General features: G+C 55.0%; 5 protein-coding genes and 2 non-coding genes across 8 annotated transcripts; 5 read left to right on the top strand and 2 right to left on the bottom strand.

Moving 5' to 3' along the window:
- The first annotated feature begins 338 nt into the window (after positions 1 to 338).
- Positions 339 to 20,315, top strand: efs (embryonal Fyn-associated substrate). Its single transcript, XM_088634274.1, has 6 exons — positions 339 to 2,972; positions 10,129 to 11,451; positions 13,098 to 13,238; positions 13,639 to 14,661; positions 14,751 to 14,834; positions 16,410 to 20,315. Exons 1-6 carry the CDS (start codon positions 2,961 to 2,963, stop codon positions 16,848 to 16,850), a joined length of 3,024 nt encoding a protein of 1,007 aa, XP_088490400.1. The 5' UTR covers positions 339 to 2,960; the 3' UTR covers positions 16,851 to 20,315.
- A 2-nt stretch (positions 20,316 to 20,317) lies between these two features.
- Positions 20,318 to 24,063, bottom strand: c6h14orf119 (chromosome 6 C14orf119 homolog). Its single transcript, XM_088634279.1, has 3 exons — positions 23,766 to 24,063; positions 22,625 to 22,966; positions 20,318 to 21,099 (listed from the first exon to the last, which is right to left on the bottom strand). The coding sequence occupies exons 2-3, from the start codon at positions 22,964 to 22,966 to the stop codon at positions 20,926 to 20,928; spliced, it is 516 nt and encodes a 171-aa protein (XP_088490405.1). The 5' UTR covers positions 23,766 to 24,063; the 3' UTR covers positions 20,318 to 20,925.
- Positions 24,064 to 29,841: 5,778 nt separating this feature from the next.
- On the top strand, positions 29,842 to 75,334 carry acin1b (apoptotic chromatin condensation inducer 1b). Of its 2 annotated transcripts, none has more exons than XM_088634273.1 (18): positions 29,842 to 30,046; positions 33,104 to 33,169; positions 34,196 to 34,307; positions 35,674 to 35,750; positions 44,809 to 47,067; positions 48,137 to 48,286; positions 48,582 to 48,661; positions 58,063 to 58,216; positions 63,345 to 63,390; positions 63,816 to 63,997; positions 64,807 to 64,977; positions 65,074 to 65,233; positions 66,171 to 66,316; positions 66,435 to 66,542; positions 68,875 to 68,982; positions 69,456 to 69,852; positions 69,978 to 70,078; positions 73,618 to 75,334. In XM_088634273.1, the coding sequence occupies exons 1-18, from the start codon at positions 29,909 to 29,911 to the stop codon at positions 74,020 to 74,022; spliced, it is 4,860 nt and encodes a 1,619-aa protein (XP_088490399.1). In that variant the 5' UTR covers positions 29,842 to 29,908; the 3' UTR covers positions 74,023 to 75,334. The 2 variants fall into 2 exon arrangements, with proteins under 2 accessions (XP_088490399.1, XP_088490398.1); XM_088634272.1 differs by having other exon boundaries at positions 63,813 to 63,997.
- On the top strand, positions 32,341 to 32,452 carry LOC148660370 (small nucleolar RNA U6-53/MBII-28). The gene has a single exon (XR_015939932.1). It is a non-coding gene; the product is annotated as a small nucleolar RNA U6-53/MBII-28 (small nucleolar RNA).
- LOC148660369 (small nucleolar RNA U6-53/MBII-28) lies at positions 58,795 to 58,906 on the top strand. Its single transcript, XR_015939931.1, has one exon. It is a non-coding gene; the product is annotated as a small nucleolar RNA U6-53/MBII-28 (small nucleolar RNA).
- Positions 75,335 to 77,067: 1,733 nt separating the features above from the next.
- On the bottom strand, positions 77,068 to 91,323 carry ajuba (ajuba LIM protein). The gene is made up of 8 exons (XM_088634271.1): positions 90,465 to 91,323; positions 86,788 to 86,889; positions 84,719 to 84,786; positions 84,459 to 84,521; positions 82,303 to 82,433; positions 79,648 to 79,699; positions 78,599 to 78,667; positions 77,068 to 77,450 (listed from the first exon to the last, which is right to left on the bottom strand). Exons 1-8 carry the CDS (start codon positions 91,321 to 91,323, stop codon positions 77,319 to 77,321), a joined length of 1,476 nt encoding a protein of 491 aa, XP_088490397.1. The 3' UTR covers positions 77,068 to 77,318.
- A 3,485-nt stretch (positions 91,324 to 94,808) lies between these two features.
- On the top strand, positions 94,809 to 97,207 carry mrpl52 (mitochondrial ribosomal protein L52). The gene is made up of 5 exons (XM_088634270.1): positions 94,809 to 95,124; positions 95,421 to 95,499; positions 96,346 to 96,413; positions 96,595 to 96,659; positions 97,044 to 97,207. Exons 1-5 carry the CDS (start codon positions 95,091 to 95,093, stop codon positions 97,185 to 97,187), a joined length of 390 nt encoding a protein of 129 aa, XP_088490396.1. The 5' UTR covers positions 94,809 to 95,090; the 3' UTR covers positions 97,188 to 97,207.
- The last annotated feature ends 4,133 nt before the right edge of the window (positions 97,208 to 101,340 follow it).

Raw genomic sequence — 101,340 nt, 5'->3', positions numbered from 1 at the left:
AGAGAGAGGAGATCACAGAGAATCCCTCAGTAATAAACACACACAACAGGATAGGAGACACAGTGAGAGAGAGGAGATCACAGAGAATCCCTCAGTAACACACACACACAACAGGATAGGAGACACAGTGAGAGAGAGGAGATCACAGAATCCCTCAGTAATAAACACACAACAGGATAGGAGACATAGTGAGAGAGAGAGGAGATCACAGATAATCCCTCAGTAATAAACACACAACAGGACAGGAGACACAGTGAGAGAGAGGAGATCACAGTAATACACACACACAACAGGACAGGAGACAGAGAGAGAGAGGAGATCACAGTAATACACACACACAACAGGACAGGAGACACAGTGAGAGAGAGGAGATCACAGTAATACACACACACAACAGGACAGGAGACACAGTGAGAGAGAGGAGATCACAGTAATACACACACACACAACAGGACAGGAGACACAGTGAGAGAGAGGAGATCACAGTAATACACACACACCAGCCTCACCTTGTCTGTGGGCTCGATATCGATCTCGATCTCCTTCCCCGTGAGCGTCTGCGCGGTTGGGGGTGAGAGGAGGAGGAAGAGAGAGAGGGGAGAGATGATCATCACCTTCATCACTCACCGCCCCCCGAGAGGAGCTGGGCTCGCCTCCCGCCCCAGCCGCCCCCTCGGCCTGGACTCGGACCCGAGCTCGGTCCCAGCACCGCGAGCGGAGCCCGGCCAGCGCGGTTCCCCGCCCGCACAGCGACGCATCTCGGGGCGCCTGTTGTCGGTGTAATACGGCGCCGCTCCGTGTGTCCTGACCGTCCTGTAACACAACACCGCCGCTCCCCCCGGCCCGCAGGCAGGGAGCCGAGAGCGGCGGCGGCGGAGACGGACAAAAAGAGCGAGACGGGAGCGAGAGGAAACACGCCGTGGAGCGTGGAGCGTGGAGTGGGCCCGCGGGACGGCTCGCGTGCGCCGGACGGAGCCTTCTCTCGCCGGGACCTATTGATCAGCGTCCTGAATCGTCTTCTCCTCCTTATTATTATTATTATTATTATTGTTGTTGTTTGTGGTGGTGGTGCTCTTTCAACACGAGCGGGGAAGAAAAGGACACTCGGGATTTTTTGTTCTGCGTGTGAGAGAAAGAGAGACGGAGGGTAATTGCGGACATAAGGAGAGACTTTGGTCTTTTGTGCGGGGTTTTTTGTTTTTCACCACCCCAAAAAAAGCCACCGAGCGTCGACAGTTTGGGGAAGAACTGTGTGAGATTGATTTTTTTCATAAAAACAAAACCCGCTGGAGGAAGAAGAAGAAAAAGAAATAGTTTTTGTTCTGGAAACGCCGACTTCTGCGGGGTGAATTTTTTTCGTGTTTAACAAAAAAAAAACCCCAAAAGATCCCGTTGAAGGACTCGGGACTCGACTCGGGGGGGTGAAACAAGAGAAAATACCACAGGAACCCCCCCAAACCCCACCACACACACCCCAGAAAGTACTCCTCGGTCCCGGACCGTGTGTGTGTGAGCGCGCCCGTCTCGTCGCCTGCGGTTCGGGTCGCGCCGGCCAGCCGGGCTGCGGGATCTGGACCGAAACTGGGAGACGTGGCTCGGTTCCTCTGAGGGAGTGTGTGTGTGTGTGTTGGGGAGAGAGAGGAGGAGGGGGGGGTGGACGGTCCCGGCGCGCCTGGGACAAACACGGAAACCCGAGGACACGGACGAGCCCGCCGTGGGGACCGCCCGGGGCACGTCTTCCACGGGTGTGCGCGACTGTGACACTCGGGTTCCACGGGCGAGAAATAACCCCGGCTGGCTTTCCACGCTTGTGCCGGCCGGAGGAGCGAGGGGACGTGCGTGGGCTAACTGAAGCGGCCCCCTGGTGCTTCTTTTGCCTGGGAAAAAAAGTTGTTCCGGGGTTTCCGGGGTGCTCCCCCCCTCGAGAGCTGAGGAGAGCGAGCCGCTGGCCCGGTTTGGCGACTCCGTGGCGTGTCGTGTCGTGTCCTGTCTGTGATTCCTGCGGTCGGTGCAGGAAAACAACCCCACCCCCCCCAAAAAAAGGGACAGAAACGCGTGAGAGCGAGTGGAGTGGAGTCCGGGGAGGGGGGTCTGGGGTCAGAGGTCGGAGGTCGGGGCTCGGACCCGGCGCCTCAACAGCGGGCAGAAACGAGGCTCGAGTCCACCGGACCGGGCTCCCCCGCCCGCGGGGCCAGCAGGATGCGGGCGCGGACCGGCAGGACCGGCTCTGACCGCCCTGCGCCGCGGTCTGCCCCGGTGTGGAGACCCCACGCTGCGTGGGGCGAGCTCGTAGGCACCGCGCGCTCCGTCTCGTCCACATAACAACAGTCCCCCCCTTGTGGTTTTAGGGGACGGTGGTTTTCTTAACTACGATCACCGTTGCTGTTTGGTGGTTATTCCTTCATATTATTATTATTATTATTATTATTATTATTATTTTATTTTGTTGTTCGTTGGCGGTTCTTTCTGTTATTCGTCTGATTTCCGCTCTCGCGCCTTCTTGAATTCCTGAAAATCCCACAGGAACAGAAGTTGTTTCCCGGGATTAAACCCAAGTACTTCACACCAGCTCCTATTCTTCTCGAAAAGGAGAGGGGAGAGAACCAGAAGCCGGGGTGCCCCCTTTCCCGACTCTCTTCTCCGCCCCGCCGGTGTTGAGGGGTGTCCGCGCAGGCCGGGGTTCGGGGGTCCCGCCGCGCGCCGCTTGACCTCTGACCCGCGAAAGGTGCGCTGAGGGCCCAGCGCGAGCGCGGCGCTCCACGCTTGTCGCCGAACCCACAAGGGTGTGTGTGTGGGGTGGGGTGACGTGGGGCGCGCCTCCAGACTCTCTCTCCTCCCGAACGACCCGCCCCGTGTCGGGGTGAAGCGGAGCCGTCTCCTGTCCCCCGCTCCCGGCACCCCTGTAACTGAGGACGACCCGAGCCTGACCTGCCGACCCGGGTCCGGAGCAGCGCGTCGCCATGGCTCTGTCGGTGGGTGTCTGTGTCCCTCACCCGTCCTGTCTGCCCAGAACCTGTCTTCTGGGTGTGTGTACCCCACTTCTGTGTGTCCCTCACCCGTCCTGTCTGCCCAGAACCTGTCTTCTGGGTGTGTGTACCCCACTTCTGTGTGTCCCTCACTCATCCTGTCTGTCTCTGCCCAGAACCTGTCTTCTGGGTGTGTGTACCCCACTTCTGTGTGTCCCTCACCTGTCCTGTCTGTCTCTGCCCAGAACCTGTCTTCTGGGTGTGTGTACCCCACTTCTGTGTGTCCCTCACCTGTCCTGTCTGTCTCTGCCCAGAACCTGTCTTCTGGGTGTGTGTACCCCACTTCTGTGTGTCCCTCACCCATCCTGTCTGCCCAGAACCTGTCTTCTGGGTGTGTGTACCCCACTTCTGTGTGTCCCTCACTCATCCTGTCTGTCTCTGCCCAGAACCTGTCTTCTGGGTGTGTGTACCCCACTTCTGTGTGTCCCTCACCCATCCTGTCTGCCCAGAACCTGTCTTCTGGGTGTGTGTACCCCACTTCTGTGTGTCCCTCACTCATCCTGTCTGTCTCTGCCCAGAACCTGTCTTCTGGGTGTGTGTACCCCACTTCTGTGTGTCTGGCCATGCAGCCCGTCTGTCTGTCCGTCCTGTTGTCTGGGTGTGTGTCTGTCACATGGCCTGTCTGTCTGTTCATCCTGTCTGTCTCTGTCTGCCTGGACAATCTGTCAGACTGTGGTCACTCGTCTCTGGTTTCTCATCCGGTGAGTCTGGGCTCTGTCTGTGGTAATCGTAGTGCTGGCTGTCTGTGCTGATCTGGGCTCTGTCCATCTGTGCTGATCTGAGCTCTGCCCTGTCTGTGGTAATCTGGGCCCTGTGCTGATCATAGCTCTGCCCTGTCTGTGGTAATCTGGGCTCTGTGCTGATCTGGGCTCTGCCCTGTCTGTGGTAATCTGGGCTCTGTGCTGATCTGGGCTCTGCCCTGTCTGTGGTAATCTGGGCCCTGTGCTGATCTGAGCTCTGCCCTGTCTGTGGTAATCTGGGCCCTGTGCTGATCATAGCTCTGCCCTGTCTCTGGTAATCTGGGCCCTGTGCTGATCTGGGCTCTGCCCTGTCTGTGGTAATCTGGGCCCTGTGCTGATCTGGGCTCTGCCCTGTTTGTGGTAATCTGGGCCCTGTGCTGATCTGGGCTCTGTCCATCTGTGCTGATCTGGGCTCTGCCCTGTCTGTGGTAATCTGGGCCCTGTGCTGATCATAGCTCTGCCCTGTCTGTGGTAATCTGGGCCCTGTGCTGATCTGGGCTCGGCCCTGTCTGTGGTAATCTGGGCCCTGTGCTGATCTGGGCTCTGCCCTGTCTGTGGTAATCTGGGCCCTGTGCTGATCTGGGCTCTGCCCTGTCTGTGGTAATCTGGGCTCTGTGCTGATCTGGGCTCGGCCCTGTCTGTGGTAATCTGGTCTCTGTGCTGATCTGGGCTCTGCCCTGTCTGTGGTAATCTGGGCCCTGTGCTGATCTGGGCTCTGCCCTGTCTGTGGTAATCTGGGCTCTGTGCTGATCTGGGCTCTGCCCTGTCTGTGGTAATCTGGGCCCTGTGCTGATCTGAGCTCTGCCCTGTCTGTGGTAATCTGGGCCCTGTGCTGATCTGAGCTCTGCCCTGTCTGTGGTAATCTGGGCTCTGTGCTGATCTGGGCTCTGCCCTGTCTGTGGTAATCTGGGCCCCGTGCTGATCTGGGCTCTGCCCTGTCTGTGGTAATCTGGGCCCCGTGCTGATCTGGGCTCTGCCCTGTCTGTGGTAATCTGGGCTCTGTGCTGATCTGGGCTCTGCCCTGTCTGTGGTAATCTGGGCTCTGTCTTGTCTTTAAGACTGACAGGACAGAGCCTGTCCTCCTGCTGTTTATGAGTGGAGTTTAATTTTGCATAACCAGGCTGGTTAAGAATGTGAGATTCTCTCTCTCTCTACCCAGGGTGTGTGTTTGTGTGAGGAGCTGCAGGTTGTGTGTCTGTGTGAGGAGCTGCAGGTTGTGTGTCTGTGTGAGGAGCTGCAGGCTGTGTGTCTGTGTGAGGAGCTGCAGGTTGTGTGTCTGTGTGAGGAGCTGCAGGTTGTGTGTCTGTGAGGAGCTGCAGGCTGTGTGTCTGTGTGAGGAGCTGCAGGCTGTGTGTCTGTGTGAGGAGCTGCAGGCTGTGTGTCTGTGTGAGGAGCTGCAGGTTGTGTGTCTGTGTGAGGAGCTGCAGGTTGTGTGTCTGTGAGGAGCTGCAGGTTGTGTGTCTGTGTGAGGAGCTGCAGGCTGTGTGTCTGTGTGAGGAGCTGCAGGCTGTGTGTCTGTGTGAGGAGCTGCAGGCTGTGTGTCTGTGTGAGGAGGTGCAGGTTGTGTGTCTGTGTGAGGAGCTGCAGGCTGTGTGTCTGTGTGAGGAGGTCCAGGTTGTGTGTCTGTGTGAGGAGGTCCAGGCTGTGTGTCTGTGTGAGGAGCTGCAGGCTGTGTGTCTGTGTGAGGAGGTGCAGGTTGTGTGTCTGTGTGAGGAGCTGCAGGCTGTGTGTCTGTGTGAGGAGCTGCAGGCTGTGTGTCTGTGAGGAGGTGCAGGCTGTGTGTCTGTGTGAGGAGCTGCAGGCTGTGTGTCTGTGAGGAGCTGCAGGTTGTGTGTCTGTGTGAGGAGGTGCAGGCTGTGTGTCTGTGTGAGGAGCTGCAGGCTGTGTGTCTGTGTGAGGAGCTGCAGGCTGTGTGTCTGTGTGAGGAGCTGCAGGCTGTGTGTCTGTGTGAGGAGCTGCAGGTTGTGTGTCTGTGTGAGGAGGTGCAGGCTGTGTGTCTGTGTGAGGAGCTGCAGGTTGTGTGTCTGTGTGAGGAGCTGCAGGCTGTGTGTCTGTGAGGAGGTGCAGGTTGTGTGTCTGTGTGAGGAGGTGCAGGCTGTGTGTCTGTGTGAGGAGGTGCAGGCTGTGTGTCTGTGAGGAGGTGCAGGCTGTGTGTCTGTGTGAGGAGGTGCAGGCTGTGTGTCTGTGTGAGGAGCTGCAGGCTGTGTGTCTGTGTGAGGAGCTGCAGGTTGTGTGTCTGTGTGAGGAGCTGCAGGTTGTGTGTCTGTGTGAGGAGCTGCAGGCTGTGTGTCTGTGTGAGGAGCTGCAGGCTGTGTGTCTGTGTGAGGAGCTGCAGGTTGTGTGTCTGTGTGAGGAGCTGCAGGCTGTGTGTCTGTGTGAGGAGCTGCAGGCTGTGTGTCTGTGTGAGGAGCTGCAGGTTGTGTGTCTGTGTGAGGAGCTGCAGGCTGTGTGTCTGTGAGGAGCTGCAGGTTGTGTGTCTGTGAGGAGCTGCAGGTTGTGTGTCTGTGTGAGGAGGTGCAGGCTGTGTGTCTGTGTGAGGAGGTGCAGGCTGTGTGTCTGTGAGGAGGTGCAGGTTGTGTGTCTGTGTGAGGAGGTGCAGGCTGTGTGTCTGTGAGGAGGTGCAGGTTGTGTGTCTGTGTGAGGAGGTGCAGGCTGTGTGTCTGTGTGAGGAGGTGCAGGCTGTGTGTCTGTGAGGAGCTGCAGGCTGTGTGTCTGTGAGGAGCTGCAGGCTGTGTGTCTGTGTGAGGAGGTGCAGGCTGTGTGTCTGTGAGGAGGTGCAGGTTGTGTGTCTGTGTGAGGAGCTGCAGGCTGTGTGTCTGTGTGAGGAGGTGCAGGCTGTGTGTCTGTGAGGAGCTGCAGGCTGTGTGTCTGTGTGAGGAGCTGCAGGCTGTGTGTCTGTGTGAGGAGCTGCAGGTTGTGTGTCTGTGAGGAGCTGCAGGCTGTGTGTCTGTGTGAGGAGGTGCAGGCTGTGTGTCTGTGAGGAGCTGCAGGTTGTGTGTCTGTGTGAGGAGGTGCAGGTTGTGTGTCTGTGTGAGGAGGTGCAGGCTGTGTGTCTGTGTGAGGAGCTGCAGGCTGTGTGTCTGTGTGAGGAGCTGCAGGTTGTGTGTCTGTGTGAGGAGCTGCAGGCTGTGTGTCTGTGTGAGGAGGTGCAGGTTGTGTGTCTGTGAGGAGGTGCAGGCTGTGTGTCTGTGTGAGGAGCTGCAGGTTGTGTGTCTGTGTGAGGAGGTGCAGGCTGTGTGTCTGTGTGAGGAGCTGCAGGCTGTGTGTCTGTGTGAGGAGCTGCAGGTTGTGTGTCTGTGTGAGGAGGTGCAGGCTGTGTGTCTGTGAGGAGCTGCAGGTTGTGTGTCTGTGTGAGGAGCTGCAGGTTGTGTGTCTGTGAGGAGCTGCAGGCTGTGTGTCTGTGTGAGGAGGTGCAGGTTGTGTGTCTGTGAGGAGGTGCAGGCTGTGTGTCTGTGTGAGGAGCTGCAGGTTGTGTGTCTGTGTGAGGAGGTGCAGGTTGTGTGTCTGTGTGAGGAGCTGCAGGCTGTGTGTCTGTGTGAGGAGCTGCAGGCTGTGTGTCTGTGAGGAGCTGCAGGCTGTGTGTCTGTGTGAGGAGCTGCAGGTTGTGTGTCTGTGAGGAGCTGCAGGTTGTGTGTCTGTGTGAGGAGCTGCAGGCTGTGTGTCTGTGTGAGGAGGTGCAGGCTGTGTGTCTGTGTGAGGAGCTGCAGGCTGTGTGTCTGTGTGAGGAGCTGCAGGCTGTGTGTCTGTGTGAGGAGCTGCAGGCTGTGTGTCTGTGTGAGGAGCTGCAGGTTGTGTGTCTGTGTGAGGAGCTGCAGGTTGTGTGTCTGTGTGAGGAGGTGCAGGCTGTGTGTCTGTGAGGAGCTGCAGGTTGTGTGTCTGTGTGAGGAGCTGCAGGTTGTGTGTCTGTGTGAGGAGCTGCAGGCTGTGTGTCTGTGTGAGGAGGTGCAGGCTGTGTGTCTGTGAGGAGCTGCAGGCTGTGTGTCTGTGAGGAGCTGCAGGTTGTGTGTCTGTGTGAGGAGCTGCAGGCTGTGTGTCTGTGAGGAGCTGCAGGTTGTGTGTCTGTGTGAGGAGCTGCAGGTTGTGTGTCTGTGAGGAGCTGCAGGCTGTGTGTCTGTGTGAGGAGCTGCAGGCTGTGTGTCTGTGTGAGGAGCTGCAGGTTGTGTGTCTGTGAGGAGGTGCAGGCTGTGTGTCTGTGTGAGGAGCTGCAGGCTGTGTGTCTGTGTGAGGAGGTGCAGGCTGTGTGTCTGTGAGGAGCTGCAGGTTGTGTGTCTGTGTGAGGAGCTGCAGGCTGTGTGTCTGTGTGAGGAGCTGCAGGTTGTGTGTCTGTGTGAGGAGCTGCAGGTTGTGTGTCTGTGTGAGGAGCTGCAGGTCTCCCTGGAGGACAGGGGCTCAGCTTGGCTGTATTGTTCAGCCCCCAGGGGAGGGAGAGGGAGGATGGGAAGACAATGGGACCAGAAGCTGCTGTACAGAGGGGGACAGATGTGCCATTGAGTGTACCCCTCCCCCCCCCACCACCCCCGTCTCTCTTTGTGTTAAAACCCAGAGATCACTCTGTCTCTCCAGTGTTACTGTACTGGAGTGTCCAGTCAGTGTGTCTGTATGAACCCCTCTCTCTCAGTGCTGTGTTAATGTACTGGAGTGTCCAGTCAGTGTGTCTGTATGAACCCCTCTCTCTCAGTGCAGTGTTAATGTACTGGAGTGTCCAGTCAGTCAGTGTGTCTGTATGAACCCCTCTCTCTCAGTGCAGTGTTAATGTACTGGAGTGTCCAGTCAGTCAGTGTGTCTGTATGAACCCCTCTCTCTCAGTGCAGTGTTAATGTACTGGAGTGTCCAGTCAGTGTGTCTGTATGAACCCCTCTCTCTCAGTGCAGTGTTAATGTACTGGAGTGTCCAGTCAGTCAGTGTGTCTGTATGAACCCCTCTCTCTCAGTGCAGTGTTAATGTACTGGAGTGTCCAGTCAGTCACTGTGTCTGTATGAACCCCTCTCTCTCAGTGCAGTGTTAATGTACTGGAGTGTCCAGTCAGTCAGTGTGTCTGTATTAACCCCTCTCTCTCAGTGCAGTGTTAATGTACTGGAGTGTCCAGTCAGTCAGTGTGTCTGTATGAACCCCTCTCTCTCAGTGCAGTGTTAATGTACTGGAGTGTCCAGTCAGTGTGTCTGTATGAACCCCTCTCTCTCAGTGCAGTGTTAATGTACTGGAGTGTCCAGTCAGTGTGTCTGTATGAACCCCTCTCTCTCAGTGCAGTGTTAATGTACTGGAGTGTCCAGTCAGTCAGTGTGTCTGTATGAACCCCTCTCTCTCAGTGCAGTGTTAATGTACTGGAGTGTCCAGTCAGTCAGTGTGTCTGTATGAACCCCTCTCTCTCAGTGCAGTGTTAATGTACTGGAGTGTCCAGTCAGTCAGTGTGTCTGTATGAACCCCTCTCTCTCAGTGCAGTGTTAATGTACTGGAGTGTCCAGTCAGTCAGTGTGTCTGTATGAACCCCTCTCTCTCAGTGCAGTGTTAATGTACTGGAGTGTCCAGTCAGTGTGTCTGTATGAACCCCTCTCTCTCAGTGCAGTGTTAATGTACTGGAGTGTCCAGTCAGTGTGTCTGTATGAACCCCTCTCTCTCAGTGCAGTGTTAATGTACTGGAGTGTCCAGTCAGTGTGTCTGTATGAACCCCTCTCTCTCAGTGCAGTGTTAATGTACTGGAGTGTCCAGTCAGTCAGTGTGTCTGTATGAACCCCTCTCTCTCAGTGCAGTGTTAATGTACTGGAGTGTCCAGTCAGTCAGTGTGTCTGTATGAACCCCTCTCTCTCAGTGCAGTGTTAATGTACTGGAGTGTCCAGTCAGTCAGTGTGTCTGTATGAACCCCTCTCTCTCAGTGCAGTGTTAATGTACTGGAGTGTCCAGTCAGTCAGTGTGTCTGTATGAACCCCTCTCTCTCAGTGCAGTGTTAATGTACTGGAGTGTCCAGTCAGTCAGTGTGTCTGTATGAACCCCTCTCTCTCAGTGCAGTGTTAATGTACTGGAGTGTCCAGTCAGTCAGTGTGTCTGTATGAACCCCTCTCTCTCAGTGCAGTGTTAATGTACTGGAGTGTCCAGTCAGTGTGTCTGTATGAACCCCTCTCTCTCAGTGCAGTGTTAATGTACTGGAGTGTCCAGTCAGTCAGTGTGTCTGTATGAACCCCTCTCTCTCAGTGCAGTGTTAATGTACTGGAGTGTCCAGTCAGTCAGTGTGTCTGTATGAACCCCTCTCTCTCAGTGCAGTGTTAATGTACTGGAGTGTCCAGTCAGTGTGTCTGTATGAACCCCTCTCTCTCAGTGCAGTGTTAATGTACTGGAGTGTCCAGTCAGTGTGTCCTCTCTGTCCTCAGACAGTGCTGGCGAAAGCTCTCTTTGACAACGCTGCGGAGAGTCCGGACGAGCTGGCGTTCCGGAAGGGAGACATCCTGATGGTCCTGGAGCGGGACAGAGGGGACGTCCCGGGCTGGTGGCTGTGCTCCCTGCACGGGCGGCAGGGCATCGCCCCCGGCAACCGGCTGCGGCTGCTGCACACGCCTGCCTCCTGCGCGCACCCCGCCGGCGAGCTGGAGCCCGTCTACCTGCGCCCCGGCGCCCCCTCTCGCGCCGCCGGGCCGGAGCCGGACCCCCGGGGCGGCGGCGGGGAGGCCGTCTCGCCGGTGTATCTGTCCCCGCCGGGCCCGGGCAAGCTGACCCACGGCCTGCCCCAGAACCAGGGCCAGAACCCGATCCAGAACCAGGGCCAGAGCCACAGCCTCAACCTCAACCCGAACCACAGCCTGCTCCAGAACCAGGGCCACAGCTTGGGCCACGGCCTGCCCCAGAACCAGGGCCAGAACCCGATCCAGAACCAGGGCCTCAACCCGAACCAGAGCCTGACCCATGGCCCGCTCCAGAACCAGGGCCACAGCCTGGGCCACGGCCTGCTGCAGAACCAGGGCCAGAACCAGGGCTCGACCCACAGCCAGGAGCAGAACCAGGGCCCGGCCCCGCAGGGCTCCGGGAGGGGAGGAGTGGGGGTGCACCAGGGGCCCCCTGGGGGGCGGCCCCGCTCCCGCTCCGGCTCCTGCCCGCGGCCCGGCCCGGACTGGGGCGCCCCCGCGGGGGCCAGCCGGGCCCGCTCCCCGTCGCTGGGCCTGCGGGGGCCGGCCGCCGGCGAGTACCTGGTCCCCGCGGGCGCCCTGCGGCCCCGGGGCCCCGCGCCGGAGCCCCTGTACCTCGCGCCCGGCGGCCGGCCGGCGGGGGACCCCGAGGAGCTGTACCTGGTGCCCCGCGCGGCCCCCGCCGGCGACGTGGCGGCGTACCAGACCCCGCCGCCCCGCCCGGGACAGGAGCCCCCCGGCCTGTACCAGACCCCCGCGGTGCCGGGCGCCGCGCGGACCCCCAGGAGCGAGCGCCGGGGCTCCCCGAGACCCCAGCCCCCGGCCGGCCCGGGCACCCCGCCCAGCGCCAGGTCAAAGGTCGGCACGGCCTCGGGCTCCCCGAGGTTCGCCCGCAAGCCCCCTCCCCCCGCGCCCCCCGTCCGCGGGGTCCCCAGGAAGGACGGGGCGGCCGGGGGGCGCGGGGAGGCCCCGCCGAGCAGGAGAGAGGCGCGGGACAAGGCGAGGAAGACGAGGAAGAAGGACGAGGAGGAGGGGGAGTACGAGGAGCCGGACGACGAGAACCTCGCTAGTCAGGTGAGAGAAGGAGAGGAGCAGAGACAGGAGGACAGAGACAGGGAGACGAGGAAGGGAGCAGGGGAGAGAGAGAGAGAGAGAGACAGCACTGCTAGAATCACGCACATAACTGCACAGATCACACAGCCATATCTCACACACTGGGACACACACACACACAAACACAACATCAACATCAACACAAACACAATAATAATAATACAGTGTGTGATCTCCTGTCACAGCCTGAAGAACAGACAGTGAGCCTGTCTCTCAATAATAATAATAATAATAATAATAATAATAATAAATATAATAATACAGTGTGTGATCTCCTGTCCCAGCCTGAGCAACAGACAGTGAGCCTGTCTCTCAATAATAATACAGTGTGTGATCTCCTGTCACAGCCTGAGGAACAGACAGTGAGCCTGTCTCTCAATAATAATAAAACAGTGTGTGATCTCCTGTCACAGCCTGAGGAACAGACAGTGAGCCTGTCTCTCAATAATAATAATACAGTGTGTGATCTCCTGTCACAGCCTGAGGAACAGACAGTGAGCCTGTCTCTCAATAAAAATAATACAGTGTGTGATCTCCTGTCACAGCCTGAGGAACAGACAGTGAGCCTGTCTCTCAATAATAATAATACAGTGTGTGATCTCCTGTCCCAGCCTGAGGAACAGACAGTGAGCCTGTCTCTCAATAATAATAATACAGTGTGTGATCTCCTGTCACAGCCTGAGGAACAGTGAGCCTGTCTCTCAATAATAATAATACAGTGTGTGATCTCCTGTCCCAGCCTGAGGAACAGACAGTGAGCCTTTCTCTCAATAATAATAATACAGTGTTTGATCTCCTGTCCCAGCCTGAGGAACAGACAGTGAGCCTGTCTCTCAATAATAATAATAATAATAATACAGTGTGTGATCTCCTGTCACAGCCTGAGGAACAGACAGTGAGCCTGTCTCTCAATAATAATAATACAGTGTGTGATCTCCTGTCACAGCCTGAGGAACAGACAGTGGCCTGTCTCTCAATAATAATAATACAGTGTGTGATCTCCTGTCACAGCCTGAGGAATAGACAGTGAGCCTGTCTCTCAATAATAATAATAATACAGTGTGTGATCTCCTGTCACAGCCTGAGGAACAGACAGTTAACCTGTCTCTCAATAATAATAATGCAGTGTGTGATCTCCTGTCACAGCCTGAGGAACAGACAGTGAGCCTGTCTCTCAATAATAATAATAATAATAATACAGTGTGTGATCTCCTGTCACAGCCTGAGGAACAGACAGTGAGCCTGTCTCTCAATAATAATAATAATAATACAGTGTGTGATCTCCTGTCTCAGCCTGAGGAACAGACAGTGAGCCTGTCTCTCAATAATGCTCTTATGTCTATATGTAAATATATTATGATTGTGGTTTTATTGTAATTGTCCGTTAAGTTAGATTTTTGTTTTATTTTGATTGTATTTCTTTTGTTTTGGCAACACTGATTTTACTCATGGGTCATGCCAGTAAAGCACCTTGAATTGAACTGAATCAAAAGAGAGGAGCAGAGAGCAGGGGAAAGAGAGAGATATTTAGGAGGACCTAGTGGTTTTCTTCATGATACTTCTTATGGTTCAATGTTTGTAATGTGTGTGGATTTTATTATTTGTAGGTGTATGACACCCCCCCCTCCAGCAGGTGGCAGTGTGCTGTCTCTACAGCTACGAGCCAGGACAACAGCGACAGCATCTACAACATCCCGCGACCAATCCCCACTGGCAACAGGGACAAAATGCTCAATCTGGGATCCGAGGTAGGCATGAACTGAGCCTGTATTAACTAACCCCTCTCTCTCAGGGCAGTGTTAATGAACTGGAGTGTCCAGTCAGTGTGTCTGTATGAACCCCTCTCTCTCAGTGCAGTGTTAATGTACTGGAGTGTCCAGTCAGTCAGTGTGTCTGTATGAACCCCTCTCTCTCAGTGCAGTGTTAATGTACTGGAGTGTCCAGTCAGTCAGTGTGTCTGTATGAACCCCTCTCTCTCAGTGCAGTGTTAATGTACTGGAGTGTCCAGTCAGTCAGTGTGTCTGTATGAACCCCTCTCTCTCAGTGCAGTGTTAATGTACTGGAGTGTCCAGTCAGTCAGTGTGTCTGTATGAGCCCCTCTCTCTCTCTCTCTCTCTCTCTCTCTCTCTCTCTCTCTCTCTCTCTCAGGTCTATGATGTTCCTGCTCTAGCTGTGACCTCAGACCTGAAGGAGGACAACTACAATATCCCAGCATCCCTGGCGGGGGCAGCCAGTGTTGCCCAGAGCGAGGTCGAGGAGGACGTCTACAGCGTCCCCAGCCTGCCGGGCATCTCGGTGAGCCCCTGCAGCCCCACGGAGGGCGGCGCGTCCGAGCTGTACTCCGTCCCGGGCGGGGGGCCCGGCCCCGACCCCGAGCCCCCCCCCGCGGACCCGGACCTGGAGCCGGAGGAGGAGGAGGAGGAGGAGGAGGGCGGCATCTACGACATGCCCGCGCTGGCCTTCCCCGACGCGCCCGGCCCGCGCCGCCCCTCCGTGTCCAGCACCGGCTCGGGCGAGGGCCCGTGGAGGCCCCCGCTGGCCCCGCTGCTGCAGTCCGCCCTGAGCTCCGCCTCCCTCAGCCCCACCCCGCTGGACCTGGCCCGGCTGCTGACCGAGATCCTGTCCGTGTGGAACCCGGCCCCGCCGGCCCCGGAGGGCCCGAGCCCCTCCCCCTCCCCCCCGCCGCCGCTCGTCCAGGCCAGGTCCCGCCTCTCCGACCTGGTGCCCGCCCTCTCCGCCTGCGGCCCCGCCCCTCCCCCCGAGGCCCTGCTCTCATTGGTCCGTGAGGCCCTGGAGGACACCATTGCCCTCCTGCAGGGCCCCGCCCCCCCGGCCCGGGGCCCGGCCCGGCCCCGCCTCCCTTCCCAGGAGTCCCTGTCGCGCCGGCCGCTCCCCGCGCTGCCCGTGGCCGAGGTGCGGCCGCTGGGCGCCGGCGCGGGCGCGGGGGGGACCCTGGGGGGGCGCAAGGGCAGCTGGATCCAGGAGAGACCCCTGCCGCCGCCGCCCCCCCCGCTCTTCCCCCTGCCCCCCGCCCCGCCCCCCGCCGGCCCCGCGGACGGGCAGGCCGAGGATGAGGCCGGGAACGAGTACGCCGGGATCGGGACAGTGGGCGTGCCCGCCGCTCGCCCTCCCCCCGCGGCGGGAGACAGCGGGGGATACGTCAGGCTGCAGGTGAGCCGGGCGCCGGGGCTCGCTCGGTGCTGCAGTGTCCAGGCAGGCAGTGTGTCGCTCTGAGCCGCTGGTGTCGTCTGGTCTTTCAGGGGAAGCCAGAACCAGAACCTGTGCCAGCTGTACAGACGGAGAGTGTCCCTCTGATGCCTGATCCCCCCACTGCAGATCACAGGGTAAGAGTCAGGCCTGTGTGTGTGTGTGTGTGTGTGTGTGTGTGTTCCACTGCTGGCTCACAGCAGAGCTCAGGGCTGTGTGTGTGTGTTTCACTGCTGGGTCACAGCAGAGCTCAGGGCTGTGTGTGTGTGTGTGTGTGTGTGTGTGTGTGTGTGTGTGTGTGTTCCACTGCTGGGTCACAGCAGAGCTCAGGCCTGTGTGTGTGTGTGTTTCACTGGCTCACAGCAGAGCTCAGGGCTGTGTGTGTGTGTGTGTTCCACTGCTGGCTCACAGCAGAGCTCAGGGCTGTGTGTGTGTGTTTCACTGCTGGGTCACAGCAGAGCTCAGGGCTGTGTGTGTGTGTGTTTCACTGGCTCACAGCAGAGCTCAGGGCTGTGTGTGTGTGTGTTTCACTGGCTCACAGCAGAGCTCAGGGCTGTGTGTGTGTGTTTCACTGGCTCACAGCAGAGCTCAGGGCTGTGTGTGTGTGTTTCACTGCTGGGTCACAGCAGAGTTCAGGGCTGTGTCTGTGTGTGTTTCACTGGCTCACAGCAGAGCTCAGGGCTGTGTGTGTGTGTGTGTTTCACTGCTGGGTCACAGCAGAGCTCAGGGCTGTGTGTGTGTGTGTTTCACTGGCTCACAGCAGAGCTCAGGGCTGTGTGTGTGTGTTTCACTGGCTCACAGCAGAGCTCAGGGCTGTGTGTGTGTGTGTTTCACTGGTTCACAGCAGAGCTCAGGGCTGTGTGTGTGTGTGTGTTTCACTGGCTCACAGCAGAGCTCAGGGCTGTGTGTGTGTGTGTTTCACTGGCTCACAGCAGAGCTCAGGGCTGTGTGTGTGTGTGTTTCACTGGCTCACAGCAGAGCTCAGGGCTGTGTGTGTGTGTGTTTCACTGGTTCACAGCAGAGCTCAGGGCTGTGTGTGTGTGTGTGTGTTTCACTGGCTCACAGCAGAGCTCAGGGCTGTGTGTGTGTGTGTTTCACTGGCTCACAACAGAGCTCAGGGCTGTGTGTGTGTTTCACTGCTGGGTCAAGGAGATGAAACTCTTTTGTCTGAGAGATTATTGCAGGAGCTCCTGTATGACTGAGCACTGACACAGTGACAGACAGACACAGTTAGACACAGACACAGTGACACAGTGAGACACTGACACAGTGACACAGTGAGACACTGACATAGTGACACAGTGAGACACTGACACAGTGACACAGTGAGACACTGACACAGTGACACAGTGACACACTGACACATTGACAGACTAACACTGACACAGTGACGCAGTGACACAGTGACACAGACACAGTGACACAGTGACAGACAGACACAGTTAGACACAGACACAGTGACACAGACACAGTGACACAGTGACAGACTGACACAGTTAGACACAGACACAGTGAGACAGACACAGTGACACAGTGAGACAGTGACAGACAGACACAGTGAGACAGTGACAGACAGACACAGTGAGACACAGACACAGTGACAGAGTGACAGACACTGACAGACAGACACTGACACAGTGACACAGTGGCGGGAGAGCAACAAGCAGAAAGAAGAGTCCCACTGCTGACCCTGTCCTCGTGTCCCCCCCCAGCCCAGCCCGTCCCCGCCGCTGCCCGTGTCCCTGTCCCTGGAGGACTCCGAGCTCCTGGCCTTCTACTCCTCGCAGAGCCTGGCCCACCTGTCCAGCCTGGCCGACGCCATCGACGCCCTCTTCTCCAGCGTGCGGGGCAGCCAGCCGCCACGCGTCTTCGTGTCGCGGGGCAAGGGCCTGATCGTGACGGCCCACAAGCTGGTCTTCATCGGCGACACGCTGTCCCGCCTGCTGGCCTCGCCCGACCTGCGCGCCAAGGTCACGGCCGCGGGCGGCCGGCTGTGCCAGGCCCTGAAGGCCGTCGTCGTGGCCACCAAGGGCGCGGCCCAGAGCTACCCCTCCGTGCCCGCCGCGCAGGAGATGGTGGACCGCGTGGCCGAGCTGTCCCAGCATGCCGCGGGCTTCTCGGGCCTGCTGCAGAGACTGGCGGAGATCGCCTGAGGCGTCCTAGTTGGTTTTTGGGTGTTCTTTTTTATTATTCTTCTAATTATTATTATTATTCGGGGGTTCAAGCAATTCTGCTGGGGAAGTATTTAAGGTTTTCTGAAGACTTCTACAAAAAAAAATAAAGCGGCTCGCCCTTGCGCCACACAGCCTGAACCCGTCTCTCGAACCCTCAGCAGTGCTGAGGCCTCTTTTCACTCCTCCAATCAGGGCTCACTCTGTCAGTGAGAGACACTGCTCATCCAATCAGGGCTCACTCTTGTCAGTGAGAGACACACTGCTCCTCCAATCAGAGCTCACTCTGTCAGTGAGACACACTGCTCCTCCAATCAGGGCTCACTCTGTCAGTGAGAGACACCCTGCTCCTCCAATCAGGGCTCACTCTGTCAGTGACAGAGACACACTGCTCCTCCAATCAGAGCTCACTCTGTCAGTGAGAGACACCCTGCTCCTCCAATCAGGGCTCACTCTGTCAATGAGACACACCCTGCTCCTCCAATCAGGGATCACTCTGTCAGTAAGACACACTGCTCCTCCAATCAGGGCTCACTCTGTCAGTGAGACACACTGCTCCTCCAATCAGGGCTCACTCTGTCAGTGAGACACCCTGCTCCTCCAATCAGGGCTCACTCTGTCAGTGAGAGACACTGCTCCTCCAATCAGGGCTCACTCTGTCAGTGAGACACACTGCTCCTCCAATCAGGGCTCACTCTGCTGTGTGTGTGCTGGAGGAGAGGTACCATTGTTGGCAGAGAGGCACTCACGGAGGAATTCAAGCAAGAAATAATCAAACCAGATCAAATCAAGTCCAACATGACCCAAAGAACAATCCTGTGAAACGGATTATTTGGTCAGCAACTGTGGCAGCGCCAGTACCAGGCCGTCTCCAGGCCGGGCGGACGTCTGGATTCTGTGTGAAAACAGCCGAGTCGGTCTTGCAGCGTCTCCGCCCGCCGGCGCCGCGCTGTCGTAACCCGCCGGGAGGAGCGAGGTCACGCCTTCCCACGAGCGCCGGGCGCTGGTCAGGGAGACAGGCAGCCGGCAGCGCCCCGACCCGACCGGTCGGCCCAGTTCCCCAGCCCCGCCGCCCGCGCAGGTCCCGGCAGGAGCGAGGCGCGGCCGCTCACGGGAAAGAGACTTTCCCAGGACTGGAGCGGCGTCTGGCGCCAAGCCCTGTGGTTAACTGAGATTATAATCAGACTCCACTGACACTGACAGAGCAGTGTGAGACTCTCCAGGCTGGACTGGACTGACTGGACTGTGATCTTGATTAGTGATTAACTGAGATTATAATCAGACTCCACTGACACTGACAGAGCAGTGTGAGACTCTCCAGGCTGGACTGGACTGACTGGACTGTGATCTTGATTAGTGATTCACTGAGATTATAATCAGACTCCACTGACAGAGCAGTGTGAGACTCTCCAGGCTGGACTGGACTGACTGGACTGTGATCTTGATTAGTGATTCACTGAGATTATAATCAGACTCCACTGACACTGACAGAGCAGTGTGAGACTCTCCAGGCTGGACTGGACTGACTGGACTGTGATCTTGATTAGTGATTCACTGAGATTATAATCAGACTCATTGACACTGACAGAGCAGTGTGAGACTCTCCAGGCTGGACTGGACTGACTGGACTGTGATCTTGATTAGTGATTCACTGAGATTATAATCAGACTCCACTGACACTGACAGAGCAGTGTGAGACTCTCAAGGCTGGACTGGACTGACTGGACTGTGATCTTGATTTGTGATTAACTGAGATTATAATCGGACTCCACTGACACTGACAGAGCAGTGAGACTCTCCAGGCTGGACTGGACTGACTGGACTGTGATCCTGATTAGTGATTAACTGAGATTATAATCAGACTCATTGACACTGACAGAGCAGTGTGAGACTCTCCTGACTGGACTGTGATCTTGATTAGTGATTGACTGAGATTATAATCAGACTTCACTGACACTGACAGAGCAGTGTGAGACTCTCCAGGATGGACTGGACTGACTGGACTGAGATCTTGATTAGTGATTCACTGAGATTATAATCAGACTCCACTGACACTGACAGAGCAGTGTGAGACTCTCCAGGCTGGACTGGACTGACTGGACTGTGATCTTGATTAGTGATTCACTGAGATTATAATCAGACTCCACTGACACTGACAGAGCAGTGTGAGACTCTCCAGGCTGGACTGGACTGACTGGACTGTGATCTTGATTAGTGATTCACTGAGATTATAATCAGACTCCACTGACACTGACAGAGCAGTGTGAGACTCTCCAGACTGGACTGGACTGACTGGACTGTGATCTTGATTAGTGATTAACTGAGATTATAATCAGACTCCACTGACACTGACAGAGCAGTGTGAGACTCTCCAGGCTGGACTGACTGGACTGTGATCTTGATTAGTGATTAACTGAGATTATAATCAGACTCCACTGACACTGACAGAGAAGTGAGACTCTCCAGGCTGGACTGGACTGACGACTGTGATCCTGATTAGTGATTAACTGAGATTATAATCAGACTCATTGACACTGACAGAGCAGTGTGAGACTCTCCAGGCTGGACTGGACTGACTGGACTGTGATCTTGATTAGTTATTAACTGAGATTATAATCAGACTCCACTGACACTGACAGAGAAGTGAGACTCTCCAGGCTGGACTGGACTGACGACTGTGATCCTGATTAGTGATTAACTGAGATTATAATCAGACTCATTGACACTGACAGAGCAGTGTGAGACACTCCAGGCTGGACTGGACTGACTGGACTGTGATCTTGATTAGTGATTCACTGAGATTATAATCAGACTCCACTGACACTGACAGAGCAGTGTGAGAGTCTCCAGGCTGGACTGGACTGACTGGACTGTGATCTTGATTAGTGATTCACTGAGATTATAATCAGACTCCACTGACACTGACAGAGCAGTGTGAGACTCTCCAGGCTGGACTGGACTGACTGGACTGTGATCTTGATTAGTGATTCACTGAGATTATAATCAGACTCCACTGACACTGACAGAGCAGTGTGAGACTCTCCAGGCTGGACTGGACTGACTGGACTGTGATCTTGATTAGTGATTCACTGAGATTATAATCAGACTCCACTGACACTGACAGAGCAGTGTGAGACTCTCCAGGCTGGACTGGACTGCCTTCTCTGTAGTAGGATTATTAAACACAAATGAACACCTCCAGGTATTCACACAACATTCACTTTTTAAGCAATGGGTTTATACTCTAAACGACTCAAACAAGCAGCATTTTGAAACTGCTTCACCTTTTGTACCAGAGTGTATTTTGTATTATTGTGTGTGCGAGAAATTCCAAGCACTGCTCAGACAGACGTGCTATTCACTGGAGTACAGGACTCCTCTGTTGCTGATAGTGTCGGGTCTTTTGTTCTTGGTCGCGGACAATACAAGCATCTTTTTTTGAACGGCTCAACTGTTCATGTGTGGTTTATTTATGTGACAACTGTACATTATTTTTTAACCCAGAGAGGCGAGCTTCTCCCTGTCCCAGTCAGTATGTGTCACTGTGCACGCACTGCCTCTCCCAGGCACAACGCACCCAGGAGCTGGGACACTTTCGTTCCAGAATCATACAAAAATAATAATAAAAAAAAGATTTTCCACAAAGAAAGAAATGCAGGATCGAGGTTCGGTCCATCCGCAGATTTCAAGACCGGTTTGACACATCGTCTTCACACCCTCTCGGCCAGTTCCACGACTCTCCCACTCTCCGTGGGGGGGAAACGAGCCCAAAACGTTTCTCTAGGCGCCCCCCGTGTCAATAAACGATTTCCACGTCCTCCACCGATCCAAAAACACAGACACGATGCACAAGCCTGCTGGCGACCACACCCGAGAGGAGAGGAAGATTTACAACGTTGCAAAGTAGCGTGCAGCACCAGTTGTGTGCAGCACCAAAACCATTCCCCAGAGAGCTTCCTGTCGGGGCTGCTAGGGTGAGCCCCTCTGCACTTCCTGTCCTCCTGTCAGTTCGTCCCTCCTCCTCCTCCTCCTGCCCCCAGCTCTCCTGCCTCCCAGCTCAGGCGACGCCAGAGGTCCCGGCGACCTCTCTGTAGAAGGCCGAGACGAAGGCTGGGTCCCTCTCCTCCAGGCAGCGCAGGAACTCGTTCCTCTCGTCCTCGTTCCACGAGTCGAACCACTGACTCCACAGGCGCAGCTGACATTCAAATATACTGGGGGGGCGATCACACACCTGAGAGAGAGAGAGAGACTGACTGACTGGACACTCCAGTACATGAACACTGCACTGAGAGAGAGAGGGGTTCATACAGACACACTGACTGGACACTCCAGTACATTAACACTGCACTGAGAGAGAGGGGTTCATACAGACACACTGACTGACTGGACACTCCAGTACATTAACACTGCACTGAGAGAGAGGGGTTCATACAGACACACTGACTGACTGGACACTCCAGTACATTAACACTGCACTGAGAGAGAGGGGTTCATACAGACACACTGACTGACTGGACACTCCAGTACATTAACACTGCCCTGAGAGAGAGGGGTTCATACAGACACACTGACTGGACACTCCAGTACATTAACACTGCACTGAGAGAGAGGGGTTCATACAGACACACTGACTGGACACTCCAGTACATTAACACTGCACTGAGAGAGAGGGGTTCATACAGACACACTGACTGACTGGACACTCCAGTACATTAACACTGCACTGAGAGAGAGGGGTTCATACAGACACACTGACTGGACACTCCAGTACATTAACACTGCACTGAGAGAGAGGGGTTCATACAGACACACTGACTGACTGGACACTCCAGTACATTAACACTGCACTGAGAGAGAGGGGTTCATACAGACACACTGACTGACTGGACACTCCAGTACATTAACACTGCACTGAGAGAGAGGGGTTCATACAGACACACTGACTGGACACTCCAGTACATTAACACTACACTGAGAGAGAGGGGTTCATACAGACACACTGACTGACTGGACACTCCAGTACATTAACACTGCACTGAGAGAGAGGGGTTCATACAGACACACTGACTGGACACTCCAGTACATTAACACTGCACTGAGAGAGAGGGGTTCATACAGACACACTGACTGACTGGACACTCCAGTACATTAACACTGCACTGAGAGAGAGGGGTTCATACAGACACACTGACTGACTGGACACTCCAGTACATTAACACTGCCCTGAGAGAGAGGGGTTCATACAGACACACTGACTGACTGGACACTCCAGTACATTAACACTGCACTGAGAGAGAGGGGTTCATACAGACACACTGACTGACTGGACACTCCAGTACATTAACACTGCACTGAGAGAGAGGGGTTCATACAGACACACTGACTGGACACTCCAGTACATTAACACTGCACTGAGAGAGAGGGGTTCATACAGACACACTGACTGGACACTCCAGTACATTAACACTGCACTGAGAGAGAGGGGTTCATACAGACACACTGACTGACTGGACACTCCAGTACATTAACACTGCACTGAGAGAGAGGGGTTCATACAGACACACTGACTGGACACTCCAGTACATTAACACTACACTGAGAGAGAGGGGTTCATACAGACACACTGACTGACTGGACACTCCAGTACATTAACACTGCACTGAGAGAGAGGGGTTCATACAGACACACTGACTGGACACTCCAGTACATTAACACTGCACTGAGAGAGAGGGGTTCATACAGACACACTGACTGACCTGCAGGGAGGTCAGCTGGTCCAGCAGGGTGCAGATCTTCCCAGGCACGGCCTTGGCCAGCAGGTCCTGCAGGAAGCGGCTCTTCTGCGGCGGAGGCCAGCTCTGCAGCCAGCTGAGCACACAGCGCTGCTCCTGCAGCGTCACGTAGGACAGGCAGGGCGGCGCTGGCGGGGCCCTCGGGGCCTCGGGCTGGCCGGGGGGCACGGCCGGCAGGGGGCAGGTGAAGGGCTCGGGCCCGGGGGGCGCCGGGCTGCTGAGGGAGAGGAGGTCCTCCCAGCTAGGGGGCGCTGTCGCTGCAGGGGGGCAATGTGGACCCTGGACTGCCTGATGGAACCAGGACATCTAGAGAGAGAGGAGATCACAGAGAAGCCCTCAGTAATACACACACAACAGGACAGGAGACACAGTGAGAGAGAGGAGATCACAGAGAAGCCCTCAGTAATAAACACACACAACAGGACAGGAGACACAGTGAGAGAGAGAGGAGATCGTAGAGAAGCCCTCAGTAATACACACACACACAACAGGACAGGAGACACAGTGAGAGAGAGAGGAGATCGTAGAGAAGCCCTCAGTAATAAACACGCACAACAGGACAGGAGACACAGTGAGAGAGAGGAGATCACAGAGAAGCCCTCAGTAATACACACACACGACAAGACAGGAGACACAGTGAGAGAGAGAGGAGATCACAGAGAAGCCCTCAGTAATACACACACAACAGGACAGGAGACACAGTGAGAGAGAGGAGATCACAGAGAAGCCCTCAGTAATACACACACACACACAACAGGACAGGAGACACAGTGAGAGAGAGAGGAGATCACAGAGAAGCCCTTAGTAATAAACATACAACAGGACAGGAGACACAGTGAGAGATAGGAGATCATAGAGAAGCCCTCAGTAATAAACACACAACAGGACAGGAGACACAGTGAGAGAGAGGAGATCACAGAGAAGCCCTCAGTAATAAACACACAACAGGACAGGAGACACAGTGAGAGAGAGGAGATCACAGAGAATCCCTCAGTAATAAACACACAACAGGACAGGAGACACAGTGAGAGAGAGGAGATCACAGAGAAGCCCTCAATAATAACATTACTAATAATAATTGACAGGGCGTGAGAAGTGCTCTTACCGTAGCACCGTAAAGGAATAAAGAAATGTCTATTTGCCTCCTGTTCCCGAAATGTGAACCGCGATCACGCGTGTTTATTTACGTCTCAGTCCATGGCCTCCCGATATTCTTCAGGCACCACGGTAACACAGACACCCCCGGTTCGGTCCCTGGGCCTTTCCTTGCCGCCGCTGTCGGTACACAACTCTCGGAGTCTGCCTGGGTCTGTGGTGTGTGTTGTTGTTGTTGTTACTCACCCGTCTGTGAAGGAAGGAAAACACCACAGCTTCCGGTTTAAAACGGAAACCGGAAAGGGCTGGTCTCGACGAGAGCGACCGGAAAGAGCCGAGGGGCGATCCCTTCCGCTCGGGTCTTTCCGTCAACTCGCGCTGTGGACGCGCAGGAGCTTCTCTGTTTCCGGATCACGACCGGATTTGTGTTCTGTTGTGTCGACAGGCCAGAGCAGTGTTTTAGTAGCCGAAATAATAATAATAATAATAATAATAATCATCGCTGCCGCTGTTGTCATCATCACCAGCTACAGAGTCGATCCCCCTGCTGATGTCGCAGGAGAGACGTGCCGACAGCGCCACCTAGCGTTGGTAAAAGTTTGCGCCAGTAGCGGTTTAATTCCGACGCGGATCTGCAGACGCAGCACAAACCGCTTGAAAAGAGAGCTCTGCTCTTTTTTTATTATTAAACGTATAAAGAATTTTACAGACACAACCAGAGGATCGGAAACAGACAGGCACAAGAGAAAAAAACACAAACAGAAAAAAAAACCGTTAACCGCCAGAGGTAATGAAGTCAATGATGTGATCGGATGATTTTTGGACAGATATCAAACGTTTTCCTTGCTGTAGCATTTCTCAGTTTTTTTAATAGAATTTCGTTTCAACTCCACCTCAAAAGTACTGAAAGGGGGAGTGTTATTGGACCATTTTGCTTGATGAATGTGACATTTACCCAGAATGACTATGATAAATGTACTATAAATAAATGCTTATTAAACAGCACAATCAAATATCAAAATCCCTCAATCTAAAAACACCTTTAACGGCCTGCACACAAAACTCTGCAAGTCCGTCCAGAACAGCTTCCCAAACCCACCCCAGCCCTTGGGTCCCGGAGCGCAGCCCGAGCCCGGCTGTGCCAGCGGGGGAGATCTATCCGCTCGACGGAGGGCGGCCCGGGCCCGGTGATTTTCTGCGCGGACCTCAGAACCCCCTGTACGGCCTTTCTGTCCTGTCCTGGGGCTCCACTGCGCTGGCTCTGGGGCTCAGGGTCTGCGCCGTGATAATATGACTCTGATTCTACTCTGTAGTCGTATGTAGCTCTCTGAATGATCTTGAATTCATTCAGATCTCTGAATTAATGAGCGGCTGATCGCTGATTGGGGTGTTTGGCCTCCTCATTTGTAACTGAGGGCGGAGCGGTGGCTCTGTGTCTCAGGAGCTGTGCCTGTGGCTGGGAGGTTGCCGGTTCAAATCCCACGGCTGGCAGAGAAATCCTATTCCTCACTCCGCTGGGCTCCTGAGTGAGGCCCTTCACCCCAGCTGCTCCAGGGGTGCTGTATAAATGGCTGACCCTGCGCTCTGACCCCCAGCTTCTCTCCCTGTCTGTGTGTCTCATGGAGGGCAAGCTGGGGTCTGAGAAAAGACACATTCCTGATGAAAGAGACTGTATAGGGACAGTAAAGAGACCTGATCTTGATTGTACAGGGACAGGAAAGAGATCTGATCTTGATTGTACAGGGACAGTAAAGAGATCTGATCTTGATTGTACAGAGACAGTAAAGAGATCTGATCTTGATTGTACAGGGACAGTAAAGAGATCTGATCTTGATTGTACAGAGACACTAAAGAGATCTGATTTTGATCGTACAGAGACAGGAAAGAGATCTGATCTTGATTGTAAAGGGACAGTAAAGAGATCTGATCTTGATTGTACAGAGACACTAAAGAGATCTGATCTTGATTGTACAGGGACAGTAAAGAGATCTGATCTTGATTGTACAGGGACAGTAAAGAGATCTGATCTTGATTGTACAGGGACAGTAAAGAGATCTGATCTTGATTGTACAGGGACAGGAAAGAGACCTGATCTTGATTGTAAAGGGACAGGAAAGAGATCTGATCTTGATTGTACAGGGACAGGAAAGAGATCTGATCTTGATTGTACAGAGACACTAAAGAGATCTGATCTTGATTGTACAGGGCCAGGAAAGAGACCTGATCTTGATTGTACAGGGACAGTAAAGAGATCTGTGAGTTGAGAGCACAGCCGTGTGCTCAGCCCTGTGTTGAGGATCGGGGGGGGGGTGTTCACCCCTCTTTTTGCACGTCTCAGAGTGAAAGTGCCCGGGAGCCTACGAGCACCTGTACCCAGCCCCGCTGGCCGAGAGCACCCTCCTCCTCCTCCTCCTCCTCGTGAGAGCGGTGATCGGACCCTGTCGGCCCGAGACCTGTGAAGGTTACTCTTCCGGCCCGGAGGAAAGCCTTTCCCACTCTTCCTGCCATGTCCCCCCCAGGGCATTCCTGCGAGCCGCTGGGACTGGAGCCCCTGAGGGTCTGATATTGAAGACGCTCAGAAGGAATTCCTGACACCTCTATAGCGCCTTTCTGGACTCTCACCCCTCCCCCAGCGCTGTCCAGTACTGGGGACCCCCTCCACCCCCCCAGTGTGATGATGCTCCAGCTCTCAGTGGGGAGGAGAGCAGAGTGATGAGGCCAGTTCAGAGAGGGGGGTGATCAGGAGGCCATGACTGGTAAAGACCAGGGGGAGTCTGTCCAGGACACTGGGGTCACACCCCTACTCTTTCTGAGAGACACCCTGGGGTGACTGACCGCAGAGAAGCAGGACCTCCGTTTCACGTCTCATCTGAAGGACGGCGCCTTGTTTTCAGTCTAGTGTCCCTGTCACTGTCCTGGGGCTTTAGGACCCCCACAGCCTGCAGGGTGAGCGCCCCCTACTGGCCCCACTCACACCTCTCCCAGGTACAGGCCCGGCTCACCCTGAGCTCCAGTGGGCTGCCAGTGAGCAGCAGGGGGATACGTCTGTAAATAATAATAATAATAATAATAATAATAATAATAATTGCTTACACTTATATAGCTCTTTTCTGGACACTCCAGTCAAAGAGCTTTACAGGTACTGGGGATCCCCTCATTTTCCCGGGATTCTTTTCCCGTTCACAACCGTTTTTTTGTGCAATATATGCCATGGACCCGTGCAATACATTTATATTTATATGTACATCTATATTTAGATTCATATGTGCAATATGATCTTTCTGTTCTAGTTTGTTCTTTGTGTGTCCTGGACTGTGAGGTACTCTTTTAGTGCACTTCTCACTGTACTGATTGTATTGTATGTATTGTACTATTATTATTATTATTATTATTATTATTATTATTGTATCATTCGTTACACTGTGGCTGTGTTGTCTGTGTTAAGCTGCTGTTGGAGTACAGTTTCCCTCACGGGATCAATAAAGTATCTATCTAGTGTCCCCCCTCACTGTCCTGGGGCGTTAGGACCCACACAGACCGCAGGGTGAGCGCCCCCTGCTGGCCCACTCACACCTCTCCCAGGTACTGGCCGGGCTCACCCTGCGCTCCAGTGGGCTGTGTGTGAGCTGCAGGGGGGTACAGCTGCTGTTGTTAATCATGTCACCAGACAATGGCCACCTGGCGTACAGATTCGTCTGTGTTTAATGTAATCTGTAATACAAGAATCCATCCATTCATTCAGACTGTACTCAGATTCTTCAAAAACATCCTGAAACAGTCCTACACACATCTTGTGTCATATAAACTAGTTCAGCGATGTGACCCCTCTTGTAATGTTAATCAGGTTGGTAGTGTTGTGGCTGATGTCCTGTTCTGCTGACTTGTATGATGTTTTTGTATTGTTATATCACAATGTCTGTATATTTATGCCCTTAATTGTCGTAATTTCTTCTTTGAAGAATAATAACATAGAACCTCATTTTATTTTTTTATTATCATGGTAAATATTTAGCTGTCTCCCTGGCTTCAGGTCACCCTCAAGCTTCAGGTCAAGCCCAGCAGAGACAGTGTCTCTGCCCCTCCGCTGGGAGAGATGCCTCTGTGTCTCCGGGAGGGACAGTAACACCCCTCTGCAGTCTCACCCTCTCTCTGACCTCAGGGCCCAGCGCTGGCCTGGGCTCTGTGTGGGTGATGCTGTAAAGACTGGCTTTGTCCTGAGACTCCCAGAGAGTCCTGCTGGGAGCACCTGGTGGACACTGTCCCCTGACCCTGCTGTCCACTCCAGCACAGGACAGGAGGACACTTTTCCCTGACCCTGCTGTCCACCCAAGCACAAGACAGGAGAACTCTGTCCCCTGACCCTGCTGTCCACTCAAGCACACAACAGGAGGACACTATCCCCTGACCCTGCTGTCCACACCAGCACAGGACAGGACACTGTCCCCTGACCCTGCTGTCCACTCCAGCACAGGACAGGAGGACACTGTCCCCTGATCCTACTGTCCACTCCAGCACAGGACAGGAGGACACTTTTCCCTGACCCTGCTGTCCACCCAAGCACAAGACAGGAGAACTCTGTCCCCTGACCCTGCTGTCCACACCAGCACACAACAGGAGGACACTATCCCCTGACCCTGCTGTCCACTCCAGCACAGGACAGGACACTGTCCCCTGACCCTGCTGTCCACACCAGCACAGGACAGGACACTGTCCCCTGACCCTGCTGTCCACTCCAGCACAGGACAGGAGGACACTGTCCCCTGATCCTACTGTCCACTCCAGCACAGGACAGGAGGACACTTTTCCCTGACCCCGCTGTCCACCCAAGCACAAGACAGGAGAACTCTGTCCCCTGACCCTGCTGTCCACTCAAGCACACAACAGGAGGACACTATCCCCTGACCCTGCTGTCCACCCCAGCACAGGACAGGACACTGTCCCCTGACCCTGCTGTCCACACCAGCACAGGACAGGAGAACTCTGTCCCCTGATCCTACTGTCCACTCCAGCACAGGACAGGAGAACACTGTCCCCTGACCCTGCTGTCCACTCCAGCACAGGACAGGAGGACACTGTCCCCTGACCCTGCTGTCCACTCCAGCACAGGACAGGAGAACACTGTCCCCTGACCCTGCTGTCCACTCCAGCACAGGACAGGAGAACACTGTCCCCTGACCCTGCTGTCCACTCCAGCACAGGACAGGAGGACACTGTCCCCTGACCCTGCTGTCCACACCAGCACAAGACAGGAGGACACTGTCCTCTCCCCTCTCTCCCCCCTCCTCTCTTTTTCTCCTCTCTCTCCTCCTCTCTCCTCTCTCCCGGGAGCTCTGTTTCCACTGAACAAGTACAGGTTTACTCCCTGCTGGAAAGAGGAGACAAGAAACACAACGTTTCGGCTGCGGAGCTTTTTCGGGTGTCGGGCGGGTTCCTCTGGAGCCTTTTTTAGCGAGTTACCACCCTGCACCTGTGTCCGTGTCCCCTAATGCGCGTGTAAGCGCTGTGGGTGGTGTTGTTGTACAGGGGGATATAGGCTGGTGCTTGTTCCCCTGTCTCGTCTCTGCTCGTCCTCTGTCCTGCACGAACCTGTAGGCCCTACAACACCATCGCCAGGGGCACCTACTGCAACAGACCTGAACTTGACCGAAAATCGATTACACAAGGGAAATAAATCAAGATAAAGGCCAGCGCGGCTTTCATGTTCTCACTTTTAAAAATACTCTGCAGATTCGCCCTGACGTCTATTTCAAACTGCTCAGACATGGGTGTCTTCCCCGACTTTCTGTATATAACAACGTGCAAGTTGTTTTTGAGTCAGTAATGACGAATCATTTGTCCGCAGATGACCGACGACGCCTCGACCTTCGAACTCCTGTGAGCTGCAGGGGTAGCTGACGAGTGCTGTCCGGAGATTGCCGAAGTAGCCTCGGCCGGCCCCCTCCGGAGATTGCCGAAGTTGCCTCGGCCTGCTCTCTCCGGAGATTACCGACGACTGTTACGTCGCGTTCAATCCCCCTCCCGCTCCTGCTCTTCGGGCCTCTCCGGCTCCGGAGAAAGCCGAGCTCTGACGTCAGCGGGGGGGAAGGCGTTGCAGCGGCCGAGCCGGGGAGAGAGAGAGCGAGCGAGCGCAAGAGCGAGGGGGGAAAAGCAAAGATGGCGGAGCTCGAAGACGTTACGTTGGATGGGAAGCCGCTTCACTCGCTCCGGGTGGCGGACCTGAAGGCCGCCCTGGAGCAGCGAGGCCTCCCCAAGAGCGGGCAGAAGAACGCGCTCATCAAGCGGCTCAAAGGGGTGAGTTTGGCCGCGGTTCCGCGGGGGGCTCGGACGGGACTGGGGCGGCGGGGGGGGCGGCAGCAGGCTCCCGGAGCACGAAGAAGCGAGCCCTCGGGTTGGAGTCCGCGGCGGCGGCCGCCCCCCGGCCCGGGCGGACGGGAGGGGGCGAGGGAGCGAGGGCGCGGGCGGGCGGGAGGCCCAGGCCCGGCACCCGGGGGCCGGGGGCGCGGCGAGGGCGCCGGGCCTGCAGGCTGCGAGCGGAGCGGCGGCTGGAAAGTTGAGCCGCGCCGAGGAGGCCGAGAGGGAGCGAGGGGCGAGTGTGTGTGTGTGTGTGTTTACGGGAGTCGGCGCGGCTCGGTGTGTCGGTTAGTTTTTTTTCTGAGTAGAAGTCGACGAGCCCGCGCTTTGTGTGTCTGTGCGCGTTCACGGAGAGCGAGCGAGGGGGGCCGTTTCTCCCGGGTGCGTGCGCGCTCTCTTGCTCGCGCTCGCAGGGGGGGGGTGGAGGTTGAGGCCGGAGGACTGAAGGAGCGGGGATGTCGCGCGCTTTTACAGTTTGTGTTTTTCTGGCGGTGTGACGTGGACGAGGCTCGTTCCCGGGGATTAGCTGTCAGCGAGTGCCAGCGGCCGGGTCGCGCTGGTTGGAAACCGGGCGCTCTTGACGGGGGGCGTCGGGGGGCTCCCTCTCTGCGAAATTACGAGCCTGTTGGGATCCCCCCGCTACCCACGTGAGCGCGCGCGTCGGCCACTCGCGATGATTGGTTTCAATTAAAGACGCGACGCTCTGTGCAAAAACACGAAGGTTGTGATTTTCAGAGGTGTCGACAAATCAGGCTGGGGGGTCTGTGTGTCGGAGTTGTTGAAGTTTGACGCCCCTGGCCAGGACCCCGATCAGGTGTGCCGAGAAGCCCGGTTGTGCTTTTCTGTGCCATCAGACTGCTGCTGCACTGTGGAGTTTCTCTCTCGCTGGCCGGGAGCTGTGACTGCACTGCACTGTCTGTGTGCGATGCTGTGTGTGTTTGTGCATGTGCTGTCATTGGTTCACCTCCCTGTGTGTGTAGGACGTGCTCAGTAAGTGTCAGTCCAGATCCCAGGACACTGTCAGTAAGAGTAGGGGTGTCCTGACTGGTCAGTCCAGATCCCAGGACACTGTCAGTAAGAGTAGGGGTGTCCTGACTGGTCAGTCCAGATCCCAGGACACTGCCAGTAAGAGTAGGGGTGTCCTGACTGCTGGTCAGTCCAGATCCCAGGACACTGTCAGTAAGAGTAGGGGTGTCCTGACTGGTCAGTACAGATCCCAGGACACTGTCAGTAAGAGTAGGGGTGTCCTGACTGGTCAGTACAGATACAGACACTGCCAGTAAGAGTAGGGGTGTCCTGACTGCTGGTCAGTACAGATCCCAGGACACTGTCAGTAAGAGTAGGGGTGTCCTGACTGGTCAGTCCAGATCCCAGGACACTGTCAGTAAGAGTAGGGGTGTCCTGACTGGTCAGTCCAGATCCCAGGACACTGTCAGTAAGAGTAGGGGTGTCCTGACTGCTGGTCAGTACAGATCCCAGGACACTGTCAGTAAGAGTAGGGGTGTCCTGACTGGTCAGTCCAGATCCCAGGACACTGTCAGTAAGAGTAGGGGTGTCCTGACTGCTGGTCAGTACAGATCCCAGGACACTGTCAGTAAGAGTAGGGGTGTCCTGACTGGTCAGTCCAGATCCCAGGACACTGTCAGTAAGAGTAGGGGTGTCCTGACTGCTGGTCAGTACAGATCCCAGGACACTGTCAGTAAGAGTAGGGGTGTCCTGACTGGTCAGTCCAGATCCCAGGACACTGTCGGTAAGTCTAGGGGTGTCCTGACTGCTGGTCAGTACAGATCCCAGGACACTGTCAGTAAGAGTAGGGGTGTCCTGACTGCTGGTCAGTACAGATCCCAGGACACTGTCAGTAAGAGTAGGGGTGTTGCTTATCCATCCTTTATTGACCTTTGATCAGGGGACACCTCTGATGTATTCCTTGTTAATGCATGGTATTTGCTTACTGTAGTGTGCTGTGTTTGATTCTGCTCTAATTAGTTGCATTGTTTTGAATAGTGATTAACTGAGATTATAATCAGACTCCACTGACAGAGCAGTGTGAGACTCTCCAGACTGGACTGGACTGACTGGACTGTGATCTTGATTAGTGATTCACTGAGATTATAATCAGACTCATTGACACTGACAGCTGTCTGAGCCAGTGTCTGACTGACATTAGTGGTATCGATGTGAGCTGTGAGAGGATGAGAGGGGGGCTCTGGTAGAACTGGTGTCCTGGCCTGCTGCTCCAGTGATGAGTTACCATGCTAATACTGATACACCAGGCTGGCTGTGTGTCTGTCTGGGTGTAGGTGAGTTAAACTCTCCTTCTCACATTGTCTGTGTGCTCTGAGGAGATCACTGAGCCAGCCTGCCAGCCTCTGTTAATTTCTCTCTCCTGGGCTTCCTGACTGAGATCAGCCTGTTACCTTGACTTTCAGATTATCCCTGAGTCTGAGGATGGACTGACTGGACTGTGATCTTGATTAGTGATTAACTGAGATTATAATCAGACTCCACTGACACCGACAGGGCAGTGTGAGACTCTCCAGGCTGGACTGACTGGACTGTGATCTTGATTAGTGATTCACTGAGATAATAATCAGACTCCACTGACACTGACAGAGCAGTGTGAGACTCTCCAGGCTGGACTGGACTGACTGGACTGTGATCTTGATTAGAGATTAACTGAGATTATAATCAGACTCCACTGACACTGACAGAGCAGTGTGAGACTCTCCAGGCTGGACTGGACTGACTGGACTGTGATCTTGATTAGTGATTCACTGAGATTATAATCAGACTCCACTGACACTGACAGAGCAGTGTGAGACACTCCAGGCTGGACTGGACTGTATGATTAGCAGTGTGTATCCTGAACACCAAGGGGCTGTAGTGTCTAGGCTGCAGTCTTCAGTATAGTGCGTGGGGCTGGTTGAGAGAGACAGCAGTGTGTCCAGTGCTGGTGATTGTGGTTCATGTCTAATCTATGTGTTTATGTTGTTTCAGGCTCTGATGTTAGAAAATTTGCAGAAGCACTCAACCCCTCACAGTGGGCTACAGCCCAACTCCCAGGTAAGACATCTATCTAGAAAGATGCGTGTTCCTCACCTTGCTGGAACGTGCTATACAGACATGCTGAGACAGACGGATTTGGTGGACACTTTTCCACACTTGGTGTAGATGTGCTGTGCAGACACTGTTTCTGGTTACCCGTGTCCGCCTGTTGCTCTGGGAGCAGACCAGGTGTGTTTCTGGTTACCCGTGTCCGCCTGTTGCTCTGGGAGCAGACCAGGTGTGTTTCTGGTTACCCGTGTCCGCCTGTTGCTCTAGGAGCAGATGCCTGTGTTTCTGGTTACCCGTGTCCGCCTGTTGCTCTGGGAGCAGACTAGGTGTGTTTCTGGTTACCCGTGTCCGCCTGTTGCTCTGGGAGCAGACCAGGTGTGTTTCTGGTTACCCGTGTCCGCCTGTTGCTCTGGGAGCAGACCAGGTGTGTTTCTGGTTACCCGTGTCCGCCTGTTGCTCTGGGAGCAGACCAGGTGTGTTTCTGGTTACCCGTGTCCGCCTGTTGCTCTGGGAGCAGACCAGGTGTGTTTCTGGTTACCCGTGTCCGCCTGTTGCTCTGGGAGCAGACGGCTGTGTTTCTGGTTACCCGTGTCCGCCTGTTGCTCTGGGAGCAGACGGCTGTGTTTCTGGTTACCCGTGTCCGCCTGTTGCTCTGGGAGCAGACGGCTGTGTTTCTGGTTACCCGTGTCCGCCTGTTGCTCTGGGAGCAGACGGCTGTGTTTCTGGTTACCCGTGTCCGCCTGTTGCTCTGGGAGCAGACGGCTGTGTTTCTGGTTACCCGTGTCCGCCTGTTGCTCTGGGAGCAGACGGCTGTGTTTCTGGTTACCCGTGTCCGCCTGTTGCTCTGGGAGCAGACGGCTGTGTTTCTGGTTACCCGTGTCCGCCTGTTGCTCTGGGAGCAGACGGCTGTGTTTCTGGTTACCCGTGTCCGCCTGTTGCTCTGGGAGCAGACGGCTGTGTTTCTGGTTACCCGTGTCTGTAATGATGCTCTGTGTTCAGTCTGCATCTCGGTGGTAATCGCTGTGTGTCTCTCAGATAGGGGAGGAGATGAGTCAGAACAGTTTTATCAAGCAGTACCTGGCGAAGCAGCAGGAGCTCCTGAGACAGCGCCTGGAGAGAGAGGCCCGAGAAGCTGCTGAGGCCGAGGGTAAGGATTTCTGCCGTCCCTGTCGTCCTCCCCTGTCCTCCACATTACCCCTCTTTCCTGTGTAATGCACTGCTTTTCTTTCCTTGTTCTGCGTACTCCACTTTGCTAGTTTCGCTCCTGCATGACTCACTGCCCCCGCCCCGAGCGCGACTGTGCGACGGGCTGCCCCCGCCCCGAGCGCGACTGTGCGACGGGCTGCCCCCGCCCCGAGCGCGACTGTGCGACGGGCTGCCCTCTCCCCGAGCGCGACTGTGCGACGGGCTGCCCTCGCCCCGAGCGCGACTGTGCGACGGGCTGCCCTCGCCCCGAGCGCGACTGTGCGACGGGCTGCCCTCGCCCCGAGCGCGACTGTGCGACGGGCTGCCCTCGCCCCGAGCGCGACTGTGCGACTGGCTGCCCTCTCCCCGAGCGCGACTGTGCGGCTGGCTGCCCTCGCCCCGAGCGCGACTGTGCGACTGGCTGCCCTCTCCCCGAGCGCGACTGTGCGACGGGCTGCCCTCTCCCCGAGCGCGACTGTGCGGCTGGCTGCCCTCGCCCCGAGCGCGACTGTGCGGCTGGCTGCCCTCGCCCCGAGCGCGACTGTGCGACGGGCTGCCCTCTCCCCGAGCGCGGCTGTGCGACGGGCTGCCCTCTCCCCGAGCGCGGCTGTGCGACGGGCTGCCCTCTCCCCGAGCGCGACTGTGCGACGGGCTGCCCTCTCCCCGAGCGCGACTGTGCGACGGGCTGCCCTCTCCCCGAGCGCGACTGTGCGACGGGCTGCCCTCTCCCCGAGCGCGACTGTGCGGCTGGCTCTATAATCAGACTCCACTGACACTGACAGAGCAGTGTGAGACTCTCCAGGCTGGACTGGACTGACTGGACTGTGATCTTGATTAGTGATTCACTGAGATTATAATCAGACTCCACCGACACTGACAGAGCAGTGTGAGACTCTCCAGGCTGGACTGGACTGACTGGACTGTGATCTTGATTAGTGATTAACTGAGATTATAATCAGACTCCACTGACACTGACAGAGCAGTGTGAGACTCTCCAGACTGGACTGGACTGACTGGACTGTGATCTTGATTAGTGATTCACTGAGATTATAATCAGACTCCACTGACACTGACAGAGCAGTGTGAGACTCTCCAGGCTGGACTGGACTGACTGGACTGAGATCTTGATTAGTGATTAACTGAGATTATAATCAGAATCCACTGACACTGACAGAGCAGTGTGAGACTCTCCAGGCTGGACTGGACTGACTTTAGTGTGAATGTATTTAACAGCCTGACACCCTTGTGTGGAGTGAGCATGTGTCAGTGTGTTGAGTGTGTGGACCGATGGTCCATGTTAATGTGTGTCTATTCATGTCATTTTCTAGAGACAGACAGCCCAGCAGGGCCGGACGAAGATGACCATTCAGAAGGTTACGACAGCACTTCCTGTCCACAGGACCAGGTTAGAGTGGAACTGTATAAACTCCTGTACCTCTCTCAGTGCAGTGTTAATGTACTGGAGTGTCCAGTCAGTCAGTGTGTCTGTATGAACCCCTCTCTCTCAGTGCAGTGTTAATGTACTGGAGTGTCCAGTCAGTGTGTCTGTATGAACCCCTCTCTCTCAGTGCAGTGTTAATGTACTGGAGTGTCCAGTCAGTGAGTCTGTATGAACCCCTCTCTCTCAGTGCAGTGTTAATGTACTGGAGTGTCCAGTCAGTCAGTGTGTCTGTATGAACCCCTCTCTCTCAGTGCAGTGTTAATGTACTGGAGTGTCCAGTCAGTCAGTGTGTCTGTATGAACCCCTCTCTCTCAGTGCAGTGTTAATGTACTGGAGTGTCCAGTCAGTCAGTGTGTCTGTATGAACCCCTCTCTCTCAGTGCAGTGTTAATGTACTGGAGTGTCCAGTCAGTCAGTGTGTCTGTATGAACCCCTCTCTCTCAGTGCAGTGTTAATGTACTGGAGTGTCCAGTCAGTGTGTCTGTATGAACCCCTCTCTCAGTGCAGTGTTAATGTACTGGAGTGTCCAGTCAGTCAGTGTGTCTGTATGAACCCCTCTCTCTCAGTGCAGTGTTAATGTACTGGAGTGTCCAGTCAGTCAGTGTGTCTGTATGAACCCCTCTCTCTCAGTGCAGTGTTAATGTACTGGAGTGTCCAGTCAGTCAGTGTGTCTGTATGAACCCCTCTCTCTCAGTGCAGTGTTAATGTACTGGAGTGTCCAGTCAGTCAGTGTGTCTGTATGAACCCCTCTCTCTCAGTGCAGTGTTAATGTACTGGAGTGTCCAGTCAGTGTGTCTGTATGAACCCCTCTCTCAGTGCAGTGTTAATGTACTGGAGTGTCCAGTCAGTCAGTGTGTCTGTATGAACCCCTCTCTCTCAGTGCAGTGTTAATGTACTGGAGTGTCCAGTCAGTCAGTGTGTCTGTATGAACCCCTCTCTCTCAGTGCAGTGTTAATGTACTGGAGTGTCCAGTCAGTGTGTCTGTATGAACCCCTCTCTCAGTGCAGTGTTAATGTACTGGAGTGTACAGTAGAGGTTCAGTTTTTGATATTTCACGTCAGTTCAGTTTCCAGTTAGTTTTCTTTAAAAAATGTTTTTTTTTTGTTTGGTTTTCATTAAATGACCGATATACCAGTGCTTTTAATGTTATTTTTTTCCAAAGACCATGACATGCTGCAGAGAAAGCATTTATTTGTAAATAAAACTTGTTCAGCCCTGGTTATAGTAATACTGACTCACAAAATTACAAACTGACTTTATAATTGAATAAAAAATTTCTGAATAACCTAAATAGCAAGAGGTGCATACAGCGGCTCTTAAAGTCATCAGTTTGGTAGGTGTAAGTCACGATTTCTTTGAGAAAAAAACTTGTATGCAGAGGCAGCTTCATTATAACTAAAATAAAGTTTGCTGACACATTTAAATGAGCTGGAGTGTTGGAGATTGTAGCCAGGACAGATGTGGCTTTTTGTCCATTTCTTCTGCCTTGTGTCATTTTTATTACACGGGTTTTCCCCTTGAAAGCGTAAATTTAGTCACCGATTTTTGCTTTAGTCATAGTCTGTCAAGTCCACGAAAACGTCACTTTGTAATCACCCGTTTACATCGGACTGATAATAGAAAAAACGGTCATTTTGCTTTTCGTGAATTAGAATAGAATTCGTTTGTGACATTGTCATGTTTTCAATTATTTGTTTGAGATGTGTAACGGTTTTTATCTTTATTTTATTTAAAAAAAAAACTTATTTGTTTTTTCCTGTAGTCTTGAAATACCAAGTTGAGTCATTTTTAATTCAGTTAAGAAAAGTTCAGGCTTTTCTAATTGGATTGGCTCATGTTTGTGTGGTCTCATTTAACTTACCACATTTAAGAAGAAACTGCTTAAAACAGGCTAGGAACTTTACTTCTCACTCTAAGAATATATTTGGTAAGATTCTATCAAAAAGTAGTAGATTCACCCCCAGAGAGGTCAAGTATCACATACAAGAAGTCATTGTGCAATAAAGGTTAATTAATAAATAACCTTGTACAGAGATACAGAGGGAATCTTTTCTAGTAAGAAAATCTCTCTTAGCACTGTTAATAATAATGCTGTATGTTTATGTAAGTTTTTCTAAGTTATTTTTTACAAAGTCAACTTTTATTCCCCCTTTACTGTGACATTATTCGAGATGTATTCAGTAGAGACCCCAGCCAGAACTGAATTTGCAATAACTGAAGGGGAATGACTTCAAAAATATTGAAACCAGCTAGGACAAGCTGTATATATATATATTCTTTAATTAGTTCAGGTGGGGAGCTGGGTCAACAGGCGCAGGCTGCAAAGGAGCAAGTAGGAGGTTTATTCCTGCTGCAAACAGAAGAGCGAGAGAAAACAACGTTTTGGCTGTGGAGCCTTCTTCAGGTGTGAGAGAGACAGGGCAGGCAGCAGAGATTCTCCAGCACGGGAGAGAGGAGGACTCGGGGAGGGGGAGTGGAGAGAGGGGTGAGGACAGAGGATGAGGAGGAGAGGAGTCTGTCGTGAGAGAGGAGGACTCGGGGGGGAGTGGAGAGAGGGGTGAGGACAGAGGATGAGGAGGAGAGGAGTCTGTCGTGAGAGAGGAGGACTCGGGGGGGAGTGGAGAGAGGGGTGAGGACAGAGGATGAGGAGGAGAGGAGTCTGTCGTGAGAGAGGAGGACTCGGGGGGGAGTGGAGAGAGGGGTGAGGACAGAGGATGAGGAGGAAACGAGTCTGTCGTGAGAGAGGAGGACTCGGGGGGAGTGGAGAGAGGGGTGAGGACAGAGGATGAGGAGGAGAGGAGTCTGTCGTGAGAGAGGAGGACTCGGGGGGGAGTGGAGAGAGGGGTGAGGACAGAGGATGAGGAGGAGAGGAGTCTGTCGTGAGAGAGGAGGACGGGGGGGAGTGGAGAGAGGGGTGAGGACAGAGGATGAGGAGGAGAGGAGTCTGTCGTGAGAGAGGAGGACTCGGGGGGGAGTGGAGAGAGGGGTGAGGACAGAGGATGAGGAGGAAACGAGTCTGTCGTGAGAGGAGGACTCGGGGGGGAGTGGAGAGAGGGGTGAGGACAGAGGATGAGGAGGAAACGAGTCTGTCGTGAGAGAGGAGGACTCGGGGGGAGTGGAGAGAGGGGTGAGGACAGAGGATGAGGAGGAGAGGAGTCTGTCGTGAGAGAGGAGGACTCGGGGGGGGGAGTGGAGAGAGGGGTGAGGACAGAGGATGAGGAGGAAACGAGTCTGTCGTGAGAGAGGAGGACTCGGGGGGGAGTGGAGAGAGGGGTGAGGACAGAGGATGAGGAGGACACGAGTCTGTCGTGAGAGAGGAGGACTCAGGGGGGAGTGGAGAGAGGGGTGAGGACAGAGGATGAGGAGGAAACGAGTCTGTCGTGAGAGAGGAGGACTCGGGGAGGGGGAGTGGAGAGAGGGGTGAGGACAGAGGATGAGGAGGAAACGAGTCTGTCGTGAGAGAGGAGGACTCGGGGGGAGTGGAGAGAGGGGTGAGGACAGAGGATGAGGAGGAGAGGAGTGTGTCGTGAGAGAGGAGGACTCGGGGGGGAGTGGAGAGAGGGGTGAGGACAGAGGATGAGGAGGAGAGGAGTCTGTCGTGAGAGAGGAGGACTCGGGGGGAGTGGAGAGAGGGGTGAGGACAGAGGATGAGGAGGAGAGGAGTCTGTCGTGAGAGAGGAGGACTCGGGGGGGGGGAGTGGAGAGAGGGGTGAGGACAGAGGATGAGGAGGAGAGGAGTCTGTCGTGAGAGAGGAGGACTCGGGGGGGAGTGGAGAGAGGGGTGAGGACAGAGGATGAGGAGGAAACGAGTCTGTCGTGAGAGAGGAGGACTCGGGGGGGTGGAGAGAGGGGTGAGGACAGAGGATGAGGAGGAAACGAGTCTGTCGTGAGAGAGGAGGACTCGGGGGGGAGTGGAGAGAGGGGTGAGGACAGAGGATGAGGAGGAGAGGAGTGTGTCGTGAGAGAGGAGGACTCGGGGGGAGTGGAGAGAGGGGTGAGGACAGAGGATGAGGAGGAGAGGAGTCTGTCGTGAGAGAGGAGGACTCGGGGGGAGTGGAGAGAGGGGTGAGGACAGAGGATGAGGAGGAGAGGAGTCTGTCGTGAGAGAGGAGGACTCGGGGGGGAGTGGAGAGAGGGGTGAGGACAGAGGATGAGGAGGAGAGGAGTCTGTCGTGAGAGAGGAGGACTCGGGGGGAGTGGAGAGAGGGGTGAGGACAGAGGATGAGGAGGAAACGAGTCTGTCGTGAGAGAGGAGGACTCGGGGGGGGTGGAGAGAGGGGTGAGGACAGAGGATGAGGAGGAAACGAGTCTGTCGTGAGAGAGGAGGACTCGGGGGGGAGTGGAGAGAGGGGTGAGGACAGAGGATGAGGAGGAAACGAGTCTGTCGTGAGAGAGGAGGACTCGGGGGGGAGTGGAGAGAGGGGTGAGGACAGAGGATGAGGAGGAGAGGAGTGTGTCGTGAGAGAGGAGGACTCGGGGGGGAGTGGAGAGAGGGGTGAGGACAGAGGATGAGGAGGAAACGAGTCTGTCGTGAGAGAGGAGGACTCGGGGGGGAGTGGAGAGAGGGGTGAGGACAGAGGATGAGGAGGAGAGGAGTGTGTCGTGAGAGAGGAGGACTCGGGGGGGGAGTGGAGAGAGGGGTGAGGACAGAGGATGAGGAGGAGAGGAGTCTGTCGTGAGAGAGGAGGACTCGGGGGGGAGTGGAGAGAGGGGTGAGGACAGAGGATGAGGAGGAGAGGAGTCTGTCGTGAGAGAGGAGGACTCGGGGGGGAGTGGAGAGAGGGGTGAGGACAGAGGATGAGGAGGAGAGGAGTCTGTCGTGAGAGAGGAGGACTCGGGGGGGAGTGGAGAGAGGGGTGAGGACAGAGGATGAGGAGGAGAGGAGTCTGTCGTGAGAGAGGAGGACTCGGGGGGAGTGGAGAGAGGGGTGAGGACAGAGGATGAGGAGGAGAGGAGTCTGTCGTGAGAGAGGAGGACTCGGGGGGAGTGGAGAGAGGGGTGAGGACAGAGGATGAGGAGGAGAGGAGTCTGTCGTGAGAGAGGAGGACTCGGGGGGAGTGGAGAGAGGGGTGAGGACAGAGGATGAGGAGGAGAGGAGTCTGTCGTGAGAGAGGAGGACTCGGGGGGGAGTGGAGAGAGGGGTGAGGACAGAGGATGAGGAGGAGAGGAGTCTGTCGTGAGAGAGGAGGACTCGGGGGGAGTGGAGAGAGGGGTGAGGACAGAGGATGAGGAGGAGAGGAGTCTGTCGTGAGAGAGGAGGACTCGGGGGGGAGTGGAGAGAGGGGTGAGGACAGAGAATGAGGAGGAGAGGAGTCTGTCGCGAGAGAGGAGGACTCGGGGGGGAGTGGAGAGAGGGGTGAGGACAGAGGATGAGGAGGAAACGAGTCTGTCGTGAGAGAGGAGGACTCGGGGGGAGTGGAGAGAGGGGTGAGGACAGAGGATGAGGAGGAGAGGAGTCTGTCGTGAGAGAGGAGGACTCGGGGGGGAGTGGAGAGAGGGGTGAGGACAGAGGATGAGGAGGAGAGGAGTCTGTCGTGAGAGAGGAGGACTCGGGGGGGAGTGGAGAGAGGGGTGAGGACAGAGGATGAGGAGGAGAGGAGTCTGTCGTGAGAGAGGAGGACTCGGGGGGAGTGGAGAGAGGGGTGAGGACAGAGGATGAGGAGGAGAGGAGTCTGTCGTGAGAGAGGAGGACTCGGGGGGTGGAGAGAGGGGTGAGGACAGAGGATGAGGAGGAAACGAGTCTGTCGTGAGAGAGGAGGGGAAAGGTGTGGACCCAGTTTCAGGATCGTTCTAGTTTCTGGTGTCTCTGTGCTCTGGGAGTTCAGAAACCCTTGTGTGAGAACAGAGACGGAGAGATCAGTGTGATCGTGGCCGTCTGAGGTGAAATGAGAGACTGTGGGCTGGGAGAGATCTTTAATCTTCCCAGCCCCGCCGTGTCCTCTGAAGCGGTCTCCTTCCCGTTTCTCCAGTGTAGATGGCTGGGCATTTACCGCAAGAGACACAGTAAATAAGGTTGCTGGAGGTACAGGATGCCATCTGGGTGATCCGGAGTTGTCGCGAGGGGCCTTGAATGAGTGTGGTGGGAGATGTACTTGCAGGTGATGCAGCGAGCTCTGCTGCAGGGGAAGGTGCCTGGTGTGGGCCGTGGAGGGAGCTGTGGACAAGAAGGCGATGTGCAGTAGATGAGCTGGTCGGCGATGTGAGAGGATGGGGCGTTCGGATAAGAGGGCCCCAGTGGAGGGATCGTCCTGTAGGATGGGAAAGTGGTGGTTAACGGCCCTGGGGACCGAGAGGGTGTCGGGGTGGTGGGGAAGCGCCGAAGGAAGGGGGTCGTTACGGCGGGAGCTCCTGATCGAGGGGATGGCCCGGGGGGTGTTCGTGGCTCGGATGAGGGCCCTGTCGGCCACACTGCTGGGGTGCCCCCTGTTGGTGGAACAGGGGCACATTCCGAGGGCCTGGTTCTGGAAATGGATGTAGGTGCGGCAGAGCTGTCGTAGCCTGTGAACTGTGAAGAGGGGGAGAGTTTTTAGTGTGTTTGGGGTGACGGGAGCTGTGTGAACCCCTGGGTTTGTAATAGACCGAAGTCCAGAGTCGGGGCTGGCTGATGGATAGGTTGATGTCTGGAAATGGAAGAGTAGTGGAAGATATGTTAACTGCATATTTGAGGGACTATAATTAATTGAATTCTATTAAATTAAAGAAGAATTAAATTATTATTTAATTACATTCACTGGTGTTTATCAATAACTGTACTGTAGTGTCACATGAAGCTAACTGGTGGCCACGTGGGGCTGCACACTGGTGGTGGTGGAGGGGATCCCCATTACCTGTAAAGCTCTTTGACTGGAGTGTCCAGAAAAGCGCTATATAAGTGTAAGCAATTATTATTATTATTATTATTATTATTATTATTATTTACAGACGTATCCCCCTGCTGCTTACTGATAGCCCACTGGAGCTCAGCAGTGTGAGCCTGGCCAGTACCTGGGTGGGAGACTCCTGGGAGAGGTGTTAGTGGGGCCAGTAGGGGGCGCTCACCCTGCGGGCTGTGTGGGTCCTAACGCCCCAACACAGTGACGGGGACACTAGACTGTAAACAGGCGCCGTCCTTCAGATGAGACGTAAAACTGAGGTCCTGCCTCTCTGTGGTCAGTCAAGACCCCAGGGTGTCTCTCAGAAAGAGTAGGGGTGTGACCCCAGTGTCCTGGACAGACTCCCCCTGGTCTTTACCAGTCATGGCCTCCTGATCACCCCCCTCTCTGAACTGGCCTCATCACTCTGCTCTCCTCCCCACTGAGAGCTGGGGTGGAGGGGGTCCCCAGTACTGGACAGCGCCGGGAGAGGGGTGGAGGGTCCAGAAAGGCGCTATAGAGGTGTCAGGATATTATTAGTATTGGTAGAAGCCCCAGGGCACCACACACAGCACCTGCGGCCTCAGGCCTGGAATTGTACCCGTGACGGACAGAAAGACAACGTGCAGACGGTGAACCTCGTGTGACCACGCTCATCTCGGTGTGAGCTCGAGCCCGACAGGTCATCCCCTCTCGTCTTCACTGCCTCGGGCAGAGCAGCGTCGTCTTCACCGGGGATCATTTCCCCGAACGCTGAATCATCGCGGACTACTGTGAAAAACGGACTTTACCGCACAGGTTTCCGTAGACGAAGTTTAGCGCTGCTAAAAACTGGATCTGTCCCGGTTTGTTTTGTGGATATATCTTAAAAAAGGGAACACCTAGGCACATCTGTCTTGTTTGCGATCAACCAGCCAATTTCTCCCAAGTGGCGTTTTAAATTTGTAGTATTTTTTATAATTTGCACTCACTTTTCCCGCAGTTTGCAGACGCAGTGCCACAGTCCTCTTCGGCATTTTGGTCAATGTAAAGTTGCGTGAGGAAATGGACCTTTTTCGTGGTACTCGGACGCTGAAAAAAACTCGTAACTGGCACAATTAATTACAGTGGGAAACAGTAGGAGTTCTCTTTAAAACACGTCAAGATATCGTAATCATTTTTTGAATTTCGTTTTGATTCATTTGATTCATTCAAAACACTGACTGACTGATGCACGACAACGTAACTAGGAAACAAGCCAGCACAGCTGAAATGAAAGGTCAGCTTACTGGGTGATGGGACTTGACGTCAGCTGCCAGGGCCCGGCGCAACGTCCTGCAGGCCCTTCCCATCGGAGCGGCCCGTGCGCCTGCGAGCTCTCCGCGGCCTCCTTCCCCGCACAGGTCTGCGGATCATAGAGCCCGCTCTGTGGCTGCCGTCAGGGCTCCTGTGCAATCCCGGCGGCCGCTCTGTGAAAATACTGGCCCGCGAAACGCAGAAACACCGGGTCCGCTTGAGTCCGGTGTCGGTTTTTAATCCAAACACGAGCGGCAGTTAAAGCGCTCGTCTCTTCCGGTCGCTGCGTGCGCCTCGCAGGGAAACGGCCCGTTACTAAATCTCCGTGGCAACGTTGGTCGGCGGTGTCGCGAACTCGCTCTTCCCGCTCGCTGGTCTCCGCGAGGACTGGTGGACTGTGATGAGCGAGCTCGTGAGCGGCAGGTATTTCACGACGGAAGTGCTCCAGCGTGGTGAGCAGTCGTCGGTTTGTCGTCGGAGAGGGTCCGGAGGTGGAGAGGCAGTACTTCCGCCGGGGCCCCAGCCTGCTTGTTTGCAGTGTCACGGGGCCGCTTCTCCTCGCAGGCCGCCCTGTCGCCTCGCGCTGAACCGCACGCCTGGCGTTTTCCTCCGTGTTGTGGTGCAAACAGGAGGTTTCACCAGTGTGCAGCTGACTGTTACTGCGGTGTGAGAGGCCTCATTGGTGCTGATTCTCTCTCCCCTCTCTCTCCCCTCTCCCTCCCTCCCTCTCTCTCCCCTCTCTCTCTCCCCTCTCTCTCTCCCCTCCCTCCCTCTCCTCTCTCTCCCCTCTCTCTCCTCTCCCCCCCTCTCTCCCCCTCTCTCTCTCCCCCTCTCTCTCTCTCCCTCTCCCTCCCTCCCTCTCCTCTCCTCTCTCCCTCCCTCTCTCCCCTCTCACAGGAGGTGTCTGTGGCGGCGGAGCCCCCTCGCAGGAGGCGCGCGCGCCCCTCTCCGTCCTCGCAGCGGGACACCCGCAGACGCCCCGGCCCGGCGCGCTCCACCCCGACCGCCCGGCCCGGGGCCGTGACCGAGGAGGAGGAGGAGGCCAAGGCGGCGGGCGGGGAGGAGGAGGAGCAGCAGGAGGAGGAAGAAGAGGAGCCGGACGCAGGAGCCGGGGAGCGGGAGGCCCTGGCGCCGCCCTGCGCGCCCCCGCCGCAGACCCCCTCGCGCTCCAGCGCCCGCAAGGCGGCCCGCCCGCCGGCGAGGGACAGCCCCGCCCCCAGCGCCGCGCCCCCCGACCCGGGCCGCTCCCAGCCCTCCCCCCGCGCGGACGCGGCCCCCGCCCCCGCCGAGAGCGCCAGGGGGGAGCCCGGCGGCCGGCGGCGGCGCTCGTCCACCCGGCAGAGCCGCGAGGAGCCGCCCGCGGCCACCCCCCCGGAGCCCCCCCGCGCCGTGGCCTCGCTGTCGGTCCGCGTGATCGGGGAGCCCCCCGCAGAGGCGCCCCGCGAGGAAGGAGGGGAGGCCGAGCGCCAGGCCCAGCCGCCGCCGGCGCCGTCTCCCGCCTCCCGCGCCGAGGACGGCGACAGGGAGGAGAGCGCGGAGGATGAAGAAGAAGAAGAAGAAGAAGCAGAAGACGACGACAAGGAGGAGGAAGAGGAGGGAGACGAGGGCGCGGGCGGCAGGAGGAAGGCGCGGGCCAGCCGCCGCCGCGCGAGGGGCCGGAGGGAGCCGCCCGCCCCTCCCCCCAGAGAGCGGGCGCAGCGCTCCCGCCCGCCGCCGCAGCACCGCCAGCCCACGCCGCCCCCCTCGCCCCCCCCCGAGCTGTCCTTCCCGCTGCCCGACACCCCCAAGCAGAGCCCCCCCAGCCTGGAGGAGCCGGGGGGCGCGGGGGCCGGGGCGGGCGGGGGCGGCGGCTCCCCCCCGGCCCTGCGGCGGCAGGACAGCGGCTCCAGCAGCGGCTCCAGCAGCCCCGAGCCGCGCCGGGACCGCCAGCCCGGCCCGCTCGCCCTGCTGGCCCGCAAGATGGAGTCCGAGGGCGCCTTCGGGGGCGGGGGCAAGGGCGCCCCCGCCAGCGCCAGCGCCGGCGAGGAGGAGGACGAGGACCCGGGCGCGTCGGGGCCCCGCGCGCGGGCGGGGAGCGGGAGCCGCAGCCCCGCGCCGGGAGACGCCCGGCGGGCGAGCGAGGAGCCCGCGGGCCCCCCGGCCGGAGCCGTGGCCCAGCCCGACACGCCGCCCGACGACGTCAGCGCGCCCGACACCCCCGCGGAGGCCAGCCGGGAGGCGTGCGGGGCGCCCCAGGACCAGCAGGAGCAGGAGCAGGACGGGGGCGCTGCAGGAGGCTCGCCCCCCTGCGCCCCGGCGGAGCCGGGAATCCCGGGAGACACGCCAGCGCCCGCGCCCCCCGCCGCTGCCGACGAGGCGCGGGCCGGCGAGGGGGAGGAGCCGCGGCCCCAGCCCCAGCCTGAGCCCCAGCCCGAGCCCGTGGCGGCCGCGGCGCCCCAGCCCAGCGAGGGCCCCGGGACAGAGCCCGGGGGGGCGGCCCCTCCCGCCGACACCAGCCCCGAGACGGAGGGGGTGAAGGAGGCGGAGCCGCCGGGACCCCCACCCCCCAGACCGGACCCCCCGCTGGAGTCGGACGCGGCCCCGAGCGCCAGCCAGGCCCAGGCCCGGCCCCCGCCCGCGGCCCCGCAGCCCCCCCCCAAGAAGTTCCGCCTCTTCCGGGAGACGCCGCCCGCCTCCGGCCCCTCGGCCTGCGCTCCCGGCCTCAAGCGGCCGCGCACCTTCTCCGACGGCCCCCCGAAGCCCGAGCCCCCCGGCGCAGACTCCCCCGGGGCCCCGCACACCCAGGGGCCCCAGGGGGCAGACGGGCGCGAGGAAGACCCGCCGGCCCCCGCAGGCCCCGCGCCGGAGCAGGCGCAGGCGAGGACGGCCCCGCTGGCAGGGCCCGAGCCGCCCCAGCAGGCCCCGCGGGAGAGCGCCGAGGACGGCGAGCGGGCGGCGGAGCGGGCCGGCACCCCGCCTCCCGCCCCCGCGCCCGCGCCCGAGCTGCCCCCCTCGCCGCCCCCCGAGGAGCCGGGGCAGGGGGAGAAGGAGAGAGCGTCCTCCCCCTCCAGCGACTCCTCTTCCTCGGACTCGGACTCGGCCTCCTCCTCCTCCCGCTCCTCCGGCTCCTCCTCGTCCTCCCGGGGCAAGTCCGGCTCCGCGTCCAGCGGCAGGAGGGTAAGACAGCCACTCCCCCCCCCCGCTGTCTGTGTCTGCGTCTCTGTGTCTGCGTCTCTGTGTCTCTGTCTCTGTCTCTGACTCTGTGTCTGACTCTGTGTCTGACTCTGACTCTGACTCTGTGTCTGACTCTGTGTCTGACTCTGTGTCTGACTCTGTGTCTGACTCTGTGTCTCTGTGTCTCTCTGTCTCTCTGTGTCTGTGTCTCCGTCTGCGTCTGCGTCTGCGTCTCTGTGTCTGCGTCTCCGTCTCTGTGTCTGTGTCTCCGTCTCCGTCTGCGTCTGTCACAGGGGACTTCCCACAATCAGCCGTCAGGCGCTGGCGTCTCAGAAACACGTCAGGACTTGAGCACAGTGCTGTGATCGTGGGGAAAGTCCTTCACGTAGGAGCAGGTTACAGGTTTGCTCCCTGCTGCAGAGAGAAGAGAGGAAGGAAACGCAGCTCTGCTGAGTCTCTTGCAGAACGTGTCCAGAGTCCGCTTCAGAGGACACGGCGGGGCTGGGAAGATCACACATCTCTCCCAGCCCACAGTCTCTCATTTCACCTCAGACGGCCACGATCACACTGATCTCTCCGTCTCTGTTCTCACACAAGGGTTTCTGAACACCCAGAGCACAAAGACACCAGACACTAAAATGCAGTGTTAATGTACTGGAGTGTCCAGTCAGTCAGTGTGTCTGTATGAACCCCTCTCTCTCAGTGCAGTGTTAATGTACTGGAGTGTCCAGTCAGTCAGTGTGTCTGTATGAACCCCTCTCTCTCAGAGCAGTGTTAATGTACTGGAGTGTCCAGTCAGTGTGTCTGTATGAACCCCTCTCTCTCAGTGCAGTGTTAATGTACTGGAGTGTCCAGTCAGTGTGTCTGTATGAACCCCTCTCTCTCAGTGCAGTGTTAATGTACTGGAGTGTCCAGTCAGTGTGTCTGTATGAACCCCTCTCTCTCAGTGCAGTGTTAATGTACTGGAGTGTCCAGTCAGTCAGTGTGTCTGTATGAACCCCTCTCTCTCAGTGCAGTGTTAATGTACTGGAGTGTCCAGTCAGTGTGTATTAACCCCTCTTCTCTTCCCCAGTCTGTCAGTGCTCAGGGGGACTCCCTGTCCCGGGACAGCGGAGCTTTCTGTCAGCCTGAGGGCTCCCCAGAAGCCCCCACCCCCTCTTGCCGAAAGAGGAGAGGAGAGAGGGATGAGGACGAGGAAGATGAAGATGAGACCCACAGCAAGGTTAGCAGCACGGCCTCCTCGGACAGGTGGTCCAGACTCCTTCCCGAGTCAGCGGTGGGGGGCTGGGCGTCTTTTCCAGCAGAGACCCTTGTTTGCGGGGCAGTGTGCGCCCCAGGGCTGCAGTCCCTCCCGGAGACGCGGCGGGGAGGAGGGGCTGTGGCCCTGGGCCGTGACCGTCTGGCTGGGGACGCAGGCGGGGTGCTCGGCGCCCTTCGTCATGGCTCCCGGGACAGGGTGTGTGTCATATGCGCGTGCGGGGCGTCTGACGTGTTCGTCTCGCTGCTCCTCTGCACAGAAGCCGTGCCCTGGCGAGGACGGGCCGCCCAGCCACGAGGGGCAGGGGGAGACGGGAGACAGCAGGAGCCACCCTGGCGGGTGAGTGTGGGGCCACACGTGTGCATCAACACACGCACACACGCAGTGAACTGGACTGTCCTCCTCACACTCACTCACTCACTCACACTCTCACTCACTCACTCTCACACACACACACACACTCACTCTCTCACACACACTCACTCACTCTCTCACACACACTCACTCACTCACTCTCTCACACACACACTCACTCACTCTCACTCACACACACACACTCACTCACTCACACACACACACACTCTCTCACTCTCTCACACACTCACTCACTCACTCTCTCACACACTCACTCTCTCACTCACTCTCTCACACACTCACTCACTCTCTCACACACACACACACACACACACACACACACACACACACACACACTGACCTGGACTGTCCTCCTCTCACTCACTCACTCACTCATACACTGACCTAGACTGTCCTCCTCACACACTCTCACTCACTCACATACACTGACCTGGACTGTCCTCCTCACACACTCTCACTCACTCACACACACTGACCTGGACTGTCCTCCTCACACTCACTCACTCACTCACACAAACTGACCTGGACTGTCCTCCTCACACTCACTCACTCACTCACTCACTCACTCACTCACTCACTCACTCACACTGACCTGGACTGTCCTCCTCACACTCACTCACACACGCGGTGACCTGGACTGTCCTCCTCACACTCACTCACTCACACAAGCAGTGACCTAGACTGTCCTCCTCACACTCACTCACTCACTCACACACACATACACACACATACACTGACCTGGACTGTCCTCCTCACACTCACTCACACACGCGGTGACCTGGACTGTCCTCCTCACACTCACTCACTCACACAAGCAGTGACCTAGACTGTCCTCCTCACACTCACTCACTCACTCACACACACATACACACACATACACTGACCTGGACTGTCCTCCTCACACTCACTCACACACGCGGTGACCTGGACTGTCCTCCTCACACTCACTCACTCACACAAGCAGTGACCTAGACTGTCCTCCTCACACTCACTCACTCACTCACACACACATACACTGACCTGGACTGTCCTCCTCACACTCACTCACACACGCGGTGACCTGGACTGTCCTCCTCACACTCACTCACTCACACAAGCAGTGACCTAGACTGTCCTCCTCACACTCACTCACTCACTCACACACACATACACACACATACACTGACCTGGACTGTCCTCCTCACACTCACTCACACACGCGGTGACCTGGACTGTCCTCCTCACACTCACTCACTCACACAAGCAGTGACCTAGACTGTCCTCCTCACACTCACTCACTCACACACACATACACTGACCTGGACTGTCCTCCTCACACTCACTCACACACGCGGTGACCTGGACTGTCCTCCTCACACTCACTCACTCACACAAGCAGTGACCTAGACTGTCCTCCTTACACTCACTCACTCACTCACACACACACACACTGACCTGGACTGTCCTCCTCACACTCACTCACACACACAAACACACGCTGACCTGGACTGTCCTCCTCAGACACTCACACTTGCACCTGGAGTGCAGGGGGCTTGTTGTCACTCCTGCTGCGAAAACATCATTTCATTCCTGATGTGGATCATCTCAACGACTGGCCTACAGAGTCGCTGTGAAAGAAAAAAAAAAGTCGCTGTCGAACTCATGGAGAGAGGAGAGAGAGGGGTGTCCAGAGAGGGGAGAGAGAGAAAGCTGGAGGAGGGAGAGAGAGGGGTGTCCAGAGAGGGGAGAGAGAGAAAGCTGGAGGAGGGAGAGAGAGGGGTGTCCAGAGAGGGGAGAGAGAGAAAGCTGGAGGAGGGAGAGAGAGGGGTGTCCAGAGAGGGGAGAGAGAGAAAGCTGGAGGAGGGAGAGAGAGGGGTGTCCAGAGAGGGGAGAGAGAGAAAGCTGGAGGAGGGAGAGAGAGGGGTGTCCAGAGAGGGGAGAGAGAGAAAGCTGGAGGAGGGAGAGAGAGGGGTGTCCAGAGAGGGGAGAGAGAGAAAGCTGGAGGAGGGAGAGAGAGGGGTGTCCAGAGAGGGGAGAGAGAGAAAGCTGGAGGAGGGAGAGAGGGGTGTCCAGAGAGGGGAGAGAGAGAAAGCTGGAGGAGGGAGAGAGAGGGGTGTCCAGAGAGGGGAGAGAGAGAAAGCTGGAGGAGGGAGAGAGAGGGGTGTCCAGAGAGGGGAGAGAGAGAAAGCTGGAGGAGGGAGAGAGAGGGGTGTCCAGAGAGGGGAGAGAGAGAAAGCTGGAGGAGGGAGAGAGGGGTGTCCAGAGAGGGGAGAGAGAGAAAGCTGGAGGAGGGAGAGAGAGGGGTGTCCAGAGAGGGGAGAGAGAGAAAGCTGGAGGAGGGAGAGAGGGGTGTCCAGAGAGGGGAGAGAGAGAGAAAACAGGAGGAGAAAGAGAGAGGGGTGTCCAGAGAGGGGAGAGAGAGAAAGCTGGAGGAGGGAGAGAGAGGGGTGTCCAGAGAGGGGAGAGAGAGAGAAAACAGGAGGAGAAAGAGAGAGGGGTGTCCAGAGAGGGGGGAGAGAGAAAGCAGGAGGAGAAAGAGAGAGGGGTGTCCAGAGAGGAGAGAGAGAGAGAAAGCAGGAGGAGAAAGAGAGAGGGGTGTCCAGAGAGGAAAGAAGGAGGACAGGGAGAGAGACCCGACAACCTCTTGATTTCTGTTTCCTCATGGTGGGGGGGGATCACTTGCTTCCCGGTGTCTCGTTACTCCGATTCTTTCCGTCGTCCACGGTGATGCTCGGCCGTTTGTACTGGCGCGTCGTCCCAGGTGACCTCTGACCCGCAGCCAGTGAGAGTGGCTGTGTCCCTTTTCCCCCGGTGCTGCTTGCTCCGCCTGTCCGTGGCGTGTCCTGAGAACTCCCCGTTTCTGATCAGCCTGCCTGCAGGATCGCTGTGCGCTCTGTCCCGGCCAGTCTGGACGCAGGGGTCCTCCCGTCCCATCATCCCAGTCAGGACTCTTCCAACCCTCTCCCTTCTCTCCCCTCTCCCTCGCACTCTCTTCTCTCTCTCCCCCATACTACCTACATCTATAGAGCATTATTGAGAGACAGGCTCACTGTCTGTTCCTCAGGCTGTGACAGGAGATCACACACTGTATTATTATTATTGAGAGACAGGCTCACTGTCTGTTCCTCAGGCTGTGACAGGAGATCACACACTGTATTATTATTATTGAGAGACAGGCTCACTGTCTGTTCCTCAGGCTGTGACAGGAGATCACACACTGTATTATTATTATTGAGAGACAGGCTCACTGTCTGTTCCTCAGGCTGTGACAGGAGATCACACACTGTATTATTATTATTGAGAGACAGGCTCACTGTCTGTTCCTCAGGCTGTGACAGGAGATCACACACTGTATTATTATTATTGAGAGACAGGCTCACTGTCTGTTCCTCAGGCTGTGACAGGAGATCACACACTGTATTATTATTATTGAGAGACAGGCTCACTGTCTGTTCCTCAGGCTGTGACAGGAGATCACACACTGTATTATTATTATTGAGAGACAGGCTCACTGTCTGTTCCTCAGGGTGTGACAGGAGATCACACACTGTATTATTATTATTATTATTGAGAGACAGGCTCACTGTCTGTTCCTCAGGCTGTGACAGGAGATCACACACTGTATTATTATTGAGAGACAGGCTCACTGTCTGTTCCTCAGGCTGTGACAGGAGATCACACACTGTATTATTATTATTGAGAGACAGGCTCACTGCCTGTTCCTCAGGCTGTGACAGGAGATCACACACTGTATTATTATTATTGAGAGAAAGGCTCACTGTCTGTTCCTTAGGCTGTGACAGGAGATCACACACTGTATTATTATTATTGAGAGACAGGCTCACTGTCTGTTCCTCAGGCTGTGACAGGAGATCACACACTGTATTATTATTATTGAGAGACAGGCTCACTGTCTGTTCCTTAAGCTGTGACAGGAGATCACACACTGTATTATTATTATTAAGACAGGCTCTCTGCCTGTTCCTTAGGCTGTGACAGTAGATTACACACTGTATTATTATTATTAAGACAGGCTCTCTGCCTGTTCCTTAGGCTGTGACAGGAGATCACACACTGTATTATTATTATTATTATTATTATTATTATTATTATTATTGAGAGACAGGCTCACTGCCTGTTCCTCAGGTTGTGACAGGATATCACACACTGTATTATTTTTATTGAGAGACAGGCTCACTGTCTGTTCCTCAGGCTGTGACAGGAGATCACACACTGTATTATTATTATTGAGAGACAGGCTCACTGTCTGTTCCTCAGGCTGTGACAGGAGATCACACACTGTATTATTATTATTGAGAGACAGGCTCACTGTCTGTTCCTCAGGCTGTGACAGGAGATCACACACTGTAGTGTTATTATTGAGAGGCAGGCTCAATAATAGTGTGGGGTTGTAGATCACTCTCTGGGCACTTACCTAGTTCAGAATGTGCATGCAGACCTGTGTGGGACAGTTGTGTGTGTCTGTAGGTCTGTGTCAGACTGTTCTGTATGTGTGGCAGTGTGGGTCTCTGTCAGACATTTGTGTTTGCGTGTTGCAGTTTCTCTCTCTGCAGGTCTCTTGTCAGACAGTTTTGTGTGTGTCTTGTCAGACAGTTGTGTGTGTCTCTGCAGGTCTCTGTCAGACAATTGTGTGTGTGTCTGCGGTCTTTGTCAGACGTGTGTGTCTGGAGGTCTGTATCAGATAGTTGTCTGTGTGTAGCGGTTTGTCTCTCTGTAGCTCTGTCAGACAGTTGTGTGTGCGTGTAGCAGCGTGTGTTTCTGCAGGTCTGTGTCAGACTGTTCTGTATGTGTGGCTGTGTGGGTCTCTGTCAGACATTTGTGTGTGTAGCTGTGTGTCTCTGCAGGTCTCTGTCAGACAGTTGTGTGTGTGTCTCCGTCAGACAGCAGTGTGTGTCTGCAGGACTCTGTCAGACTGTGTGTGTGTGGCTGTGTGTCTCTGCAGATCTCTGTCAGACAGTTGTGTGTGTCTGTAGGTCTTTGTCAGACAGTTGTGTGTGTAGCAGTTTGTCTCTCTGTAGCTCTGTCAGACAGTTGTATGTGCGTGTAGCAGGTGTGTCTCTGCAGGTCTCTGTTAGACAGTTGTGTGTGTGTGTAGCTGTGTGTCTCTGGAGGTCTCTGTCAGACAGTTGTGTGTCTCTCTGCAGGTCTCTGTCAGACAGTTGTGTGTGTGTAGCTGTGTGTCTCTCTGCAGGTCTCTGTCAGACAGTTGTGTGTGTGTCTGCAGGTCTCTGTCAGACAGTTGTGAGTGTGTGTGTGTCAGACAGTTGTGTGTGAGAGTAGTGGTGTGTGAAGGTGATCTATATCAGGGTTATTAATAGGACTTGGTAACTTTAGCACTCGGAGAAGGAGACACACATTTGAAACCAGAGGTGAATGAAGCTCAGTTTCTGGGATTTTCTGTCTCTGCTTTTCCAAGTGCTTCACCTCTCGGGAGTGACCAGAACCAATAATTACAGCATTAAAAAGGTTAATAATAATGATCACATATATATAATAATGATCACAGACGTGAAGCTACCAACGATCTCCACTTTAATAATCAGCCCACATTAGTATACCTTAGGCTTTTCGATAAATCAATTACCAGGGCGACTAGTTACAAAAGCCGTTGAATAATAGTTATAGTAATAAAAAGGCCTGCAGGAAAATTACAAGCGTGGTAGTGGTTGATTTCGAGTGCAGTAGAATTGTGTGAAACGTAACATAGTATTTTTAGTACAGCCGAATTAAAAGCTAAAGTAAAACCCGTATTTATGAAGCAGGAAATTGTCAATTTTGTGGGGGGGAGCGTGATCCTGGTCTTAACAAGCTCGTTTGACCCTCTCAATTGCCGTCAGGCGTTCTGCGCGGCCAGCCCCGACCGGTGTGGCTGTGGAGGAGACGGGGTCCTCGCCCTCCCTCTCGCTCTCGCTCAGTCCTCGGGTTTAATCCAACATGGCCGCCGTGCGTGTTCGGGCGCTCTGAGAGCAACGCAGCGCAGCGCAGAAAAGCCGCAGTCGAAACGCGTCCTCCTCCCGCCAGAGCCGCACAGCCACACCGCGGGCCGCCGCCGCAGGGACTCCCGAACCGGGCCGGGGAAGTAGGCTCGGGGTGCGGGCCGGGAAATATGCTGTCCGAAACCAACAAAAGCGGGTAAGCGAGGCGAGGTAGGGGGGCGAGGGAGGGAGAGGGGCGAGGGAGCAGCGCATCGCATCGGCTCGGCTCGCCTCTCCTCTCCTCGGTCCGCGGCCGCGTCTGCCTTTCTTCCGGCGCTCCTGCGATCATGCCGGGCCGCGGAGGCCTTGCCGGGCCGGGCCGGCCGGGGTCTGCCTGGACGCGCAGTGTGTGAATGGGGAGAGGGGGGAGGAGGAGGTGGCGGCGGGGGGAGACGTGATCACCGATCGCCGGTGCTCGTGTGGAACTGCGGCTCGCCGTGTCGGTGTTTGCGGTGGCGTGGAACCGGTCCTCACGCGTCTGAAAAACGCCGACTTAGGACCTTGGAGGAGGAGTGGGGTGTGAGAGGGGGGGGGAATCGTCTTTTTTCTTGGGAGAGATCCCCGCTTTCGCTGCTGCTGTGGCCGTGAGGGAAGCGCTGGGGCTGTCGGTGTGGTACAGCCCTGCCACACTCAGTCTCTCAGATCTCGCCTTCACCCTCTGCTCTTCCCTACTGCCTCTGCCTCTGCCTCTCTCCTCATTCTTCTCTCCCCTTCTCTGCTCCTTTCTCCTCTCCCTTTCTCGGCCTCTTTCTCCTTTCTCCTCTCCCCCACTCTGCCTCTTTCTCCTCTGCCTTTCCCCTTTCTCCTCTCTGCCTCTCCTCTCCCTCTCTCGGCCTCTTTCTCCTTTCTCCTCTCTCGGCCTCTTTCTCCTTTCTCCTCTCTCGGCCTCTTTCTCCTTTCTCCTCTCTCGGCCTCTTTCTCCTTTCTCCTCTCTCGGCCTCTGCCTCTTTCTCCTCTCTCGGCCTTTCCCCTTTCTCCTTTCTCCTCTCTCGGCCTTTCCCCTTTCTCCTTTCTCCTCTCTCGGCCTCTGCCTCTTTCTCCTTTCTCCTCTCTCGGCCTCTGCCTCTTTCTCCTTTCTCCTCTCTCGGCCTCTGCCTCTTTCTCCTTTCTCCTCTGCCTCTTTCTCCTTTCTCCTCTCCCTCTCTCGGCCTTTCCCCTTTCTCCTCTGCCTCTTTCTCCTTTCTGCCTCTCCTCTCCCTCTCTTGGCCTCTTTCCCCTTTCTCCTCTCCCTTCTGCCTCTTTCCCCTTTCTCCTTGGCCTCTTTCTCCTTTCTCCTCTCCCTCTCTCGACCTTTCCCCTTTCTCCTTTCTCCTCTCTTGGCCTCTCCTCTCCCCTCTGCCTCTTTCTCCTTCCTCCTCTCCCTCTCTCAGCCTCTTTCTCCTTCCTCCTCTCCCTCTCTCAGCCTCTTTCTCCTTCCTCCTCTCCCTCTCTCAGCCTCTTTCTCCTCTCCCTCTCCCTGCCCCTCTCTCCTTTCTCCCTATTTCTCCTCTCCCTCTCTTTCCCCTCAGCCCTTCTCCTTTCTCCTCTCTCCCTCTTTCTCCTTTCTCCTCTCCCTCTCTGCCTCTCCCTCTCTCTGCCCCTTTCTCCTCTCTGCCTCTCCCTGCCCCTCTCTTCTTTCTCCCTCTTTCCCCTCTGCCTCTTTCTCCTCTCCCTCTCTCTCTCCCCTCAGCCCTTCTCCTTTCTCCTCTGCCTCTTTCTCCTTTCTCCTCTGCCTCTCCCCTCAGCCCTTCTTCTTTCTCCTCTCCCCTCTGCTGCTTTCTCTGCCCCCCCTCCCCCTCCTCTCTGCCTCTCTTCCCCTCCCCCTCTTCTCTACCTTTCTCTCTCTCCGTTTACTCTGCCTTTCTCCTGTCTCTTCTCAGTCTCTTTCCTCTGCCTCTCTCCCCTCTTGCCCCTCTTCTCCTCCACTCCTCTCTTCTCTCCTCTTGCCCCCTCTTTGCCTCCTCTGCCCTCTCTCTGCTCCCCCCCCCGCTCCTCTCTCCCCTTTCTTTTCCCCCGCTCCTCCTCTCTCTCCTCTCTTGCCCCCGCTTCTCCTCTGCTCCTCTCCCCTCTTCTCCTCTGCTCCTCTCTTGCCCCCGCTTCTCCTCTCTTCTCCTGTGCTCCCCTCTCCTCACTCTTCTCCTTTGTGGCCCTCCTCCGCCTCAGTCTCTCCGTCTCAAGGAGCTGGCAGAGCTGTAGTGAAGCCGGTAACGAGCTCGTTAAGAGTCCTGCCCCAGGCTCGGCCCAAGGCTGGAGTGCGATCGGGAGGTGGGGGGCTGGAGACTCTGGCGTTCAGAGAGATCCTCTGACGAGGCGGACACCGGACTCTGGCTCCGGCCCTGGCCCCACCAGAGTGGGGGGGGGGGATAGGGGTTCTCTGAGGATAGAGGGGTGCCTCCTCGCACCCCTCCTGCGCTCGGCTCTCCCCCTGCTGTGTCCAGAGCCAGCTGCTCGCTGCCCGTCAGCTACAGGCTCTGCGCTGTGTCTGCGTTGCGCTGTCCAGACTAGCAGTGCTCTTAACTCTCTCCTTCCTCTTCAGTCTTAGAACACTTCTCCTGCAGGAGCCAGGCAGCATTATCACCCCTCTCTCTCAGTGCAGTGTTAATGTACTGGAGTGTCCAGTCAGTGTGTCTGTATGAACCCCTCTCTCTCAGTGCAGTGTTAATGTACTGGAGTGTCCAGTCAGTGTGTCTGTATGAACCCCTCTCTCTCAGTGCAGTGTTAATGTACTGGAGTGTCCAGTCAGTCAGTGTGTCTGTATGAACCCCTCTCTCTCAGTGCAGTGTTAATGTACTGGAGTGTCCAGTCAGTCAGTGTGTCTGTATGAACCCCTCTCTCTCAGTGCAGTGTTAATGGATTGGAGTGTCCAGTCAGTCAGTGTGTCTGTATGAACCCCTCTCTTTCAGTGCAGTGTTAATGGACTGGAGTGTCCAGTCAGTCAGTGTGTCTGTATGAACCCCTCTCTCTCAGTGCAGTGTTAATGGACTGGAGTGTCCAGTCAGTCAGTGTGTCTGTATGAACCCCTCTCTCTCAGTGCAGTGTTAATGTACTGGAGTGTCCAGTCAGTCAGTGTGTCTGTATGAACCCCTCTCTCTCAGTGCAGTGTTAATGTACTGGAGTGTCCAGTCAGTCAGTGTGTCTGTATGAACCCCTCTCTCTTAGTGCAGTGTTAATGTACTGGAGTGTCCAGTCAGTCAGTGTGTCTGTATGAACCCCTCTCTCTCAGTGCAGTGTTAATGTACTGGAGTGTCCAGTCAGTCAGTGTGTCTGTATGAACCCCTCTCTCTCAGGGCAGTGTTAATGTACTGGAGTGTCCAGTCAGTGTGTCTGTATGAACCCCTCTCTCTCAGTGCAGTGTTAATGGACTGGAGTGTCCAGTCAGTGTGTCTGTATTAACCCTTCTCTCTCTCTCAGGGAGATAAAGCAGGGTGCGATGTCTGAGTCCACTGGCTCAGTGATGGAGTCTGAGGGACGTCCAGACTCCGAGGTTACCGAAGTTGCTGGGGGCCAGCCCCAGGGACGCCCTGAAGGTCAGGGGTCGGAGAGCAGTGAAGGGCGCTTGGAGGAGGTAAGAAAGACGAAGGGGAGGCATGAACGAATTTTGGGGGTGATGGGGGGGGGGGGACACTTATTTATACTGATATGTACTGTGTTTTTAATTTATTTTTAGTAAGTGGGGAGAAGTTTTAGTTTCAACAGCTCTTCGGGCTTCTGTTCAAAATTCCACTGACGTTAATGGTTTTGATATGAGATTATAATCAGACTCATTGACACTGACAGAGCCGTATGAGACACTCCAGGCTGGACTGACTGGACTGTGATCTTGATTAGTGATTAACTGAGATTATAATCAGACTCCACTGACACTGACAGAGCAGTGTGAGACTCTCCAGGCTGGACTGGACTGTGATCTTGAATAGTGATTCACTGAGATTATAATCAGACTCCACTGACACTGACAGAGCAGTGTGAGACTCTCCAGGCTGGACTGGACTGTGATCTTGAATAGTGATTCACTGAGATTATAATCAGACTCATTGACACTGACAGCTGTCTGAGCCAGTGTCTGACTGACATTAGTGGTATCGCTGTGAGCTGTGAGAGGATGAGAGGGGGGCTCTGGTAGACTGGTGTCCTGGCCTGCTGCTCCAGTGATGAGTTACCATGCTAATACTGATACACCAGGCTGGCTGTGTGTCTGTCTGGGTGTAGGTGAGTTAAACTCTCCTTCTCACATTGTCTGTGTGCTCTGAGGAGATCACTGGGCCAGCCTGCCAGCCTCTGTTAATTTCTCTCTCCTGGGCTTCCTGACTGAGACCAGCCTGTTACCTTGACTTTCAGGTTATCCCTGAGTCTGAGGATGGACTGACTGGACTGTGATCTTGATTAGTGATTCACTGAGATTATAATCAGACTCCACTGACACTGACAGAGCAGTGTGAGACTCTCCAGGCTGGACTGGACTGACTGGACTGTGATCTTGATTAGTTACTAACTGAGATTATAATCAGACTCCACTGACACTGACAGAGCAGTGTGAGACTCTCCAGGCTGGACTGGAGTGACTGGACTGTGATCTTGATTAGTGATTCACTGAGATTATAATCAGACTCCACTGACACTGACAGAGCAGTGTGAGACTCTCCAGGCTGGACTGGACTGTGATCTTGATTAGTGATTCACTGAGATTATAATCAGACTCCACTGACACTGACAGAGCAGTGTGAGACTCTCCAGGCTGGACTGGACTGACTGGACTGTGATCTTGATTAGTGATTCACTGAGATTATAATCAGACTCCACTGACACTGACAGAGCAGTGTGAGACTCTCCAGGCTGGACTGGACTGACTGGACTGTGATCTTGATTAGTGATTCACTGAGATTATAATCAGACTCCACTGACACTGACAGAGCAGTGTGAGACACTCCAGGCTGGACTGGACTGACTGGACTGTGATGAGGATTAGTGATTCACTGAGATTATAATCAGACTCCACTGACACTGACAGAGCAGTGTGAGACTCTCCAGGCTGGACTGGACTGACTGGACTGTGATCTTGATTAGTGATTCACTGAGATTATAATCACACTCCACTGACACTGACAGAGCAGTGTGAGACACTCCAGGCTGGACTGGACTGACTGGACTGTGATCTTGATTAGTGATTCACTGAGATTATAATCAGACTCCACTGACACTGACAGAGCAGTGTGAGACTCTCCAGGCTGGACTGGACTGACTGGACTGTGATCTTGATTAGTGATTCACTGAGATTATAATCAGACTCCACTGACACTGACAGAGCAGTGTGAGACTCTCCAGGCTGGACTGGACTGACTGGACTGTGATCTTGATTAGTGATTCACTGAGATTATAATCAGACTCCACTGACACTGACAGAGCAGTGTGAGACTCTCCAGGCTGGACTGGACTGACTGGACTGTGATCTTGATTAGTGATTAACTGAGATTATAATCAGACTCCACTGACACTGACAGAGCAGTGTGAGACTCTCCAGGCTGGACTGGACTGACTGGACTGTGATCTTGATTAGTGATTCACTGAGATTATAATCAGACTCCACTGACACTGACAGAGCAGTGTGAGACTCTCCAGGCTGGACTGGACTGACTGGACTGTGATCTTGATAAGTGATTCACTGAGATTATAATCAGACTCCACTGACACTGACAGAGCAGTGTGAGACTCTCCAGGCTGGACTGGACTGTGATCTTGATTAGTGATTCACTGAGATTATAATCAGACTCCACTGACACTGACAGAGCAGTGTGAGACACTCCAGGCTGGACTGGACTGACTGGACTGTGATCTTGATTAGTGATTCACTGAGATTATAATCAGACTCCACTGACAGAGCAGTGTGAGACTCTCCAGGCTGGACTGGACTGACTGGACTGTGATCTTGATTAGTGATTCACTGAGATTATAATCAGACTCCACTGACACTGACAGAGCAGTGTGAGACTCTCCAGGCTGGACTGGACTGACTGGACTGTGATCTTGATTAGTGATTAACTGAGATTATAATCAGACTCCACTGACACTGACAGAGCAGGGTGAGACTCTCCAGGCTGGACTGGACTGACTGGACTGTGATGAGGATTAGTGATGAAGTGGGAGTGTATTTGGACTTGGGATCCCCAGGGCTCTGACAGTGGGAGGAGTGGGGTGCTCCTGTGATTTGGCCTGTCCCGCACTGGCATGCAGCACAGTCGAGGTGTCTGGCCTGGGGTTTTGGGGTTCTCTGGGGTGGGGGGTGAAAGGGGGTGTTGGGGAGTAGCCGTGCCTTCCCCTCCTCCCTCCGGGTGGCGTGCGGACTGGGTGTCAGGGCGGGGCCTGCTGGCTGTCCGCGTCAGGCCCTGCCCTGCCCTGCCCTGCGGTGCGGCCGCCCGGGGGGACCCGGGGCGGCAGGGCGCCCCCCCCCGCAGGCCGGGCCCCTCCCCCCGCCGCCGCGTCTGCTGTGTAACCACTGTGAGTTGTCTTTGCAAGGGGAGCTGGGAGGGCCTCCATGTTTAAACCGGCGTTGATTGCTCTGTTGTAAAGGTGCTCATGCCTCTTCCATTGCCCCTAACGGCACCTGCGTGCTGCTCCTGCCGCCACTCCTGGCGCGCTTTGCCCCCGGCCCCGAGCTAAGCCCCGCCGCCCGGCCTCGGAGACGTCCACCGGAAGGGCCCGCCGGCCCGCGGCCCCTCCCCCTGCCCCGCGGCCTCCCGGGGGCTCTGCGCTCGGACTCCAGGGGCGCGGGGGACCGCGCCGACGCGTCGCCGCCCGGGACTGAGTGTCTGTCCTCAAGCCGGCGGATCGCTTCCCTCTGGATTGTGCACCAAGGGCCGCTGGGAAGGACTGACTCTTGACTCTTGACCCTTGACCCCAGCCGTTCGCGGGCCGGACCCCACGGGGCCCTGGGGCCGCCCCTGTCGCCCCCGCCCGGATTACAAAGCCCAGGACTGCCGCGCCCGCAGTGCCGCCCCTGCTCCCCCCCCGTTTCCCGGGGGCAGGGGAAGGATGGACTTTCTCCGGCGCTCGAACCCAGCGGACTGTCGGCGTGTCGCCTCGGGAGGATTACAAAGTCCCGCTCCCCCCCCCCCTGGGCCCGGCCCCGCGCGCACACAGCCCCTGCTCGCCGGGTCCGCGGGCCTCCTGGAGGAAAGGGTTTCCCAGCGTCGCCCGCCGGCTCGCTGCTGGAGAGAGGAGGGGTACAGGGGGCAGGGGGCGGACACAGCGGCCGAGACCCCCCGCTCACCTGAGTCCCCGGGGGAGGCTGTGTGACAGAGAGAGAGAGCAGGGCTGCCTCAGAAGAACTGCCCCCCCCCACCAGGGCCCGAAGACGCGCTCAGAGCCCAGGGGACTTGTGTGATCTCCCCTGCCCCCCCGCGCGCAGCACCGGCGCCCCTCCAGCTGCTGCTGGCCTGGAGGCCAGGCTGAAAGACACTCGACGAGGACTCCTGGCGGAGGGGGAGGGCGAGAGGGGGGCTCAGGACTTGGGACACTCACAAGAACAGCCCTGCCCCTACCAGCCTTCGGGGACTGGGGTTTGGGGTCTGGGGACCGGAGGGAGACCCCCCCAGTGAACACTGCAGCGCCCCACCCCCCCTCCACAGTCAAACAGGGGCACTTCCTGTCAGCCGGCCAGTCCGCTTCACACTGTCAAACTGAGTCCCGCCCACACTTCCTCCTCCGCCACCTCTGATTGGACCCTTGTTGCCTAGATACAGTACACAGTGCCGTGCGATTGGGCCATAGCCAAGCCAATGAAGATCAGGTGTCAATGGTACCAGGAAACACTTGTCATTTCTTTGTTTTATATGTTTTTTTTTAAATATACTTAAATATTGTCTGCAGAGACATTTGTTTTTTAAAACTCAAAAAAGGAGGCATTGACTACAGTTTAAGATGTGTAATGGACTTACTTTTATTTAAATGTATTTTGGATACTGCAGTTTGAATTTAATTGGTAGATTAGCTCTGAAACCTCCAAATGCAGATGCCTGTGTAGATTTCCATGTTGTCTCGCAGCGCTCCGCGGCCGCCTGTGGCGTATAATTACCCGCAGGCCCTGTTTTTAACACCGCGAGATCCCGCTCCTCCTCCTCCTCCTCCCCCCATCCTGCTTCCGAAACTGCAGCTCCGTCAGAGACTGCACGGGGCTGATAGTTTCCTCCTGTGTTTGTCCTGCGCGGTCAGACACGCGGCAGACCGGGCCAGGCCTCTCCCCCGCCTTCGCCGGCGCGCTCGCTCGCTCTGCCCCCTTCCTGCAGGGAGACGAGCAGGGCCTGTGGCCTGGGCTGTCCCCTGTCCCTGTCCCTGTCCCCGTCCCCGTCCCCCACCCACGCACGGACATCCCAAGTCCTGCAGTGGCCTTCTGTCTGAGCTGGGAGGCCGGGGGGCTGTGGGGTCTCCTCCCCCTGCTCCCCTGCCCTCCTGCGCCCTCCGCAGGGCATTGTGGGTCGGAATTGCCTGGGGAACGGTCGGCCAGGTCTGCTAGGTCTCTCCCGCCCCCCCCCCTCCATCCCCTCACCTCTCCATCTCCTTCTTCTGTTGATTGATGGCTGTAACCCTCTCCCCCCCTCCCTCTCCCCCTCTGTCTGTCCCCCCTCTCCGTTCGCCTGCTCTCTGTCTCTCTCACCTCTCCCCTGCCCTGGGGACTTGTATTCTCTCTCTTTCTCTTCCAGAACTCCTCGGCCAAAGCTTTCGCCACGCGCAAGATCTCCCTGTCCTGTGAGTATGACAGTCCAGCCTGTGCCTCTCTCCTTTCCACTGCAGTGTTCATGTACTGGAGTGTCCAGTCAGTCAGTGTGTCTGTATGAACCCCTCTCTCTCAGTGCAGTGTTAATGTACTGGAGTGTCCAGTCAGTCAGTGTGTCTGTATGAACCCCTCTCTCTCAGTGCAGTGTTAATGTACTGGAGTGTCCAGTCAGTCAGTGTGTCTGTATGAACCCCTCTCTCTCAGTGCAGTGTTAATGTACTGGAGTGTCCAGTCAGTGTGTCTGTATGAACCCCTCTCTCTCAGTGCAGTGTTAATGTACTGGAGTGTCCAGTCAGTCAGTGTGTCTGTATGAACCCCTCTCTCTCAGTGCAGTGTTAATGTACTGGAGTGTCCAGTCAGTCAGTGTGTCTGTATTGACCCCTCTGTGTTTCAGCAGCCAGTAAGCCCAGTCCAGGGGGAGCCCCAGCCAATGCAGGGGTGTCTGGAGGAGGAGGGGGTGCAGGAGTGGGTGTCGAGGTTGAAGCTGGGGGACAGCCAGGAAGGAAGAGACGCTGGGGCTCCAGCACCGCCGTCACGGCCAAGAAGCCGTCCATTAGCATCACCACCGAGTCGCTGAAGGTGAGAGAGTTGACCTGACTGCCTGTCTGCCTGTCCAGCACAGCTGACCCAGGAGCCCAGGGCCCTGACTGCCTGTCGGCCTGTCCAGCACAGCTGACCCAGGAGCCCAGGGCCCTGACTGCCTGTCGGCCTGTCCAGCACAGCTGACCCAGGAGCCCAGGGCCCTGACTGCCTGTCGGCCTGTCCAGCACAGCTGACCCAGGAGCCCAGGGCCCTGACTGCCTGTCGGCCTGTCCAGCACAGCTGACCCAGGAGCCCAGGGCCCTGACTGCCTGTCGGCCTGTCCAGCACAGCTGACCCAGGAGCCCAGGGCCCTGACTGCCTGTCGGCCTGTCCAGCACAGCTGACCCAGGAGCCCAGGGCCCTGACTGCCTGTCGGCCTGTCCAGCACAGCTGACCCAGGAGCCCAGGGCCCTGACTGCCTGTCGGCCTGTCCAGCACAGCTGACCCAGGAGCCCAGGGCCCTGCCTGTCTGCCTGTCCAGCACAGCTGACCCAGGAGCCCAGGGCCCTGTCTGTCGGCCTGTCCAGCACAGCTGACCCAGGAGCCCAGGGCCCTGTCTGTCTGCCTGTCTGCCTGTCCAGCACAGCTGACCCAGGAGCCCAGGGCCCTGTCTGTCTGTCCAGCACAGCTGACCCAGGAGCCCAGGGCCCTGTCTGTCTGTCCAGCACAGCTGACCCAGGAGCCCAGGGCCCTGTCTGTCTGCCTGTTTGCCTGTCCAGCACAGCTGACCCAGGAGCCCAGGGCCCTGCCTGTCTGTCTGCCTGTCTTGTCTGCCTGCTGTGTCCTGACTGACCGGTGTCTTCCAGTCGCTGATCCCGGACATCAAGCCGGCGGCGGGCCCAGGTGGGCAGGAGGCGGTGGTGGAGCTGCACCCGGACGAGGGCCGGCTGTCGGGCGACGAGGCGGGCGAGCGAGGGGCGGAGCGCGGCGAGGCCGGCCTGGACCGGGGCCTGAAGATCCGGCGCACAGTCACCCAGGTGCGCCCCGCCGCCCGCGCGCTCACCCCGGTGTCACGCCCCGCCGGCGCCTCGGTGTGTGACCAGGCGCCCCGGCCCGCTCTCTCTCCGCCTCAGGTGGTCCCCGCGGAGAGCCGCGAGAACGGCCAGAAGGACCCGGCGCCCGAGGAGGAAGAGGAGCCAGAGAAGGGGGCCGAGGATGAGAGGAAGGACACCCCCCCTGAGGTCGCCATGGAAACGCAGCCTCCCGTTGTCATGGAGGTGGAAGTTAACAAAGGTGATTGCTTCAGGTCAAATGTGCTACTTGTCTGTATGAACCCCTCTCTCTCAGTGCAGTGTTCATGTACTGGAGTGTCCAGTCAGTGTGTCTGTATGAACCCCTCTCTCTCAGTGCAGTGTTAATGTACTGGAGTGTCCAGTCAGTCAGTGTGTCTGTATGAACCCCTCTCTCTCAGTGCAGTGTTAATGTACTGGAGTGTCCAGTCAGTCAGTGTGTCTGTATGAACCCCTCTCTCTCAGTGCAGTGTTAATGTACTGGAGTGTCCAGTCAGTCAGTGTGTCTGTATGAACCCCTCTCTCTCAGTGCAGTGTTAATGTACTGGAGTGTCCAGTCAGTGTGTCTGTATGAACCCTCTCTCTCAGTGCAGTGTTAATGTACTGGAGTGTCCAGTCAGTCAGTGTGTCTGTATGAACCCCTCTCTCTCAGTGCAGTGTTAATGTACTGGAGTGTCCAGTCAGTGTGTCTGTATGAACCCCTCTCTCTCAGTGCAGTGTTAATGTACTGGAGTGTCCAGTCAGTCAGTGTGTCTGTATGAACCCCTCTCTCTCAGTGCAGTGTTAATGGACTGGAGTGTCCAGTCAGTCAGTGTGTCTGTATGAACCCCTCTCTCTCAGTGCAGTGTTAATGTACTGGAGTGTCCAGTCAGTCAGTGTGTCTGTATGAACCCCTCTCTCTCAGTGCAGTGTTAATGTACTGGAGTGTCCAGTCAGTCAGTGTGTCTGTATGAACCCCTCTCTCTCAGTGCAGTGTTAATGTACTGGAGTGTCCAGTCAGTCAGTGTGTCTGTATGAACCCCTCTCTCTCAGTGCAGTGTTAATGTACTGGAGTGTCCAGTCAGTGTGTCTGTATGAACCCCTCTCTCTCAGTGCAGTGTTAATGTACTGGAGTGTCCAGTCAGTGTGTCTATATGAACCCCTCTCTCTCTGACTCTCAGTCACACCCAGCGACACTCTGGTGCGTCGCTCCATCAGTCAGCAGAAGAGTGGAGTGTCCATCACTATTGATGACCCAGTCCGCACATCCAAGCAGCCCTCTCCACCTCGGGGGAAGGTCTCTTGCATCGTCCACATCTGCAACCTGGTGAGCCTCCGGGTCGGGGTGCGGCGCTGCTGCTGCAGGGGGGTGCAGTCTGACGGTAGGGTGTTTGTGGGGTGCTGCCCCTCACCCCTCACCCCTGTGTGTGTGTTTGTGCTCCCAGGTTCGGCCGTTCACGCTGGGCCAGCTGAAGGAGCTGCTGAACCGGACCGGCACCGTGATCGAGGAGGGCTTCTGGATCGACAAGATCAAGTCCCACTGTTACGTCACGGTAGGGTCTCTCCCACTCCCTCTGCTGTCCTGTCTCTCTCTGTGGGTGGTAACCTGTCTCTCTCTCTCTGTGTGTCGGTGTTACCCTGTCTCTGACTGCTCTCTGGTCTCTCTCTCTGTGTGTCGGTGTTAACCTGTCTCTCTGACTGCTCTCTGTGTGTCGGTGTTAACCTGTCTCTCTGACTGCTCTCTGTGTGTCGGTGTTAACCTGTCTCTCTGACTGCTCTCTGTGTGTCGGTGTTTACCTGTCTCTCTGACTGCTCTCTGTGTGTCGGTGTTTACCTGTCTCTCTGACTGCTCTCTGTGTGTCGGTGTTACCCTGTCTCTCTGACTGCTCTCTGGTCTCTCTGTGTGTCGGTGTTACCCTGTCTCTGACTGCTCTCTGGTCTCTCTGTGTGTCGGTGTTACCCTGTCTCTGACTGCTCTCTGGTCTCTCTGTGTGTCGGTGTTACCCTGTCTCTGACTGCTCTCTGGTCTCTCTGTGTGTCGGTGTTACCCTGTCTCTGACTGCTCTCTGGTCTCTCTGTGTGTCAGTGTTACCCTGTCTCTGACTGCTCTCTGGTCTCTCTGTGTGTCGGTGTTACCCTGTCTCTGACTGCTCTCTGGTCTCTCTGTGTGTCAGTGTTACCCTGTCTCTGACTGCTCTCTGGTCTCTCTGTGTGTCGGTGTTACCCTGTCTCTGACTGCTCTCTGGTCTCTCTGTGTGTCGGTGTTAACCTGTCTCTCTGACTGCTCTCTGTGTGTCGGTGTTATCCTGTCTCTCTGACTGCTCTCTGTGTGTCGGTGTTATCCTGTCTCTCTGACTGCTCTCTGTGTGTCGGTGTTACCCTGTCTCTCTGACTGCTCTCTGGTCTCTCTGTGTGTCGGTGTTAACCTGTCTCTCTGACTGCTCTCTGTGTGTCGGTGTTACCCTGTCTCTGACTGCTCTCTGGTCTCTCTGTGTGTCGGTGTTACCCTGTCTCTGACTGCTCTCTGTGTGTCGGTGTTACCCTGTCTCTCTGACTGCTCTCTGGTCTCTCTGTGTGTCGGTGTTACCCTGTCTCTGACTGCTCTCTGGTCTCTCTGTGTGTCGGTGTTAACCTGTCTCTCTGACTGCTCTCTGTGTGTCGGTGTTAACCTGTCTCTCTGACTGCTCTCTGTGTGTCGGTGTTAACCTGTCTCTCTGACTGCTCTCTGTGTGTCGGTGTTAACCTGTCTCTCTGACTGCTCTCTGGTCTCTCTGTGTGTCGGTGTTACCCTGTCTCTGACTGCTCTCTGGTCTCTCTGTGTGTCGGTGTTATCCTGTCTCTCTGACTGCTCTCTGTGTGTCGGTGTTATCCTGTCTCTCTGACTGCTCTCTGGTCTCTCTGTGTGTCGGTGTTAACCTGTCTCTCTGACTGCTCTCTGTGTGTCGGTGTTACCCTGTCTCTGACTGCTCTCTGGTCTCTCTGTGTGTCGGTGTTAACCTGTCTCTCTGACTGCTCTCTGTGTGTCGGTGTTAACCTGTCTCTCTGACTGCTCTCTGGTCTCTCTGTGTGTCGGTGTTAACCTGTCTCTCTGACTGCTCTCTGGTCTCTCTGTGTGTCGGTGTTACCCTGTCTCTGACTGCTCTCTGGTCTCTCTGTGTGTCGGTGTTATCCTGTCTCTCTGACTGCTCTCTGTGTGTCGGTGTTATCCTGTCTCTCTGACTGCTCTCTGGTCTCTCTGTGTGTCGGTGTTAACCTGTCTCTCTGACTGCTCTCTGTGTGTCGGTGTTACCCTGTCTCTGACTGCTCTCTGGTCTCTCTGTGTGTCGGTGTTAACCTGTCTCTCTGACTGCTCTCTGTGTGTCGGTGTTAACCTGTCTCTCTGACTGCTCTCTGGTCTCTCTGTGTGTCGGTGTTAACCTGTCTCTCTGACTGCTCTCTGGTCTCTCTGTGTGTCGGTGTTACCCTGTCTCTGACTGCTCTCTGGTCTCTCTGTGTGTCGGTGTTAACCTGTCTCTCTGACTGCTCTCTGTGTGTCGGTGTTAACCTGTCTCTCTGACTGCTCTCTGGTCTCTCTGTGTGTCGGTGTTAACCTGTCTCTCTGACTGCTCTCTGTGTGTCGGTGTTACCCTGTCTCTCTGACTGCTCTCTGGTCTCTCTGTGTGTCGGTGTTACCCTGTCTCTGACTGCTCTCTGGTCTCTCTGTGTGTCGGTGTTAACCTGTCTCTCTGACTGCTCTCTGTGTGTCGGTGTTAACCTGTCTCTCTGACTGCTCTCTGTGTGTCGGTGTTAACCTGTCTGGGCTCTCTCTCTGGTGGTAACCTGTCTCTCTGACTGCTGTGCTGTCTGGCTCTCTCTCTGGTGGTAACCTGTCTGTCTCTGCACCAGTACTCCAGCACGGAGGAGGCCGTGGCCACTCGCAGTGCCCTTCACGGGGTGAAGTGGCCTCAGAGTAACCCCAAGTTCCTGAGCGTGGACTTCAGCGAACAGGACGAGGTGAGTCTCCAGGCTCGTGGTGCTGGGTTTGAGGCCTCTCCTCTCCTCTCCTCTCCGGCCGTCTTGTCTTGGAGAGTTTATAACCCTCACCTTCCACACGCTGTCGTTTGTCATCTCTCCCTCCTGCCCTCCCTCTCTCCTGCCCTGCCTCTCTTCTGCCCTCCCTCCCTCTCTCTCCCTCCTGCCCTCCCTCTCCCTCTCTTCCTCTCTCTCCTGCCCTCCCTCTCTCCTGCCCTGCCTCTCTTCTGCCCTCCCTCCCTCTCTCTCCCTCCTGCCCTCCCTCTCCCTCTCTTCCTCTCTCTCCTGCCCTCCCCCTCTCTCTCCTGCCCTCTCCCTCTCTCTCTCCCTCTCTGTCTCTCTCCTGCCCTCTCCCTCTCTCTCTCCCTCTCTGTCTCTCTCCTGCCGTCTCCCTCTCTCTCTCTGTCTCTCTCCTGCCCTCTCCCTCTCTCACCTCCTGTCCTGTTCTCCCACAGCTGGATTTCCACCGCGGGCTGCTGGTGCCGGACCGCAGCTCTGAGGGCCAGCGGCCGGGGGAGGAGGATCGGAGCTCCGGGGCTCCCGGGGGACCCCTGGGACCCCTGGGCCCCCTGGCGCCGGGCAGGGGCGGGCTGCCCCCATCCCTGCTGCCGGACAGGGAGCGGGAGCGCGACAGGGAGCGGGGCGGCGTGAGGGACCAGTGGGCCGAGCGGGAGAGGGAGATGGAGCGGCGAGAGAGGACGAGGGCGGAGAGGGAGTGGGACCGGGACAAGGTCCGGGACTTCGGCAAGCTGCCGGAGGACAGGGAGGGCGCCCGGCGCTCGCGGTCCCGGGAGCGAGAGAGGAGGCGGAAGGAGAGGGGGAAGAGCAAGGAGAAGAAGACCGACAAGAAAGGTAACGGCGAGCTTTAGTGCATTGTCCCGCTGTCTGCCCTGCGCCTTGGCACCGCGGCGCCTCCCGCTGTCTGCCCTGCGCCCTCTCCTAACGTCTCCTAACAGTGTTTCTGTGTGGCCGTGCAGAGAAAGCCCCAGAGGAGCCTCCCGCCAAACTGCTGGATGACCTCTTCTGCAAAACGAAGGCAGCTCCCTGCATCTACTGGCTGCCCCTCACCGACGAGCAGGTGAGTGCCGAAACAGGAGACACACACTGTATTATTATTATTGAGAGACAGGCTCACTGTCTGTTCCTCAGGCTGTGACAGGAGATCACACACTGTATTATTATTATTGAGAGACAGGCTCACTGTCTGTTCCTCAGGCTGTGACAGGAGATCACACACTGTATTATTATTATTGAGAGACAGGCTCACTGTCTGTTCCTCAGGCTGTGACAGGAGATCACACGCTGTATTATTATTATTGAGAGACAGGCTCACTGTCTGTTCCTCAGGCTGTGACAGGAGATCACACACTGTATTATTATTATTGAGAGACAGGCTCACTGTCTGTTCCTCAGGCTGTGACAGGAGATCACACGCTGTATTATTATTATTGAGAGACAGGCTCACTGTCTGTTCCTCAGGCTGTGACAGGAGATCACACACTGTATTATTATTATTGAGAGACAGGCTCACTGTCTGTTCCTCAGGCTGTGACAGGAGATCACACGCTGTATTATTATTATTGAGAGACAGGCTCACTGTCTGTTCCTCAGGCTGTGACAGGAGATCACACACTGTATTATTATTATTGAGAGACAGGCTCACTGTCTGTTCCTCAGGCTGTGACAGGAGATCACACGCTGTATTATTATTATTGAGAGACAGGCTCACTGTTCCTCAGGCTGTGACAGGAGATCACACACTGTATTATTATTATTGAGAGACAGGCTCACTGTCTGTTCCTCAGGCTGTGACAGGAGATCACACGCTGTATTATTATTATTGAGAGACAGGCTCACTGTCTGTTCCTCAGGCTGTGACAGGAGATCACACACTGTATTATTATTATTGAGAGACAGGCTCACTGTCTGTTCCTCAGGCTGGGACAGGAGATCACACACTGTATTATTATTGAGAGACAGGCTCACTGTCTGTTCCTCAGGCTGTGACAGGAGATCACACGCTGTATTATTATTATTGAGAGACAGGCTCACTGTCTGTTCCTCAGGCTGTGACAGGAGATCACACGCTGTATTATTATTATTGAGAGACAGGCTCACTGTCTGTTCCTCAGGCTGTGACAGGAGATCACACACTGTATTATTATTATTGAGAGACAGGCTCACTGTCTGTTCCTCAGGCTGTGACAGGAGATCACACGCTGTATTATTATTATTGAGAGACAGGCTCACTGTCTGTTCCTCAGGCTGGGACAGGAGATCACACACTGTATTATTATTATCGAGACACAGGCTCACTGTTCCTCAGGCTGACAGGAGATCACACACTGTATTATTATTATTGAGAGACAGGCTCACTGTCTGTTCCTCAGGCTGTGACAGGAGATCACACACTGTATTATTATTATCGAGACACAGGCTCACTGTTCCTCAGGCTGACAGGAGACACACACTGTATTATTATTATCGAGACACAGGCTCACTGTTCCTCAGGCTGGGACAGGAGATCACACACTTTATTATTATTATCGAGACACAGGCTCACTGTTCCTCAGGCTGGGACAGGAGATCACACACTGTATTATTATTATTGAGAGACAGGCTCACTGTCTGTTCCTCAGGCTGGGACAGGAGATCACACACTGTATTATTATTATTGAGAGACAGGCTCACTGTCTGTTCCTCAGGCTGTGACAGGAGATCACACGCTGTATTATTATTATTGAGAGACAGGCTCACTGTCTGTTCCTCAGGCTGTGACAGGAGATCACACACTGTATTATTATTATTGAGAGACAGGCTCACTGTCTGTTCCTCAGGCTGTGACAGGAGATCACACACTGTATTATTATTATTGAGAGACAGGCTCACTGTCTGTTCCTCAGGCTGTGACAGGAGATCACACACTGTATTATTATTATTGAGAGACAGGCTCACTGTCTGTTCCTCAGGCTGTGACAGGAGATCACACACTGTATTATTATTATTGAGAGACAGGCTCACTGTCTGTTCCTCAGGCTGGGACAGGAGATCACACACTGTATTATTATTATTGAGAGACAGGCTCACTGTCTGTTCCTCAGGCTGTGACAGGAGATCACACACTGTATTATTATTATTGAGAGACGGGCTCACTGTCTGTTCCTCAGGCTGTGACAGGAGATCACACACTGTATTATTATTATTGAGAGACAGGCTCACTGTCTGTTCCTCAGGCTGTGACAGGAGATCACACACTGTATTATTATTATTGAGAGACAGGCTCACTGTCTGTTCCTCAGGCTGTGACAGGAGATCACACACTGTATTATTATTATTGAGAGACAGGCTCACTGTCTGTTCCTCAGGCTGTGACAGGAGATCACACACTGTATTATTATTATCGAGACACAGGCTCACTGTTCCTCAGGCTGACAGGAGATCACACACTGTATTATTATTATTGAGAGACAGGCTCACTGTCTGTTCCTCAGGCTGTGACAGGAGATCACACACTGTATTATTATTATCGAGACACAGGCTCACTGTTCCTCAGGCTGACAGGAGACACACACTGTATTATTATTATCGAGACACAGGCTCACTGTTCCTCAGGCTGGGACAGGAGATCACACACTTTATTATTATTATCGAGACACAGGCTCACTGTTCCTCAGGCTGGGACAGGAGATCACACACTGTATTATTATTATTGAGAGACAGGCTCACTGTCTGTTCCTCAGGCTGGGACAGGAGATCACACACTGTATTATTATTATTGAGAGACAGGCTCACTGTCTGTTCCTCAGGCTGTGACAGGAGATCACACGCTGTATTATTATTATTGAGAGACAGGCTCACTGTCTGTTCCTCAGGCTGTGACAGGAGATCACACACTGTATTATTATTATTGAGAGACAGGCTCACTGTCTGTTCCTCAGGCTGTGACAGGAGATCACACACTGTATTATTATTATTGAGAGACAGGCTCACTGTCTGTTCCTCAGGCTGTGACAGGAGATCACACACTGTATTATTATTATTGAGAGACAGGCTCACTGTCTGTTCCTCAGGCTGTGACAGGAGATCACACACTGTATTATTATTATTGAGAGACAGGCTCACTGTCTGTTCCTCAGGCTGGGACAGGAGATCACACACTGTATTATTATTATTGAGAGACAGGCTCACTGTCTGTTCCTCAGGCTGTGACAGGAGATCACACACTGTATTATTATTATTGAGAGACGGGCTCACTGTCTGTTCCTCAGGCTGTGACAGGAGATCACACACTGTATTATTATTATTGAGAGACAGGCTCACTGTCTGTTCCTCAGGCTGTGACAGGAGATCACACACTGTATTATTATTATTGAGAGACAGGCTCACTGTCTGTTCCTCAGGCTGTGACAGGAGATCACACACTGTATTATTATTATTGAGAGACAGGCTCACTGTCTGTTCCTCAGGCTGTGACAGGAGATCACACACTGTATTATTATTATTGAGAGACAGGCTCACTGTCTGTTCCTCAGGCTGGGACAGGAGATCACACACAGTGTTATTATTATGCAGGGCAGTAGACGTGCGGTCAGTGTGTTGACTGTGTCTGTGTTGCAGGCGGTGCAGAGGGGCGTGGAGCGCGCCGAGAGGATGAAGGAGCGGGAGAAGCGGCGCCGGGAGCAGCAGGAGGAGGAGGACCGGCGGCGGGAGGAGGAGAGGCGGGAGCGAGTGAAGGGCCGGGAGAAGGAGGGGGCGGCCGTGGGCGGGGCCGGGGCGGGGCCAGCCAGCCGGCCGGGGGCGGGGACAGGGGCGGCGGCAGCCGAGGGGGAGCGGGACAGGGACAGGGAGCGGGACAGGGACCGGGACAGGGGGCGCGAGCGGGAGGGCGACAAGAGGAGAGACGGGTACCGGCGCAGCGGCGGGGGCGACGCCAAGGCCGGGGGCACGCCCGCGGGGGCGCCGGGGGGCAGCAGGCGGTCTCGGAGCCGCAGTAACCCCCCCGGCCGGGAGAGGCGGCGCTGAGGCCCGCCGGGCGAGGGGCCGAGAGCGACGGGAGGCGCGGGCCCGCCGGGTCGGCCCGTCTGGATTCGGAGCGCACAGTGATCTCCCATCGGCTCCCCGAATCGCAGGCGCCCTCCGCTGCAGAGAGGGCGTACCCGGGAGGGTAGGAGCCGCCCCTGAGCGTGAGAGTCGACCGTTCCCCCTCTTCCCCCTCTCCCCTTGTCCAGCGCTCGGCAGCCACACGGCATCATGGGATATCACTCTCTCGGCGCGCAGTTCTCAGCCTCCCCGGGAGGACCGGGCTCTGCTCTCTCTCTCTCCCCCCCCCCCTGCCCGAATCCCCAGAGAGAGCCGGGAGATCTCGGGCCAGAGGCGCTTCCTGCTTGCCCGGGCGCAGCCTCGGCGCCGATCCGCCTTCTCCCCCGCTCTCCGCACGCACAGTCCTCCTCGCTTTTTCCCAGTCTTGGGGTTTCTGTTCCTTTTCCGAGAGACGGAGGGGAGGGCGCTTGGGGTTTGTTGTGGGTTGGCCCGGCTTTGCGACGAGATGCCCATCGGCCCCGAGCCCCAGTGTGCGGGGGGCAGGCTGGTACCCTCGTTTCTAGGGGGACTGTTTTGAGTGTCGCACCCCCTCGGGTGCGCGCTCTGCCTTGGTTCCGAAGAAGGCAGGCTGTCCCGTGGGGAGGGGTTCGTTTTCCCCACGAAGTTGTGACTTAGACACATACTTTACTCTGGAGAAAGTGTTGCGCTGCCTGAATCACTGGGTGGATTTCGAAGTGTCCCCTCTGCCTCTCTAACGGGCTCCGAGACTGGCGGTCTTGAGAGACGCCTCCCTGTACAGTCTCCTCTCTCCTGGGCGGCTGTGGCTCCGAGACTGGCGGTCTTGAGAGACGCCTCCCTGTACAGTCTCCTCTCTCCTGGGCGGCTGTGGCTCCGAGACTGGCGGTCTTGGGAGACGCCTCCCTGTACAGTCTCCTCTCTCCTGGGCGGCTGTGGCTCCGAGACTGGCGGTCTTGGGAGACGCCTCCCTGTACAGTCTCCTCTCTCCTGGGCGGCTGTGGCTCCGAGACTGGCGGTCTTGAGAGACGCCTCCCTGTACAGTCTCCTCCTTCCCCCCTCTGCTCCTGTGTGGCCTGTATAGAGGAGAGGATGGAGATTTAATCTTTATTAAGAAAAATGACTGTTTTAATATTTTTATTTTTTAATATTTAGTATGAATCATTTTTTGGGGGATAGGGTGGGTGGGGGAGCTTTACTTTTTGTTTTTTCTTGGATATTTTTTTTCCCTGTAAGTGCTCGATGTACAAAGAATAAAAAGAGACGAGGTTTAAAAAAAGCGCGTCTGGAGTCGGGTGTTTTTCTGGGGAAACCCGCTTGGCGCGGCGCGGGCTGTGCGGCGGCGGGTTCGAGCCCGCGCCGTGTCTCCAGCTGTCTCGGGCTCTGGGAGGACGGGAGAGGGCCTCGTCCGATCGGCTCTGGCCCTCCGGTCTGAAAGGAGGCCGCGGGGGACACGGAGAACTCGCTCCCCACTTGCTCCTCCGCCCCCCCGTGTGCGGTGCCGGGGGTCAAGGGCGCTCGTGGCTTTGCCAGAGGGGCGTGTGGTGGGCGCCACCGCTCCCTCCCAGCCCCGGGGCCCTGGGCTGCTGTCTGTCTGTGTGGGGCGGGCGTGTTCTCCCAGGGCCTGCGTGGTGCTTCTGCTGGGGGCTCCGGCGTCCTCCCGCTGTCCGGAGACATGGTGTGTGTGTGTGTGTGTCCAGGCTGTACCCTGTCTCTGTGTCTGGTGTGTGTGTGTGTGTGTCCAGGCTGTACCCTGTCTCTGTGTCTGGTGTGTGTGTGTGTGTGTGTCCAGGCTGTACCCTGTCTCTGTGTCTGGTGTGTGTGTGTGTGTGTCCAGGCTGTACCCTGTCTCTGTGTCTGGTGTGTGTGTGTGTCCAGGCTGTACCCTGTCTCTGTGTCTGGTGTGTGTGTGTGTCCAGGCTGTACCCTGTCTCTGTGTCTGGTGTGTGTGTGTGTCCAGGCTGTACCCTGTCTCTGTGTCTGGTGTGTGTGTGTGTGTCCAGGCTGTACCCTGTCTCTGTGTCTGGTGTGTGTGTGTGTCCAGGCTGTACCCTGTCTCTGTGTCTGGTGTGTGTGTGTGTGTGTGTCCAGGCTGTACCCTGTCTCTGTGTCTGGTGTGTGTGTGTGTGTCCAGGCTGTACCCTGTCTCTGTGTCTGGTGTGTGTGTGTGTCCGTCCAGGCTGTACCCTGTCTGTGTGTCTGGTGTGTGTGTGTGTGTCCAGACTGTACCTCGTCTCTGTGTCTGGAGCGTGTCTGTGTGTCCAGGCTGTACCCCGTCTCTGTGTCTGGAGCGTGTCTGTGTGTCCAGGCTGTACCCTGTCTGTGTGTCTGGTGTGCGTGTGTGTCCAGGCTGTACCCTGTCTGTGTGTCTGGTGTGCGTGTGTGTCCAGGCTGTACCCTGTCTGTGTGTCTGGTGTGCGTGTGTGTCCAGGCTGTACCCTGTCTGTGTGTCTGTGTGTGTCCAGGCTGTACCCTGTCTGTGTGTCTGGAGCGTGTCTGTGTGTCCAGGCTGTACCCTGTAGCCTACAGTGCTGATAGACTCCAGCTGTCCTGACCCTGTATTGGATGAGGCTGTGAGAGGATGGATGGACAACTAACAAGGCCGTGATTTCTTCATGGATTAGGGGCTCTCCAAGGTTTAAGCGGACCCTCCTTTCCCAGCTTGACCAGGACAGGTATTTGCGCTCCCTTCAGGCGCGAGTTCTGCCCGTTGAGCAGTGGACTATTGTTCTCCTGGGTGAGCGCGGCAGCATGGAGCAAGAGCACGGGTATCTGGGCTCCTGGTTTCCTGCAGCTGCTCCTGGCCCTCGGGCAGCAGTGGAGAGCCCCAGATCCCTGTTGCCCTTCCTGGTCTCCCATGCCACCCCATCGCGCAGGCGGCTGGGCCCAGCAGGTTCATGGTGCGAGCCCGGGACGGGGCAGGGGGACGGGCCGGGCGCGCGGGCTGGTTTCGGTCTGGGTGTGCAGAAGCGGGTTTGAACGAAGCCTGCTGCCAAGAACGACGACCAGAGAGGAACTTAAATTATTTATTAATTAAAACACTGGAATGTTTCATCTTTGCACGGAACAAATCTTACAAAATAAATGCTTTTTTTAGGCAGCAGGTCCTACAGGTCAGGAGGGAGCAGAAGTCCAGCATCATCTCTTCTCCACAGTCAGGCAGCAGGGTCGGACATCAGACATGTTGTGGTTTCTCAGGGGTGCACAGATGGGGCAGCGCCCAAATCACCTCTGACTCCATTCGGCTGAGACCCCCTCCTGTCTCAGTGCACGTTGTGCAGGGGCAATGTATCAGAGATGTGCACCCTTGTCATGTGACAGGTGTGACAGAGGAGGTGAGAGTCCAATGGGAAACATTGAGAGCCGGGCTGATCGGACAACTGCATTCCACAATCCTGACGGAGAAAGAGAGGGGTTCATACAGACACACTAACTGACTGGACACTCCAGTACATTAACACTGCACTGAAAGAGAGGGGTTCATACAGACACACTGACTGACTGGACACTCCAGTACATTAACACTGCACTGAGAGAGAGGGGTTCATACAGACACACTGACTGACTGGACACTCCAGTACATTAACACTGCACTGAGAGAGAGGGGTTCATACAGACACACTGACTGGACACTCCAGTACATTAACACTGCACTGAGAGAGAGGGGTTCATACAGACACACTGACTGACTGGACACTCCAGTACATTAACACTGCACTGAGAGAGAGGGGTTCATACAGACACACTGACTGACTGTACACTTCAGTACATTAACACTGCACTGAGAGAGAGGGGTTCATACAGACACACTGACTGACTGGACACTCCAGTCCATTAACACTGCACTGAGAGAGAGGGGTTCATACAGACACACTGACTGACTGGACACTCCAGTACATTAACACTGCACTGAGAGAGAGGGGTTCATACAGACACACTGACTGGACACTCCAGTACATTAACACTGCACTGAGAGAGAGGGGTTCATACAGACACACTGACTGACTGGACACTCCAGTACATTAACACTGCACTGAGAGAGAGGGGTTCATACAGACACACTAACTGACTGGACACTCCAGTACATTAACACTGCACTGAGAGAGAGGGGTTCATACAGACACACTGACTGACTGGACACTCCAGTACATTAACAGTGCACTGAGAGAGAGGGGTTCATACAGACACACTGACTGACTGGACACTCCAGTACATTAACACTGCACTGAGAGAGAGGGGTTCATACAGACACACTAACTGACTGGACACTCCAGTACATTAACACTGCACTGAAAGAGAGGGGTTCATACAGACACACTGACTGACTGGACACTCCAGTACATTAACACTGCACTGAGAGAGAGGGGTTCATACAGACACACTGACTGACTGGACACTCCAGTACATTAACACTGCACTGAGAGAGAGGGGTTCATACAGACACACTGACTGGACACTCCAGTACATTAACACTGCACTGAGAGAGAGGGGTTATATGTGGGCACAAACAGAGTGAGGAATCATGAGGCTGCAGTTCACTGACCTCGCAGTGGTAGCACTCAAAATGATAGTCCTTGTTCATGGAGACCACCCTCAGGATCTCCTCGCAGCCCTGCAACACAGCACCAAACAACAATGCGCAACCAGAAACAAAACGCAGACCATGTACACAGAGAGTGGTGGGGGTGTGGAACAAGCTGCCCAGCCATGTTGTTGAAGCCGATACCCTGGCTTCTCTCCAGACCCAGCAGGGTGAGATCCTGAGACTAGTTAGCGAATTGGGCCTCAATGGCCTGGAAGGTTTGAGTGGCTCCTGGTGTCCCAGTCTGGCACAGACAGAAAGATCAAACAGATTCGACTACAGGAAGAAAAACAAAAGCAAGGTTTCTACAGATACCGCAGGACCACTGTGTGCCAGCGTTCAACACAGCAAGACGCAAGAGAGAGCACTGCACACCCAGAGCAAACTAGTCCACCACACGCACACGCACACAGGTGGTGGGGCAGTGGGGCGGAGCGGTGGCTCTGTGGCTCAGGATCTGCGCCTGTGGCTGGAAGGTTGCTGGTTCAAATCCCACAGCTGGCAGAGGAATCCTACTCCAGGGTATGTGTGTGTCCTGTCCAGGTTGTGTTTGTGTGTGTCGTGTGATGGACAGGTGTTCTGTTCAGAGTGTGTGTTGTGTGTCCTGTGATGGACAGGTGTCCTGTCCAGGTTGTGTTTGTGTGTGTCGTGTGATGGACAGGTGTTCTGTCCAGGGTGATTGTGTGTGTCCTGTGATGGACAGGTGTCCTGTCCAGGGTGTGTGTGTGTGTGTGTGTGTGTGTGTGTCCTGTGATGGACAGGTGTCCTGTCCAGGGTGTGTGTGTGTGTCCTGTGATGGACAGGTGTCCTGTCCAGGGTGTGTGTGTGTGTCCTGTGATGGACAGGTGTCCTGTCCAGGGTGTGTGTGTGTCCTGTGATGGACAGGTGTCCTGTCCAGGGTGTGTGTGTGTGTCCTGTGATGGGCTGGTGTGGTGATGGACACAGGAGGTTCCCCACACCCCACTCCCAGTGGAGACAGGCGTGGAGCAGGGCAGCAAACAGCCACTCACCCCTGCAGGCAGGATGGGCTGCAGACACGCCGCACACTTTGGAGCAAATGTCCTGAGAGAGAGAGAGACTCGGGGTTAATCGATCGCTCTGTGGAACAGAAACAGAGGAGAGAGCTCTCTGAGAGAGAGACTCGGGGTTAATCGATCGCTCTGTGGAACAGAAACACAGAGGAGAGAGGTCTCTGAGATGCCCGTCTCCAGAGCAGCACAACCACAAGTGCCTTGCTTTGTAGTGCCTTGCTTTGTTGCGGAGGTGCAGTTCCGACTCCCACCAGCAGGGAGCACCCTTCAAACACTGACTGACCTGTTGTTGTCAGTGACAGTAAACACCGTTCACACACTGACTGACCTGTTGTAGTCGGTGACAGTAGACACCGTTCACACACTGACTGACCTGTTGTAGTCGGTGACAGTAGACACCGTTCACACACTGACCTGTTGTAGTCGGTGACAGTAGACACCGTTCACACACTGACCTGTTGTAGTCGGTGACAGTAGACACCGTTCACACACTGACTGAACTGTTGTAGTCGGTGACAGTAGACACCGTTCACACACTGACTGACCTGTTGTAGTCGGTGACAGTAGACACCGTTCACACACTGACTGACCTGTTGTAGTCGGTGACAGTAAACACCGTTCACACACTGACCTGTTGTAGTCGGTGACAGTAGACACCGTTCACACACACTGACCTGTTGTAGTCGGTGACAGTAGACACCGTTCACACACTGACCTGTTGTAGTCGGTGACAGTAGACACCGTTCACACACTGACTGACCTGTTGTAGTCGGTGACAGTAGACACCGTTCACACACACTGACCTGTTGTAGTCGGTGACAGTAGACACCGTTCACACACTGACCTGTTGTAGTCGGTGACAGTAGACACCGTTCACACACTGACTGACCTGTTGTAGTCGGTGACAGTAGACACCGTTCACACACACTGACCTGTTGTAGTCGGTGACAGTAGACACCGTTCACACACTGACTGACCTGTTGTAGTCGGTGACAGTAGACACCGTTCACACACTGACTGACCTGTTGTAGTCGGTGACAGTAGACACCGTTCACACACTGACTGACCTGTTGTAGTCGGTGACAGTAGACACCGTTCACACACTGACCTGTTGTAGTCGGTGACAGTAGACACCGTTCACACACACTGACCTGTTGTAGTCGGTGACAGTAGACACCGTTCACACACTGACCTGTTGTAGTCGGTGACAGTAGACACCGTTCACACACTGACCTGTTGTAGTCGGTGACAGTAGACACCGTTCACACACACTGACCTGTTGTAGTCGGTGACAGTAGACACCGTTCACACACTGACCTGTTGTAGTCGGTGACAGTAGACACCGTTCACACACTGACCTGTTGTAGTCGGTGACAGTAGACACCGTTCACACACTGACCTGTTGTAGTCGGTGACAGTAGACACCGTTCACACACTGACTGACCTGTTGTAGTCGGTGACAGTAGACACCGTTCACACACACTGACCTGTTGTAGTCGGTGACAGTAGACACCGTTCACACACACTGACCTGTTGTAGTCGGTGACAGTAGACACCGTTCACACACACTGACCTGTTGTAGTCGGTGACAGTAAACACCGTTCACACACTGACCTGTTGTAGTCGGTGACAGTAAACACCGTTCACACACTGACTGACCTGTTGTAGTCGGTGACAGTAGACACCGTTCACACACTGACCTGTTGTAGTCGGTGACAGTAGACACCGTTCACACACACTGACCTGTTGTAGTCGGTGACAGTAGACACCGTTCACACACTGACCTGTTGTAGTCGGTGACAGTAGACACCGTTCACACACTGACTGACCTGTTGTAGTCGGTGACAGTAGACACCGTTCACACACTGACCTGTTGTAGTCGGTGACAGTAGACACCGTTCACACACTGACCTGTTGTAGTCGGTGACAGTAGACACCGTTCACACACTGACCTGTTGTAGTCGGTGACAGTAGACACCGTTCACACACACTGACCTGTTGTAGTCGGTGACAGTAGACACCGTTCACACACTGACCTGTTGTAGTCGGTGACAGTAGACACCGTTCACACACTGACTGACCTGTTGTAGTCGGTGACAGTAGACACCGTTCACACACTGACCTGTTGTAGTCGGTGACAGTAGACACCGTTCACACACTGACTGACCTGTTGTAGTCGGTGACAGTAGACACCGTTCACACACACTGACCTGTTGTAGTCGGTGACAGTAGACACCGTTCACACACTGACCTGTTGTAGTCGGTGACAGTAGACACCATTCACACACTGACTGACCTGTTGTAGTCGGTGACAGTAGACACCGTTCACACACTGACCTGTTGTAGTCGGTGACAGTAGACACCGTTCACACACTGACCTGTTGTAGTCGGTGACAGTAAACACCGTTCACACACTGACCTGTTGTAGTCGGTGACAGTAGACACCGTTCACACACACTGACCTGTTGTAGTCGGTGACAGTAGACACCGTTCACACACTGACTGACCTGTTGTAGTCGGTGACAGTAGACACCGTTCACACACTGACCTGTTGTAGTCGGTGACAGTAGACCGTTCACACACACTGACCTGTTGTAGTCGGTGACAGTAGACACCGTTCACACACTGACTGACCTGTTGTAGTCGGTGACGCAGTACACATTGTTCTGGTAGTCCACGGTGAAAGGAACGCCATCCAGCACTTTTCCACAGGCGACGCAGCGGAAGCAGCCGGGGTGATACGAGTTCCCCAGCGCCTGCAGGATCTGCCGGGACACAGTGAGTACCGGTCAGTACAGTCAGTCACAGTAACAGGCAGTTACAGTCGGTACAGGCCAGCGGGGGAAGGGAGCTACAGAGTCAGTATAGTAACAGTGAATTACAGACAGTCACAGTCAATAACATTCAGTCAGTTACAGTGAATCACAGTCAGATAGTCAGTCACAGTCAGTTACAGACAGTCACAGTGAATAACATTCAGTCAGTTACAGTGAATCACAGTCAGATAGTCACAGTCAGTTACAGACAGTCACAGTCAATAACATTCAGTCAGTTACAGTGAATCACAGTCAGATAGTCAGTCACAGTCAGTTACAGACAGTCACAGTCAATAACATTCAGTCAGTTACAGTGAATCACAGTCAGATAGTCAGTCACAGTGAGTTACAGACAGTCACAGTCAATAACATTCAGTCAGTTACAGTGAATCACAGTCAGATAGTCAGTCACAGTGAGTTACAGACAGTCACAGTCAATAACATTCAGTCAGTTACAGTGAATCACAGTCAGATAGTCACAGTCAGTTACAGACAGTCACAGTCAATAACATTCAGTCAGTTACAGTGAATCACAGTCAGATAGTCAGTCACAGTGAGTTACAGACAGTCACAGTCAATAACATTCAGTCAGTTACAGTGAATCACAGTCAGATAGTCAGTCACAGTCAGTTACAGACAGTCACAGTCAATAACATTCAGTCAGTTACAGTGAATCACAGTCAGATAGTCAGTCACAGTCAGTTACAGACAGTCACAGTCAATAACATTCAGTCAGTTACAGTGAATCACAGTCAGATAGTCAGTCACAGTCAGTAACAGACAGTCACAGTAACAGTCGGTCATAGTCGGTTACAGACAGTCACAGTAACAGTTGGTCACAGTCGGTCAGTCACGGTAACAGGCAGTTAGAGTCGGTACAGGCCAGCGAGGAGAGGGAGCTACAGAGACAGTATAGTGACAGTCAGTTACAGTCACAGTCAATAACATTCAGTCAGTTACAGTGAATCACAGTCAGATAGTCAGTCACAGTCAGTTACAGACAGTCACAGTAACAGTTGGTCACAGTTGGTTACAGACAGTCACAGTAACAGTTGGTCACAGTCGGTTACGGTGAATCACAGTCAGATAGTCACAGTGAGTTACAGGCAGTCAGTCAATAACATTCAGTCAGTTACAGTGAATCACAGTCAGATAGTCACAGTCAGTTACAGACAGTCACAGTCAATAACATTCAGTCAGTTACAGTGAATCACAGTCAGATAGTCAGTCACAGTCAGTAATAGACAGTCACAGTAACAGTCGGTCATAGTCGGTTACAGACAGTCACAGTAACAGTCGGTCACAGTCGGTCAGTCACGGTAACAGGCAGTTACACTCGGTACAGGCCAGCGAGGAGAGGGAGCTAGATTCACTATAGTAACAGTCGGTCACAGTCGGTCAGTCACAGTAACAGGCAGTTACACTCGGTACAGGCCAGCGAGGAGAGGGAGCTAGATTCACTATAGTAACAGTCGGTTACAGACAGTCACAGTAACAGTCGGTCACAGTCGGTCAGTCACAGTAACAGGCAGTTACACTCGGTACAGGCCAGCGAGGAGAGGGAGCTAGAGTCACTATAGTAACAGTCGGTCACAGTCGGTCAGTCACAGTAACAGGCAGTTACACTCGGTACAGGCCAGCGAGGAGAGGGAGCTAGAGTCACTATAGTAACAGTCGGTCACAGTCGGTCAGTCACAGTAACAGGCAGTTACACTCGGTACAGGCCAGCGAGGAGAGGGAGCTAGAGTCACTATAGTAACAGTCGGTCACAGTCGGTCAGTCACAGTAACAGGCAGTTACACTCGGTACAGGCCAGCGAGGAGAGGGAGCTAGAGTCACTATAGTAACAGTCGGTCACAGTCGGTCAGTCACAGTAACAGGCAGTTACACTCGGTACAGGCCAGCGAGGAGAGGGAGCTACACTACGACACGAGTGCAGCGCCGCTCCCTCACTCCAGCGGCGACGCCTCTCACCTTCTCCAGGATGAGGTGTCCACACACACTGCACTTCTCCGCCGCCAGCTGGAATCCCGAGAACTGCCCCCGGAGCGAGGAGACAGGAAGGGGAGAGGTTAGATCAGACCCCGATGACACCCAGGGTCATCCAGCTTTCTGCTGGACCCCAAGAGTCCTCTCTGAATACAAGGGAATCGGGAGGCAAGTGCACAGCGTTCAGGAAACTAAACATTTCCTTAACTGATGAATCTGATAAATCAGCCAGGCTTATCTCTCACCAGGTAATCTTCTTTACAGTAGACAGATCCACTGACATTGTAGAAATCCCTGTTTCTGAGTGTCCGGCCTGAGAGAGAGAGAGAGAGAGAGGTGTTCATACAGACACACTGACTGGACACTCCAGTACATTAACACTGCACTGAGAGAGAGGGGTTCATACAGACACACTGACTGGACACTCCAGTACATTAACACTGCACTGAGAGAGAGGGGTTCATACAGACACCCTGACTGACTGGACACTCCAGTACATTAACACTGCACTGAGAGAGAGGGGTTCATACAGACACCCTGACTGACTGGACACTCCAGTACATTAACACTGCACTGAGAGAGAGGGGTTCATACAGACACACTGACTGACTGGACACTCCAGTACATTAACACTGCACTGAGAGAGAGGGGTTCATACAGACACACTGACTGACTGGACACTCCAGTACATGAACACTGCACTGAGAGAGAGGGGTTCATACAGACACACTGACTGACTGGACACTCCAGTACATTAACACTGCACTGAGAGAGAGGGGTTCATACAGACACACTGACTGACTGGACACTCCAGTACATTAACACTGCACTGAGAGAGAGGGGTTCATACAGACACACTGACTGACTGGACACTCCAGTACATTAACACTGCACTGAGAGAGAGGGGTTCATACAGACACACTGACTGGACACTCCAGTACATTAACACTGCACTGAGAGAGAGGGGTTCATACAGACACCCTGACTGACTGGACACTCCAGTACATTAACACTGCACTGAGAGAGAGGGGTTCATACAGACACACTGACTGGACACTCCAGTACATTAACACTGCACTGAGAGAGAGGGGTTCATACAGACACACTGACTGACTGGACACTCCAGTACATTAACACTGCACTGAGAGAGAGGGGTTCATACAGACACCCTGACTGACTGGACACTCCAGTACATTAACACTGCACTGAGAGAGAGGGGTTCATACAGACACACTGACTGACTGGACACTCCAGTACATTAACACTGCACTGAGAGAGAGGTGTTCATACAGACACACTGACTGGACACTCCAGTACATTAACACTGCACTGAGAGAGAGGGGTTCATACAGACACACTGACTGGACACTCCAGTACATTAACACTGCACTGAGAGAGAGGGGTTCATACAGACACCCTGACTGACTGGACACTCCAGTACATTAACACTGCACTGAGAGAGAGGGGTTCATACAGACACACTGACTGGACACTCCAGTACATTAACACTGCACTGAGAGAGAGGGGTTCATACAGACACACTGACTGACTGGACACTCCAGTACATTAACACTGCACTGAGAGAGAGGGGTTCATACAGACACACTGACTGACTGGACACTCCAGTACATGAACACTGCACTGAGAGAGAGGGGTTCATACAGACACACTGACTGACTGGACACTCCAGTACATTAACACTGCACTGAGAGAGAGGGGTTCATACAGACACACTGACTGACTGGACACTCCAGTACATTAACACTGCACTGAGAGAGAGGGGTTCATACAGACACACTGACTGACTGGACACTCCAGTACATTAACACTGCACTGAGAGAGAGGGGTTCATACAGACACACTGACTGGACACTCCAGTACATTAACACTGCACTGAGAGAGAGGGGTTCATACAGACACCCTGACTGACTGGACACTCCAGTACATTAACACTGCACTGAGAGAGAGGGGTTCATACAGACACACTGACTGGACACTCCAGTACATTAACACTGCACTGAGAGAGAGGGGTTCATACAGACACACTGACTGGACACTCCAGTACATTAACACTGCACTGAGAGAGAGGGGTTCATACAGACACACTGACTGACTGGACACTCCAGTACATTAACACTGCACTGAGAGAGAGGGGTTCATACAGACACACTGACTGGACACTCCAGTACATGAACACTGCACTGAGAGAGAGGGGTTCATACAGACACACTGTATCTGAGACAGTCAGAGTCAGATATCAGACAGTGTCTCAGTACAGTGTCTCAGTGTGATGCGCAGACAGAAATGAACGAACCACAGGACACGCAGGTGAAGCAGTGTGTGTGGAACAGGCTGTCCAGGGCCTGGCAGGCGTTCTCCGCTCCGTACACCCCCTTACTGCACTTCACACAGGCGCCTGCAACAACAACAACACACAGCATCAGGGCCCCTGTCCCTGCTGCTGCTCAGACACCCCTGGCCTGGGGGCTGGCATTCCTGCGGAGAGCAGCTCGCGCACGCTACAGCACACGCTACAGCACACGCCAGCGCACGCCAGCGAACGCCAGCACACGCCAGCACACGCCAGCGCACGCCAGCGCACGCCAGCGCACGCCAGCGCACGCCAGCGCACGCCAGACTGGACAAGCCGGATTGACTAGGCAAGCGAGCACGTTACACAACACACACGCCACTGCGGTTACAGCATCACACACACACTACACACACACGCCACTGTGGCTACAGCATCACACACACACTACACACACACACGCCACTGCAGTTACAGCATCACACACAGTGTCAGTGAGCTTCTCTGTCAGTGTCAGTGGAGTCTGATTATAATCTCAGTGAATCACTAATCAAGATCACAGTCCAGTCAGTCCAGTCCAGCCTGGAGAGTCTCACACTGCTCTGTCAGTGTCAGTGGAGTCTGATTATAATCTCAGTTAATCACTAATCAAGATCACAGTCCAGTCAGTCCAGCCTGGAGAGTCTCACACTGCTCTGTCAGTGTCAGTGGAGTCTGATTATAATCTCAGTGAATCACTCATCAAGATCACAGCCCAGTCAGTCCAGTCCAGCCTGGAGAGTCTCACACTGCTCTGTCAGTGTCAGTGGAGTCTGATTATAATCTCAGTGAATCACTAATCAAGATCACAGTCCAGTCAGTCCAGTCCAGCCTGGAGAGTCTCACACTGCTCTGTCAGTGTCAGTGGAGTCTGATTATAATCTCAGTGAATCACTAATCAAGATCACAGTCCAGTCAGTCCAGTCCAGCCTGGAGAGTCTCACACTGCTCTGTCAGTGTCAGTGGAGTCTGAATATAATCTCAGTGAATCACTAATCAAGATCACAGTCCAGTCAGTCCAGTCCAGTCTGGAGAGTCACACTGCTCTGTCAGTGTCAGTGGAGTCTGATTATAATCTCAGTGAATCACTAATCAAGATCACAGTCCAGTCAGTCCAGTCCAGCCTGGAGAGTCTCACACTGCTCTGTCAGTGTCAGTGGAGTCTGATTATAATCTCAGTGAATCACTAATCAAGATCACAGTCCAGTCAGTCCAGTCCAGCCTGGAGAGTCTCACACTGCTCTGTCAGTGTCAGTGGAGTCTGATTATAATCTCAGTTAATCACTAATCAAGATCACAGTCCAGTCAGTCCAGTCCAGCCTGGAGAGTCTCACACTGCTCTGTCAGTGTCAGTGGAGTCTGATTATAATCTCAGTGAATCACTAATCAAGATCACAGTCCAGTCAGTCCAGTCCAGTCTGGAGAGTCACACTGCTCTGTCAGTGTCAGTGGAGTCTGATTATAATCTCAGTGAATCACTAATCAAGATCACAGTCCAGTCAGTCCAGTCCAGCCTGGAGAGTCTCACACTGCTCTGTCAGTGTCAGTGGAGTCTGATTATAATCTCAGTGAATCACTAATCAAGATCACAGTCCAGTCAGTCCAGCCTGGAGTGTCTCACACTGCTCTGTCAGTGTCAATGAGTCTGATTATAATCTCAGTGAATCACGAATCAAGATCACAGCCCAGTCAGTCCAGTCCAGCCTGGAGAGTCTCACACTGCTCTGTCAGTGTCAGTGGAGTCTGATTATAATCTCAGTGAATCACTAATCAAGATCACAGTCCAGTCAGTCCAGTCCAGCCTGGAGAGTCTCACACTGCTCTGTCAGTGTCAGTGGAGTCTGATTATAATCTCAGTGAATCACTAATCAAGATCACAGTCCAGTCAGTCCAGTCCAGCCTGGAGAGTCTCACACTGCTCTGTCAGTGTCAGTGGAGTCTGATTATAATCTCAGTTAATCACTAATCAAGATCACAGTCCAGTCAGTCCAGTCCAGCCTGGAGAGTCTCACACTGCTCTGTCAGTGTCAGTGGAGTCTGATTATAATCTCAGTTAATCACTAATCAAGATCACAGTCCAGTCAGTCCAGTCCAGCCTGGAGTGTCTCACACTGCTCTGTCAGTGTCAGTGGAGTCTGATTATAATCTCAGTGAATCACTAATCAAGATCACAGTCCAGTCAGTCCAGTCCAGCCTGGAGAGTCTCACACTGCTCTGTCAGTGTCAGTGGAGTCTGATTATAATCTCAGTGAATCACTAATCAAGATCACAGTCCAGTCAGTCCAGTCCAGCCTGGAGAGTCTCACACTGCTCTGTCAGTGTCAGTGGAGTCTGATTATAATCTCAGTTAATCACTAATCAAGATCACAGTCCAGTCAGTCCAGTCCAGCCTGGAGAGTCTCACACTGCTCTGTCAGTGTCAGTGGAGTCTGATTATAATCTCAGTTAATCACTAATCAAGATCACAGTCCAGTCAGTCCAGTCCAGCCTGGAGAGTCTCACACTGCTCTGTCAGTGTCAGTGGAGTCTGATTATAATCTCAGTGAATCACTAATCAAGATCACAGTCCAGTCAGTCCAGCCTGGAGTGTCTCACACTGCTCTATCAGTGTCAATGAGTCTGATTATAATCTCAGTGAATCACGAATCAAGATCACAGCCCAGTCAGTCCAGTCCAGCCTGGAGAGTCTCACACTGCTCTGTCAGTGTCAGTGGAGTCTGATTATAATCTCAGTGAATCACTAATCAAGATCACAGTCCAGTCAGTCCAGTCCAGCCTGGAGAGTCTCACACTGCTCTGTCAGTGTCAGTGGAGTCTGATTATAATCTCAGTGAATCACTAATCAAGATCACAGTCCAGTCAGTCCAGTCCAGCCTGGAGAGTCTCACACTGCTCTGTCAGTGTCAGTGGAGTCTGATTATAATCTCAGTTAATCACTAATCAAGATCACAGTCCAGTCAGTCCAGTCCAGCCTGGAGAGTCTCACACTGCTCTGTCAGTGTCAGTGGAGTCTGATTATAATCTCAGTTAATCACTAATCAAGATCACAGTCCAGTCAGTCCAGTCCAGCCTGGAGTGTCTCACACTGCTCTGTCAGTGTCAGTGGAGTCTGATTATAATCTCAGTGAATCACTAATCAAGATCACAGTCCAGTCAGTCCAGTCCAGCCTGGAGAGTCTCACACTGCTCTGTCAGTGTCAGTGGAGTCTGATTATAATCTCAGTGAATCACTAATCAAGATCACAGTCCAGTCAGTCCAGTCCAGCCTGGAGAGTCTCACACTGCTCTGTCAGTGTCAGTGGAGTCTGATTATAATCTCAGTTAATCACTAATCAAGATCACAGTCCAGTCAGTCCAGTCCAGCCTGGAGAGTCTCACACTGCTCTGTCAGTGTCAGTGGAGTCTGATTATAATCTCAGTTAATCACTAATCAAGATCACAGTCCAGTCAGTCCAGTCCAGCCTGGAGTGTCTCACACTGCTCTGTCAGTGTCAGTGGAGTCTGATTATAATCTCAGTGAATCACTAATCAAGATCACAGTCCAGTCAGTCCAGTCCAGCCTGGAGAGTCTCACACTGCTCCACACCACTGTCCCAGTGTCCCAGTGAGGGGGCAGTGGGCAGGGCGGCTGGCCGACTTACCGAAATACTCCTGCCGGGTGTCGGGGGGTTCCCTGCGGGCGCCCAGCTCCTCGTGGGGGCCGGGCCCGTCGCTGCTCCTGCGGGGCCCGAGGGCCAGGCCCTGCGTCCCGGCAGCGGCGGCGTCCCGGGCCAGCAGCAGCGCCAGCTGCTCCTGGTACCGCGCGCCGGCAGAGTACCGCGCCGCCGCGGGGGGGGGGGCCCCCGCCAGCGAGCGCCGCGCGGCCCCGGCCCGGCCGAAGAAGGCGGCGGCGGCCGGGCTGCCCAGCGCCGGCGGGTAGGAGTGGCGGCTGTCGCCCGGGCCGGGCCGGGGCGCGGGGCCGCCCAGCCGCTGGTCGAAGCCCAGGCTGATGCCGCTGCTGCGGCGGCTGTCCGGCAGCAGGCTGCCCCCGCTGCCCCCGCTGGCCCCGCTGCCCCCGCTGGCGCAGCTGGAGCGCGGGCTGCGGCCGTCCTGCAGGGGGGAGCGCTGGGGCCGCTCGGCCTCCGGCTCCGCCGCGCTGTGGCGCCGCCGCCGCCGGAGCAGCTGCTGGATCTCCAGCGAGTAGCGGCGCCGGCTCTGGCCCGGCCCGCCCCCCTCCGCCTCGCCCTCCGCCGCGGGGCACCCCGGCTCCCAGCTGGCGGGCCGGGCCGGGCCGCAGCCCGCGGGCTCCAGGCAGTCCAGGGGATTGCCACCGCCGCCGGGGTGGGCGTGGCCGGGGCGGGAGGCGGGCGGGGGCGGGGCCGTGGGGGGCGGGGCCGCGGTCGGAGCCCCGCCCCTGGGCGGGGACGCGGGGACGCTCTTCTTCCGGGAGCCGCCGAGCTTGGCGCTGCCCGAGTCCGTCAGCTTCAGCTTCTCCAGCAGCCTGCTGCCCAGGCGGTCCATCTTCCCCGGGTCCGGCTGGCAGGGCACAGCGTCACAGCGGGCGAAGCCGGAGGCCGAGTTGGACCGTAACCGCCGCGGCTGCTGACGTCATCGGCTCGCCACGCGCCGGGCGGTGGAGTCGCGCCCCGCGAGCGCTGCTCCCGCGGTGTCCCACCGGCCGCCGGCGGGTCCGGGCGGGTCCGAGCGGGTCCGGGCCGCCGGTAACCGCCCCGTCAGCGCCTCCCCTCCAGCCGAGCCCTCGGCAATACCGACGCAAGAAGACAACCCGACATCCCTTTTTAAAAAAGAGAAGAGAAAAAACCGCGGGTTTCCTTCGCCCGCCCCGTGGGGTCGCTCCTGGAAGCCGCGGTCCGGGTCCGGGCTCGGGGCGGAGGGGAAGGACGGGTTCTGTCTGGGAGAAAGCGGATCTCTGTCCCGGTCCCGGACGGGCAGACGTCTGCGGAGCTCTGCCCTCTCCTCTCCTCCCGTCTCTTTGTTTCCGCGCTTTCCAGCTGCTGGAGCCGGGACGACTCCTCGCCTCCCCTCCCGAAACAAAAACTCCCTTTCTCTCCCTCTCCCTCTCTCAGTCTCTCTCTCCCCGTCCCCGCTGAAACTCGCCGCCTTCCAGACAGTGCTGGGAGTCCTGGTCCCGCCGGGGGACCTTCTCTCTGTCCGCGGGTTCTCGGACACCGCCGGCACCTCCTGCCGCCCCGGCTGGGGCAGGACGGGGCAGGATGGGGTGGAGAGGAGACAGACAGAGCCAGCCGGGGGGCTGGAGAAAAACCACTTGTTGTGTCTGCGATGCCCGTATCTCTCCCCGCTAAGACAGAAGCAAAGGGTGCATCTCTCTCCCCCAACTCCGCTGTCGTCCGCAAGAAGAAGAAAAGTTTGTGGAAGTGAGAAAAACCGGCTGCTGGCGAGCGCAGAGCCCCGGAGCAGCGGGCGGACAGGACAGCGGGCGCAGATGTTGCAGCGGAAACCCAGACTCCCGTCCCCAGTCCCTCCCTCTCCCTCCCCTGTCCTCTCCTCTCCCTCCTCCTCTCTCTCTCCCTCCGCCCGGGACACCTTCCTGTCGGCGAGGCGGAGCGCGGCGCGGAGGAATCCACCCCCCCCCCCCCGCATCCAGCCGGCTTGAGGTCGATGAACCCCCGCGTGGAGCCCGTGGACGCGGACACGACCCCTCTCCCCCGCTCTGCCAGGGTCTGCGGGTCCACCTCTCCTCGGGCTGTGCCCTGCCCCCCGGGCGTCTGGGCCCGGACCTGGGAGGGAGGCAGCCCGGCACCCGTGTCTCAGCCGGGCCGGGCTGGGTGGGGTACAGGGGGGAGGGCACCCCGGTTTTTCATTTCTCCACTGTACTAACCCCAGCGAACTGGCGAATCAGGTCTATAAAACCAGCCTGTAGAAATAGGCCGCGGACCGGGGAGCCTGTCGAGATCCCACACAGACCGGAGGCCACGGGGCAGGTCTTTACACGCAGAGTTGTGGGAGGCGGCGACAGGCCCTGACAGTGCTGCAGAAAAAGACCGAAGGAGAAGGCTGAACTACTTTTTTGAAGCTGCAACACAGAGATCGCCGTCGTTTTTTCACTTTACAGGGAAGGGGGACCCCTCTGTACCCCATTCTCCACCCCCCTCCCCACTTCAACCCCCACCGCGCGCGGGAACGGGTGTTTCTCAGCGGCTCTATTTTTTGTCTCGGCCGCTTTTTGTGTGAGTCTGCGGAATGCGCGGAGGGTTACAGACGGTGTAAGCGGGGAGAGAGAGAGGAGGTGGTGATGCGGTCCGCACGCGTGTCTGGAGGTCTGAGCGCCGCCGGGTTTGTCTCTCAGTTCAGTTCAATTCAAGGTGCTTTATTAGCATGACGAATGGGTACAATCAGTGTCGCCAAAGCACATAAAAATAATAAAATTAACATGGAACTAAACACAAAATAAAAGTAAAATAAAATCTACAGACATATTACAGACATTTACAGCAAAGACATATTATAAAATATTGACATATACTGTAGGCGGCTGGAGCATTATTGGGAGACGGACTCACTGTTCCTCAGGCTGTGACAGGAGATCACATACTGGGCTGCCAGTTCAACTGAGTTCCCTCCTCCCTCTCCCAGTAGGATTGGGACCCGTTGTGATTCTGGCAGGTGTGGGAACTCTGGGACTAGATTTCTGAATTTCAGGAAGAATGTTTGTCTAGTCCCAGAGTATCTGTCACAGTGCAGTAGGAAGTGCACCTCTGTCTCTATTTCTCCCAGCTGGCAGTGGGAGCACAGCCTGTCCTCTCTGGGCAGCCAGGTCTGCCTGTGTCCAGTTTCTGTGTCCAGGCTGTGGTCACTGAGCCTGTACTTCGTCAGGGTCTGTTTCTTTTTGCTGTTATTTATCTTGGTTCTGTAGCATTCCAGTTTATGTTTTGTGTGTGTGTGTGTCCCAGTGTGTGAGATATGGCTGTGTGATCTGTGATGTGCTTGATTCTAGCAGTGCTGTCCTGAGGCTGGCTGGTGTCGGTGTGGCTCAGGTCGGTGAGCCTCAGGACCAGCTGGCTCAGGGGGCTCTGTTTTGGGCTCAGCTCTTGACTCAGCAGGGCTTTGTGGTGGTAGGAATTTTGGTCGCTGTTTTTTAGGTGTAGCCAGTACTTTAATATTCTTTTCTGTATGTTTATCAATAGTGGGTACTGGCCTAATTCGGCCCTGCACCCGTTGTTGGGTGTTTTTCTCTGCACACGGAGGAGTCTCTCTCTCTGTCCCTGCACCCACCCCCACCCCCCTCTTGCTCCTCTCCCTGCTGTCTGAGGAGGAATGCGGGCGTGTGGTGACCTGCGTGTTGCTCACTGCTCAGGATCAAAGCCTCTCTCCAGACCGCCCTGCTTTGAGCAGCGCAGGTGGGAATTACCTGCTCCCTTCCCCTCTCCCCCTCCCTCTGTGTCTCCTGCCCTGTGATCTCCTCTCTCCCTCTTTGTTCCTGTCCTGTAACCTTATCCCTCTCTGTGCGTGTCTCCCATCCTGTTACCTCCTCTCTCTCACCGTGTCTCCTGTCCTGTTGTGTGTGTTTATTACTGAGGGCTTCTCTGTGATCTCCTCTCTCTCTCTCACTGTGTCTCCTGTCCTGTTGTGTGTTTATTACTGAGGGATTCCCTGTGATCTCTTCTCTCTCACTGTGTCTCCTGTCCCGTTGTGTGTGTGTATTACTGAGGGCTTCCCTGTGATCTCCTCTCTCTCACACTGTGTCTCCTGTCCTGTTGTGTGTGTTTATTACTGAGGGCTTCTCTGTGACATCATAATCATCATCATCTATCTGCACTTCTATAGCGCCTTTCTATAGCGCCTTTCACGTCTCATCTGAAGGACGGCCACGGCTGGTGTTACACGCTTCGAAACTCGTAGAGACACTTCCTAGTCACCTAAAGCTGTCACGATATTCCGACTCGCACAGTGAAGCGCTGTTCGGTAGCCTCGCCCCTGTGAAGAGGCGCTGTCAGTCCGTGTCCACCAGAGGGCGCAGCTGGTATTACTTCGGGCTCCTGGCCGGTGCGGGACCGGCTGAGCGCGGAGCTGCGGGCTGAGTTCGCCGGTACAGTCGGTCTGCGGGGAGCTGCGGGCCGAACCCCGGTCTGTGCGCCGCCGGTACAGTCGGTCTGCGGGGAGCTGCGGGCCGAACCCCGGTCTGTGCGCCGCCGACACTCCGCTGCGATACGCTCTTGTAGGCTAAAGGGAAAACTCGAAGCCCATCCAGTTTCGCGCGGATTGTCCTCTCGGCGCTTCCGTAGCCGTCTCCTCGGACCAGGGCCAAGATGGCGGCGTCTACGAGGACGCTGTTCAGCGCCGGTGAGTGACAGTGAGACGCTTTCTTGCCTTCTGTAGGACCCACCAGATAGTCTGTTCCTTAGTTTTGTAATGTTATTTCTGAATACGGCCGATTAGTGTGGTGCCAGGCCATTGCTTTGAGAAATGAATAATGTTCGTGTTCATCGAATCTGGGAGAGGTGTATCGCACGGTCATGAAACGAGTCCAGGTGATCGGATGAATGTAAAATGGAAGAAGGAAAGAAATTGTAGCAGCCGGCGCTGTTAGAGTGATGGAGTGACCTCACTGTGTATTAACCCCCCTCGCTCTCTCTCAGTGCTCAGGCAGTCCGGCTCTCTCTCTCGGCCCCTGTCCTCGACGGCAGGAGCTCAGGCTGGAAGCAAGTGGAGGATAGAGTGAGTCTAACACTAACACACACACACACACACACACACACACACACACACACACACTGCAGGGAGACAGGAGGATAGAGTGAGTCTAACACACACACACACACTGCAGGGAGACAGGAGGATAGAGGATAGAGTGAGTCTAACACACACACACACAAACACACACACACACACACACACACACACACACACACTGCAGGGAGACAGGAGGATAGAGGATAGAGTGAGTCTAACACACACACACACTGCAGGGAGACAAGAGGATAGAGTGAGTCTAACACACACACACACACACATACACACACACACTGCAGGGAGACTAGAGGATAGAGTGAGTCTAACACACACACACACACACACACTGCAGGGAGACAGGAGGATAGAGGATAGAGTGAGTCTAACACACACACACACACACACACACACACTGCAGGGAGACAGGAGGATAGAGGATAGAGTGAGTCTAACACACACACACTGCAGGGAGACAGGAGGATAGAGGATAGAGTGAGTCTAACACACACACACTGCAGGGAGACAGGAGGATAGAGGATAGAGTGAGTCTAACACACACACACTGCAGGGAGACAGGAAGATAGAGTGAGTCTAACACACACACACACACACACACACACACACACACTGCAGGGAGACAGGAGGATAGAGTGAGTCTAACACACACACACTGCAGGGAGACAGGAGGATAGAGGATAGAGTGAGTCTAACACACTCCCACTCTCACTCTCACTCACACAAACAGGCGTACAGTGAGACAGGCAGACACCGGTGCTCTGGTGAGTGTTGCGGTGCTGGTGTGTGTGACGCGGTGCTCTTGTTTCCCTGCAGTCACGGGTTCGCTCGGAGTGGCTCAGAGTACGGCCCACTGACCGACCTCCCTGACTGGTCCTTCGCTGGTGAGTTGTGCTCTGATTGGCCGGGCAAAGTGACACATTGCAGGACACACTGACGACACCAGCGCGGGCTCACACACACACACACACACACACACACACACACACACACACACACACACACACACACACACACACACACACAGCTCCTCTGATCCCTTCGTCATCATGATTCATCTTGCAGACGGGAGACCAGCCCCTCCTCTGAAAGGGCAGATCAGGAGGCAGAAAGAGAGGGAAGAATTCGCGGTGAGAAACTGTTCCATCTGAAATTACTCTCAGTCAGCGTGTCTGTATGAACCCCTCTCTCTCAGTGCAGTGTTAATGTACTGGAGTGTCCAGTCAGTCAGTCAGTGTGTCTGTATGAACCCCTCTCTCTCAGTGCAGTGTTAATGTACTGGAGTGTCCAGTCAGTGTGTCTGTATGAACCCCCTCTCTCTCAGTGCAGTGTTAATGTACTGGAGTGTCCAGTCAGTCAGTGTGTATGAACCCCTCTCTCTCAGTGCAGTGTTAATGTACTGGAGTGTCCAGTCAGTCAGTGTGTCTGTATGAACCCCTCTCTCTCAGTGCAGTGTTAATGTACTGGAGTGTCCAGTCAGTGTGTCTGTATTAATCTCTGTCTCTCTCTTGCAGCGCCGTGTTGTGACTCTGAGCTCAGAGGTTGACAGTGGGATGGAGAAGTGGAGACAGAGACAGGAGGAGGCCAGACAGAGTGTTGAGAAGCAGCGATCTCTTCTTCTGAAACCTAAAGGCCAACTGTTGGCAAAAAGAAAATAAACTCAAGAGTTCTAAAGAAATCAGTATTTAATGATTTAATGTTTACACATTTCACAGTCCACAAGAACAGTCTGTTACAATAGGAGCTACAGTCCCAGTACAGGAGAACAGTCTGTTACAATAGGAGCTACAGTCCAGTACAGGAGAACAGTCCAGTTACAATAGGAGCTACAGTCCAGTACAGGAGAACAGTCTGTTACAATAGGGGCTACAGTCCCAGTACAGGAGAACAGTCCTGTTACAATAGGAGCTACAGTCCCAGTACAGGAGAACAGTCTGTTACAATAGGAACTACAGTCCAGTACAGGAGAACAGTCCAGTTACAATAGGAGCTACAGTCCAGTACAGGAGAACAGTCTGTTACAATAGGAGCTACAGTCCAGTACAGTAGACCAGTCCTGTTACAATAGGGGCTACAGTCCAGTACAGGAGAACAGTCTGTTACAATAGGAGCTACAGTCCAGTACAGGAGAACAGTCTGTTACAATAGGAGCTACAGTCCAGTACAGGAGAACAGTCCAGTTACAATAGGGGCTACAGTCCAGTACAGGAGAACAGTCCTGTTACAATAGGAGCTACAGTCCAGTACAGGAGAACAGTCCAGTTACAATAGGAGCTACAGTCCAGTACAGGAGAACAGTCTGTTACAATAGGAGCTACAGTCCAGTACAGTAGAACAGTCTGTTACAATAGGAGCTACAGTCCAGTACAGTAGAACAGTCTGTTACAATAGGAGCTACAGTCCCAGTACAGGAGAACAGTCTGTTACAATAGGAGCTACAGTCCCAGTACAGTAGAACAGTCTGTTACAATAGGAGCTACAGTCCAGTACAGGAGAACAGTCCTGTTACAATAGGAGCTACAGTCCCAGTAGAGGAGAACAGTCTGTTACAATAGGAGCTACAGTCCAGTACAGGAGAACAGTCCAGTTACAATAGGAGCTACAGTCCAGTACAGGAGATCAGTCTGTTACAATAGGGGCTACAGTCCCAGTACAGGAGATCAGTCCAGTTACAATAGGAGCTACAGTCCAGTACAGGAGAACAGTCCTGTTACAATAGGAGCTACAGTCCAGTACAGTAGAACAGTTCTGTTACAATAGGAGCTACAGTCCAGTACAGTAGAACAGTCTGTTACAATAGGGGCTACAGTCCCAGTACAGGAGAACAGTCTGTTACAATAGGGGCTACAGTCCCAGTACAGGAGAACAGTCTGTTACAATAGGAGCTACAGTCCAGTACAGGAGAACAGTCTGTTACAATAGGGGCTACAGTCCCAGTACAGGAGAACAGTCCAGTTACAATAGGAGCTACAGTCCAGTACAGTAGACCAGTCTGTTACAATAGGAGCTACAGTCCAGTACAGTAGAACAGTCCTGTTACAATAGGAGCTACAGTCCAGTACAGGAGAACAGTCCTGTTACAATAGGAGCTACAGTCCAGTACAGTAGACCAGTCTGTTACAATAGGAGCTACAGTCCAGTACAGTAGAACAGTCCTGTTACAATAGGAGCTACAGTCCAGTACAGGAGAACAGTCTGTTACAATAGGAGCTACAGTCCAGTACAGGAGAACAGTCCTGTTACAATAGGAGCTACAGTCCAGTACAGTAGACCAGTCTGTTACAATAGGAGCTACAGTCCAGTACAGGAGAACAGTCCTGTTACAATAGGAGCTACAGTCCAGTACAGGAGAACAGTCTGTTACAATAGGAGCTACAGTCCCAGTACAGGAGAACAGTCTGTTACAATAGGAGCTACAGTCCAGTACAGTAGACCAGTCTGTTACAGTAGGAGCTACAGTCCAGTACAGTAGAACAGTCTGTTACAATAGGAGCTACAGTCCAGTACAGGAGAACAGTCCTGTTACAATAGGAGCTACAGTCCAGTACAGGAGAACAGTCCTGTTACACTCGGAGCTACAGTCCAGTACAGGAGAACAGTCTGTTACACTCGGAGCTACAGTCCAGTACAGGAGAACAGTCTGTTACAATAGGAGCTACAGTCCAGTACAGGAGAACAGTCTGTTACAATAGGAGCTACAGTCCAGTACAGGAGAACAGTCCTGTTACAATAGGAGCTACAGTCCCAGTACAGGAGAACAGTCCTGTTACAATAGGAGCTACAGTCCAGTACAGGAGAACAGTCCTGTTACACTCGGAGCTACAGTCCAGTACAGGAGAACAGTCTGTTACACTCGGAGCTACAGTCCAGTACAGGAGAACAGTCCTGTTACAATAGGAGCTACAGTCCAGTACAGGAGAACAGTCCTGTTACAATAGGAGCTACAGTCCAGTACAGGAGACCAGTCTGTTACAATAGGAGCTACAGTCCAGTACAGGAGACCAGTCTGTTACAATAGGAGCTACAGTCACTGGTAGAGCAGTCCTGTTTCAATACTACCCTTGATCAACGTACATGCTTAGTGTGGGGCCGTTTCACACGTTTCAACTATGCGCTCACACGCGAAGAGGCTCCACAGCCGGGACGTTCTGTTTTCTCTCTCTCTTGTCTTTTCAGCAGGGAGGACACCTGTACTCGTCCCTCCGCAGCCTGCGCCTGCTGTCGCGGCTCCCCGCCTGAACTACCTATCTGATCTCGCACCGGAGCGGGGCAGGAACGGTACCGTTCGCGGGCTGCGGCGGGACGCCGGCTCTCCGGCTGTCCGCAGTGCGCGCTGGAGGAATGATGGTGCCGCGTCTGAAGCAGTGATTCCCGTTTCAGCCCTTCTCCTGTCCCGTGGTTGCTGTACCCCTGGGGGCCACCAGGTGGCGGTGTTGGCCTTCCTTCGCGGCGCCTCCGCCTCCCCGGGGCAGCCATTTTATATCAGACAGCCACTGAAGGGGCCCCGAGGAGACACCTTTTCTCTCCCAGCTCCCGGCGCGCGGCAGCGTCCTCCTGCTGTTGTTCCTGATCAGGCCTGTGTCTCTGTTTCTGCCAGGGCTTGGGCAAGCCTGTACTTGAAGAGATGCTTTGAGAGACAGGCTCACTGTTCCTCAGGATCACACACTGTATTATTATTATCGAGAGAGGCTCACTGTCTGTTCCTCAGGCTGTGACAGGAGATCACACACTGTATTATTATTATTGAGAGACAGGCTCACTGTCTGTTCCTCAGGCTGTGACAGGAGATCACACACTGTATTATTATTATTGAGAGACAGGCTCACTGTCTGTTCCTCAGGCTGTGACAGGAGATCACACACTGTATTATTATTATTGAGAGACAGGCTCACTGTCTGTTCCTCAGGCTGTGACAGGAGATCACACACTATATTATTATTATTGAGAGACAGGCTCACTGTCTGTTCCTCAGGCTGTGACAGGAGATCACACACTGTATTATTATTATTGAGAGACAGGCTCACTGTCTGTTCCTCAGGCTGTGACAGGAGATCACACACTGTAGTGTTATTATTGAGAGACAGGCTCACTGTCTGTTCCTCAGGCTGTGACAGGAGATCACACACTGTATTATTATTATTGAGAGAGGCTCACTGTCTGTTCCTCAGGCTGGGACAGGAGATCACACACTGTATTATTATTATTGAGAGACAGGCTCACTGTCTGTTCCTCAGGCTGTGACAGAAGATCACACACTGTATTATTATTATTGAGAGACAGACTCACTCTTCCTCAGGCTGTGACAGGAGATCACACACTGTATTATTATTATTGAGAGACAGACTCACTGTCTGTTCCTCAGGCTGTGACAGGAGATCACACACTGTATTATTATTATTGAGAGACAGACTCACTGTCTGTTCCTCAGGCTGTGACAGGAGATCACACACTGTATTATTATTATTGAGAGACAGACTCACTGTCTGTTCCTCAGGCTGTGACAGGAGATCACACACTGTATTATTATTATTATTGAGAGACAGACTCACTCTTCCTCAGGCTGTGACAGGAGATCACACACTGTATTATTATTATTGAGAGACAGACTCACTGTCTGTTCCTCAGGCTGTGACAGGAGATCACACACTGTATTATTATTATTGAGAGACAGGCTCACTGTCTGTTCCTCAGGCTGTGACAGGAGATCACACACTGTATTATTATTATTGAGAGACAGGCTCACTGTCTGTTCCTCAGGCTGGGACAGGAGATCACACACTGTATTATTATTATTGAGAGACAGGCTCAGTG

The sequence above is a fragment of the Lepisosteus platostomus genome, chromosome 6, assembly GCF_059453375.1.
Source record: "Lepisosteus platostomus isolate fLepPlt1 chromosome 6, fLepPlt1.hap1, whole genome shotgun sequence".
Taxonomy (NCBI): domain Eukaryota; kingdom Metazoa; phylum Chordata; class Actinopteri; order Semionotiformes; family Lepisosteidae; genus Lepisosteus; species Lepisosteus platostomus.
The sequence above is the reverse complement of the archived record's forward strand: the minus strand, read 5'-3'. Positions and strand labels throughout refer to the sequence as shown.

What these genes read in the sequence shown, in the direction of transcription:
- efs (XM_088634274.1), top strand. An exon ending in TGCTCAATCTGGGATCCGAG is followed by an intron (nt 13,239 to 13,638) that starts GTAGGCATGAAC and finishes TCTCTCTCTCAG; the next exon opens with GTCTATGATGTTCCTGCTCT. An exon ending in GGGGATACGTCAGGCTGCAG is followed by an intron (nt 14,662 to 14,750) that starts GTGAGCCGGGCG and finishes CTGGTCTTTCAG; the next exon opens with GGGAAGCCAGAACCAGAACC.
- c6h14orf119 (XM_088634279.1), bottom strand. Translation starts at nt 22,966, where the DNA reads ATGTCCTGGTTCCATCAGGCAGTCCAGGGTCCACATTGCCCCCCTGCA. An exon ending in ACCAGCTGACCTCCCTGCAG is followed by an intron (nt 21,100 to 22,624) that starts GTCAGTCAGTGT and finishes TCTCTCTCTCAG; the next exon opens with GTGTGTGATCGCCCCCCCAG.
- acin1b (XM_088634272.1), top strand. Translation starts at nt 29,909, where the DNA reads ATGGCGGAGCTCGAAGACGTTACGTTGGATGGGAAGCCGCTTCACTCG. An exon ending in AAGATGAGACCCACAGCAAG is followed by an intron (nt 48,287 to 48,581) that starts GTTAGCAGCACG and finishes TCCTCTGCACAG; the next exon opens with AAGCCGTGCCCTGGCGAGGA. An exon ending in TCGTCCACATCTGCAACCTG is followed by an intron (nt 66,317 to 66,434) that starts GTGAGCCTCCGG and finishes TTGTGCTCCCAG; the next exon opens with GTTCGGCCGTTCACGCTGGG.
- ajuba (XM_088634271.1), bottom strand. Translation starts at nt 91,323, where the DNA reads ATGGACCGCCTGGGCAGCAGGCTGCTGGAGAAGCTGAAGCTGACGGAC. An exon ending in TGCGTCACCGACTACAACAG is followed by an intron (nt 79,700 to 82,302) that starts GTCAGTCAGTGT and finishes TCTCTCTCTCAG; the next exon opens with GACATTTGCTCCAAAGTGTG. An exon ending in TTGAGTGCTACCACTGCGAG is followed by an intron (nt 77,451 to 78,598) that starts GTCAGTGAACTG and finishes TTTCTCCGTCAG; the next exon opens with GATTGTGGAATGCAGTTGTC.
- mrpl52 (XM_088634270.1), top strand. Translation starts at nt 95,091, where the DNA reads ATGGCGGCGTCTACGAGGACGCTGTTCAGCGCCG. An exon ending in GGAAGCAAGTGGAGGATAGA is followed by an intron (nt 95,500 to 96,345) that starts GTGAGTCTAACA and finishes GTTTCCCTGCAG; the next exon opens with TCACGGGTTCGCTCGGAGTG. An exon ending in CCCTGACTGGTCCTTCGCTG is followed by an intron (nt 96,414 to 96,594) that starts GTGAGTTGTGCT and finishes TTCATCTTGCAG; the next exon opens with ACGGGAGACCAGCCCCTCCT.